Source organism: Peromyscus eremicus, chromosome 11 (genome assembly GCF_949786415.1).
Source record: "Peromyscus eremicus chromosome 11, PerEre_H2_v1, whole genome shotgun sequence".
Lineage (NCBI taxonomy): Eukaryota > Metazoa > Chordata > Mammalia > Rodentia > Cricetidae > Peromyscus > Peromyscus eremicus.
In genome coordinates, this window is record NC_081427.1 from 31,717,431 (window position 1) to 31,839,326 (window position 121,896).

Here is a 121,896-nt window from a genome sequence, read left to right on the forward strand (position 1 = left end):
GGTCAGGCCTGAGAGCAGTTTCCACAATTCTATGGCAGCTCAACACATTCTGGATGCCCTTAAGAAAATGTCTAGCCTTTCTTCTTCCCAGGTGTAAGAGAATGCCCACCCAGTGTTAGAAGTCCAGAATTAGATTTAAAAAAAGAAATCTAGAGATTTCAATATGACCATGGAGGAAATCTAAAGGAAGATTTCCCCTCCAGGTACTCTCAAGCACAGAATTACCTGGACTTACATAAGGATGCATACACCTAACTCAGTTCTCATAACATAGTGGAATGCTAACGTTTCTTTCTTCTTCTTTCCTTCATACTTCTTTATTATTATCTCACTTTCTATCCAAAAGTCAAAAGTCATTTACCTCTCCATATTTTCGATTCTTCACTACCAAAAATTGATGGGGCAAATGGAGATGGGGTACTTTTAGATAATACTGTTGAAGAGCCTCCCACTTCTTCATGAAACAGAGGAATAACTCCTCCCATCACAATACCCTAGCCATCCGGCAGAGCAGGAGGAGACCAAGGTGAGAGGAGGCTGAAGCCGAGACATCAAAAGCAAGCTACAGCTGTTGCTACAACAAAGAGTGGTTATGGTGTAATCAGAGCCATCCAGGCTCTATAAAATACTTCATTTACCCATAATACTCATTTCAGTTCCTCCCCAGTTTCTTTCCTCTATCCTCCGCTTGGAGATACAGGGGTCAAAGAGACTCACCCATTTAGTGCCCTTAAGCCATTGCTTCTATCTTTCAGACCTACATAAAGAGCATAACACATAAAGTTAGAAGGATTCTAGCATCCTCCCCAACAATAACTAACCATGTGACCTCCACCCTGTCATCAAACCCATACAATGGAGTTTTTGGTCCCTACGAAACTTAACACCCCTTCCGACTTAGGAAATATTGCTAGTTTTCTAAGATGTTTGACACTTTTACAACCCCTTCCCTTCTGCCTTCTTATAGCTTTGTGTTCCCAAGTTCCTACATATGTAGTCACTGGGCAGAGGCAGAAGAGCCAAATATTAAGAAGCAACAATTCAAGGTTCTATTTCATATAAGCTCTGTGTATGTAAGAACTAATTTTCTCTATTTACTGATCCACAAAATGAGGTGGATAATGTTTCCACTAACTAAATCTTAAAGGGGTCAAAGTGGCCAGAAACCTTGAATACAGAGAAGTAGAAATGGGCTGAGGTCCCTTAAGCAGAAAAGCATGCAAATGTTAGTGGTTGTTATTAGCTCTGTCGTGTCAATTTATTATGTCCCAAACAGAAACTCTCTTCTCGATGTAACTCCTCTCTCCTGCTTTTCCTTTTGTATTGCCACAGTAATTCTAGTCCAATGACTAATATTTGAAGTTCTTTTGGGGACTTTTCTCCCCTTCATCTTCTATTTCTACCTTCTATTCTGAAGATACAAAATGCAGCATTTCAAGTTTTTAGACTTCCTTCTACCCTGTGTTCTTGTATCTGTTCCCATGGCTTCTATACAAACCTTCGGACCTCATGTTTGAGTTACTGCAGTAGCCTATTCACTAAAGCCTTGTCATCATATTTTATCAACTCGAAGAAGCCCGGCCCTTACATTAAACATCACAAAATATTACTTTTTGAACAAAGTTTAGTAAGGCTTTAAAAAAAAGATCAGTGGCCTCTGATCAACTTTGAGATGACACAAGCTTTCTAAGTCCTTCAAAACATTGCCTTCTATCCATGAGCTGGCCTGAATGTAGAGTGTGTAGAAAGATGTCCATTCTCACCAAAATGGTTCTGAATTCTCCAAACACTGAAGACCCATTCCACACTCTGACCCCTTTGTGTCACTGGCATCACCTGAAAAGTGTTTGTGATTCTGGAGACAAGGTCAATATGATCGGTATTTTTTAACCAAATCAGAGTATTCAAATGCACTTGCAGGGTTGAGAGCCACTGCATGATACATTCAACCCACTATTTCCTCTCCCTAAGATACCTGCTATCCTTCATTCCCTGATGCTATCTACTCTGCCCTGTAGGTTCAGTAATTCTGTCTCTCTCTGTCTGCTCCCTTAGCTCACCTTTCTCAAGAACTTTACAGTATCATCCATTTGGATCTATTGTTTGTGGCAATAAGGAAGCCAAATGGAAGCTCTATAATTTGGGACCTCTGGTGTATTTTGGAATAAAATGACCAACATGAATCAGTCAAAGAAAACAACTACTACAAAATTCCATCAGTGGGAAGGCGAATCTGCTCCTGCTGAAGATGCTAATGGCCATTAGAGAAAGGAATTCAGATTTCCAATTTGGCCCACGAAGCACACATCCTTTCCCTTAATGCTCTGTGGGAATGAAGCATTTTATTTCCACAGCCTCTTACAGACTGGAAGGAAGACAAATTTCTTGAGGCCCTGCTGTTGGCTTCTCTGCTTTGAGGCAGCTACCACCACTTGGAGGTCTTACCACTTTGGTGAGCATATAATGCTAATTCTCTCCTGGTCTTGGAATAAAGCAATCTCTATAGATATATTCTCCAAGTGACCTAAGATTATCTGTCTTCACACACAAAATATTGACTTAATCATTTTACTACATTCTTTACTGAATAAAATAAGTCAGTTGAAATCATTTTTTTTTTTTTTTGCCAGTGGAGGTCTTATCCTAAGTTTATGGATTTATATACTATCATACAGATCCCTGGAAAGGTTTTCACAGTATCTATACTTTATCCTCATGCATATTCAATTGACATACACAGCTCACAAGAGGAAAAGTGTTAAAGACTGACAAAGCAATGATGGCCTGTGATGTGCCTGAGCATTACTGGGCATGCCCCACCCACGCTGGTCAAAACAAAACCTTGCTGTGTATATTCTGAAAGAAAGCCTGAGAGTGACTTCTTATGAATCTATGAGTAGAATACTTATACTTGGTGACAAATATTTCACTCCTTGCTTAATGGTGTTGTTTCATAAATCATTAGTTTTCAGAAGCCTGAAATGAAATGTAGGTGAAGGACGAATCTTCCTGTAGGAGGACAAGTGTTTTCCTTACATTGGTTTTGGAAGTGATTGAGGTCTTCAGTAGGAAAATTGTAGTTGCCTTCAAGTGAGTATTCCACAGCAGGCAAAACAGATAAAGTCTTCTCCCCACCCTCCTCTAACCACAAAACATAACAATCTAAATCGCTTAGTATTGCCCTGGGCATTTGCTTGCTATTAATACAGCATGTTTAAAATGTTATTGTGACCCCCAAACACATAGCTATGTCATTGAATGTGTTTCGTGAGCCCCAGATAACGAAGACTCCCAACTCCCTAGTTATACCCCTATATAGCTTCATGGACTCTTTCAAAGGACTCATCACATCCCCAAATAAAATACGCTTCATATTTAAGCCAAAGGTAGCTCCCACATCTAGCAAGTTATCAGAAACATCAGTCATAATATTTATTTGTCCTAGTTAATAATTTTCTGATTGCTGAACTTCTGGTGAGTATCCTAATGTATGTATTTTCTTCCTGCCTCTGCTATTGTTCTTTCTTAAATAAAAATAAAAGATTATAATAATAATAATAATCAAAGCTATTTCTATATCTACGCTATTGGATAGCACCTCTCCAAATACACGTACACCCTTGAGGATTTTTTGCTGGATCCTCTTTCTCCTTCCCTTTCTCTCTCTCTGCACCCCATTGTTTAAGGACATTTGAAATGAAAATGAGTCAGCAAGAGTAGCTGCAGCACTTAAGGCAATTTGTGATCTAGTTTATAATTCATGCATTAGGGCCCGAGGGAGCTTAAGTGCTTAACTCCCACTTTATGATGAAAGTATGTGTAATGGCATCTCTCACTCGTATCTGACTCAACTCCTTCATTGGATCCAAATCTAACACCTTGAACAAGTTCTCACTCAACACTGATGTCACCAACATTTTAATCCTTAAGTGTGGGGCTATAATCAAATATTTGTGGATTGTCCAAAAGTCCTTATTTCTAGTTCCAAGACAAATCATATCATGGTCTCTTTGATAGTCTCAAAAAGCAGTACCCTGCTTGGTGTTAAACAGCTTTAGTCATGCAACTCTTTATAAAACAACTATACAAGGAAAAGAAGGAAGTGGAAAGTAGAGCGTAACACAACGGCACGTGGTTTTGATCTTCTAGACTAATAGTCCACTATTGCCCCGATTTTCTCTTTGTGGCTTTGAGACTGTCACATCAAATGAGATTGTCACAGTCTCTCTGGCTTTTCCACTGGTCATATTAACTACACTTACATACCCAGCAGTAAATGGTCAACACAAAATGAACTCAATGGTATTTTTGTAGACTTTTCATCTCACATTGCTCTGTTTAGACATTTTTACTTAATGGTGTTTTGCTTTTATATTATGATATACAATTTTGTATCTTTATAGGTTTGTGTGTGTGTGTGTATGTGTGTGTGTGTGTATGTATGTGTGCATGTGTGGGTGTGTGCATGTCTATGCATGTGAGTGTGCATAGGGGGTTTCGTGTATGCATGTGTCTTTATGTGTGTGCGCATGTGTCTGTGTACCTGTTTTTTGTGTTTTCTCTCTTTTTTTCCCCTTGATTCTGGTTTCTTTGCCTGTTTGTCTGTTTTCCAAAGAAAGGAAAAGAGAACACAAGGAGCTTGGTGTGTGGGTAGAATCTGGAAGGAGTTGGGGGAATGGAAACTGATACATTTTATGAAAAAAAAAATTTCCCTTCACTTTCCCTTCACTTATTCATTGGGAAACTAAGGTCCAAAGAAGCTAAGCAGTAAGTTTATAAGTCTGAAGAAGCCACATATTTTCAGAATTAATCATAAACTGTCGGAGGTCCATCCTAGCCACCAGAGGAGACAATCTTCACAGGCTAGATCTGCTATCAGTCAAGACCCATAAGTGCATCTCCCTTGGGATTCCACAATCCTGTGTGTGAGGATGTAATTTTTTAATTGCTGAAAGTTGCCCTGAGGATGCCGAGATGTTACCATGTCCATGCTGCAGAGGACCAGCAGCATCCAAGCTCACTAACTCCTGTTAAACGATTCACATCTATGGTGTGCTGAGAAAAGTTCATTCTGAACTACTCAGGTGGTTAAAATGATTCTTTCCTAGGAAACTATAACTGATCCTGCCTAGACTTCACTGTAACCAGCTCAGTTTTCGAGCATCAGCCATACATAACACTTGCTGATCTGGGGAGATACCATGACTGGTGTTCATTGATGCTCAGGTGAAGGCCTTCCTCAAATTAGGTTTGGAGAAGACATCTTAATTCCCCCAGATCAAGAACTTCATTTCTTATGGAATACTATTTGTCAGTAAAATGGTTCTGGTTTTTTGTTGAATTGTGCAGCAGTACAATGCAGAAGAGTAGAGGAGTGTATCCCCATTTGGGCTAACAATAAAAAACACCCAGCAAGCTAGCACCTGTGATGTTAACAATGGGCAAGCATCCTTCTGAGCATTTTCGACAACTATTCCACTTAATCCTGAAGCGATACTAAAAGTAGGCATTGATGCAATCCCATTGCACAGACAGGGAACTGGGACACAAACATATTAGGTAACTTGCCTAGAGTTGTTATACCAAATAAAGGTAAGGCCAGGATTATATGCCCAGCAGCAGCATCTTTGACACTATATACCCAACAATAATTTAGTCTCTCTGTCCGTCTTTTTCTTTAATTTCCAGCTAAAGTATTTTGGAGTCTGAGGAAATTCTTTGGATAGCAAATTAGATAACTGAAGACTGAGTCAATCAACTCAAAATTTTTGTAATTCAACTCACAACTTCATAAAATCTGACAAGATCCAGTTCAATGTGTAAGAAATTTTCTATTCCACATAACCTCAATGGTAAACTCGTTCACCAGCTTCCTATCATGTGCTGAGCTCCAGAATGACACCAAGAGTTAGATATTTAGGTCATTTTGCCTTGTTAATGAAAACAAGAGTCAGATTTTTTTTTAAAAAGTAATAACACAAGCAATGTATGGTATACGTCAAATTGACAAGCTGATAGTACATGTATTTTTACAAAATTCTTTTAGACATATTTGAATATTCCACATTCAATACTAAGGAATTTTTTTATTTGAAATTAATAAAAGGCAAAAAATTGCAAAAGTTTTTGTAATTTTATTATAATTGTGGCAATATTGATTTTCAGATTTAATAAAATGAAAGAAACATTTTACTAGATGCCTAACTTAATTAAATATTTTCATTATATTTTAAAAGATTATGAAGTAGATACCAGGTAAATATTTCCTTAACAACTTCAATTAGAGCTTCATTTTGTTTAATGTTTACACTTTTTTTTCCCGTGACTGTTTTTCTTCCAAAAATAATAAAGGAAGTACCATAAATCCTTTTGACTATAAATTGCAGAAAGATTTCAAAACAAGCCACGCAAACATGAGAAATACAAGCAATCTTGACAAGTTAATTCTTCCCTGCTACAAACGCAAGACTTCTCTCATGACTCGTCATGCATTCACTGTGGAGCACAATGTTGCTTACACTTCGAATTGTCGCTTTAATTTTCTAGTTTTCTCCATTTGCATAATGTGTTTGTAATTACCCGCCGTTCTTCAATAACTCTCTCCAGTTATTTTCTGTCTGATGTCTGTCGTCATTTTCATCCTCAATTCATTTTCACTGAGTTCTGTCAGAACAATAAAAAGCCCCGTAAGAATATACTTCTTCTGGTGGGCTAGATGGTGCTTGCCCATTCTCTGGAATTCAAGCTGAAGTTCCAACCTTAGAACGTGACTGCACGTGAAGAGAGACAAGGCTTTCCCAAGAGTGATCAAGATGGCACGTGTTAGCGTCAGCTCTAACCCAGTCTCACTAGTATTTTCACATGGGGAGGAGTCTCTGGGGCACAGAAACTACACGCACACAGGAGCGTGTAGCAAGAAGGCACAAAGAGCCTGGCCACCCGCATAGCAAAGAGAAGTATCTGAATCTAAGCCTGCCAATGCCTTGACTTAAGCCTTGCAGCTTCCATAACTGTAAGAAAGCACATTTATTTTTGCTTAAGCCATTCTGGGTGTGGTATTTTGTTAGGGCAGGACAAGCAGACCATGCCGAACCTTGCTCTGCTCTCCCACAGAGATAATTCCACTGAGGCACAGCCTCGCAAATTCAGGTTTGTTTCTGCTGTCTCATTTTATGCCTTTCTTTTCCTGTCACAGTTCTTCTCTTTTCTAGTCCATCACACCAAACATAAACATAGGCATAAGGCTTTATAACAATAGCAAAGTAGATCAGTTCAGAAACACATGTTCAAATCTTGACAATTGATTTCTTTTTAGCAAGTCGACGGCAGGAAGTGGGCTAGCCAAAACCAAGGATATATGAAGAAACATTATGGAAAGAGATTTTTGTGTTGCTCCCAACTTTGGCAGGAGAAGCTTCTTTTTACCCTCGGCAGGGATTAATTCAGAGATTCATTACTGGTAACAATGTCCAGTATAAGTACCAATGAGTGCTCAGCTATGAATGAATCGTCTACATCAACCTTCTGCTACAGAGGGATCAGGCAACATGGTGGAAGAGGGGCCGAAAAGAAGGGAAGAGCCGGCTGATGGGGAAGAGAATTGTGAAATGCCGACTTCTGGACACAGCATGGCTGATGCACACAGCACTTGTGGTGCTCACACAAGATCAAACCAATCAAAACTGCAGCATCGATGGGAGAGTAGCCCCACCCTTGTGGAGTGGTTATTGGCTGTGGAGGGAGGCAGAGTCACTCTCCTTTAGGATTTGGCCACGGGGAGGTTGCCATGCCCCAGCGAATAGCCCCACATTCCATGCACTCATTGGACTCAGGATTACGGATAGTAACAACCAAAACAGAACATAAAGTTGGAAAGAAATGGAATGGGGACACTATGGGGGTTGGGGGGGGCAGGGCAGAAGTGGATGGATATGATCAAGATACATTGCATAAATGTATGAAAATTTCCAAAAGTAAATAAAATATTTTAAAGGCAAAAAATACATAAGGGTTAGGAGGAGACTTCTGCAGCTTGTGGGTGTGTTTTGAGCATTAATTGTGGTGATGATTAAACAGATGAGTATTTGTCTTCATATTCATCATATTGTATACCTTAAGTGTGGACAGTTCTTTTATATGTCAATCTTTATCTCAATAAAACTGTTTTGTTTTGCTTTGCTTTGTTGTGGGTACTTTTACTCAATGCTTATTTATTATTTTACAATTTCTTGAATTTGTACAATGTATTTGGATCATGTACACTCCCCACAATACCCTCCAATTCCTCCCAAACTCCTGCTCAGCCCCCTCACAACTCCTCTCCATCTCTTTCCAGACCCCACCACCAGAACTCCCTCCAAGTTTTATGACTTTTCCTTTTTCTTCAATTTAAATGCCCCGCTGAGTTCAATTAGTACTGCCCACATGTGCATGGATATAGGGCCACCCATGGGCCTTGGGAAAACCTACCATAAACCAGTTTTCTTCAAGGATGGAGTTTAGTTGTTCAAAGTGGAGTCCAACTATGTAGCCCAGGTTGTCCTCAAACTTGAGATGCTCCTGCCTCAGCCTCTGAGGTACTGGAATTACAAGGGTATGCCACCACACTCAGCACACAATACAGTTTTTTTTTTTTAACAGATAAAGGGATTTTTAGAGAAATATTTGTGGAACTCTGTAGGCTGCCTCCTCACATTATGCAGGTGTCTCCCACCCTGAGACAAAATAGCTCCTTCTCTGTGAGGCCAGTGACCCAGTCATGCCTTCATAGCTGTCCTAGCTAGCTTTCCATTGCTGTGGTAAGGGCCATGACGAAACGCAACTTGGGAAGGAAGGGATTTATTTGTCTTACACTCCCACATCCCAGTCCATCATTGACAGAATTCTAGGCAGGAACTCAAGCGGGAACCTGGGGTCAGGAACTGAAGCAGAGACCATGGAGGAATGCTACTTACAGGCTTGCCCTTCTTGCACAACCCAGGACCACCTGCCCGGAGGTGGCACCATCCACTGTAGGCTCAGCCCTCCCACCTCAGTCATTAATGAGGAAGAGGCCCCATAGTTTTGTCTACAGTCCAGCACGATGGAGACATCGTCTCAACTGAGGAGGCTCCCTCTTCCCACATGAAGCTAGGTCTCAAGGTGACAAATAAAGCAGCCAGGAGCAATAACCTTGGCATCTGCCAGCCAGAGCAGAACATCAGCCTTGACTGCTGACACTTTTCCATGAAGCCCTCATAAAAGTGCACAGAACTGCTTCAACAGTAGATAAGCACAATTCAGATTTATTTGTTCCTGACACAATGTGCCAATCCTTGCAGTTGAAAATTAAACTATAATATATTTCCCCTTCTGCCTCACAAAGCAATGGTCTGTTTCCCTGGTGGATAATCAGAGGCCAAAGGGTGGGTAATTTGTCATAAAGGAGGAATGGGAATATTGCCAAGAGTAACAAAGGAGCAATGATATGGGAGCTCTGGCTGCACTGGTTTAATTAAGGTAAAGCTGATAAACTTCACCCTTGATTCACAACAGCGTGAGGTCAAGTTCAGTCTTCCCTCTTCACGAGAGCCAGTCAGATCCCAGAAAACATGCAGGAAGTAACTGACACCACACCATTCACCTTTTTATGGCCAAGAGCTGTATTCTTAGGAACTGCAAGACTACTGTGTCACAGTCTGGCAGATTTCTTTAAGAATCTGTGATGTTTCATAGAGTCACACTAATTAATGGAGGCCATGCTAAAATAAGTCAGGACAAGTTTCACACGGAGATGAAAAGGCATTAAGGAAATCAGGTTATGTGTCTTTCTAAGAGGAAATCATTTATGGGTTATGTTTCACAAGTGGTATGTGAGTGCGTGTGTGCATGTGTGTGTGTGTGTGCCTGTGTGTGTGTGGGGGGGGGGGTTATATGAAACTTTCTGTGCTCACTGTTACAATCATGTAGTACCTGAGTCTATGAGTGACTTGTTGGAAACAGCAAATAGGAAGTATAAAATGGTACAAGTAAAGAGGTGAAAGGCTTTTTCTAATTTCATTACCATTGCTGTGATAAAATACCTGACCCCCCCCCAAAAAAAAATAAAGCAGCTTTAAGGGAGAAGAGATTACTCTGCTTACAATTCCAGATTATACATCAGTGGTCCTCAACTTGTGGGTCACGACCCCCTTTGAAGGACACATAGCAGACGTCCTGCATAGCAGATATTTACAATGCAATTCATAACAATTGCAAAATTACAGTTATGAAGAAGCAACAAAATAATTTTATGGTTGAAGGGGTCACCACAACGTGAGGAACTGCGTTAAAGGGTCACAGCATTAGGAAGATTGAGAACCCCTAGTCCATCACTTCCAGGAATTCAAGACAAAGACTTGAAACAGCTGGTCATGCCCACAGTCAAGAGTGGAAAAGAAAAAGTAAATACTTGCATGTCTGCTTGTGTTCAACCCTCTCTCTACACTTACACAGTCCTGGACCCAAAGCTCAGGAAATGGTGCCACCTGTAGTGGGCTTAGCCTTCCCACCCTAACTAATCAAGAAAATCCCCCACAGACACGCCCACACGCCAATCCGATCTAGACAGTCCTTGAGACTCTCTTCCCATGTGTTTCTAGGTTGTGTTTCCTAGACAGTAAAACTGTCGCGGAGTTCATACAACTTCTACAACTGCTAAATCCGTTTTACAGCTTCAAACTTGCACACATAGAAAAGGGTGGCTGGGGCCAGAGAAACAAAATGCATCCAAAGTCAGTACCTTAACAACTAAAGAAAAGTCTCCATAAAAAAATAGTGTATGCTCTCTTGAGTGAAAGAGATACTCTGCTTCTTGATTTCAGTATTAGTTATGAAGTGGTGTTTCTCCCATGAGAATTCATCAGGCAAAATTCTCATGCTGTATGAATATTTCCGTAAATGAATAATTCTTCCGAAAATATAGTTGATTTTTAAAATTGCGGCCTTATGACATGCCTTACCTTCCTTCTTTCTACATTTTCATTCATTTGTGTTATTACTTTGTATGTGTCCTGTCACACATGTGGCAGTCAGGGGGCCAATTTTGGGGTCCCAGGGATCAAACTCAGGTTGTCAGGTGTATTAGTTACATTCCTATGTCTGTGATAAAATACTCTGGCAAAAGCAAATTAGAAAAAGAGAGAATTTATCTTGGCTTCCGGTTCCAGACGGAATATAGTTTGCCTGAGCAGAGAAGGCATAACAGCCAGAGTCTTGTCATGAGGCCAGCCTGGCAGAAGAGAAGCAGACTTGTCACATTCATGGGACCCAGGAAGCAGGAGGACAGAACAGGAAGTAGGAGGACAGAACAGGAAGCAGGGTGATAAAACAGGAAGTAGGGCCAGGCTATAAAACCACAAAGCCTGTCTTCCAGTGACAGTGCTTTATCCATCAAGGTTCTACCTCCTAAAGGTTTCATCACCTTCCCAAATAGCCCCACAAGCTACGAACCAAATACTCAAGCATATGAGCCTATGGAGGACAGTTTATACTCAAACCACAGCATCAGGGTTGACAGCAGGTACTTCACCTTTTGCTGGTCCACTTCTTGCCTGTCAAGTTGACCACTGAAGTGTTCACTGCTATCCTGAGAGGTGCTGCTCTTTTGATAATATAAGCTGAAGCAAACTTTCTAGAAAACAGTTTGTGAATTGATGACACTTGTCCAAAGCTCTTAATAGAGTCCTGCTGGTCTGGTAATTGCATTTCTCAGAATCTATCTCAAGGAGCTCATCTTCAATAGGAGAAAGCCCTATCTTCATCAATCAAAGATGGAAACCTATAAGAAGAATCACAGATGCTCTACCCATGAAGTCCCACCGACATGAATGCCTCAACATGAACTGAACAAGGGGGACAACAGACATGCCAAATGGACAGGGAAAGCTCACAAGGCCTCAACTCTACACAAAGAACTACAGGAAGCTAAGGAACACTGAGAGTGGGAAAATCAGTCTTCTCCTGGGAAGAGCACACCAATCGGTTACCCAGTAACAGATGGTCAGACTGACCAGGTTACATCAAGAATATGTAACAATCGCCGGGCGGTGGTGGCGCACGCCTTTAATCCCAGCACTCGGGAGGCAGAGCCAGGCGGATCTCTGTGAGTTCGAGGCCAGCCTGGGCTACAGAGTGAGTTCCAGGAAAGGCGCAAAGCTACACAGAGAAACCCTGTCTCGAAAAACCAAAAAAAAAAAAAAAAAAAAAAAAAAAAAAAAAAAAAAAGAATATGTAACAATCATTAATGAAAAAAAGAGGCCAGGAATTTGCAAGCGAGAAAAGAGGGATAGATGGGAGGGTTTGGAGGGAGAAAGGGGAAGGGAGAAATTATGTCATTATAATCTCAAAATTTTAAAAAAGAAATATAAAAATAATAATAACTACAGTTGGTGAATTACTAGGTAATTTTAGCATTAATCTAAGGAGTAGGTTGTATAGACTAAGATAAAATCAAAAAAAAAGAAAGAAAGAAAAGAAAAACAAGAGAAAAGGACCTAGTAAGGGGACAGGTAACACACTGAATGGCGGTGGGAGAGGAGGACAGTTAAGAAAACAAGTTTGGTGACACATATGGATTAAAATGCCATTAGGGAACCCATTGCTTTGTATGCTAACTTAAAAATAAATATTGAAAACTATGAACACTAAAAAGCAAGTAAATGACTCACAAAATTCTTGAAGCAACTGGAGAGGAGCACAAGAGGTTGAAAGTGTCTGGTAATGTTTTATTTAAGCTGGGTGGTACATATACAGATACCACTATCACTACTTTTTAAACCAACACATACGTGCTATTGTGTAAATGCTATAGTTTATAGTACTCAATTACTGATATAATCCAGATGAGAAAATGTTCACAAAACATTATCAAGATGAAGATGCTCATGTCAGAAAGATAAATTTTTTTAATTGATATTATACACAAGTCATGTAGAAGGAAGTTAGTCAAGACAAATACACAGATATTATTCTCAGGATCCCAACCAAGGGGACTCCAGGTGAGATCCCTCTGAACTGGGAGTCAAGCTCAGTGGTGAAGCATTTGCCAAGCAAGGACAAAAGGAAGGGAGGGAGGGAGAGAGGGCAGGAGGGAGGGGAAGGAAAGGGGAGTGGAGGGGAGGGGAAGGGAAGGGAAGGGAAGTGGAGTGGAGGGGAGGGGAGGGAAAGGAAAGAGGAGGGGAGTGGAAAGCAGAAAGAGCGCACCTACACTGACATTCTTTTCCTAATATGTAATTGTGTTTTAGAGCATTTGAGACAATCAACCAACAGTGTCTCAGTAGTTATAAGTTTAGTAATCTGACGGAGAATTATCCTAGACAGTAATGGTCAACCGTGTTTGAGGATGATACACCAGACACTGAAAATGAGCTTCTTCTGTATCAATTCTTTCCATATGGACAGGTTAGTGTTTTGATGAATTTTAAAAATTATTTAACCTTGAGGAACAAACGTTGAATAACTTTATGTAAGATCACACAGCTGGAGTTTGACAACCTGGAAGAGTTTGTGCACAGAGCCATTACATGATACTGTCACAACAATACGCAGACAAAAAAAGAAAAAAGAAAAAAACATAATATGAGTCACAGGATCCTACTCATGGTACAATCAGTAGCCACTTAGAGAACCAACTGAAAGAAACCAAAACAAGACAAAAGGCACCAGGGGAAAATCTAACAGCAAAGGACCAATAACCTTCAAAGTGTCAAACAAGATGAAATTGGAAGAATCAAATTTTCAGTATCTGAGAGTCAATTCTTAAAACAATAAAAAAAACTTGGGCAGGAAATACATCTGGTGTCCAGTCATCACTCAGGACATCCTCTGGAGAAAGAATTATGAAGGACTAGGACATTACACTCTAGGAAGGAGGCTTACACTCAGGAATCCTGCTCAGCGACTTGAGAAATAGGCCTAGAGGATATATGGTTGCACCAGATATATTTCTGGTGCTCAAATCATTTAGAGCTCTGCCATAGGCCCCACCAGGAGCCAACCTCTGAATCTGACAGCCTGCTCACACTCACGTGTGCTGGGTGTAGTGTATGGTCACTGTTTTCCTGGCAGAGACCGCTGCAGCTGTATACATGCTCCAGCCAGCTGTCTACTACATTACCTGCATTTATTAGCAGAAAAGGAGACTAAGACCTCAGCTTACAGAATTATTTTAAGGCAGATCCAGAGAACTAAGTAATCACCCTGGCTTCAAGTTTCTGACACCTGGACTGGACATGCATGCATATCCAAAGTACTGTACCTACTCAATGAGGACTCAAGGTTGCAGCTCTACTTAGAGACTAGGCAAGCATTAACTAACCCTTTGACATTCACTCACTAGCGTTATGGTTTTGTCATGTTTATGTACTATTTCTAACATCATTCACTTTACATTTTAAAATCTACTCTTTTTTTACACCTATGAGGTCCACCCCAAGCATTAAAGTATAAATGAAACATATATTTTCTTAATACATTCAAACCAATATCTGTCTACTAAAATTACAGCATCAATCCACATTGGAAAAATAAAGCATCCTTAGCCATGTTGGGAAAGATACACTTTGTATGTCCCAAGAAATTTTTCTGATCTCTATATGTTAAAAGGTGTCATCAAATAGAGTGTATGATCAAGTAAACCTGGGAGAAACAAACTTTCAACCATTTCTTTCTAAAAACATTAGACCCCTAAGAGCCTTCAGTAGTTTCAATGTACAATGAAAATTGTTTTTTAGTTTGTTTGTTTGGTTGGTTGTTTGGTTGGTTGGTTGGTTGGTTGGTTGGTTGTTGTTTTGTTTTGTTTTATTTTCAAGACAGGGTTTCTCTATGTAGCTGCCTTGACTGTCCTGAAACTTGCTTTGTAGACAAGACTGGCCTCAAACTCACAGAGATCTATCTGCCTCTGCCTCCTAAGTGCTGGGACCACCACCCAGCTAATGAAATTTTTTAACAGCAATTCCAAAATTGATCTGGCCTTGAAACTCTTTTTTCTAGACATCAGTATTGAAATCCTGCTAGAAGCTGCATTAATTTCAAAAGGTTACAAGCTCTCTTTTGAGCCCTTAAATGAGAAAAAGTTATCATTTATAATAATTTGTTATCCTTATAAACATATTCCCAACATTTGCAAATAAAAGAAATAGAAGGGAAATTATAATTTCTTTTTATCATTTTCAAAGAGTCAACTTCTTGCAGTAAGGTAACTCATTTCATTCATAATGAAACATCTTGAGCCTTCCCAAAAATAAATAAACTCTATCAATAAATTTGAATAATCCTTGAAATGAGCAGTCAGATTATTGACTAGTAATGACTCCAATGTGCATAGGAGGAATACAAAATTTAGATGATATATCCCGCCCTCCACATCATTGTTGAGTTGATGTTAATACCTCATGTCCATTCTTATTCCATTCCCTCATAAAATAAAAATTAATGGAGGGGGAGGGCTGGAGAGACTGTTGAGTGGTTAAGGGTCTTTAATGATCTTATTATACTGTGGCCCAGAGTTTGGTTCACTGCACCCACACAGCAACTCATAATCACCTGTAATCCCAGTTCCAGAGGATCTGACACCCTATTATTCTATCCTCTGCAGGCTCCCGCACATATATAGTGCACATAAACTCACACAGGCTCATACACACACACACACACACACACACACACACACACACACACACACATACACACACATATATATGTATGTATATATATATACTTTTAGTTTTAAAAAAAGAATAAGTGAAAATTTTCTTGCTGCATTTACATCTTGATGGAAATACAGATGGTAAGCCTCTTAAAGACTCTAAAGAAGCTTAGTGATATATGCACTAACACATACCCATTGTATGTGTTAAAGTCATGAATAAGCAAATATGATAAATTTAGTGATGATGAAGAACAGGGAAGAGCTAGGGATGTAGCCCCACTGGTCGAGTGCTTGCCTAACACACACCAAGTCTTGGTCTTCATCCCCAGCATCACATAAACCAATCATAGTGGTGAACACCTGTAATCCCAGGACTTGGGAAATGAAGTCAGGAAGAGCAGCAGTTCAAAGTCCTAGGTGACAATATAGCAAGTTGGGAGGCAATCCTGGGGGGGGGGAGGTATATTATTGTTATTGGAGGTGGCCATGGCAATGACAATTGTGGACAGAGAAGAAAACTTGATGGTATGCCCAGTAAAAATTAACAGCACAAGACTTTCAGGAAGTTAATCTATACAAAAGTCACACAGCTAAGGATGGCTGAGGCTTGATTTCCCATTTCTTCCTGACATAAATGCCTCCCTATAACAGAGTAGTTAGGAAACCACTCTCTGGCCCCTCCCAATGCCATCTTGGAGAATGTATTTCTAAGGCTCAGTTTATATTTCTATAAATTAAGGATAGAATACTCCTTACTCCATTTGTACACTTAATTAAGATAAAAATTAAGGGTTAAATGCAATCTCAGGATATAGCCTGCACATATCAATGGCTTTCCATATTAACACTGACAAAAACATGAGTCTTTGTCACTAGGCACAGGCCCAGCTTATGCTGGAAAGTTGATTTTGGGCGTGTGTTTGTGAACAGAAGAAACCAAAGAGTCACAGGGAAGTTCAATTGTTTAACTGTCACAGAAATCAATATCAATTCTGTCAGCAATTTCAGAAGTGGTATATAAGACAGCAAATTAAAATACATCATATCAAATTGAGACCTTCGTGCTTCTTGTTTCTGGCAACAGTTTCTTGGGGGCATCAAGAGGGATAATGGATAGATACCGTGAATATGCCATTGCTGTTCACAAAAGTTTCACCTTCATTGGTTTAATGGCATGCTGTGCTTTTCATTTGTTTTGTTGTTGTTTAATTTTTTTTTTTTGAGGGATGGGTAAGGCATAGGAGTAGGACAGTACCATACTCCCTGAGCACTATTGAGCTCTGTGACCTTAGAACAATTTCCTGGGTCTTCTTTGTCACAATGGCCTCACTTGTAAAACGAGGGGAATTATTCAGTAAGTACTTCACCCGTTTCCTGGTGCATGACTAGCAGTCCTTAAAAGTTAGTTGTGAAGACAGTGAAGGAAGAGTTCCTAGGTATCTGACTCACGGCTCACTCCAGAGACGCTCTTCTACTGGAGGATGATGGGAACATCCCTGCTGCAGAGCAGCACTGTGGGTGAGCTTCCATAGTGATCTTAACTTGAATTTTCAGAAAGGCTGAAAGGAGATGAGAGATGTCATACCACCCTGCAACTTAAAATGTCATACAACTTTCATAACAGCTCAAGGATCATAGGTTGATATCAGCTCTGCAAAGGAGATATTCTCCAAGGACCCTAAAAACAAGTTCCTCCCTGCCCCAAAACTCCTCACAGCTCATATGGGATTGCCTGCAAAGAACACACGCATTCTAATAAGAAAAATATTCCTGAAACCACTGAATCAGAAATCTTTCTCTAAATGTGTGGGTAAATCTGCAAAAGAGCAAGCTATGACTTGTAACTTATAACTCTTTTCATAAATATCACGCTAGAAAAGTAAGGTAACAGGCTAGTGGAGCCAGCTCTTGGCCTTGGGCCAGAAGGCTTCTTTTTGTGGCAAATATTAATTAGGGCCAAAACCCAGGGATGGTCAAAGTACTGAGAATAAGTAATTGTTGAGTTGCTCTGTCCTCCACAGGAGTATGTATCACCCCTTTCAAGGAAGATCAAGAAAGAAAGAAAGAAAGAAAGAAAGAAAGAAAGAAAGAAAGAAAGAAAGAAAGAAAGAAAGAAAGAAAGAAAGAAAGAAAAGAAAGAGGAGAAAGAAAAGAAAAAAGAAAGAGCTAGGTGCTATGGAGGAAGGCCTTGAACCATTGTCTCCTGGGTGTAACACAGTCACTGTGCTACAACCCCAGCTTCATGAGCTGCACTTGACCATAAAAGACAATATGTGGACTAACATCCAGCAGTGTGCGTAAGAGGAAGCTGAAACAGGGCCTGGTTAATCCTGGCCATCACTGTCACCTGCCTCACATCCTGCATTCCTCATAAAGCCATGCAGGAATGCAGATGTGAAAATGCTATGGGAAGCCTTGGGCCATTATGAGCTACACAGGACACTGGTGGTGAGGATCTTACACATCATTTTTTTTTTCCTTTTTCTCTTTTTGAAATTATAATTTAATTATAATGTTTCTCCCTTCCCTTTCCTCCCTTCAAATCCTCCATATATCCCCTCACTGCTCTTCCTCAAATCATTGACTCTTTTGTTACTAGTTGCTATTGCATGCATATGTATATGTATGTATATATTCCTAAATATAACCTATTCAGTCCATATAGTGTTACTTGTATAGTGTGTTTGGCACTGGACTACCAATTGGCATGTCCTTCCCAGAGGAAGACCACGTCTCCCACTCCAGCATTCCTCAGTTGTTTATGGTTGTGTAGGGTTGAGGCTTCATGGGCTTTTCCCCATCCCGTTAGCATGTCTATGATGTCATCCTTGTCCAGCTCATGTTTGCGCATATAATTCCGTGTATTAATATATAGTTTTATTGAACCTTTATCATCTGGGCTGATGGGGTTCCCTCTAAGAGCCAAAAACCCCATAACAAAAACTCAAATACCAGACATAAGAAGCCCTCTTTTGAGTTGTTAGCTAGTGTTGTCCAAGAGTCTTCCAAAACATGTGACCTCTTACTGTTTAACTTGGTTACTCCCCAGAAGTGGAAGGTAGGTCTCCATTGCTGTGCATCTTTTACAGTGTTAGAAAATGGAGATTTGGCTGGGTGGCAGTGGTGCACACCTTTAATCCCAGCACTCAGGAGGCAGAGCCAGGAGGATCTCTGTGAGTTCGAGGCCAGCCTGGTCTATAGAGTGAGATCCAAGACAGGCACCAAAACTACACAGAGAAACCCTATCTCGGAAAAGAAAGAAAGAAAGAAAGAAAGAAAGAAAGAAAGAAAGAAAGAAAGAAAGAAAGGAAGGAAGGAAGAAAGAAAAGAAAGAAAAGAAAAGAAAAGAAAAAAGAAAAGAAAAGACAAGAAAAAGAAAAGAGAGATTTGGGTGAGGAAAAAAAACCTGAAACTTGATGCAAAGGTCCTCTGTCCTCTGGAAGAGAACCCTGAATTAATAATGTGTTATCATTTCACCCGGACCTTCAAATACAGGAAGCAACCAAAGGTAAGTCATCTATCTTCTTTGCCATTGGCCTAAACCACAATAGAGGTATGACAGAACTATGTGAAGAAAAGGCAGGGGGGGAAATGAGCGAGGAGAAAGCCGTTGCTTTGAGAAGTGCAGCTGTTGGAGCAGAAGGCCGCCTGAAGCAAACACTTGTGGTGAGCAGCCTCCACAGAGAGGGTTTGTTGGCACACAAAGACAGTGGGCAAGTCAGTCACAGCACTGACATGTGCCGCGGCTCCAGGCAATAGACTCAGCACAAAGTTCACACTTAGAAAACGAAGATAATTAGGGGAGCACCCACTTGAAACGCACCACTAAAAAGGGAGGGCCACCATCAGGGCCACAACCATAGCTGTGGCCTCTTTCCATACCCAACATCCGGTCAGTGTCTTTTTTGTAACCACGGAACCCCCTTGGAAGACAAATGTGTCTAAGGATACTGTGTTGTTGAACCAGACAGATGTCTTTGACCCGGATTTGAGCCATAAAGACAGACAAAAACGAACACAATTAGTGCAGGTCTCTTGTCGTTTTGAACTACACGAATGGTAGTACCTGGGGGATGCACTGAGAACTCATTGAAGGGCTTTGACCAGAGGTGGCATTGATGGCTCAGCAGGTAAGAGGAGCTCTTGCTTCCCTTCCAAGGGACCAGAGTTCAGTTCCTAGCAACCATTTCAGGTGGCTCACAGTCACCGACAACTCCAGCTCCAGGGATAATCTAACCTCCTCCGCCATTAGCCCATGCACACACACCCTCACCCAAACACACACAAACATGTCGTTAAAAAAAATAATAAAATAGCCGTGCTTCTGTGAGTATATAGATAACACAAATTGGACTTGTTTTTCTGCTGTTGTTTTTGTTTTGTTTTGTTTCTTTCTTTTTTTTTTTTTCTTATTTCTATTTTTACTTTTTGAGGGGTCACAAGGGTGGGGGCGGACATGGAAAGGACTGGGAAGTGGGTGTGGTCGGGGTACATGATGTGATATTCCCAGAGAACCAATCAAAATGTTACGTTGGAAAAAATAATAATAATAAAATAAACTTTAAATGAGTTTGGAGAAGCCGGGCGGTGGTGGCGCACGCCTTTAATCCCAGCACTCGGGAGGCAGAGCCAGGCGGATCTCTGTGAGTTCGAGGCCAGCCTGGGCTACCAAGTGAGTCCCAGGAAAGGCGCAAAGCTACACAGAGAAACCCTGTCTCGAAAAACCAAAAAAAAAAAAAAAAGAGGTTGGAGAATCTGACCTGATTTACCTTTCTGCCCAGAAGTCATTCCTTTCGTTTCCCCAATCCTGAGGGCTGAATCTGGTTTGTCCCACAGTCCCTTTCATTCAGGGAAGATCCAAACCTGTTCACCCACCAGCTAGTGGAAGTGCATGTGGGAGGCAGCCTACCACAGCCTTTGGGTTTAAATGGCTTCTCACTTTCAGTGATTTACTTGAAAGAGTAGTCAAACAACTAACCAGCACAGAACAATCACACGATCAGTTCTTGAACCAATTCAAACCTCTGGGGAGGGTTTCATGACAGTCCCAAAGACCTGAACCTTCAGTGCGGAGAGGTAGGGACGAGACGGAAACAGCAAGGGAGAACAGAGAGCAAAGATTAAAATAATGATCTCGTCATTGAAACATACAAACAATAACAAGAATTACCCACATGGTTATGGCAAGGCTCCCCTTTTGCAATGTGGATTCCTGGCAGAATGTGAGGGAAACTGGACTCCACTGTCCCAGTTTCCCAAACCAAGGAAATAAAATGTTTCCCAAACTTTTGACTTCTCCGTTTCCAAGTACTAACCCGGCCTGCCTCTGCTTAGCTTCCTAAGCACAGATGTGTTGGAGGTGATATGACTGAAGACCAAACTTTCAATTTTTACCTCGAAAAACTAACTTTATGTTCTGGGAATGGTGACCAGGCCTGGAGAGATAGCTTTGTGGTCAAGAACACTTGCTGTTCTTGCAGAAGACCTGGTTTTGATTTCCAGCGTCCACATAGCAGCTCACAGCCTTTTTTCTGTAACACCAGCTGCAAGGGATCCAGTGATCTCTTCTGGCCTCCACAAGCAGCAGGCACACAAGAGGTGCACAAGCATACACGCAGGCAAAACACTCATAGACATTGAAAATAAATAAATCTTAGCCAGGCGGTGGTGGTGCACGCCTTTAATCCCAGCACTGGGGAAGCAGAAGCAAGCGGATCTTTGTGAGTTCGAGGCCAGCCTGGTCTCCAAAGTGAGTTCCAGGAAAGGCGCAAAGCTACACAGAGAAACCCTGTCTCAAAAAAAAATAATAAATAATAAATAAATTAATTAATTAATAAATAAATAAATAAATAAATAAATAAATAAATAAATAAATCTTAAAGAGGAAGAGGAAGCAACTCCTTAAAGTTACAGTACACCAGAGAGAACACTATACTTTTGAAAATGGTGGACCAAAAGAAGGTATAGATAAGCTTCATTGCATTTTGTTTTAGCTTTGTAAACTGGATTCTTATTTTTTTCATCATCTTAAAGCTACTGGGAAGAAAGTTTAAAGGATTAATAAGTAATGCTTCAATTGATAACAAATCCAGTAATAGATACTGATTTCTCAACATCATACCTCAGGACACTTAATAATATTGCTTTTTAGGTGTTTTTTTTCTTATTTTTTTAATATTTTTTTTCTTTCGAGACAGGGTTTCTCTGTGTAGCTTTGCGCCTTTCCTGGAACTCACTTTGGAGACCAGGCTGGCCTCGAACTCACAGAGATCCGCCTCGCTCTGCCTCCTGGGTGCTGGGATTAAAGGCGTGCGCCACCACCGCCCGGCTTTTTTTTTTTTTTTTTTTTTTTTTAAACAGGGTCTCTCAATAAGATCCAGATTGGCCTTGAACTCACAATCCCCCCACCTCAGCTTCCCAAATGTTGTAAATACAGGTCTGTACCACTATGTCCAGCTTAATATACTCTCTCTCATGAAAAATTAATACCACCAGTCTTTTTAAAACAAAATTTTCTCTGAAATTTCATAACCGTATATAATGCATTCTTATTATTCTCTTCCCATACCCTCTCTTACCTTCCATCTCTATGTCTGTTCCCTTCCCCCTCCCAACCAATTGCTGTCTAAGATTTGTGAGCTTGGGCTTGCTCTGTGAACTATCTAGTTTGACTAAAACCATCTGTGTGGATTGGAACTTTCTACTGTAGCCTAAACTACACCAACATAAACTTTTTCTTTTCAGGAGCTTCATAAAAAAGTACATTAACAGGCTATGGGAATCATCCTCTCTTCCCTTCATGTTTTTTTCTGACAACCAGCTAACATGAGTAACAATCATGCAATGTGGTTAGTGAGGAGTGGGGATACAGGGTACAGTTTTATCTTGTTATTTTTCTGGCATTGATTTGTGTCCTGTGCTGACACCATTCTAGAGATTACTATCTGGAGGACACACAGACAATAGAAATGACTTTAGTGGTAATAGCAGACTGAAAAAAATGAACAATCATCACCGATTTTTCTACCAGCTAAGAACATTTTCCCTTCTGATGTTCAAGATGAAAAGGTTTACTCAAAGAACAATGCTGTATTACTATGCCCACATGTTTCCTTATGCAAGTAAACACAATTATGGGTACTTTTATAGGCTAAAATCTGGTATGCTCTTTGATTCTCTTATTACTCATTTGTTACTGAGACTAGCTGAAAATCAGATCAATTCTTAGCAATTTTTTTTATTCATGAAGTAATGCTTAAGGAGTGCCTGCTTTATACAAGATTCACCCCACCTGGTTACTGTGTAAGATGCTAAGCATGCAAGCTTCAGATGGATAAAGGTTTTTCTAAGAATTTGAATCGCTTGGAAAGCCATACTACAGCCTCACTGTGTGGTTTTTAAAGGGTTTGGTGAAGCAGTTTTAATTGGCCCCGGTGTTTTCCAATCTTAAATTCTTTTTTTTTTTTTTAGGAGATAAGTCGATAATTAAGAAATGATTGTTCCTCATCAAATAAGCCGAACAAACTATAAACCAAAGAATAAGGAAAGGCAAATAGGCCTTTTCCGAGTTAACAAAGAGGCAACGCCTGGAAAATCTGTTTATTTGCTTGACTTTCAAACCCCCTTCTTATCCTGCAGGTGAAGGCGTCTACCAGAAACCTAACAGGAAGGCGGAAGCTGCTCAGACTACACTTGTTTCAGAGTTCAGAAGTCCTCCCTAGGAAGAATGCTCTCCCCGATTGAACAATCCCCCTCAACTAAGTCTCAGGTGTATCTATGGCCACGTCTCTCCAAAGCCCCAAGGCTCTGCCACCTAAGCCAGGGGAACTTGCTGGTCGATGTCCCTCGCCTTCCTCCCCGCCCTGCTTTGGTGCCCTATTGTGCGCAGCTAGGGCACTGCCAAGTAACTCCTTTTATGGTGAGAGGATGGATTCTTCGTCGTCTCCCCGCCCAAGTCTGGTACCTACCCACCCGTCCACCCACACGTCTGCCAAGTCCCACCCGGAGCGCTCGGGCGTACACACCCACGCACAAACCGCACACCCACTTCTCCTCTCCGCTCTGCCGCTCTCGGGTAGAGTCCTAAAGAAACGGCCCTGACGTCCCAAGACCCACATGCTCGCTCCGCTGCGGGTGGAAGTGAGAGAATTCCCTCTAACCCGCAGAGGGTCATAGACCAGACGCTGGTCCCAGCATCATCCCCACTAAATGCCCAGCTCAGGAGTGGCAAAGCGCGTGCAGGGACTTCCCTGGGGCTCGCCCCGGGTGCTCTCGGTATCTCTGAGAGAGAGAAAGCACTGGAGAGGCCCCCCGCAGCCCGGTGGCACCTTGGCAGATCCCTCTAAACCTCCCCAGGCTCTCCGCTCCGCCCCCTATCACCAGGCTCCCGGGCGGTGCTATAGGAAGACTCGCTCCGCCCCTTTTCCAGGCCAGCCAATGGGCGCCCGGGCCGCGCGCTGACTGTCTCCGCCCCCGTTGGGGAAACTTGCGGGAGGAGAAAAGTTTGTACAGAGTCTGCAAGAGCGAGAGCGAAGCTCGAAACCCGGCGGCGGGAGAGGAAGATGAACAGCCCCAGGTCAGAGCCCCAGGCCCAGTGGACCCCGCGCCGCCCCCAGAGCACCAGGAGCGGCCTCCGCGGCAGCCGCCTTCTGCGGTAGCTGTCCGTTCAGCCCGCGGCTGGGGAGGAGGGAGCCCGGACCTACGCTCCGTTCCACCTGCACGCGTGGCGGCACACCTGGACGCTGCCCTCCCGCACCAGATCTGCGGGCTCTGCAAATCTGAGACTCGCCTTTGAACGAAGGAGTCGGGGGGCGTCAATCAAACAAGAAACCCAAGACCCGTCTTCACTGAGCCTCGCTTGCTTTCTAAGCTTTTTGAAAGCTTGATCCTCTGACCTCAGTTCCGGAAAGTTGGCAGCCACCGAGACCCGGTTCCGAGGGGGGCAAAGGCTTGACAAGTTCCTCACTGAGCGGGAAGAGACTGATGGCTGAGGTTAGAGGCCGGTCCAGAACGTCTGAGGCCTGAACCTTGGGGCGCACCGTGCTCCTAACCCCACCCTACAGGTAAGTTGGGATGGAGGTCTTTCCGTGGACAGCACAGTGAGGTGGCCAGGCGCTCTTTCGGGGAAATCAAAGAACAGAATGTGCTTCTCAAATTGTCCATAACTTGTTTCAATGAGAATTTTATCGACTCTGTCGGGAATATCACTAGCGAGTCACTTTTCCCTAGAGAAGGGTCTTGCTCATCTTGGCGATGGAGTGAGTGGAGGGGGGTGGGGGTAGGCGGGAATGGCAGTTATCAGCTTATAAATATTAATATCAGCAGAGTGGTGCTCTTGGCAGGACCCATTCAGAGCTTGGGGATTTGAGTAGCCACAGTTAGTGAGTGGCTACAGATCAGGAAGTCGGATCCGGTTGCTCTCCTGGTCTCATTGACATAGCATTTTTGGCCATGGGTCGAACACCTTGCAAGTGGTAAGCGGTTCACCTCTCTCATTCCTCTCTCACCATCCCTAGATAGAACTGTGAGCTCCAAAGCTGTGTACTACTGCCCACCATCATGTCCATTCCCGGGGCCAATGCGTCCTTCTCCTCCGCTTCGGAGAGGCTGAACAGCCCAGTGACCATTCCAGCAGTGATGTTCATCTTCGGGGTCGTGGGCAACCTGGTGGCCATCGTAGTGCTGTGCAAGTCGCGCAAGGAGCAGAAGGAAACGACCTTCTACACTCTAGTATGTGGGCTGGCTGTCACTGACCTACTAGGCACGTTGCTGGTAAGCCCAGTGACCATCGCCACATACATGAAGGGCCAATGGCCCGGAGACCAGGCACTGTGTGACTACAGCACCTTCATCCTACTCTTCTTTGGCCTGTCGGGTCTCAGCATCATCTGTGCCATGAGCATTGAACGCTACCTGGCCATCAACCACGCCTACTTCTACAGCCACTACGTGGACAAGCGGCTGGCGGGCCTCACGCTCTTCGCCGTCTATGCATCTAACGTGCTGTTCTGCGCACTGCCCAACATGGGCCTGGGCAGGTCTGAGCGACAGTACCCCGGCACCTGGTGCTTCATCGACTGGACCTCCAACGTGACGGCCTACGCCGCCTTCTCGTACATGTACGCGGGCTTCAGTTCCTTCCTCATCCTCGCCACCGTGCTCTGCAACGTGCTCGTGTGCGGCGCGCTGCTCCGCATGCACCGCCAGTTCATGCGCCGCACCTCGCTGGGCACGGAGCAGCATCATGCGGCCGCCGCCGCAGCAGTGGCTTCGGCGGCCTGTCGGGGCCACGCGGCCGCCTCCCCAGCCCTGCAGCGCCTCAGCGACTTTCGCCGCCGCAGGAGCTTCCGGCGCATCGCGGGCGCGGAAATCCAGATGGTCATCTTACTCATCGCCACCTCCCTGGTGGTGCTCATCTGCTCCATTCCGCTGGTGGTGAGTGTCAGGGGCTGGGGTCCACTCGGTCCTTCTCCCGCGTCCACCTCTCTTTCCTCGCTCCCGCTTTCTCCCTGATTCCTTGGCGGTGACAGTTTCCTCCAGGTCTGGATGGAGACCTGCTCAAGGCTTCTCTGAGTAGACCCAGGCTCTCCTTAAGTCCTGACTCTAAGGAGACTCAGCAGGTGATTTCCCCCTCGGTCCCCCTCGGTTCTTTCCCCGAAAGCATGGGTTCTGAGATCCCCTGGACAGCCCCCTGGGCTCCCCTTAGTCTGAAGTTTTGCTTTGTATCTTCCCAGAACCCTCACTGCTGGCTCAGCCAGATTGGGGGGGGGGGGGGTGGACTATACGGTTACTTACTCTAGCACTCCACTCTGTGGCCCCCAGAGCATGGCAAACCAGAGGTGATAAGCTCTGTTGAACTTATTCCTTGGGTGAGTGCGGTTTGAGTGTTTTGATTTCTGTAAGCATTTTTCTTTTTCCTAGATTATGCAGCATTTTAAAGCTAGAATAGATGAGATGCTTTTTAGTTTAAAAGCCTGACTCGTGTCACTTCACGGAAGAGAAAGAGTGACTTGCTTAGAATAATCTTGCAGACACATTCAAGCTGCTCCCCGCCCTGCCTCAGCCTCCACCCGCCCATCCGCCCCCCCCCCGCCCCCCCATCACCACCACCACCACATACACACAAAACCATGTCATGCTTGAGAAGACTCTTGAACAGGGTAATGTCCAAATTCAAGTTCCCTATTCTTTTTGCAAGCCAAGAAAGCACGCTGGAGATGGGATTTGGACAAGTTGGTGTGCATCCGGTGTTGCATTTTAATTCTCAATGACCAGGAGAGGTCCGGTTTCTCCTTTATGGAGATGGTTCCCCCTAGGCCACCAGACTCCAGTGCCCACTACTGTAGAATTACAGTCTCTTCTAATTTAGGCTTTTGTGGAGTGTCCGTTGGTGTTTGGGTGCACTCCGTCTTTGAGGTAACACTCTTTAAAAACTGCCTTTAGTAACGCTTGAAATACTATAAACAGAGAGGTGCAGATGCCTCTAAAGTTCTCTGCTTTTACCTGTTGTTGGTAGAATGCACTAGAAACAGGTCGGTGGTAGAACATAATTCTTCATCTAGAATTTATCTCGTTCCAAGTTCTATCTCTCAAAATACTGCATTCCTGGAAATTCTGAACTACCTATTCAAAAAGAAATTACTGTCTATGTTCATTGGGAGCAAATGGAAATAAACTTAATGGGCTATTATGCTTTTCTTTCTCTTATTAATACTACTAGGGATCTTTGACATAAAAATATTTTTATGCCTTACAAAAGTGACTGTAAATGGAAGAAACTCAGTGGTGGCTGAGAGCCAGCATACAGTAGCTTCTTGCCAATTTGTATAAACAGAAGTAAATATGACTGGCCAGAAGGGCCTTTAAGCCGTCCCAGAACCTCATGTAATTTACAGAGTTAAGTCACACTTGAGCCACATAAATATATTTTACTGTCTGTAATGTCAACTGAAAATAAAGTGAGAGTTGGAAGGGAAGGCCCCTGTTTCTGCTGAGGCCTCTAGTCTCTCCTTGGCCTTGTATTTTACGGGACGGTAAATGACAAAGTGAGCAGCTGTAATTTACAGGATGTCCTCTTCGTGGAACTGAGGAGTCGGCGCTAGGCCATTAGTAACCATGCACAAACCTTCTAAATGTTTTGGTTAGAAGTGAGCATGTGACACCACTGATTCACATGAAGCTACCAATAAGGTGTTCTCCTCTGTCATCTGGAGAGGCTTACAAAACTAAATCTACGGGCTGACCTGGCCCTCAGGTTCAGGGCCATTTATGACAAAGCCTGAAATTATGTGAGGACCCAGAGCTATATTTATGTCTGGCATGTTAATCACATTTCAGCTAATGAAGAATACTGTCCAGTCTAAAGAAGTCAGTACCAGGGATCGAGGTCAAGGACCTCTATCTGAAAGCTGAAATTGACTCAGCTAAGGGGTGAGCATGTTGGTCAAGAGCCTGAATGCTTTCGTGAGAAATAACTAATAAAATAAATAGGAGTAGCTTCAGATTTTAGCCTGGAGTTTGAGCTACAAAAAAAAAAAAAAAATCTACTTCTTCAGAGGCCAGCTTAAATTAAAATTTGTCACAAGTAATGGGGAGCTATAGCACCCATGTATTCCCCCACGATTCAGTAATTGTTGAAATAATCAAAAGGAACTTTCACAGTTCCCGTCTGTCTTGGCTTATTTTGCAGCCCTTCCCCACGTTTCTCATATATTCGGAGAATAAATGAGATGAAAGCTCTGAAAGCTCCCCGATGGTTAAAGCAGTTGGGCACACTTCCAGTTGGAAGGAAGGATGAAGCACCTGCGTTAGCATTATTGAATAAAACTGAGTGCTAATTCCACTGGAGGGAAATGAGACCCTCTGGGTCACTTCCAATGCTTTCAGAAGGCTACCTGAGAGAGCAAACACAGCTTGCTTGGACTTTCAGAGAGCTACATGCAACATAGAGGGAGGACAGGCAGCCACTGCGAAGCATCCCCGTCTGTCTTTTGGACCCGTGGGAAGAGGCTGGGTTAGCTCTTACGGGATGGCTGATAATACATTTAATATGAAAAGTAAATTTGAATCGGTTGTGCAAAATGGAGCCATGGCTTGAGAGCTAAACCTGAGATGAGAGCTAAACCTGAGAGGCTGTGAATTCCATTGTGGACACAATGAATATGCCAAATTTGCAAAATTCTCCGTGGATCATAATCAATGAACAGAGAAAGTATAAGCAGACTTTACAGCACACAACATTTGGTAGGAATATGTTTTTTGTCATTTTTTTTCCTTTCTGCTATTTATAACTGGTCTCAGGGTTGGGCTGTTGTTTTTTTTTCAAAGCAGAAGAAGCTAAAGAAATGAAAGTATATGCTTAAGATAAATGTCTTGCATTTTTTAGCAACATGCAATCAACATGACCTCCCAAGGATACCATATTAAATACTGTAACTAGATCGATTTCTGGTATTTAATTTTGCAGTTATAATACTAACTTTGCGATAACAGTTCTAATCTAATCAGATCTTTTGCCTTGGGGCTAAAGAGCTAGACTGTCAGGTTTGGAAAGGCATGTCCCTCCACACGCAGGCAAGCCAAGGGCATATTTATTGCTTATTTGTTCCTTTTCTTTCTTCTTCCTCTGAGCTACCAGTAATATGGCAAATTAATTAATCTTCTGCTTTGGTCAGGTAAATTCTACGCCCTTAGGGAAATAGTTTCCTGTGTTTCTTTGGTTGTGGCTAGAAAGGCATCAGCAACAGCTTATAGAGGCAGACAAAACTGTAAACAGGAACATGTTTTGTAGAAGGCAAACTGGAAGTGGGCCCATTAAATGATCAGATGAACAAAAAGCGCACGCACAGGTAAAAAGTAATGTGATTAATTTAGATGCCACTATGGTGAAATCAAAGACATTTGATCACTTTTCTAATAAGTGTGGCTAAGTTTTTAAAAGAACTGCAATTCCTAGAAGTAATTTTTGAGTCACAACTTGAAATGGCAGGCTTTTTAGAAGTGCTTGGATGACTGCAGAGTAGCACATAAAAACAATTTCACCGAACCCAGCAGCGTATCGGAATCGTCTCAGTGAAGTATTCTCACGTTTCCACCCACTCAACACCTCAGTTTCCCCAGCCCCAGATGAACAACTGTGACTGACTGGGTGGCTGGGAACGTATCCTCCTTCACTTCTTATCATCTTTACTGACATCTCAAGCTTTGATTTTATTGAAGATTTATAACAAGGTATTTTTCTCCCCTAGAGCTGAAATGTTGAAGCTATAAATTGGGAGGGGGGAAAAGCTTTCAGAATAGGTTTACCATGTAGATATTAACCACTATGAAGTAACTTGCATGCAGTGGATGGCCAGTTAGTGGTCTAGAAGGAACAAGAAATACAGACTCTTCTACCACCACTCAGTTCAGAACACTTCCCATGACCCTTGATTTAAAAGAGGGGGTGGTGGTAAGAACTTCATGTAACAGCTGTGTCAATTCCGGACTCTTCACAAGGCAATGAGATTACAGAGTACACAGGGACAATTCCTCTCATGTGCTTGGAACAGAACAGGTAGCCCGCATGCGCAAATCCAGTTACAGATCCTTCCATTTATTGGATAGCATTTCAATTCAGACAGTCAGTCGTTGCATTGGTCTAGTCAAGAGTTCAACATTTCAGTTCAACAATCTCTTCAAACAGATTTTTTCTTAGGTAGGAAAGTACATGCTTTGAATACCAGCCATCAAATATATCCCAAAGCTACCTGGGACCTGCAGTTATCAGTGTAGCCCAGAGTGGCCATGTTTTTACATATGTGTTCAAAGGAAAGTCGGAAGTGACAAAAGAGTGTTAAATCCTAGGCACTAGACTAAGCACTTTAAGAACTTAGGCATAGCCTGGACTGGTAGCGCTTGCCTTGAATCCCAGCACTAGGAAGTCAGAGGCAGGCAGAGCTCTGTGGGTTCAAGGTCAGCCTTATCTATACAGCAAGTTTCAGGACAGCCAGAGCTACATAGCCATGTCTCAAAACAAAAACAAAAACCTTTATGTAGAAATGGTAAAGACCACAGCCAAAATATGGAGAAGTTTGTTTGGTAACAAATCTTGGGCATTTACCACCCTACCATATAGCCTCCCCGTTAACGTTCCCGCTGTCGTACCTTCTAGTCTTTATTGAATCCTTGGCCAGCTCTATTCCAGAGCCCCTAAGCTTGACTCCTCATCAGTCTCAAGAAGTTTAGAATCTTGGAATCATTGCCAGTATCAGGCACAAGTCACATCCACCAAGTCTGCAGCTGCTCATCGTCAAAAGGGAAGAAAGTTAGGGGCCTTGTTTGTATCCAGTAAGGTTTTTAGAAGTTTTCCCCTCTCTGACTCAGGTTCTGTTTTATCAGCAACACATGCTTCCCTAACTGCAGACTGCCTGAATTTATTTATTTATATAACATCTAGGGCTTGCTGGAGGAGGGGTGTAGAAAAGTACTGCTGTGGGTATTCCTATCAAGCCGGTCACTGCTCTTCAGGGACATTTCGGAAAGCAAGTGGTTTTCTGTTTGTTTGTTGGTTGGGTTTTTGTTTGGTTGTTGTTGATTGGTTAGTTTTCCAAGACAGAGTTTCTCTGTGTAGCTCTGGCTGTCGCGGGACTCGCTCTGCACAGCAAGTGGCCTTTAAAGCGAAGCCAGAGTTGCCATAATTTTTCAAATGCCATAAAATGCCTCGAGTTGTTATTTTTGTTTCTTTTTTCCTCACTCCACTTGAAACTAAACTGAGAATACGAGGCCAAGTCATTTGGAGTCTCTTGAAAATAACTTGATTGATTTTTGAGAACTTTGATATGAATTTGGAATTGGGGAGTATATATTGAATTTATTCTGAAGTTTTGGGAATGAAGCCTGAGGCTTTATGCATGCTAGGCAAGTACTCTGACCTTGTGCTACATCCTAACCCAGAATGTTGTATTTTATGCTCATCCGTATACTACCTCTACGAACACTCCTTTACTGAAAGACACTAAATGATGAGATCCAGGGCCCTGTGATAATTGTAAGTCCCTCCAAGCCCCCATGGAACTCTAAAATAGAACATTTAAAAATTACAGCTTCTTTCATTCCCTTCTGTAGTAGTCACATTTAATTATGGCTGCAAAAAAAAAAAAAAATGAAATACAAAGGTGATTTCTTCCTTGCTCCCTGTTAGTTTTGATTATAAAAAACATATCATTAATTTTTCACAACACTGACTTTTTAAAATAGCACAGAAATTTGAAAACTAAAATGTGAATTGCTTTAAGTAGGTACAGCTTTTTTGTTTGTTTTAACTGTTCAGAAATTTCCTCTTTTCAGGGGTAACTGTGTTTCCTTTGAGGTTGTAGTGGAGAACCAACCAGCAGAAAAACATGTTAATGTTAATATATATGAAATTCAAAGTCCAAACTTAACCAGACTCTATTCTGAAAGCTTCTTTGAAAATACATGTGCAAAATGCATCCCAAGAAATGCAGGGTACCAGCTACTCCAATGTAGAGCAACACTGCCCTCTAGAGGCTTCAAGTGTCAGGTTCACACAAACCCTGCCACAGCCAGAGCTTGCTACCAGCTGGTTCAAGCCCATCACTTCCTTCATCACATCTTGGGAGTGTGAGTAAAATACAGACCTTGTATTTTCTAGTGATGACTTCATTACTAAGAATAAATTTTAAACATAAATCCAGCCTGGTAGAACAATAAAAGCCACATGGATTTCATCTGGAAACTAGAGCCCAGAGCAGACCTGATTATCAACAGGATAAGAGAGAGTTTGAAAAGTTCCTCAACGTTTTCAGGACTCTAGTTTATGCCTGTTTATCACAGCACTTCGGAAGTTGAGGCAAGAAGGAGGACCAGCCTGGTAAAGAATTACCCTGTCACACACACACACACACACACACACACACACACACACACACACGCAGCCTTCCGGGTCCAGGTAACAAGCACATCATATGAGAAAAGAGTAGGAACTTGCTCAGCTACCATGTATCACTAAGGACTTGGGTGAAGCATCTAGAAGGAAAAACCCAAGATCCTTTGTGTGCACTTGTTTTTGAGGCTTTAGAAGCACAGGGGGGTTGCTTCTCATTAGAGTTGTGTAATAGTCGCTGAATTCAGTCGAACCCTATCTTGAAGATGCACAAAACTGTGGCTCATGAGGAGCCATGGGAGGTTTTTTAGCAGCTAAACTGCACAATGGGACATGTACTTCAGAAATAATCTGGGTGGTTTGGAGAAGGGATCTCGGGTGAAAAGTTTATCTGGGTGGCTAATGCAATGTTATCTCCCATGAGGGATGCTGTTGAGGAAATGGATTAGAAACAAGTCTGGGTTCAAGAAACAATAACAGCAGATAATCATTATGGGGAGTGGGGAGAGCCACAGAGGAAAACTATGCTCTCGTCATTCTGGCTGACAGGAGACACTGATGCTGGTTCAAAAGTACAAAGTATTTTCTCTGAGTGTAAAGGCATAGGTGCCTCGGTGTTTTGTAATGATTACTTACAAATGAGTGTCTTTTCAAATACAGTAACGCCTTGTGTAAACTGCAGTTGCACAGCAGACATTACCATGTACAGGCAGCTACGTCACGTCACGCTGCAAAGGTAAATGCGGCACTTAAGTGTTTTTGCCAAGTTGCTTAGTTATAAAATCTCAACGTGGGCCTCTCATTTGCGCAGGTGCGAGTGTTCATCAACCAGTTATATCAGCCAAGTGTGGTGAAAGACATCAGCCGGAACCCCGATTTGCAGGCCATCAGAATTGCTTCCGTGAACCCCATCCTGGACCCCTGGATCTATATCCTTCTGCGCAAGACTGTCCTCAGCAAAGCCATAGAGAAGATCAAGTGTCTCTTCTGCCGCATAGGTGGGCCCGGCAGAGACGGCTCAGCGCAGCACTGTTCGGAGAGTCGGAGGACATCCTCTGCCATGTCAAGCCACTCTCGCTCCTTCCTCTCTCGGGAGCTGAGGGAAATCAGTAGCACATCTCAGACCCTCCTGTACCTGCCTGACCTAAGCGAAAGCAGCCTCGGAGGCAGGAATTTGCTTCCAGGTGTGCATGGCAGGAGCCTGACCCAAGCAGACACCACCTCACTGAGAACTTTGCGAGCGTCAGAGACCTCGGACTCCTCCCAGGGCCAGGACTCCGAGAGTGTCTTGTTGGTGGATGAAGTTGGTGGGGGCGGCAGGGAGGAGCCTGCCCCTAAAGGAAACTCTCTGCAAGTCACCTTCCCCAGTGAGACGCTGAACTTATCGGAAAAATGTATATAGTAGCTGAAGGGGTGGGGAGGGAGCACTGTTTCGGGAACTTTATAAAATCCTGTGCAATAGACATCCACGTGTTTAGCTGTACTCAGAAGGGCTGTCTTCGTCTGCGATCCTATTCGAGAACATTCGAGCTTGTGAGAACTCTTCAGTGCTGCGCATGAGTCCCCTGAGTGCCGAGGCCTGAAGCACATTGGCTGTCACTCTGGCGGGACTCAAGACTGCAGCTGGAACTTGCCAGCTTTTTCTACTGGATAGGAAGATGGCAGAAGCTACGTATTTTCATAACATCAGAACTTCCGATTTGGCACATACCAGAGGTCCAGATACTGGAAGGGCTCTACCCCAAACTCTGAGGACTGTCTTACAGCTGATTTAAGTGTCTCACTAAAGCATGAAATGTGAATTTTTATTGTTGGAACTATAATTTAAGGTATTTATGTTCTTCTCTGTGAGAAGGTTTATTGTTAATACAAGGTATAAGAAAATGATGATATGCCCTCTCCTGCCAGTATAACCAGCTAATATTGTCGATGTTATTTTTTTTTCCATAAACAAGTCAGGCCAAAGTATTGAAAACAGAGTGAAATTTATATCTATAAAATAGATACAAATTTTTAAAGAGTTTAGTATTATCAAAGGAAAAAGAAAGAATATTATTTAAGATGTGAAAATTAAACAACCTAAAATATATTTTCCAAGCTATATATAATAAAGAAAAACTTTAGAAACATAATATTACATTTATTTATCCAGAAAACTGTGATTTCAGGAGTACCTAACATTGCTGGTAAACATTTTTAGACTTTGTCCCCAGTAATTGGTATTTTTAAAGATGTAACATACTTTTTTAAAGTCTCTGACTACCCATAACTGAAGTGTGTAGTATAAACAGTCTAAGTGGCTTGTTCTGTCCTGAAAGCCTGTGTAGTTTTACTTGCCAGCAGAATGTCTGACAGCATCCTTTCAAATTTAAAGAGGAAGGTGGCTCTTCGTTTGGTGTGGTTTCCACTCTGTGGCGTGTCTCAACAGATACTGAGAGTTTTGTGTAGTCCAGTTCTACTGTACCTGTGTTTGGAGGCGCTTTCTCAGAGAAATCTTAAGCATGCTTTGTTGCTTAATGTGTTCTTGTGAAATGCTTGGTTGTGACTGAATTCTGAGCCTGATACTGAAAAGGGTTTAAAGAGAAGTTGAACCGACTGAAATTATTCCAGAGATTACAATAAATAATTGCATTCAATCTGAGTTCCATAGCTTCAATTTTGGAAAGCGTGTATGGGTTTTTTTTTTTTTGCCACTGTTTTGTTTTGGGGTGCCTTCGATAGCCTTTTAAATTGAAAGAGTTCCTATTGTTTTGTCTGAAGCTTGAAGACACTTTTATTAGATTTTGAAGAAAAACGCCAAGGCAACAAGTTGTAAATCTCACCAGCTGCCCAGAGGACAGAAGAGAGAAAGGGCCATGGCATTTCAGCTGAGTGGGCATGGAGGTCAGACACATGGCAGACAGCAGCCACACAGTAGGAAGAAGAGCTTTAGAGAGAAAGACAGCACAACATACCAAAATAAGCACACTCGGGCTCTGACTAGCATCTGAAAGAATGAGACAGAAAAGACAAAAAATGAAGTCACGCCTCTCTGAGTAAGGATCCTAACAGGTGGGCAGACCCATCAGAAGCTCGTGGCAGCCAAGAATCGACGGCATAGAGGGAAGGAATTATAGCAAAGTGCATTATCTCTAGGTGGAGAGTGGAGACATGCCATGTCTCCTGAGTTAATCCAGTTGGCCATGTCAATCACCTGGCCAAGAGGCATACCCTTAGGAAGTAGGGTCCACCTTAAGCTATACTAAAGAGATAGGAAGATTAATTATTCCTTTAATGATAAACTGAATTTTTAAACATTTAAAATGTCATTCATAGTATATTCTATCTATGTAGTGGAGAATAAGTGGTACTTAGGAACCGTGATCTAAGTGACAGACAACTAGTACTCAATGTCACCAGTTTATGTTGCTGGTGGGAGAAGCGATGTCATACTGAACTAGCTGCATGCTCAATGTCCAAATAATTATCACTAATTATTAATATCAATACTTCCTATTCTCCGCATCAGTGTTTCTGAGACATTAGCCTGCACAAGTCATCAATAGAACATACGTAATGTTTTTCTCTTCCTCCCTTCCTTCCCCTGCTTTTTCTTTTTCTCTTTTTCTTCCTTCCTTCCTTCCTTCCTTCCTTTTCTTTTCTTTCTTTCTTGCCCGTATGTCCATCTGTCTTTCTTGACAGACTCTTGCTCAAGCTAGCCTGTGACTCCTGTGGAGTGTGGAGATTACAGAGCTGCACCAGCACACCCAGCAGCAGCCTCTGATTCTTTCCTGGGTGACACCAACGCTGCCAGTTTTAGGATAGACTTTAGCAATAATCTCTAGGCCTGAGGTCATGGTTTGCTATCTGCAAGTACTTCAAGATATTTTTAGATAGTGTCAAAAAAGCAAGACACCATCTTTGCAGGCCTACTGGCTCTGGGATTAAGGTAAGGAGCATGCAGATTTAACTTCTAAAATGTTTTCTGTCACTATCTGAATGAATGCCTAAGAAACAATGGTTTCAGAAAATGTGCTGTGAATACGGATTTTATTTTGTCTTCACAAATATGAACCATAGAAATCACCCATCCCTAGATTTATATATAAATTAATGCATGTATATATAACCTCACTTACATCCCTGGGGCAAGCAAAGCCTCACTCATGAATTAGCATTACTAATAAGCACAACATATCTCATTCATGTTTACTTCAGGTTCACTCCCAAGAACACTGACTTGGCTTAATCTTGTTTACTGAAACTCACATACTATGACATTTATTCTTTAAAGTATACATCCTTTAAAATGTTTTAGTAAGTTCAACTAAAAAAAAAAATCACTGATGTACAATTCCCAAATATTTTCATCATCCCAAGAAATCACCTGCCATCTGCAATCAATCCACACTGTTCAGCCCTAGCCCCTGACAACCAATATATGCCTATTGATTTCTCTATTGTGAACATTTTATACAAGGGAAATAATGCAGTAACTGGCATTGTTTGTTGGCCATCTTTGTGTTAGAATAACATTTTCATGGTCTGTTGATATGGCAACATTAGTCAATACTTTATTCCTTATGTCTGAATAATATCCCATGAACTGCCATACCACTTTTTAGAATCCACACACTAATTAGACCAGTGTTGCATTGATCTCACTTTTTGGCTATTGTAAATAATGCTGCTAAGAACTTTTTTGTATATAAATGTTTTTAACCCTTTTGGGCTCGTAACTGGGAATGAAATTCTAAGCTCAGTATTTTGAGGCAATGTTGAACTGTTTTCCACGTGACTATAATATTTTACACTGCCACCAGCAATGTTTAAGACCTTGATTTTTCAATAACCTTGCACTATTTATTGTTGTATTTTTATTATAGCCATCTAATGGGCATGAAGTAGTTTCACTGCATATCCTAATGACTAATGATATTTTGCAAGTATATACATAGTTACTGGCTGGTTTTATATTTTAGAGAAATGTCCACTGAAGATTTTGTTTTCATTTTTAGTGGTTTATATGGCTACGATAATCTGCCAAGGCTGCCACAGACTGGATGGCTTAACCAACAAAAATGTATTTCCTCAGAGTTTTATTGGCTGGAAGTTCAAGTTTAAGGTGTTGGCGGGGTTGGTTTCTCTTGAGGCTTCTCTTGTTGGTTTATGGATGACAACATTCTCAATACGTTCCCACATGGCCTTTGTCTTTATTTCCATGCTGTATGCATATCTCCACTCACACATATACCCCATTATAAAAACACCAGGCATACTAGAGAGAACCTCACCTTGATATCCTTCCTGTGAAAGCTTTATCTCCAAATACAGTCATATTTAGGAAGTTGAGAGTCAACAAATGAACTTGACAGGTATACAATTTAATTTATTGCTGAACCTAGTATATACTTTAAAGAACAGCCAAGGGAAAAGAAGGCCACCATTTCTCAGTCATTTATTCCATTTACTGTGAGCTAAACTTTTTAGCCTTGAATATGAAGTTAGAAAAATCCATGCTACACAAAACATTTTCCGTAAACTACCTGAATTAGTTTCAGAACAAAAAGAAATAATACTTTCTCCACCATCGCCCTGCCTCATGCCTTCTGACCACTACGTCCAAAGCTGAGCCTGATTCTGAAACTATGTTCTCATGATTGCCTTGCACGTCCATGAGAAAAGGAGCTAGATAACAAAGCTTGACAGCAACAGACCATTTTATCCCATGAAGCTGCCATGGGCCACAGCTGGTGCTTTAGAGACAAACGGGAATCACATGGGGTCAAGGAAGAGGGGAAGAGAACCGGATCTCTAGTTCTCAAACAGCATCAACATCTCTGCCATTCATTCATTCATTCATTCATTCATTCTCTCCAGTTCCCACCATGGAAGAAGGGGACAGAAGAGAACACCAAACTTACCTATGCCTTAAACAACACTCACTTACAATTTCAACAGGTACATTATTACTTTTCCTTCTTGAGAAGAATAAAACGGGATTTAATACAAAGGAAAAATCAACAGAATTCCATGACAGTTGAAAGCACTCAGTCACTGCTCTGCAGCAGGCCAAGAGCACAGTGAAGTCAGAAGGCAGCTGGAGAGAACACTAGGCCACCCCTAAGATTTTTTTTTAAAGGGAGATTGTTGGATATGTAGCATTAATAACAGGAAAATTATAAATTCATTAAACAGTTGGGATTTTTTTGTAACATATACATAGAAAACAAAAATCAAGACACTTACTGACTCCAGGGAAAACAAAGAGGGGTTTTGAAATGGAAAGACAAATGATATACCTAACTCTACTACATATTGAATAGAGACTGAACCAAATCATAATGAATTACATAGGAGATAGTAAATATATATACCATAAGTTATACTTACCTGCAGCAAGACAAACCAACAACTATTAAAAATGTCTTAACTGTTAAAAATCAATAAAAACACAGTTAAGATAAAAAAAGTTAGAGAACACCAAATACACTTTAGAAAATCTTCCACACTGTTGGTAGAGGTATAACTTAATACAACCACCTTGAAATTTAACTTGCATAGTAATTTTAGGAACTGAAATATGTCAAAAACATACCTTACTGCATGGCTTTAGAAGACACAACACAACTAAACAGTTCATTGGTCACCACTGGAGAATGCTAGAGAACCAACCTATTATTTTTAAACATGAAATAAGGAAGATTTGTGTGCGGGAACATGGATAGAACCAGAGATCACTGAATTAAGTGAAGTAAGCTAGATCCAGAAAAACAAATACTGGCCTATTTGTTTTCATATGCAGGAGAGAGAGAGAGAGAGAGAGAGAGAGAGAGAGAGAGAGAGAGAGAGAGAGAGAGAGAGAATGTGTGTGTGTACATGTGTTAGGGGTGTCTATCTGTGTACGCAGGGTGTGGAATATGAAACTAGAGGACTATGAGAAGGAAGGAAGACATCTTAAGGGAGGTCAAGTAGGGCAAACAGATAATGAACTACCCGTGACAAGAAAAGAGAAAAGGGACAATTTGGGGGAGGGAAGGGAGAAATAAAAGAGGGCCGTGAGGAGCAATGGACAATAAGAACAAAGTCTAATGGCATATATATGAAAATGCCATAATGAAATCCACCATTTTGTATGCTAACTTCAAATTTTAAGTTTTAGGTGAGAAAGAAAAAGAACCAGGTCTTTACTCCTAAATGGCTTTACTGTATAAATTATTTCCCAGAGAAAGAAAATACAGTGGACTCAGGAAGTTTCTCTTTAGAGTTTTCTGGGACCAAAAGACAAACAGAACTATCACTATTATTATGACCTCTCGTGAAATAATGACCGAGATTGAATGGTTAATTGCATCAACATGATGCTATTTGGAACCGCCTAGGACACAGACTTTTGGGTATATTTAGGAGAGGTTTCCAGAAGAAACACCCACCCTGAATGTGGGTGGAGCCATCCCACGGGCGGGCTGCAGTCCTCACTGAATAGCAAGGAGAAGGCAAGCTGAGCACCAGCATTAGCTCCTTCTGCTTCCTGCCTGCAGGTGCCACGTGACCAGCTAGCTACCTTCCTCTGCTGCCCCCTTGCCTTCCACTCCCTGATGGACTGTATGGTGGGATCATTAGCCAAAACAATGCCTTCCTTCTACTGCTCTCTGTGTGAGGTGTTTGATCTCTGCGACAAGGAAAGTACACCAAAGGCAATCAATAGATGCTGATAAGACCAAGAAGTGATAGCTAGAAATAGTTAACTTCTGGTAGAAGTAGTCAAGGCTCTAACCCTTCTCCCCGAGCCCCATCAAGAAAATGAATCTGACCAGCCTCCAGAACTAAGAACCCATTTATAAGCAATATGAACACAGAAGGAAATTAAAGTATCAGGTAGGATACAATAAGCAAAATATAAAATGTGAAAAATACTGAAGAAAAAAATGACTAGTTCCTGTTTAGAACAATGGGGGGCCAGAGGTGGGAGGTAAGTGGTCCCTGTTGCGGAAGATACCACGCACTCTAGAAACAGAGCCCAGGGACCCCTGAGCTGGGACTGACCTGAATGCCCCCTCCCTGAGGACTAGCTTTCAAAAGGCACCAGGCAGGCTTCCAAAGGAGGGAGACAACAGTCCTACCCAGCTATGATGCCTATGAACCACATCAATGACCAGCAGGCCATGATAACCTGAAGGAGGCGGTAGCAGCACATAGACCTTGGCAGTAACCAACAGTTCTCTAATTAAACTGAGGACGCACTCAAAAGAGAAATCATGCCTGGCACTGGAAACCTAGCCAACTACCCAGGAATAGGGAAGTCATGGCTTTTAGAAGAGAACCACCTACAATCACCACTTTACTAAACCAGCATAACCCCTAACTAAACTCTAAATATCTATACTTATAAGTAAAGGTAAGTATGGTCTTCACCCCTCATCTGGGAAACTTCTCTTTGTAAAAGATGGAAGACACTAGAGAAAACCACAACCAATCAAAAAGCAGAGTTGTGGAGCCCAATCCCAATCCTATCTACAAAGCATCCTGTACCTAAAGCTCAGGGAACACTGTAGAAGAGCGGGCAGAAAGATTGTTAAGGGCCAGAAGGATCAGGCTGGAGAGCTGGCTCAGCTGTTAAGAACACTGGCTGCTCTTCCAGAGGACCTAGATTCAAGTCCCAGTACCCACATGGCAGCTCACAACTGTCTGCACCTCCAGTTCCAGGGGAATGACACCCTCACAGACATGTATGCAGGCAAAACACCAATGCACACAAAATTTTAAAAAAGAAGGAACCAGAAGATTAAGGAGTTTGTTGCGAGATTGTGTCTCCTAGTAACATCAGAAGCGACATCCATAAAGTCCCAACATGACTGCGCAAATGCAAGCAGAACAAGGGTGACACCAGTGGACAAGCCAAACCGGACAGGAAAAGCCCACAGTCCCACACAAGGAATGGTAGGCGAGTGAGGAAAGCTGGGAGCAGAAGTGTTCCTCCCCAGGGAAGAGCACACCAATTGTTGTCCAGTGCCGAATGATCAGCTCTGAAAAGGCACATACAAATAACATTACTCAGACTAGACAGTTTATATTACAGGGTGTGTGTGTGTACATATATATGTATATGTGTAGTGCATACATACATACAATTAGTGAAAAGGGGTGTGTGTGTACATATACGTGTGTGTGTGTGTGTGTGTGTGTGTAAATACATATATACACACAATTAGTGAAAAGAGGGAGAATAGGGAGGGGTGTATGAGAGGATTTGGAAGAAGGGAAGGGAGAAATAGTGTGATTGTTATGATCTCAAAATTAAAAAATGAAAAGAAAATAGTAGTGGAAGAGGAACAGGAAGGAGACTTTCAAATAATAAAGGACTGTGAGACATATCAACATGGCTCTGAATGGACTCTTTCAGATCTTTGTTTAATATTACCACTCAATGACTCATAATTCCTGCACTATACCTATTTTTTAAAGATTTATTTATTTATAATGTATACAGTGTTCTGCCTGCGTGTATGCTTGCATACCAGAAGAGGCACCAGATCTCATTATAGATGGTTGTGAGCCACCATGTAGTTGCTGAGACCTGAGCTCAGATCCTCTGCAAGAGCAGCCAGTGCTCTTAACCTCTAAGCCATCTCTCCAGCCCACTATACCTATTTTGTTTTTTTGTTTTGTTTTGTTTTTTGTTTTTCCAGACAGGGTTTCTCTGTGCATCTTTGGAGCCTGTCCTGGAACCTGCTTGTAGACCAGGCTGGCCTCGAACTCACAGAGATCCACCTGCCTCTGCCTCCCAAGTGCTGGGATTAAAGTCGTGTGCCACCACCACCTGGCGCACTATACCTATTTTTAAAACTGCATTTGTAATTAAAAATCTTCTCCCAAAGAAAAACTTAGGCCCAAGTGACTTCATGTGTGATCTCCATTAAGTGCTTGAGAAAGAAGAGGAGGTGGAGATACTTTTCATTTATAGGGGGCTCAGCATCATTCCTATTTGAAAACTAAACACAGACATTAAAATGAGACTGTAAGTCAATATCCTGTACAAACAGACACAAAAATCCCTAATGTAATATTACCAAATTGAATTGAGCAGTACTTAAAATGGGTAATCCATCATGACTAGGAGAAGTTTATCCCAGAAATATAATGAATTTGGACTGGAAAGATCAGCTGTTAAAGGCTAGGCTCACAACCAAAATTATAAGAAACATAATTGATTTAACATTTACAAAATAAATCATAAAATCATAAAGACATCATTTACTTTTATTTTATTTACTTATTTATTTACATAAATACTTGGTTTTTTGTTTTTGTTTTGTTTTGTTTTTTTTGAGGCAGCTCTTGCTATGTAGCTCCAGCTCGCCTGAATATCACAATCCTGCCCCTGCTCCCCAGTGCTGAGATGTCAGGCATATGCCAGGAAGGAAAGAACAGTTTTCATTGAACAGCGTTAACAATTAAGTCATCAAAAAATGAACCTCAGCTCCTACCATATATTACATATAAAATGAACTTAAAAAAAAAAACAAAAAAAAAAAAAACCTAGTCAAGAAAGCTAAAACTACAAAATATCTAGCAGAAACTATGGAAATTCTTTGTGACTTAGAACTGAGAAAAACCCTACATACTGGCCTTCACCAAGTTTACAGTGTTGACTTTCAGAACAGTGTTTAAAGAAAAGTACAGGAGAGAAAATATTCACAATACTAACTCATAAAGATTTTTAGCCAGTATTAGTTAGAAAACTGAGTAAGGAAACCAAAATTTACAATGGAGAAATTTGAACATACCCTTCTCCCCAAAAAATGTCAAGGAAGCCCATGAAAACCAGCATCAGGGACTGGGATGCAGGCCAGCTGGAAGTGTTTACCTATCCTGGTCAGTCCCTGGCACCATGTAAACCAGGTGATGTAAACCAGGTGTGATGGTCCACAGCACCTACAATCCCAACACTTGGAAGGTGGAGAAAGGGAGATCAGTAGTTCATCCTTAACTATACAGCAAATTCAAGGCCAGCTTAGCCAGGATACGGGGAAGATTATGTCCAAAAAAAGAAAAAAGGAAGAACAGCAGGGAAATGTATATTCAGGACAAAAACATCCACTAACCTGGATAAAATGATCAAGATGGACAATACCAAGATTGACAAAGCTGTGGGAAAACAAACACTTCTTCAGCAATTGCTAGTAAACACAAAACATGGGAAATAGTTTGGGAGATCTTTAAAAGCTTCATAAAGTTCCTTATATGAAGAGTCAGCCTTCATCTTATGCATTTACCCAAAAGAAATTAATGCATATGTCCATAAGCAGAATGTGTCATTTGTACATAGCAGCTTTATTCATAATAAAGCAAAACTTGAAACAACCTAAATGTTCATCATTACCAATAGTTAAACTGTGGTATATTCCTACAACAGAATACTAAGGAACAGAACAGAACATATAACTGACATACGCAATAACATGGGTCAATCTGTGCATGGAAGAACTTCAAATACACTGTGCTAAGCAAAATATGCCAGACATGAAGTACATACTGTATGCTCTATTTATTTATAATTCCATAAAAGAAAACTCTAATTTATAGTCACAGAAAGCAGATAAGTTGTTGAAGAGAGCAGGGTGCTGGGGTAGAAGTGAACTAGAGTACTTAAGAATTTTAAGAGACTTTTTAGGTGGACATAGGACTCCTCACAATGGCTGGGATAGGTAAATTTGTCAAGAACTTTTCAAACTGCAAACTTAACGTGGTTGCCTTTTCCTGTAACTAAATTACAGTCCCTTAAGAAAACTGACAGAAGGGGGTAGAGGGTATCATAACTCGGTCCACATTCCTTCCTTCAACTTTGTGGTTTACTACCATTCCGAGGCAGCAGACCTTTAAATAGCATAAGCAAAATTTCCTGCTGCCTTGTAACAAACATTATTCATTTTCAATAAAATCTCCACTAAGAAAAAAGCAAAAATTAGGATTTTTACATTTTGTTTTTACTAAATTTCATACTTTTGAAATAAACTCAAATCTTTATTAGAGCTGAAGGGAGTCCTAAATGATCTGTGCTCCTTTGTGGCCTAACTACCTAAGAGACAAGTCGGAGGCATGGAGATTGACTAGGCTCCTTCTCTCTTTGGAAGGTGGGAGGGAGATCAAGAGTCCTTGATTAATGGATGTTCTAAGAAGCAAGATGAAAGGAATTCATCCCTACCTAACCTGCTTTCCCAAAAAAGGCAGCGCACATTTATCAGCTTTCCCACCACTCTCCAAGTACAATTCAGGTGGTTCACACACAACACTCAATAAGGTATTCTATACTAACTAAAGGGCCACCGTAGCTCCTGCATTCATGCTGGCCCTATTCAACTGCATGTGGCTAAGGTACATGACTTCAGATATAATCTCCTTCATTTAATTTTAACTTACATGAGTAAAGAGGTCATTTACAACTGTCATGCTTTAATACAGTTTAAAAGGGGATTTTCTGTATTCAAAAATGGCACCAATCATGAACTCCTCTGTTGGTGTCTCAGAAAAGTCACATTTTAACACACACACTGAAGATGATGATGGTTCTGTGTTAACTCCTAACTCATTTAGACACATGCTATGTCATGAAACCACGGCCTAGAATGTCTACTACAGAGCAGGTTTTGAAGGGTTTCTGACTGAAGGAAATTAAAGAACTGATTAATAACTCTCTGACTGCTGGGAAAGGGGAGCCAGCCTCTGGGTCCCTGCATAAAGCATAATCTGCAAACTGACAGGGCTGTGCCGCTACAATCATGAAAATGCCAGTTTCCTAAGACAACTCCTTTTAACTCCTCATTAGTTTTAGCCAAACAGCAATAGCAATTTAAAATACTTGCGTGCTTATGCTGTCACTATCCTGTTCTGTCCACAGGACCCAGCTGTAGCAGGTATGAGCTCTGAAATGCCTCCCTGATAACTTTTCAACTCTGTTAGATATCTAAGATACAATACTTTATCACCCAGTCTCCTGCATTCTAGAGATTAACATGAATCCCAAGTTTTCAGGTATGATCTCAATGTGTAATGTTCTAATAAGTATCTATACCATACAAATTTGAAACCAGAACAATACAAATCATATTCAATATAATTTTAACACTAATAATGTTTAAGATCATTAAACATAATTATATCATTATCATCAGTGTCATTTTTCTCCAGATTCATAAAAATGTATTATTCTAATTGACAAACTTAGTAAATTTTTATATACTCACATCCGAGCAAAATAATGAATGGTTTTTCTCTTCCTGCATGGAATTATTAGCTAAAGTACCTTTTGGGGTCTGGAAAAATAAGTCTTTTTCCATAAATCATTCTTCTTTTTTCTCCCCATCTTGTCTACTTTACATCTTATATCCAAGTAATAAAGAGACTAGCATGACCCACTAATGCCAAACCAGTTGAAACAGGTTTAACAGTCTAGAAGCAGCATGCAGGCCATATGGGGTCTTGCCTCTTTTCGGGTTGAAGTATAAACCCCATGCCAAGAGCAATCTCTAACTGACAACCATCTTTTAGTATCACAAGCAGTGACTTGATTCAGATAAAAGGTTATGGGAAAAAAAATCTTTTCTAAAATCAGAAGGAAGTGAGAGGAAGTATTCCCAAACTAAGACAAGTTCTTCCTAGAACAGCTAGCATTCACTAAGCAGGGCATGTGTGAGGAACAATGCAAATGTTTCGTGTGTACTTTTACACAGAAAAAACAAAATCTACCAATCTAATTTCCAAATCTAAGAGGGGAAACTCCAAAACACAGGGAAAATCTGTTTGTTCGTAAATTACACAATAAACAGATATCCATATGTAACATATCAAATGTGACATTCACTTCTCTAGCCACCCAACGACCCTCTGAGAATGTCCTTTGCTATTTAACAAAATATTTATCTTAACTCATTCTAAAACTGGCCTCTCTAACCAGGGGCTAAATTTTTGATGATATAATTTAGGGGGAAAATATAATACTTTTTAAGGCAACTGCTGATTTCTCCAACTCTCAAAGAAAAAAAAATGAACACTCCCCTAAAATACTTCTGAAAAATATCATCCTCACAAAAATGCTGACCATACTTAACCTGTTTCAACAGTTTTTGCTAAGATTGCATAACACAACAGAAATAACTTTCATCTCTAATGGAAAAAATTTACATCAATAATATCTTCCTGAGTATCAGAAGGGACAGCACCTGACAGTTGCGTTGGTTTGTACTACAATATATACAATAAAAACAGTAATTCATGGCGATAATAGTATTGGTTTGTAGCTGTGAATGACGATTTTTAATAACTTTTTTCTTTTCTGCCGCTGTTTCTGTTTTGTTCTGAGGCAAGGACTTGCTATGGGTAGCCAGGCTGGCCTTGAACTTACAACTCTCCTGCCTTAGCCTCCGACAATGCTGGGATTACAGGCATTTTGCTTCCTTACTATATCTGCTCACTCATGAGATTATACTACTAATCACATTCCAGTTCCTTGCTCGTCAGTCACATATTGACAAGCTAATAATACATCTGCCTTGTTACTTTTAAAGAGAGAGATATTTTATACCTATTTGACATTGTAATTATTTTTTCATTTCACTGAATAGTTCAAAAGCAGCTATTTAGAAAGACGTTTATAAGTAGTTCACTGCAAAGTTACAAGCAAGAAGTATTAGTCAGCTGCTGTAGCTCAAACCTGTATTCCCAGCAGTCCCAGATGCTGAAGCAGAAAGAGAGCCTTGAGGTCAGCCTGAGTTAAAAGTAAGACCTTGTCTCTCAAAAACCAAAACCAAAAAGGGAAGAAATGTTTTCTGGGTTCTTCATACTTTCAAAAATAAGAAAAAGAAACAGGAGGATTTAGCTCAGCAGCCGGGTGCTGGTTTAGCACGCTGGGGCTCTAGGTACACCCTCCCCCATAAAAGGGAAAAAGGAAAGAAACTCTGTTTTGACCCGGATAATGTAAGAGGAGAATTTACCGACCATCTGCAAATGCTGTTCACCTTTACAAATGACTGACTTGTGATAAAGATGAGTCAACCTTAACAATGAAATGAAACATCATTCTGACACATCAGTATTAATCGTTAGCAAATACTGAAGAAGACAGTTACCAATTCTTAACTTTATAAAGTCAAAACACAAGCACAAATTAGAATAAAAAATTTCAAAGAAATGTTCAGGATACACACATTTGCATGCATTTTTAGGCAAATTTTAAAATATTTCAAATGATAACTCTGAATCAAGATGAATGTCAGAAATATCTAAGCTTACACTAGTGAAGCAAGAAAAATGGAAGAGAGACAACAGCAGATTTCTAGGAGGGAAAGAAATCACATACTTCCTTTATCATAAAACAAAAGTCTGCAAGTCTACATTGTAATAACACTGCCTGTCAAGTTAACCACTTTTCAAGAACACACTTTCCAAATTGTATCTTTAAATGTACTCTCCCATACAGTCAAATTAAATGTCCATCAGTCAAAACACATTTCACTTAAGATGCTATCCTTAAGTATAAGTCGCTTATAGAAGCACAGTCCAATCACTAAAGAATAATTCCACTACTTGATTTTTGTATTTTACAAATACAAGTTTTGCCCTTCTCCTCCAGAGTGGATATCCCTATGTCATCTAAGCATTAAGTAGCAACCAAAAAAAACACACCCAAACCAAACCAAAACTAGATTCAAACATCTTTTCATTGTGTACTGCTTCATCGAGCTTTGATAAAGACAGAGCCATCTGGGGTGGAAGAGCCCTCCTCCTTCTCATTTACTATCTCCACAGTTCCAGAAGCTGACACAACAACCATGGTTTTATTTGCAGACACTGACTTCTGTTTCTCTGCAACAGCTGCACAAACAGCAACAATCTCATCGCTTTCAAAGTCATAGTCAGGGATTGACTCTGGTGAGATGTCTGTTCCTTCTGGTGGGATTTCTTTTTTTTCAATCCTCTGTGCTACTTTCTGCTGCTCCTGGAGCTTTCTTGCCCAAGAAAGGTCCTCCTTCCATAGCTCAGGGTTCATTGGATATATGTGGAGGGCTACTTGAAAACTTCGAATTGCCTGGGAGAAAAAGATTTTTTCATTTGCTTATTTCTAAAAATCACCATGTTAGCTACAATTACATACATACAAGTAGGTGTGGGTATCTATGCATCCATACATGTCTATTCTAGCACACTACTATAATTAATTTTAACACAAAAGATAGGCCATCTGTCTAGATGATTATGATAGAGAAAAACATACAGGTGTGAGGGGGAAAGACTAAGAACATGCTGATGGACTATTCAATTAGGGCACTGGTACTTAGGGTTTGAGCATCTTAAAAGAGTGAAACATTATGTCCACATAAGATTTATCCCTCAGGCTGGGTGGTGGTGGTACACACCTTTAATCCTAGCACTCGGGAGGTAGAGCCAGGCAGATCTCTGTGAGTTTGAGGCCAGCCTGGTCTACAGAGCAAGTTCCAAGACAGGCACCAAAACTACACAGAGAAACCACGTCTCGAAAAACCCAAAAAAAAAGATTTATCCCTCAGATGCTAGTCACACAGTTCAACATGGGCAACTGAAATCATAAACCACGTAATAAAACACCAAAATCATAGTATTTGTCCCAATAGGTAAAGAAAAATATTTGACAAAACTCAATATCTTTTTGTGATTAAAAAGTCAACAATCTAGGAACACATGGAAATAAAAGCCATGCAATACAACACTCAAGACCAACATCACACTCCACAGTGAAAAACTGGGCGATTTCCTGCAAGATCAGAACGAGGCCAGATCTTCCCATTTCTTTTTTTTTAATTTTATTTTAGAGATTATAATATAATTACATCACTTCTCCCTTCCATGCCCTCCCTCTAAATGATCTCATATGCTCCTCCTTGCTCTCTTTCAAATCCAAGGCCTCTTTTTTCATTACTTGTTATTGCATGCACATATGTACGCATATATTCCTAAATATAACCTGCTCAGTCTATAGAATGTTACTTGTGTGTGTTTTCAGGGCTGATCATTTGGTATTAGACAACAATTGGGATGCTCTTCCCATTTATATTCACAATTGAACAGTAAGTTCTAGCCAGAGAATTAGGAAAGAATATAAAGATGACTGTCAGAACTGCCAGTCACAGGAGCAAGTGCCTAAGTCCTCGCTTACTCAGGAAGCTGAAGCAGGAGGATGACTTGTACCAAGGAAGTCAAGGCTAGCCTGAACAAAATAGTGACTTTCAGTCACAAAAAAAGAAGAAGAAAAAAAGAACAATAACAAAAAACAAAAATCTACGAAGAGTAATAAAAACCTCCAACAGGCTGCAGTGTATGAAACCAACATCAAAGCTGGATTATGCCTCTCCACACTGAGAACCAGGTGACGGAAGACGGGAGGAGGCACACAGAACAGCAGCAGCTGGAGGGCGAAGACTTCCAACCTGAGGCCACAAAAGTGTCTAAAGGAAGTTAGAGACGCAAACAAATGGATCGTATCTCCTGCTCGTGGTTGGAAAACTTAATGCCAATAACACGCTTCTACTACCCACCGCAAAACTACAATACATACAATAGCATTTTAATAGAGACAGAAAATAAAATTCTGGAATTAACACAGGACTACAAAATACCTCACCAAATCAATTTTGAGAAAGAACAAAGCCAGAAGCATCACACTTCCTGATTTCCCGTATGTGTTACAAAGTTATTGTACACAAAACAGTAGTACACAGATGCAAAGAAATGCCAAGCTGTGCAAATGAAATGTCTAGTGCAACAACTATCACAGTATTAAGAGCACTAACTCAAATGGGACTGGGAAAACATCAGGGAATTAAGACTTTTAGGTGGCAGTATGTATCACACACTGACACAGAAGTTCAAAGGTGATCATGCCATACGTCACCCCTGAAAAGGCAGGCCCAAGCTAATGTCAGCACTAGCGGCTAAGGGCCACATGAATGAACGGAACCACTGCTCATAAAGAGCTACCTACACATTTTCCTACTCTTCTTTCCTTTCCAACTTCTCCAATAAATCTTAAATATCTCAGTAATCCCATCATTCTTTCATAGCTTTTTTTCCTTCCTGGGCCATTGCCTTCCATGTTCTCACTCTTTTATCCTGTCCCCTAAACCAGCATTCTCCTGACAAGCCTTGCCCTCTCTGCTTCGCTCTTGACCTCCTGCTTTCTCACTCTCCCATTCCACTAGGTATCTGTATTTCCCAGAGAGAGGAACAGCGGGATACACGGATATGAAACAGAAATGGGGAAGAGGAGCGGGAAGAAGGGACAGTAGCACTAAGGATATTTGAAGGAACGTCCCTGAGGAATTACTTTTATGTACCTAAAATTATAGATAAGGCATGTTAGTGTATTTGTATACATGTACATATATATGGTTTAAAGAGTGATATGCCAGTCAGGCTAATAATGCTCCCCACAAGAGCCATAGACTGTAAGAAAAACTTCAGTACCAGGCAGAGAAACCCCCTTTCAAGATGTTGGTCAAGGTAGTCCAAGAAACTCCCAAAACATTATAGGCGATTGATGTTTCCTTTGGCTGCCTCTCAGAGGAGGAATGTTAAGTCCCTATTGATAAAGAAATCATGCACTTCAGATACAGGACTCAGAAGATCTGAGCTAGGTCTGACTCAAAAGTCTTCTCCCAAGGATAAGCTTTCCTAGCACTGGAAGGTACCAAATAACTTGCCAAGGAGGGGAAGTAACTGAAAGTCCTATCTAGCTGTGATGACTCGGAACCACAACAAGGACCAGCATGGCATACTATCCTTAAGTGTGCAATAGTGGTACTCATATCTTGGTGGTAACCAATGGCTATCTAATAGGGTTTAAGGCCAGCTCAATGGGAAGGAAATGATGCCTGGTACTGGAAACCTAGCCAACTCCTGGGGCTAATGAGGTCATAGACCTTAGAGGAGACACTACTACTACTACTACTACTACTACTACTACTACTACTACTACTTTAGTAAATCTACACTTTTATAACTGCACTTTAAATACTTATTCTTATGCCCATAGTAAGTTAGCTCTCACCATTCATCAAAAAAAACTTCCTGCAACAGATGGAAACCATTACAGAAAACCACAACTGGTCAAAATGCATGGAACCACTGATCATGAGGTTCCCAGACCCAATATATAGCCACAACACAACTTCTGACTCTAAGACCCAGAGGCCATCAAGGAAGAGGGAGACAAGAGACTAAGGGCCATAGGACTAGGAAATCTGCTGTGAGACTGTATTTCCCAGAAAGGACAGAAGAGCTTCACCCATTATACCTCAACAATATCTATGCCTACCCAAGACCAAGTACAAGACCAACAGACATGGTAACTGGAAGGAAGGGGTCAAGCTCACAGGGCCCCCCACTAGAAGGAGAACTATAGAAAAATAAAGAATCCTGAAAGTGGGAGAAATAGTCATCTCCAGGGAGGAGCACCCTAACTGGCTATCTGATACCAATGGTCAGCCCTGAAATCACATTAACACTAAATGGACTGAGCGGGTTATATTGATATACTTGCGAATTTACATATAACACACACAGATATAATAACAAAGAAGAAGAGGCCATGAATTTGAGAAGGAGCAAGTGGAGGGATATAGGAGGGGTTGGAGGAAAGAAAGAAAAGAAGAAAATGATGTAATCACATTTTAACTTTTAAAATGTCAAATTAGAAAAAGATAAAACACAAATGGCCAATAAACATGAAAGAATGTTCGGCCTCATTAGGAATCAGAGAACACAAATCAAAACTCAGTAAGATTCTTTCATGAAAAGCATGGAGGTTTTTTAGGGGAAAAACAAACAAACTAGAAATTGATCTATTATTTGACCCCGCTCTGACCCCGCTCTGATCCAGCTACAGCACTCCTGGGTACTCAAGGACACCAAGCAGACACATCACAGAGATACACATAGATATCCATGCACCACCATTCACAACAGCTAAGCAGGAAACAACCCAGGTGTCCAACAACAGTACAAGGAAACTGTGTGTGTGTGTGTGTGTGTGTGTGTGTGTGTGTGTGTGTGTGTGTGTCCTGCATTTTTTAAGCTATAAAGAATGAAGTTATATTCTTCTTAGGAAAATGAATGTGACTGGAAACAATCATATTAAGGGCATTAAGCCAGCCTCAGAAAGACAAACGTCACATATTTTCTCTCCCCTACTGTTCCTAGATTTTATAGCGTCACATAAAATCATCTATGTAGACATTAATGAAAATAAAAGTAAATTTGTAGGGAAACAACAGAGACTAACAGGGTGGGGTAACCGAGAAAAAGGCGGGTAGAGAGAATACAGTAAAACAAGAGGAGGCAGAAAGGGGTGTGCTCAACACACAACATGCGCCTGGAAGAAGAAACATAGTTTAAAAATCAAAATATAATTAAATCTGAGCACTATAACAATCACATTTCGTTACCAGCACTATCTCTCCTAATCCAAGCTGAGCACGACCTAAAGTTTGCCAAGACTCCCAGGAGTGTGGGTTACGCTTGACGGCCATTTCTGCTGCATGTACCGCTGGAAACATTTCATGAAGAGACATCAGGACCTATGTGCCACAAAGAAGAAGAAACAAACCCCGTCACGAGCATATGTAATATATACTAGCAAACTACTGGTACACATCACACACGAACAATGCTTTTCCTTTACAAATATATTTTAAACTTGGCACACAGCATTCCCAAGGATTTTATCCCCTACTTCACATTCAGTATCAGAAATTCTAGACCTTTTTTTTCCCTCCCCAAATAAATAAAAATATAAAGTATCTCTATGTTCATTTGATCAAAACCAAGAGGTTGTATTCTAGCCACAGTAGCTCAAAGCTATCCGAAGTCCAAGTTTCACTTACAATTACTCTATTTATTTACAATGCATTTTTTAGGAAACATTCAAATCTTGTTGTTAAAACTAGATAAATACATTTGTTCAACCAGCCATCCAGTCCCAAGTGCACATTTACCTGTTGTGAAAATTAAACACCCTGTAGGCCTAACACCTGGGCTTTTTAAGCCACACAAACCAGAAAATTCACAGAACTAGAGAACTGAATGCCCATGGGAAACAGTTGTACTTCCTTTATAATCTTTGATTCCATGAACATTTGGAACACTCCTGACACAAACACCATTCTTAGGTTCTAAATTAAACTCTTCATATAGTTCCCCACGAATCTTCCCTTAATCTACACATACTTTAACCCTGAATGTGAAAGCATTCCAAAGAAGGACTTTACAGATTCTGCTTCAGTGGACCTAATTTATTTGGGTTCTTCCTCTATAAAATAAATCAAAGTTGTTAAAGCATGCACCTTTCATTTCAGAGTATTACGTGAAAAATACTTGTTAATATAGATCAAGGCTGAACTGTAATAATTAATTATTTATCAAAAATTGTACTGAATGTTTTTTAGAGGCTGTTTTGTTATTTTAATTTTGAGAGTTTCCCTACGAAGCTCAAGCTGTCCTGGAACTCCTGACTCTCCTTGCCTTAGTCTCTCTAAACTCTGGGATTACAGCATGCACCACCACACCGGGCTGTCTGAGACGTGTAGTAGTCCTTAGATAACTAGATCAGGTGCTCAGAGGCTTTCTGCACAGTGTCTCCACTAAGTATTAGAAATGCATATCTAATACAGATGTTAGTTTCTTAGCCGGTAATAAATCACATCTATTCCAGCCTTTTGCTCAGCCCTATGCTGTGTCTTTTCTTTTTCATCTTGTCTGTTTTTACCTTTTAGGCAGATGTGACCTGGGAACTGCATTTCCATCCATGAGTCTTAGCTAGCTACTGACGGGTTGCCTTTCCGAGACCTAGGGAGGGTTAAGGCTTTGTTCCTCAGTGCTTCTTTGGGGCAACAAGCCCTGTGAGGATTGCTTTCTATCAAGTTGATTCAGCTAACATACTTATTTCTAAGATTAGTGCATTTAGAAATAACTAGAGAAGATGGAAACTTTGAAAGGGGGATCCTGGAAGATGAACTCAGGGCATTTTAACATTTTTTTTTCTTTTAAACATCAAGATATATCTCAGAACACTTCAGTGGCAAGATTCAGTCTACTGAGGAATCCAGCTTGCTATCGACCACAAAGTCAACAACAGGTTATATTCCTACACCAAATGTTCTACTAACCTGTTCAAATAAGCTGAGGCAAAACCAGAAAAGGCATTCCTAGTTTTTCTTTAATACCTAAGGAGAAAAAAAAACCCTTTTCTTCCCTAGTTATCATGTCACAAACTTTTTAAAATGTTAAAAATAAACCAAAAACTCCTATAAAATAGAAGAAAAGAAGGTAAGTATTGAAGATGTAGCTACACAGTTCTTCTGATGAAGCTGTTCTCTTTCATGTCCTTCCCGAAGCAGCATCTCTTCAGTTACAGCAGCAGGGATCATCTTAGACGAAGGCTGATCACCCTCTGAATGCTGTTAGCATGTCTGGAGATCTTCCAGACTGAAGGCAGAAGCCACAACTACAGGCTCACCCAGCAAGATGAGCAGACCCTTCACAGAGGTGCCGTTCTTGTCAGCCTCCACCTTCTGCTGCAAGGCCTCAGAAATGGAGTGGTCGGGGTGCACCCACAGGTGTCTCTTTGCTGCCATGTGAGTCACTGCTGATTGGTCTCTTGAGACTTGACTCTTCCCATGTTTGCTGTATGTATGCATATGTGCCTGGGACATACAGCCTGGGGAAGTTACCAATAAGTTTGAGATGACTATCTTTTCCACCTTTAGTTCCAAAATGTCTTTCCATAATTTTGCAGAAATTTTGTCTTTTTCTCCTCTTTTTTTTCTCTTCCTCCTCTTTTTTTCTTTCTTTCTTCTTCATCTTCTGAGAGTTCCACTCCCTCCCTCTTTGGTGACTGACACTAAAATCCTCTGCTTAAACTCCTCCAGCTGCTGGACACAGTACTTACCAATGGGCTTTATCATTTGCACCATTTCTTTTGTTGTTGTTGTTGTTTTCGAGAAAAACCCTGTGTAGTTTTGGTGCCTGTCCTGGATCTCGCTCTGTAGATCAGGCTGGCCTCAAACTCACAGACATCTGCCTCGCTCTGCTTCCCGAGTGCTGGGATTAAAGGCGTGCACCACCACTGCCCAGCCATTTGCACCATTTCGAAACCATGCTTTGAGATGTTTCACAAAGGCCACATTAGGAACAAAGTACTTGGTCTCACCTGTGACAAAACAGATGTGTTTCTGGTTTTCCTTTATTCTGGCAAGCAGTCCTAAAGGATGGTCTCATCCCCAGAGCTGATGTGGAGTACTGTACAGCTCTAAAAGGTTCTTGCAATTTTGAGTCTTCAATGATTTCTAAGTTCTATTTTTCAAGCATTGTTCATAATATTTTTCTTTATCTTCTGCCAGTACAATCAACAGTTCTAAGCAATTTTTGACCAAATTCTTTTTGATAACTTTCAAGTTTTGCTTTGTTACAACTTACCACAGTTGTAATATCTCCTTATTTAGAGTCTGCCAGCCCTGTAATGACAATCAGATACTCTGGGATTATTAACTCCTTATAGGTAGACAGGATGGAAACAGCATACATACAATTTAATGTTATTCTTTTCTTTATTTTTCCTGTTTTCAAATAGATCAAAAGGAACATGTCTTAGGACAAAAATAAGCACTTAGAATTCCAAATGTCCTTCAACAGAAAAATGATTCGCTGCCAAGTGTGCTTCCCAATCATTGGTCAAGCTCTTATAGACCTTCCCACGTTCTTCACTGATAATGTCATCAGGGTTTCTGGTCCAAATAGGATTTGCTTGGGTGAGTGCTTCTTGAGGGATGTACCTTTTCTTAATCTTCTTTGTCTTGTTACCATGCTCCTCCCCTCCCTCCTCCTCACTCCCACTCCCTCTCCACCCCCTCCTCCCCCTCACTCCCTCTCTACCCCTTCCTCCTCCTCCTCTTTCTTCTGAATGAACTTCTATTTAAGGCCTGACACCAACCAGACTCTTCTTCCTTGTCTTCAGCCTCATGATCACTGACTTCTTTATCACACTCTTGCGAAAAGAGCAATGGGTTACCCAATAAACTGAGAATGCATCTTCATAATCTCTTTTATTATTCTTTCCTCCGAGTAGTCAGCTTGGTCTTCTTTCAGACATAGGCTAGCCTTTGTTCCACGGCTCATAGGTCCCCTGTGGCAGTTTTCACTGTGAATAATCACTCTGCTAAAGATTCCCAACCATGCTGCTCACCATTATTATGTTTCATGATCACAGTCACTTTCTCAGCAATGAAATATACAGTAAAAAAACAGCACCAAACTTGCTAATCACAAAAGCATCTGCAAAGCCCCCATGAAGGCTTTTACAAAGGTACTTATATTTTTTTTGTTGTTGTTTGTTTTTTGGGGTTTTTTTTGTTGTTTTTTTTATTTGTTTGTTTGTTTGGTTTTGGTTTTTTGAGATAGGGTTTCTCCATGTAGTTTTGGTGCCTATCCTGTATCTCACTCTGTAGACCAGGCCGGCCTCAAACTCACAGAGATCCGCCTGGCTCTGCCTCCCGAGTGCTGGGATTAAAGGCATGAGCCACCGCCGCCCCACAAAGGTACTTTTGGCAACAGTACCAAAGCTGTTGATCAAGTCAACACTGGTCATTCTAATTCCAGTATCTGAAATAATGAGAGTTTGATCCTGTTTGCTAGGAATAAGAATTGATAAGGAACTTCTTCCCACAGTCTTGTTTACACTCTCACATCTGATTTATCCAAAGCATCTGATAAATTTGAAATGAACACCCCAAGAAAGATCTCTTTGAGTAGAAATTATTGATAATCAAGTGACATTCACTGGGCAATTTGTACATGAAAGGCAGTTTCAACCTCTTCCTCCTCATTGGTCAGGCTTAGGTTTGGGTTTCCTCAAGCATCTTCGTTGAGTAACTAGCACATGCTACACTAGTAGCAGCTCTGGGATGCTGGAGCAATGGACCCATACCATTTAAATATGTGTGTGTGTGTGTGTGTGTGTGTGTGTGTGTGTGTGTGTGTGTATTCCAAAATACAATGCATCCTCATTTTGTCATTTTGAAGAAAAATTAGCTATTGGTAGAGTAGACAATTTATAGTCAAAGTAGAAACTTTTCACCTATTTAAAAAATGTGCTAGTAATTTTATCCATATGTTATATCTTCTCAGAGCTAGGTTGAAATAACAGTTGACCTCATTGTAAAAGCAAATGCATTTCTTGTTATTTTGTCTTTTTTTTTTTTTTTCAGAGCTGAGGACTGAACCCAGGGCCTTGCGCCCAAGCTTTCTACCACTGAGCTAAATCCCCATGCATTTCTAACTTTATATACAAAACAACATTTTAAATAGTATGCTAAATTTTTAAAAATAAATTGTATTGGGAAAGAGAAATGAGAGCAGACGTATTTGTTCATCACTGCTCACTGAACAAGCACAGCATAATCGCATAGTAAACATCAAATTCCTTCTAACTGTTACCTGTGACTTCATCTCATAGAGGGTGGCATCATCTGGGGTCAGCTGTAGTGCTTCATCCCACTTCTGAATTGCCTCCTGGTATCTGTAATTGTTAAAGTGACATTAACATGTTAACCATATCTTAGCTAAATCTTTGAGAGTACATGTTAAATGTGAAAATCGGGAACCTGAAAATAATTACTAAGAAATTTTTCTATTTAGAAATTGATAATAATGTTATAAAAGCTTAGGTAAATTAAAGAAATGAAAGGATAAAACAACAAAAGAGAAAAGGACAATATATAAATAAGAGATCTGACAAATCTCTAAGATTTTGGAGCCTGAGCTAGCCCCCTGAGTTCAATCCCTGTATCCCACTTAAAGGTAAAAGAAGAAAACTAACTCCACAAACTTTTCCTCTGACCTACGCACACACCATAGCATGTATAAACACATAACTAATAGTAATAATAGTAAAAAGAAAATATATTTTAAAAGAGACTTGTGGACTGAGAAATTACTACCAAAATGTCTTTCTTTTGTATTTAACTTCACTGACGGGATATGTACTCTAAAAGATTTGTCTTAAATGTTTGCAATCCAGTTTCATGCCCAGGTTCTCCTACAGAAATTTACCTGGTAGAGATGACAGTCTATCCTGGCTACTTCTATGACAATTTGGCACATCTAAATTCATCTGAGAGGAGGAAACCTCAATTGAGAAAACGCCTCCATAAGATCCGATTGTAGGTAAATAAACCTGTAGGCATTTTCTTAATTAGTGGTTGTTGGGGGAGGGCCTAGCCCATTGTGTGTGAGGCAACTTCTGGGTGGTCCTGGGTTCTGTAAGAAAACAGGCTGAACAAGCCATGGGGGGCAAGCCAGTAAGCAGCACTCCTCCATCGCCTCTGTACAGCTCCTGCCTCCGCGTTCCTGTCCTGTTTGAGTTCCTGCCCTGACTTCCTTCAGTGACGAACAATGATGTGGAAATGTAAACAAAATAAACCTTTTCCTCCCCAAATTGCTTTTGATCATGGAAAGAACAATTATCTATTTTTGTTCATAACTATAAATACATGGCAAACTTAAGAGATGGGTGAAATGCACCCAAAATAATATGCAGACAACTTCTATTATGTTGTGGTTTGAATGTGTTATGTCCCTTAAAGGTGTATGCATGAACACTTGGTCCAGATAGTGGCACTGTTTGAAAAAGTTGTGGAACCTTTAAGAGGTAGAGCCTCAGTGGAAAATAGATCACTAGGGGCTGGCCTAAAACAAAGCAGACAGTCATACTTCCTGTCTTTCTGCCTTTGTCCTTTCCTACTAAGATGTGAGACAAGAGGAGTCCCTGCACACTCCTGCCAATGTGGCGCTACCTTCCTGTTCCCTAGGCAATGCTAATGAGCACTGTTCCTATTTCCAAGTACCTGAACATGTCTGCAGTCCCGGGGCTGTGATCACTGACAATCTATGTCCCAGTCAGTATTAGCATGTACCCACCCATCTTCTCTTTTTGTTTCTTGTTTTCCAGACCCTTCATTTCCCCAGTATGTGTTCTGTATGTACAAGACATAACACTTGATGGTAAATAACTGTTATTTATATATGTGATATATATTATATGCTGATATATAATATATATTATAGTGATAGAGAGGTGTATGCACATGTTGACGGATGTGTGGAGGCCATAGGAAGGTGTCCTCCTTTACTGCTCTCTGCCTTCTTCACTTGAGATAGGTCCTTTCCGGGACTGAAACATCCAGCTTCTGTCAGGTTAGCTGGCCAGTGAGCTCCAGGGATCCTCTATCTCCCACCCAGCAATGCTGGGGTTACAGGTACACATTGCCATGTCCAGTCTTTACGTGAGTGTGGAGATCTGGACTAAGGTCCCTATGCTTATTCAGTAGGCATTCTTCCAAACTGGTCATCTCCCACCTACCTCACATACTTTTTATTTAGAGAGCTTAGGAGAACAAGATTACTGTACAGGATCATTGTACATTACACCAAAAGCAAAACTGCATACCCTTCATTCTCACTGAGTCTCTTGACTGCGTCAAAAGCCACAGCAAGAGACTGACCTACACCATCCAGGTTTTTTATTTTTTTAGTCCAATTATTTGTATTTATACCACAGGCATAATTACACCTTATTATTGCACATTATACTGCTTGGAAAGGGCAAGTGATTTGTTAATTGTGCATTACCAAAGGCTAACAGTCACTGAGCACTGACTATGATGCCAGTTACTTTACATTCATTATTTTACTTTACCCTCACCAGAACCCCAGGTGGCATTAACTATTATCTCCCTTTTATAAACGAGGGTGCTGAAGATTAAAAGGGAAGCTAACTTGCCAAAGGTAGACAATGCTGCAGCTACAAGCGTGAAGTAGGATTTGAAGGCCTACTGTAACAGCAGAGCCTAATGCTAAGCCACAACTGGATCCTAGGCATCACAACTTCATCACTAGGCATCCTTTTTAAGTGGCCTTCAAGTTTTTGTAAGTAAACTCTACAGTGTTCACACAAGGAAGCTGCCTAATAATACCTCTCTCAGAACACTTCCACTATATTAAGCAAAGTATACTGTATGTAAAGATCCAAACCAGAGGCTGGGGATACGGCCCTATCAGTAAAGTGTGTGCTGCAAAAGCATGAGGACCAGAGCTCAGGTCCACACAAAAAGCCAGCACGGCAGCAAGCCTGTCCTATCAGTACTATGCAGGGAGACAGGAGGAGCCCTTGGACTTAGTGGCCAGTCTAGGCAACTGGCAAGCTCCAGGTTAATATTCACACCAAACTCCGGGCAGTGGTGGTGCACGCCTTTAATCCCAGAACTCAAGAGGCAGAAGCAGGTGGATCTCTATGAGTTCAAGGCCAGCCTGGGCTACAGAGTGAGTTCCAGGAAAGGCTCAAAGCCTCACAGAGAAACCCTGTCTGGAAAAACCAAAAAAATTAAAATAAAGACTCACACCAACCTGACAAAGCACAGAGTACACAGAGGGGTGGCTTTACAAAGTTTGCCTTTATAGTCATTAAAGGCTGTAGGATCTCCTTTTTCCTTGGGGTCCGTTGGCCACCAGTCCACAAGGACAAAGGGGCAGAAGCTTTGACAGAAAGCTTTGGATGCAGCCTATGAACACAGCTGAGATAGCTCTCTGGGAGACAGCTTCAGTGAATCAGCTCAACTTTATTCCTGAGTATAGGAGATATATCGGACTGGTAGCTGGGGCAACCCTAATTTGCATTAGGTGGCATGCTCCTGTCATATAGCTGGATTAGTGGCAGCACGTCCCTGTGAAAACAGCTAGAACGTGTTACTTAATTACCATGTGGGCAGCAGGGAAAGAGTATTTGCAGGAAACTGTGTCAAGAGTCATCCTTGAGATAAGTCAGGCATCCAGGCCTAGAGATATCCTCCAGACAGGGCTAGATAGAGAGCAGGAGGCCCCTGCTTGGGTACGGGAGAGAGTCCTCCATATTGTGCTGAGCCCAGGGACAGCTGCTAAGCTATGGTAGACTGCAACCTCTGACCAGTGGAGCCCCCCAACAAAAGGTGTGGCAGTCACTCACAGTTATAATGGACAACTTAGTTGTGGTGCTTGAAACTTAACTAAGTGTTAAATGTTCAACTCAGAGCAGGTGGCAACTTCCAGCCAAATCACACCTAAATATGTAAGCCTAAACACTGTTAGAGTCCTTTTTTTTTTTAGCGTTGAGGGGCTTTTAAGACAGGTTCTATGTAGTCCTGGCTGGCCTGAACTTACTACATAGATCAAGCTGGACTCCAACTCACAGAGACTCATCTGCCTCTGCCTCCTGAATACTAGAATTAAAGGTGTGTACCACCAAGCCCAGCTCCTTCATAGCTTTTACCTCACAGAATTGCCTGATGAAAACACATCTACCTGAACACTATGTTTAATTCTAGGTGAAAGGCTACTCAAACTTTAGGAATTACTTCTTAATAATATGAAAACAATATAGCCATTCTTACTCATTACTCAAACTATTTCATTATTCACCTCAGTTTTATCTTTTGTAAATATCAGATTTACTATAAATTTTCTTTTTTAATTGAGAATTTCTTCCATGTATACAATGAAATATGATCATATCTGCCCCCTTTGCCCTCTTCCAGCACCTCCTCACCCCCTAACATGCCCCCTCCCAATTTTTCCTCTTCCTCTTCTTCATAACCCACTCAGGCCCATCAGTGTTGCCCATATGAGCATGGCTGTGGGGCTGTACAGAAGGAGGGGCAACCTACCGGTTCTACCCAGCTTTATGATGTGCCATCACAATTCTGGGTATTTCCCCTAGCTCTGCCTTTTATCAGCAATTAATCACACACTGGGTTTTTTTTGTTTTGTTTTTGTTTTTTGTTTTTTCGAGATAGGGTTTCTCTGTGTAGCTTTGCGCCTTTCCTGGAACTCACTTGGTAGCCCAGGCTGGCCTCGAACTCACAGAGATCTGCCTGGCTCTGCCTCCCGAGTGCTGGGATTAAAGGCGTGTGCCACCACCGCCCAGCCACACTGGGTTTTTTAATGTATTATACTTCTCATATGCATATGAAACATTTCTGCATGCCTTTAGACCACAAATGATTCTCTCTATAGCATTCTAGAATATTATACAGTTACACCTATACACACACACACACACACACACACACACACACACATATAGCTACTCTAGAGTATTTTTATTGGTAGATATCAAAACCTGGGTTTTAACCACTCCTTTTTTCAAGGCAAGGTGACCACAAGTTTTCCTACTCAAGCCATAGCTAACTGGAACAAAAAAAAAAAAAAAATGCAACCCAAATAAGCCAATCCTAGTTAACAATGTATAATTTCTACAGCCTGGTCCAACTGGCATAAGCCTATTAGATTCTTTGTGGAATCTAAAAATAGGAAACTGGAGAGTGGAAACTCTGTGTAGGAGCAAAGTGAAAAAATATGGAAATTAAGCAGCGGTAGGGCACAGCAGAGAAACTCAGCAGTAAACTGGTAATTCTCAACCTTACTGAGAATAAATGCCTGTGGTGCTCTGGATAAAAGTGGCCCCCAAAGGCTCCTATATTTGGATGCTTAGTCAGCAGAGAGGTCACTATGTGAAAAGATTAGAAAGATTAGGAAGGTTTGTGCGCTCTCTCTCTCTCTCTCTCTCTCTATATATATATATATATATATATATATATATATATATATATATATATATGTAGCTCTCAGCTACTGCTCCAGCACCTGCCTGCACGTCACCACACTCCCTGACATGATGATAATGAATTAAACCTCTGGTATTGTAAGCAAGCCCCCAATTAAATGCTTTCCCTTATTAGAGTTGTGTTGGTCGTGGTGTCTCTTCACAGCAATAGAACAGTGACTAAGGCAATGTCCAAGTCCTTAACAGGATCTACAGGGGCTTACAAAGCCTGGCTAGCTTTTCTGTCTCTAACCTTCCCTCTGACCTGGCTGGCCCCTTTCCGTAATATGCTTTGATCATGCTTTGGTCACACCCTTTGTTACTCCTCAGGTACATTAAGTATACATCTGCTGTAGGGCATTTTTGTTGTTGTTCCCTCTACCTGGACTTCTCTTTCCCCAAATAACCATACTATGAATGCCTTAGACTTCTGTCTTTGATTCCAGCATATCCCTTGCCCACATACCCTAGATACGATTAACTGACCAGTTCAACAAACTCAGCAGTGCATTCAAATCTTAGTCACGTTTCTACCAAACACATTACTTCTCTAACTTCTGATCAAATCAGTTTTCAGAATTCTTTGTTTCTAGCAAAGTACGATGCAACCTGCTAAGAACATCATCAGAGCAGACTGATGTGGTCCCACATTCACACAGTCAGTCAAGCGTATATTCAACACAACCTAGGGGCTACAGGCAGGGCATAGAGCAATGAAGAAGGAGACAAAATGTCTACTTTCACAGAGCTTACACTCTAATTAAAAAAAAAAGGCATCAAATGAGTAATTGAATAAATACGACTGACTGCTGTAAAGAAAAGGTAGAGAACAGAAGACTAAAAGTAGAGCCGGGTGATGGTGGCACACACCTTTAATCCCAGCACTCGGGAGGCAGAGCCAGGCAGATCTCTGTGAGTTCCAGGCCAGCCTGGGCTACAGAGGGAGATCCAGAATAGCTCTAAAACTATACAGAGAAATTCTGTCTCGAAAAAGCAAAAAAGAAGAAGAAGAAGAAGAAGAAGAAGAAGAAGAAGAAGAAGAAGAAGAAGAAGAAGAAGAAGAAGAAGAAGAAGACTAAAAGTAACAGGGGAAATCCACCCACACTGTCTCAGTAGTTAGAAAAGGCCTGCCTGAAATGGTATTATTTGGGTCATTGCTGAAAGATAAAAATCAGCTTGCCATATGAAAATCTGGAGAAAAAAAAATTCTAAGTAGAGAATGCAAGAGCAGACATAATTATTTGTGAATACGTTTGATATTATTCAGGAGAAAAAATGAAATTTAAAAACAGCACTGAAATTATATTTAGTCTTAGTGTGAAATTGGCACTGATATTAATACTTTCAAACATTTACAGGCATACTATAAAATTGGGACATTTATGTTAAATCCCCTAAGAATCCTCAGCACAGTAAGAAATAAAGTATCAAACGTTTAAATTTTAAGTCAAGATTAGCACAGAATAATTTCTCATTACCAAAGTGTTTTCTAGAGCTGGGAGACAGCTTGTTTGCTCAAGTGCCTTCCACACAGCATGAAGACCTGAGCGGATGCCCTGGAACAAGGCTCTGCTGTTCTCATGCCTTGGGGCTCTTTCCTCCTGTAAACCTTCTCAAGCATTCTTCACTTCTTAACCCTGACCCTGATCCTCCACTTAAATGTCTTGTTTCTATACGATCCAATAAACCTCTTAAATAATCCAGCACTCCGGCACTACATCTACGGTGACTCTAAACAACCCAATCAACAGAAAGCACGAACTATGGACATCGGTGCTAAACCACAAAGAAGACAGCAATTACGGTGATAACAACCGGAACACCGGTAGACCACAGGCTTGTTAGACCTCAGCCGAGAAGATACTGATCAGAAGACTCACTGGTTTTGCCCCTCTGTGCTCACCCACCAGCAAGGACTGACTCTGCAGTTAAAATACATTTAGTGGAAGGAAGTGGAATGACTTGGGGCAGTTGGAGGGTGTAAGTAGTGGATGGGTATGATACATTGTATAATATGTGAACTTTCAAAAATTTAAAATATTGTTTAAAAATAATAAAAAAACATTTTAGTAAGTAGGTAAATTTAATACACAGATAAGAGAGTCATATATAGGAGACCAGAAACTGGATCAGAGATGGTGCTCAGACTAAAAGAGGTCTAGGATGGTCCTACCAGGCAAAAGGAAGGTATAAGTATGCCTTAAAATAAACCTGAAACTGCTCAGAGTTTCAGCGGACATCACTTACTGAAATTATACAGTTAGAGGGGATTAAATTGTAAGTCCACCTCCAGTAATTAAGCTGCTTATTTACACAAATGGGTGAATATTCCTTCAGACGTTTCTAATTAAGTATGGACAGGACCAAACCATCTGCAGCAGATGAACTGTGAGGACAGTAGGAAGGAGTGGACATTGCATGAAGGTGTACACAACACTGTATGAAGGTCACTTTCCAAAGCACATTTCAACAATGGCACAACTCCTACCCAGTGCAAGAAACTTCGAGTTTTACTGTACTAACCACAACCATACAGTTCTATTATTCTCTGTAAGAATACTAGAAATGCATTTTCTGAAACATGTAAGAAGTCACAGTTTTAATCTTCCAAGTTTGACTTCTGATAGAGGGATAATTAAGTATATTCACTACCTACACTTTCATTTACTTCACACACATAAATGTCAGAAAATCTGACAAAAAAGTCAGAAATTAGTATCGATATCACAGAATGATTTTGACTAAATAAAATATGGAAGATAAACTGCATGATCATAGCACGTTGTCTTGTCCTCTTTTAATGGTGAAATCGCAAAGTATGCAAAGAGGCAAGCACAAACGGAGTTCATTCCCTCCCCAGAATAAAGCCAACTCCTTTTTCCTCAGAAAAACCCCTAATTGGGCTGGAGAGATGGCTCAGAGGTTAAGAGCACTGGCTGCTCTTCTAAAGGACCTGAGTAACTCCCAGCAACCACATGATGGCTCACAACCATCTATAATGAGATCTGGTGCCCTCTTCTGGCACACAACCATACATGCAGGCAGAACACTGTATATATATATATATATATATATATATATATATATATATATATATATATATATATATATATATATATATATATATATAATAAATAAATAAAACCTTTAAAAAAAAAAAAGAGAGAGAGAAAAAGAAAGGAAAGCCCCTAGTCAAATTTATTCTAGGAACATGCCGCCAAGATGGCTCTGCCATGAAGGTGCTTTCCCCAAACCTCATGACCGGAGTTCAATCTCCAAAACCTACCTGGGGAAAAGAAAGAACCAAGTCCCACAAGTTCCCCTCTGACCTCCACAGGTGAACAATGGAATGTGCCCACAATGCACATGTACAATAAATAAACAAATAAAACTGAATGCTTTTCAAAAATATTTTGGTGAATATTGGTCATAGCACTATGTTAATTTATCTTTATAGAATAATTTGAAAATCTGAACTGTTTGTGTGTCTGTTAAAAGTTCTGTGTAAGGCTAGTATGTAAGGTAGCTCTTACAAGCCCACGGTGCCCTCCACAACTCCTTCAACAATGCTTCTCACTTACTTTTTCTCTAGTCCTTCTTTATACTTTTTTTTTATTAACTTGGAAATCAGAGTAGGGTTTTTTGTTGTTTTTTTTTAGGGGTGGTGGTGTTTTGAGCCAGAATGTCACTGTGTAACCCTGGCTGACTTGGAACTTGCTTTTGTAGATGAAGCTGGACTTGAACTCAAAGTCTGCCTGCCTCTTCCTCCTGACTGTGCCACTACATCTGGCCTGAATAGGTCTTTTTTTTTTTTTTTTCTTCTTTGGTTTTTGTTGCTTAATTGTGCGCTTTTTTTTAATTCTTTTAAGCCCCCAGAAAATTTCTGAGCATTTAGAAGACACTAATATCACAGTTTCTATCTACCCCAATTGTCCTACCCGCCCCATGAGACTTTTGAAGCATGGAACACACACTAACAGAGGACAGGAAGTGATATCCGGGTGGGGAGGGGTGGTAAAAACAAGTTATTCCCTGAAACAAAAGGAGCAATTTTAATTCTTCCCTTATTTCATCTCATCATTTCAGTAACAGAAATTATAAGAAATCCTAAGACTAGGGAGTTGCGAGTATGCATAAAAAGAACCAAGAAGAGGGAAGGGCAGGAGAGGAGAAAGGAAAAGAGAAACAGGAAAGGAGGGCAGGGAATTCTGGGTACAGCAGAGAGGCCTTCATTCTCACAGCTTTAAGCCCCTTGGAGGGACTTGGTCTCTAGAGCAAGAGATGCCATGGTGATAGCCCCATCTAGCAAACAGTTTAGACTTCGTAAGAGCAGTACACTTTCTGTCACAAGTACTTACTTCTACCATTGCGTCATAAAATCAGCCACAGACACGATGTGAGCAAATGACCAGGGCTCTGTCAGAATAAGACATTTTCCTTTCAAAAACAAGCAGTGGTTTGCTCACCAATCTCTGCCTGGCCTGGCTACTGATGAAAGTTTGTCATGTTAGCCAAATATCCTTTTTTTTTTTTTTTTTTGGTTTTTTTTTTGTTTGTTTGTTTTTTGTTTTTCGAGACAAGGTTTCTCTGTGTAGCTTTGCGCTTTTCCTGGAACTCACTTGGTAGCCCAGGCTGGCCTCGAACTCACAGAGATCCGCCTGGCTCTGCCTCCCAAGTGCTGGGATTAAAGGCGTGTGCCACCACCGCCTGGCCCCCAAATGTCCTTTTTACCTCACATTCTACTCTCTGCCTGAATAAACTAGAGGCAGTTATTACAACACAGCAGATGTCATTTATGGGAATTCACGGAGATATTTTCAAATGTCACTATGAGTTTAAGGAATTAGTGGAAGGGGCCGCACAGAGCCAGGCATGTTAAGAGCCTGTAAGGAAAACAGCAATCCTGTACTACAAAGGGTTGTCCCACCCACAGTGTCACTACCATACTGCAGAGAAAGACGGCGGCTTACCCTATCACCACCCAAGCAAGCTGTCCACATACAAAGAGCACGAAAGATTAAGAAATTCAAGAGAACACTAACCACAACTCCTTGTACTTACTCTTTGCATCAGGAAGATATGCACGCATGCATACACATAAAGATACACGTGCATACACACGTGCAAACACACCTCCCACCGACTCGTATGGAATACAAAAGGCAAAGAGAAAAGAAAAGCATGTCTTCTCCTCACCCAGCACTTCTATTTTGAAAATACATCAATGCTCCCACTGAGGCCTTTCTTGCCTCAGTACACAAACATTTAAGGAGCAGATGAGCTAGATCTAGTGGTTAAAGTGAAGCAAGCAATGTAAAGCAAGTCACCCCGACAGACTGCTGGACTCCCTTCCTCTTCTCCCACTCTGGTTCATTTCCCTGCCCTACAGGGAAATGGTGGCACCACTTAGTTCCTCTGTTTGGGAATCATAGGAAACTTGGCACCTAATACGTCAATCAATGGTCTCTCCCAGCTCCTGTAGCCTATCTCCTAATTCAACTTCAGTCTGGAACAGACTGAAAAGACACAGCCCTATTGCAGCTGTTGGATAGGAAACATTAAAAGATAAAAATTCGGTTTAAAGTCACTGTGGTTAATAAATGACCAAAGTCTGATTCAGCCAGTTTAAAGGCAGCCTTAAGAGCATGGAACTAAGCTAGCACAAGGAAGGAAGCAAAGTGAATAGCTCAGGGATTACACAGGGCAAGGTGAGATAATGCCCCACAATGAATCGAAGAGCAGCTGGTGACCAAGCCAAATAAGTTAGATAGCATGCTCACTCACCAGATGGAAACGTCATAGCTCTTAGTTACTGTGCTCCCAATTACATTTCTAATTTACAACCGCTCAAATCTAATGAGCTATTTAGTTAATGGCATATTTAATAAATATTTATAGGTCATTTTCTCTGGGCAAGGTAACATTCTAGATAATGAGAATGCTGCATTTAACAAGATATAAAGCGTCTCTACTATTCTTCTAGAACTTTCTAAAGTATTAACTATATGGGGGGAAGTGAACATGGAGAGAAAGACAAGGTTCAACTGTAAATTTGATTTAAAAATGATTTAAAGAAGGATGTGACAGGTAATAACCAAGTGTCTTCTCACAATGGGACAATGGGTGAACAGGAGATTCTTCTTAGGAATGCATATGAGCTGAAACCTGAAATGACAAGAGAGGACAACCATCTGAAAACCTGGAGAAACTCCATTCCAAACAAAGGCAAAAGCCCAAGGCAGGACTAAGTACTCCATGTTCAGAGGACAGGAAGTCAAACCAGTATGGTTAGATTATAAGGAGAAGGAAAGTGATATTAAAGAAGTAGGCCAAGCCATGATCACAGAAAACCTAACAGGCTATGGCTCAAAGTGTTGATTTATTGTAGCTGTGATGGAGAATTCATAGGCTTTAGCTATGGTCACAGAAAACCTAACAGGCTATGGTTGGAAGTGTCGATTTATTGTAGTTGTGATGGAGAATCCATAGGCTTTAGCCATGGCCACAGAAAACCTAACAGGCTACGGTTGGAAGTGTTGATTTAATAAAGGTGTGATGGAGAATCCATAGGCTTTAGCCATGGCCACAGAAAACCTTAACCTCCACCACTCTCTCCAGAACTTCACCAAGTCAGTCTCATCTAGTCAACATCAAGGGGTGATGGCCTTTCTATCAAGATTACAAATGAAGGCTCACTAGTCTACAGTAGCAGCCACAAATGCATGGCTACAGGAACAAGTGAGCTATCAGGCAAGCAGTGGCTTTCAGGCAAGTGGGGCAGAACAGCTCTAAAAGGGTGAGTAAGCCAGTAGAGCTTAAGTAACTGGGGAAAATGGCAGTGCCTTTCCCCTCTACGGGAAAGCAGCAGATACTCAGGTAAAAACTCAGATGTTCTGCTTTGTGAAGTTTGATATGTTTTCCACATCCAAGTAGGTACAAAGAGACTTAAACGGCTGGGGTTCAGAGGGGAGGACAACATTGACACACATATTCGATAACTGCTAGCATCCAGAAACTAAATGAAGAAAAGTACACAAGTTTAAGGAAAGAAAACAATCATCAGGCATAATGGCACATGCCTATAGGCTCAAGATGTGACAGCGGAAGGACCAAGAGTTCAAGGCCAGCCTCACTACATAGAGAGTCAGAGGCCATCATAAGCTTAGGAACACTGATAACCTTTTTTCTTTTATTCTTGAGATTATAATTACATCATTTCTCCCTTATTTTTCCACCCTCCAAACACTCCCATATACCCCTCCTTGCTCTCTTTCAAGTTCATGGCCTCTTTTTCCATTGTTGTCACATGCATACATGTGTATGTATACACAGCTATATTTCTAAACATAACCTGTAGCAGGAATCTTAAAAGTTATTAATAAAAACAAACCTGGAGCCAGTTATTGGGGTGAATGCTGGAAGATCAGAGAAGCAGAACAAGCCACAGCTACCTCACCTCGCCAATTCCTCAGCTGATCCTGTTTGCTCAGACTGGAGGAAGCCTCTGTGTCCTCATTGGAATGGGTCTCAGCTGAACTGTGCTGCTCAAAGCCTAAAAGCTTAACCAGCCAAATGCTGCTAGTTTCTGGTCTTCACGCCTTATATACCTTTCTGCTTTCTGCCATCACTCCCTGGGATTAAAGGTGTGAGTCACCATGCCTGGCTCTTTCCAGTGTGGCTTTAAACTCACAGAAATCCATGCCTCCAGAGGCTAGGATTAAAGGTATGAGTGCCACCATTTTCTAGCCTCTGTATCTAATGGCTGTTCTGTTCTCTGACCCCAGATAAGTTTATTAGGGTGTACAATATTTTGGGGAACACAATACCACCACAATAACCTGCTCAGTCTGTAGAACAGTTGTATGTATATATGACTGTTTCAGTGGATTAATGGGAACAGAATTTGAAAGGTCAAAAAGGAAAAGAAGTTTGTAGCAAAAGTGAGCCAAGAACTGTTAGACCATGTGGAGCCGAACAGGCCTTGTCCTAAAGCATGCCAGTAAGTCAGAGAAGGGATAAGAGGGAGGAACCAATGACACAAAAAACACTGGGAGATATTTAGGAAACATGTTCCTGCAAAGGCGAGAAGGGATGAATCCCAGTGCCTAAGTGGGAAAGTGGATCTTTAGGAGAACTTGGTACTCATTACTACAAAGAGAAGACAACTACTCTACAGATAGAATACATCTGAAGTCCATGAGAGTGAGGAAATATTCACACTGCACTGACTGCAGCATAATCACTGCTTGAAATGCACTGATGCTTGGGATCAGGATCTGCATCACATGGTGAGAACATACTCACATTCACTTCCCTAGACAATGCTCACAGTAAATTCTGTTACACTTGGCCTTCACACACAATATCGAAGAAAAGTTAGCCACTTTGCTATGCAAGTATCACCATCTAGTGGTTGAAACTATATACCAACTTTAAAATGTTGGGAGCTATACCTTTTACCTTAGGAAGGCAAATCCTAGTTAGAAATAAGTCTACAAATAAGTATTTGGAGAAACTAACTTCTAAAAAGTTTAGCACTACATGATATAAACTGGTAACATAAAATCCTAATACAGATAATCTACCACACATTTATTTAAGGTGACATAGCATGCTACATTCTCTTTACATGGACTTGTTTTGTAATCTTTCATTAATCTTTAAGGCATGTATCATCATTTATATATGAAGAAACCAGAAATTGGCAGAGAAGCTAATGACCTGCCCAAAATTTATACAGGAAGAAATGATAATTAGGGTAGGGTCTTTTTTTTTTTTTTTTTTGTGGTTTTTTTGAGACAGGGTTTCTCTGTGTAGCTTTGCGCTTTTCCTGGAACTCACTTTGTAGACCAGGCTGGCCTCAAACTCACAGAGATCCGCCTGCCTCTGCCTCCCGAGTGCTGGGATTAAAGGCGTGCGCCACCACCGCCCGGCTAGGGTAGGGTCTGAATGGAGGTAAAATGACTTCAAAATCCACTCTTAACCACTATATCAAATAGCCCACCTTAAGAGCACAAAACTTCCTTGGGAATGGACAGGAAAGTACTAGTCTTCTGTTATGAAGAATCATTTATACTAGGAGGAGAAAATTCAAATTGCACAATAAATCTAAGTGTAATCTTGCCAATTGGAATCAGGGGCATCTCTGGGATGAGCTAGAAACCTAGTGCAATGGAAACTCCCAGGATTCTATGAGGGTGACTCTAACTAAGACTCCTAGCAATGGGAGACATGGAGCCTGACCTGGCCATCTCCTGTAACCAGGCAAGACTTCCAGTGAAGGGACTGGGGCCTCAACGCAGCAACATAACCTCTGACCTATAATTTGCCTTGCCTACAAGATGTGCTGGGACAAAGATGGCACAGAAATTATGGGAGTGGCCAACCAATGACTGGTCCAGCTTGAGACCCATACCATGAGAGGGAGTCCACCCCTGACAATGCCTGGAGGGCCAGGACCCAGAAGTTAGACAGCCCAAAGACCTAGAATAGAACCAAACACGATTGGAAAACAAAAAAAAACAATGAAATGATTCCTAATGCTACTCTGGTATATTCATAGATCATGCCTCGTCTGTCATCAGAGAGGCTTCACCTAGAAACTAATGGGAACAGATTCAGAGACCCACAACCAAACACTATGTGGACCTCGGGAAATCTTGTGAAAGAGGGGGAGGAAGGATTATGGGAGCCAGAGGAGCCAAGGACACCACAGGAAAACACACAGAGTCAACTGACTTGGGCTCATGGAGACCCACGGAGACTGAACCACCAACCAGAGAAATTGTATGAGACTGATCTGGACCCTCTGCACATGTGTTGCAGCTGTGTGGCTCGGTCTTCCTGTGGGACTCCTGGCAGAGGGACTGGGACTGTCTCTGATTCTGTTGCCTGCTCTTGGGACCCTTTCCTCCTGCGGGGTTGCCTTGTCCAGCCTTAATAGAAGAGGTGCCTGGTCTGACTGCAACTTGATATACCATGGCTGGCTGATCTACATAGAAAGCCTGCACTTTTCTGAAGGAAAGGGAGAGGAAATGGATGGGGGAGGTAGAAAGTCTGTAGGGAGGGACTGGAAGGAGAGTAGAGAGGGAGAGGATGTAAGCAAGGAGAAGAGGTGAGCAACTTGCTATTCAGCCTCTCTGAAGAGCAGAATTCTACCTTAACCTTTGGATCTTGAGTTCTTTTTTTTTTTCCAGAGCTGAGGACCGAACCCAGAGCCTTGCGCTTGCTAGGCAAGCGCTCTACCACTGAGCTAAATCCCCAACCCTGTGGATCTTGAGTTCTTTAGAGGGACAGAAATTTAATTAAGTTCCCTTGTAGTGTTCTGTGGCTCTGGCAGCCTAACGCCGCTGGTAGCAGAGGAGTCACAGTTCCTGATTCAGACAGCTGTGGCTAAAAAGGCAGCAACAATTTAAAAAAAGGACAACAGCATTCATCTACCTCACTGCTTCCCCACACAGCTCCACGATCATTTCAGAAAAGGGAGTCGGAAGTGTATAAGATAAGTAGACGACCACAGGAAGCAGTACCTTCTCACAGCAGAGTGGCTGCACATACCAACTCAAAGCAGTCATGACAGCATGTTTAAGACCTGCACAGGCTCAAGACAGACAGAATATAGACAGGATATGGGGATACATGTACACATACATGGACATGCATGTGTGTGGCTGTGCATGCATATTTGTCTATATGAATGTGGACCCAGACTGAATTAAGGTCCTCTTCCCTATTCAACAAGCACTTATGACTGAGCTGTCCCCCAACCTTTATCATCTCTCTCTACCTCCTAGCTGAGGTGCTACTGGCAACCAGCATCTGCTGGGAAGAGGGTCAGTTTTTTAAGGGCGTGGCCCCTGGTAGATTGACCAGTTTTCACACCACATGGAAGATACAGTCAGCAGCACACAGGCCTAACTTTATCACATCTTCAGATGATATGAACAACATTCTGTCTCAAAGATCCCACTCCTGGGGTAGGGGATAGTTCAGGGGTACAGCACAAGCTTAGCATGCAAAAGGCTCTGGCCAATAAATAAATAAATAAATAAATAAATAAATAAATAAATAAATAAATAAAACTATATATTACTCATTCTGGTCATATATACATCCTATAAAAATCATAGTAAGTGAAATTATATCAAAAGTTTATAACACCAATTTTTCTAAGGTATTTTCTTCATCAAGGACAAATGACTAAGCTTTGATCCACAGAACAAAAAAAGAAAAAAATTAAATTCTTTAAATTTATGTGTATGTAGTGGGGTGTAGTTCATGTGTGTATATTCATGTGGGGTTATATACTCATGTGTGTGTATGCCTATGGAGGCCACAGGTTCAAGAATAGATACTGTTCCTCCATCACAAGTCAATGTACCTTCTGAGACAGGGTCTCACACTAGGACTTCACTGATCTGGCCAGCAAGCTCCAAGGATCTTGCTGTCTATCTTTACTTCCTCGATACTAGGATAAAAGCACAAACCAGGACCCATGACTGTTGAATAACAGTTTCCTCCAAGATTCAAACATTCCATCCATCAGGGAAGCATTGTAAGCAGGAAGGTAAACCACTCAACGTAGCTTCAGGAAGTCCCTGAAACTGACCAGATCCACTAGGCCCTTTCCTGCTGGAGTAAGCAATAAAAGCTGAGAGTCCCTCTCAGACAAGCTAGTCAGCAAAGACTCACACAAGACAAACTGCAAAGAAGTCTGAGTCCAGACCAGCGACCTGGAAGCAGAAACTAGCCAAGCTGCCTAAACCAACTTAGGCACCTAGGAAAGACACTCCCAAACTGTTGAGCTGCCTGTGGGCTGTACAGTGTGCTCCAGGTTCCCAGCTTTGTGGGCATCACCCATGCAGGGGTGGGCTTTAGTGATATAGCTGTCTTTGAGTCATTTAGCATGCGTGCAAAGCAAATATCAAACATTTTTGAGTAGGGGGGCTCATGAGGCCACACTTCCCCAAGGATCAATAAGTCATTAGTGGTTGCTAGAGGAGGGAAAGGCATTTTCTTCAGGAGTGTAGCCACTATGGTAACCATATGCCTATAAATAACCACTTATCCCATGCACCTATAGGCAACCCTAATGAATTTCACTGGGTCATCATCATCAAACAAACAGAGACATCAGGGTGTAAAGACAACCTGGGAAAAGGAAGGAGATCATCAGGAGGGGGGTGGGGGGTGGGGTGGGTAAGAGAGGCTAGCAGGGGATGAATATGACCACAACATTATATACATGTAGGACACGGTCATAATGAAACCCATTATTATGTATAGTTAATACATGATAATAAAAAGTTTTGCTAGGCATAGAGAATTATGCAATAATCTCTCAGCTTTACTACAAACAGAACATTTTTCACAGTAAAAAGCTATAATGGCACAGTGAATGTTGGCAGCTGCCTAGGATCCCAGCCCTCAGGAGGGAGAAACAAGAAGATCACAAGCCCCAACCAGCCTGGGCCATAAGTAAGACCTGTCATCCTGTCTCAAACACTGAAAGAAAAAATTCTTCTTATATTTTATATTTTGACTTTACTGGCTGGGGGTGTAGCTCAGTTCTTAAAGCACTTCACTAGCATTGCCAGCACCAGATAAAACTAGATGTAATGACACACACCTGTAATCACAGCACTTGGGAGGTAGACAGGAGGAGGGTCAGAAGTTCAAGGCCAACCTGGGTTATAGGAGCCTTGTCTCAAAAATAAAGATAATCTTCCTTCTGATTAGACTTTCAGTTTTTCAAGGGCCAGTCTCTTATGTGGCATTATTAATAAAGATCCATTTTTATTTTCTTCTAATCTTGTTTCCAAACATATTCTATGAGACAATTTGTCTTTTCTCCATTGACTTGTGAAGGAATTTTCATTCCCACTGAAATATCTAAGCAAAAGAAAGAAGAGAAAAAAAATAAGAAATCAATGTTGGGGTAGGAGGTGGGGCGGAGAAACAGGTTCAAATGGGAAATACGTAGTTTAGCTAGGGAAGAGCTATGAATAAAAAATGCTATTATCAAGTTCCTGAGTACTTACCACATTTACAGAAGTACACAAGAAGTCAATGGCAAGCAGTATGGCTGCCACATATCTCTGTAATCCCAGCACTGCAAAGATTGATGTGTGGGAGGGGGGTGGGGTGGGGGTAGGGGGGTCAGGGGGATTGAGTTTGACCTCAGCCTAGACTATATAGCAAGAGTCTGACTCAAAAAAAAAGCAAAGAGAAAGTAAAAGGATAATTAAGTAATTTTTTTCCTGCTGAGCAACACACTGTATTGCACTTCACTAACACACCCCTAGCAGAACAAAGGAGGAAAAAGTAGCATGTGTACCTTAAGTGACAATTACAAACTCATTTTCCTTCAAAATGGGAACTCTGCAGGTGACTCCAAAACATCTCTTTTTAAAAATGAAATCAGACATTTAAAACATCAATCTATACAATACATAGCTGTGCTGACTAGTTTCATGTCAACTTGACACAAGTAAGAATCATTGTGGAAGACGGAACCTCAACTGAGAAAATGCCCCCACCAGATTGGCCTGTGGCCAAGCCTTGTGGTACATTTTCTTGATTAATGTCTGATATGGAAGGGCCCAGATCACTATGGGTGGTGCCACCCCAGACTGGTGGTCCTGGGTGGTATAAGAGAGCAGGCTGGGCAAGCCATGAGGAGCAAGACAGTGAGCAGCACTCCTCCATGGAGTCTGCTTCAGCTCCTGCCTCCAGGGCGGTGCCTGAGTTCCTGCCCTGACTTTCCTCAGTGACAGACTGTTAACGGGAGAGTAAGAAGAAATAAACCCTTTTCTCCCCAAGTTGCTTTTGGTCACAGTGTGTCATCCCAGCAACAGAAACCCTACCTAAGACAATAGCGCTTCCTTCCATCAGAGACCATGAACCAGAAAAAGTAAACTGTCCTCCATTAAAAAAAAACCCAAAAGCATACCTTTTGTTTTCCGCCAGGTTAGCCCCCTCATCCTTCAGCTGTCTACTCCTCTGTTTGCAGCCTTCCTGGAGGGTCTCCTTCCTCCGTTTGCTGGCGTGAACCCAGCTGCCATCCTCATTCTCGGCTGCGTCCTTCTCATCGGCTGCTTCAGCTTCAAACTGCTGGGACGTGGCCTTGGACACCTTCTCACCAATCTTCCTCTTCCACCCAAAGGAAGCCATTCTGTAAAAGTTCAGGGACTGCTTCAAAATCGTTCCTAAGTATGCCAATGAGCAGGTGAATACGGACTAGCGGAAGGAGACGACAGCCATGTTATCACCTATTTATGGGTAAAGGGAATAATCAGCAAGAACTATGAAAGTTCAAAGACGACACCTGGACACTACTGTTAACCCCATCTCCTAATGGAAGTGGTGTGCTCTTGCAGACTAGCCCTGAATCCCAACAGGCCTCTGCCAATTTACACAAACACATTATAGAGTGAAGCATGTTTAGTAACACATCAGGTGGAGTAGTATGAAGCAGAAACTGAAGAAAAACAAGACTGTTTCTTCAAGAAATGAGTAACAGGAAAAGGATGGAAAAGGAAAAAGGTAGGGCGGCCATCTTTAGGCTGAGAGCCGAGGCGACAAAACTGAGCCTAGCGTGAATATCTTTTGTCACTCCTGACTTTAAGAAACAACACTGAAATCACAACGCTGACTGGACATCTGACAATATACGTCACTCCTGTTTTTCAGTTGTCTCAATAGTATGACTGAATTTCAAAAAAACCTTTCCTTGAAGAACTACAAGCAAAGTATTTCTTATGAAAGTACATGATACCTAGGAATTATTTCCAAATCATCAACAGTGAGAAATGTCATGGAGGAGTAAAGTAAGATCACTCTGAATTGGTAACTGATGAAGTTGAGAGGTAAACACAGAAGATTCACGGCTCCTTTCTCCTCCTTTCATATATAGTGAAATTTTTCTTAATAGAAGCCTTTTAGGCCTTGAGTACTTTTTGTTTTGTTGTTAAAACAGGAATTACTATAGAATACAGCTGATCTAAAACTCAACATTATAGCTCAGAATGGACTCATGATCCTCCTAGCTCAGCCTCCCATGTGCTAAAATTACAAATGTGTGCCACTACACCTGACTATAGAATAGTTTTTAAAGATTTAAACAGGTAATGACTCAACAAAATTATTGGGGAAGTCAAAAAACAACCAATATTAAATGGCTTTGTAAATCTACCATGATATTCAAATGTTAAGGAAAAGAAAGGGTAGCTGGTAGAATAAAGGTGAAGACTGGAAGTCTTTAACAGTACTTAGTGATAGGATTAACTAAGAAATCCAGTAATTCACTAGCTACACAGATGGGCTTTAAGATACAGGGGAATTCAAGCCAGGCATGGTGTGGCCCATGCCTTTAATCCCAGCACTCGGGAGGCAAAGGCAGGCAGATCTCTGTGAGTTTGAGGCCAGCCTGATCTACAGAGCAAGTTCCAGAACAGCCAGGGCTGTTACACAGAAAAACCCTGTCTTGGAAAAACCAAGATAGATAGATAGATAGATAGACCCTGTCTTGGAAAAACCAAGATGGATAGATAGATAGATAGATAGATAGATAGATAGATAGATAGATAGATAGATAAATAAATAAATAAATAAATAAATAAAGTGGAATCCCTATAATAGTGCATAACTATCTTATATGCTGTATATATTCAGGAGTGTCTAAGAGTCTTAGGAGAATCTGTAACCCTAAGGAGACAAGAAAAAAAAAAGCAATGAACTCAAAAGTCTTTTTGAAATTATCCAACAATAGGCATTAAAAGAGGGAAGGAGGGAGGAAGGCAACACTAAGTTTTTAGCAATAGAAGGGATCTGTTACTAATGCACGCGATTAAAGTGAAATATAAGTAACAGCAGGAAGAGAAAAAAAGTGAGGATAGATAAAAGTCATTGCCACATAAAACCTCAAGTTACTACCAGAATTGAGAAAATTATGGGTCACGGGCCTATTACTGAGCAAGAGAAAATGTAACAGATCACTTGCAATAACCAAGTACACAGGCTGATGCAGCACACCATGGGCTTTCCACAGAGCAGTGAATTTTGGGAAATTCCAGGTACACTGTGGAGTATAAACTACACTAGGGAATTAGGACAACGGAAGCCTCCTCCTTCACCTCATCATAATATAAGGAAATGTATTTCCTCTGTCTGAAAAAAAAATCACTTTACATATCCCAGGGAAAGACCAGGAAATGGCTAAAAATGAAAGTACAGATCACAACTCAAGAGCTGAAGACAGCCTGGGGAAAACAATGGGTGCTTAGAATGCCTTCAAAAGAGACTAAAATATAAGAAGAGGAGGCGGTGGTGGTGGTTCTCTTGTATTTATGACTGTCCCTAAAGGCAATGAGAATGATGATTACATTTTCTGGTTTCAAGTTCCCAAATGGAACTTACTTTCCACAGCACCAATGTGGGGCACCAGGCAGTGTAATCGATGTACCAACAGAAACCTGGTGTGTTTACTGGAGGGAATTTCACTTTAGATCACTGGTCAAATCTGTTTGTAGAAGTTGCAGATAGGATGAGCATGGAAAGAATGACAGACCCTCATGTATATATATCAATAAGAGGCTACTGACTCATGCACTCTCTATGGGGGAATTGTATAACACGCCAGTTACATCTCAACTAAACTGTTCTCATGCTAAACTAGGAGCGTCTTGTACCTCTAAGGTTGTGTTTTTAATTAACTGCTAACTAAAACCCCTTACAGAAGGGAGGCTTTGGTAGATCTGGACTTGGGACGGATAAGGTGCCAAGACCCTAAACACTTTTCACCAGGATAAGAAACCAAGTGCGTAAATCACAACTGTACAGGTTTCGGGTTCATTCATGTCCGGTGTTAACGTCAACATTTCCTACAGAACTCATGAGTGGGATTAAAATTCTAAACCATGACACCTGTATTCTACATGGACGTACAATGATGATTCCCCACGGCACATCGCTAGACCTGACACTTTACCCAGCCACAAGCTGGCTGGCAGGTACTTGGCGACTGAGCGAGCGTCTTCTCCTACTGACTGCGTGAGAGGATGCGGCCACCCAGGGTGGACGTAAAGGGTCACAACGGCATCCCTCCGAGCCGAAGAGACGTACCCGGAGGTGAAGAACCGGGAGACCCCATTTACCTCAAAACGCTCCCAAAGGCGACTCCATCTCCCCCTGCCTAGGCCGACAACACACACGAGCCCGCAGCCGCAGCTCCTCAGGCCGCCGGGCCCGCACACCGAGCCCCGCCATCGCGCCCCGCGCCCGGGACAGCGGCCAACCTGCGGGCCCCGTGGACCTCACCGGGCCCCCCTCGCCCCCCTCTCCCGCACGCAGCACCCTCTCGCCTCGCTTCCCGCTCCTCTGCCTGCCTTCCGCCGCCTACCCGCAGCCAGTTACCTGAAAGCCACTCCGTGGTCCCGTGTTTACATTCCACTTGCCCTTTGGCACCGGAAGCGGAAATTATCCCGTCGGGCTGCTAACGGGCCTTGCCTGCCTGTGCTTTTTAATCCTCTATGAAAAACGCATATGAAGTCATCCGGGGATGTTCGAGCAGCCCAGAAAAGGGGATAGAAGAAAAGAAGGCTTTCTAATCCGCCAGAGCCTTCTACGAGACCACTGGTCCCAGAAGTCACTGCGGCGCCCAAGGCACTATGGGATTTGTAGTAGGGCCACCAGACCAAAACTGCCCTCTGGCAGCAGCCGGGAGTAGAGGACTCGGGATAGGAGTGTCAGAGCCATGCAGCTGTGCTTTGCAATACACACAGGCCTAGCCGGTGAGGGCCAGTGAGACGCAGAAGAGAAAAAAAAAAAACTGAGCTGAAAATAAGTTCAAGGGGAGCTGTGCGGGTTTATTTCTGTCAACTTGACACTAACCTAAACATAACTGGGAAAAAGGAATCTTAATTGAGAAAACGCCTCCATAACATTGGCCATAGGTAAATCTGTAGGGGTATTGCCTTGAGTAATGATTGATGTGGGAAGGCCCAACCCATTATCAGTGAGCAGGTGGTTCCTGGTCGGTATTAGGAAGCAAACTGAGCAAGTCAGGAGGAGCAACCCAGCACACAGCCTTCCACCGCGGCCACCACATCAATCCCTTCCTACCTCCAAGTCCCTGCCCTGCTTGACTTCCTGCCCTGACTTCCCTCTATGATGTGAACTATAAGATGAAATAAACCCTTTCCTCCCCAAGTAGACTTTGGTCGTGGTGTTTTATCCCAACAACAGAAAACGAAGAAGGCAGCTGATCAGGGAGGGCCAAGGGTGAACTGCAGGCTTCCTGTGAGAATCTACAACACAGCCTGAAAGTAGCACTGGGCCATTTCTTACCAGTAAATTAGCAGGCAAATGTTAACACTGGTATATATTGAGGAAATTGAAATATTGTTAAGTTTTTACCCACATAGCTATGCTACGCAAAGGAAAACTCATTTTTGGAGACCATGCTTTTTCACCTCAGCACTTAGCATTTCTTACTGGTTAGTTATTTGTTGGGAGAAACATTATAGGATGCTAAGATGCCATTAAGTAATACTTCCCATACCCCCAGTCACCAGTAGTACCACCAAATTGTTTCTCTCCAAAACATCAAATATACCCTGGAAGAAAAATCTTACCTCCAACACTGGCACCAAAACCACTGATGCAAGGCTGGAGAGGCTTGCTGCTCTTGCAGAGGGTTCTGTTTCCAACACTCAGCATATAGGCTCATACCTATCTGTAACTCCAGTTATAAGGAACTGATGCCATCTTCTGGCCTTCACGCTAATATACAGGCAAAACACTCATGTCTTAAAAAAAAAAAAAAAAAAAAAAAAAAAAATGAATGCAAACAGTGCTTCTTAGCCTATATGGGTTAGAGACCCTTCCATCGCCAAAACTCTTACATGTTGCCATTTTTCACAAAAGTGAACATTGGGGCTGATTGTTAAAGTGCCATGGTGATAGAAATGCTGCATTGATTTAAGGTAATTGATTTAAGGTAAATTAATGTAATGGTAGGGATGTAGTCCTCTATCACACCCCTACAGTGTAACTCTGGAGTCCAATGTTCTTTTGAGATGAGGTCTGACTGTGTTACCTGGCAAGACTCTTAACTTTCAGACCCACTTTAATAAACCAATTAAACCTTAGCTTCATCAAGGATATTTCTGGCCTGGCGGTGGTGACACAAGCCTTTAATCCCAGCACTAGGGAGGCAGAGCCAGGCGGATCTCTATGAGTTCGAGGCCAGCCTGGGCTACAAAGTGAGTTCCAGGACAGGCACCAAAAACTACACAGAGAAACCCTGTCTCGAGGGAAAAAAAAAAAAAAAAGCTATTTCTGAATGATGGAATTTTATTTTTCTGCCATACCAAGTATTTTGCTACTACTGACGTGTGATGTCTCTCAAGTATTTTAAGACTGCATTATAAGGGCTGGACAAGATAGTTCAGCAGTTAAGAGCACTGGCTCCTGCTCTTGCAGAGGACCCAAGTTCAGTTCCCAGCACCAACATCTGGCGGCTCACAGCCTCCCTGTAACTCCAGCCGTACGGGAACCCAACACCGTGTTCTGGCCTTTGCAGGTGCCTGCACATACACACATACACATCAGTAAGAATAAAATCAATTCTTCAAGACTATTATAAATTGAAGTTCCACTTTCTTGTGGAACAGAACTTTTTTTTTTTTTGAACCACTGACAAACTGATTATTCATACTTGGGTATTTCTGGAAATGAGCAAAGGGGCTTGTGAGATGGCTCAGCAGGTAAGGATGCTTGCTGCTGAACTTGATGACATGAGTTCCATCCCCAGAATCCATTGAGTGGGAAGGGAGCTGTCATCTGGCCTCCATATTTGTGTTATGGCATGCAAACACACACACACACACACACACACACACACACACACACACACAATTTTTCTTGGAAAAGAAACTCCTTTCGAGAAAAACAGTCAACAATGTGCCAATGACAAAACTGTACTCCTTATATAAAATAATGATCTTGACAGCTTCCCAATGTGTCTAGACTTGGAGGTAAGTGATGATTTCAGATGCGATTTTTATTTATAATTTGATTGCATTCATTAACAGTTTTTAAGAGTCACAAAGTCAGTGTTTTCAAATAACCAGTGCATGACTGTGGTAGCCAGCCTCTAAGATGGCTGTGGTAGCCAACTTCAGTATTTCCTACCCCTGGTATTCACACCTCTGTGATGTTCTTCCCATAATGTGTCAGAATTGGTCTGTGTCCTTTCTTTTTTTTTTCTTTGTTTTCCAGAGCTGAGGACCGAACCCAGGGCCTTGCACTTGCTAGGGAAGCGCTCTACCACTGAGCTAAATCCCCAGCCCCAGTGTCCTCACTTTCATTAATCATAATAGACACAATGGTGCAGCAATGTTCCTCCTGGATAGAGGTTTATGTGGTCATTCACATTCGCTGCAATTGTGAAACCCTGACTATCCACTGAGCCCATACTTACATTTTTTTGTACTTTAGAGTGTATGTGCACATCTCCAACCATCCTAACAAGATGGAGCAGGATTTGTATCTTGGAGTCTTGGTCATATTTGTCATGAATGGCTCACAGTGGCCATATGAGTGAATAAACAGTGCTTGAGGCTCTGTTCCTTTTCCAAATCTCTCGGGGTAGCTTAATTTTGATGCCCTCCACTCCAGTAAAGGCTTGGCAATGTCTTCCAAGTCACTAAACATCCTCTCAATACTCCGCACTATCTCTTGGCATTTACAACAAACAGAACTTTATTTATTCATAATAAATAAGACAGATTAATAGATGTTGTTTCACATGACAGTTTCTTGTGCAAATTTGTAGAGAATGCCTAGAAAAATGGATTCTCTGAAAGTACATGTGTTCATAACACTCTTTAATGTGGCTTTAAATATTTAGAAAGCCAGGAATCTAGCAAAAGCCCCCAAGAGTGCTCTGGGTTCTAGATTTCATAGTAACTGAACTGAAGCAATGATGGAATTCAAGTCCAGTGTTTGTGACTAGTAGTATGTGACAGCCACTTCAGCTTTTCAGTTTGCGTCTTAACCTTCTGTCTAGATGGCTGATTTATAGGGGAAATCTAAACAATTTATGAGAGGCAAACAAACATCAGTGTTTGATTATTAAAATATAATCAAGCGCTATTTTATACTTCAGTACATGAAAGAGCCCAGACGCTCAGCTGTGAACGAGGGAATCGCCGATTCCCAAACCTTGAGTAAACAAGAAAGACATAACAGATTTAAAAAAAAAATGAATTTTTTCTTTATTATGCCATCTTTCTAAATCAAGGTATTCTGGGCCATCATACATAAACCACAAAGATTGACTCCTCCCTACAACCAACTTAGTGTTGGGTTGTGTGTGAAATTTCATTCATCTTTTCAGAACCCACAATGAACAGGAGGAGGGGAAGAGCTAGGGAGAAGAAAGATTTAGACAACATGTTTTTCTTTCATTCCCAAGATGCCACTTGGAACACAGATCTTACACACCCAGCCATATTAGTTCATTTTTGAATGGTGTCAAAGATCCAAAGGATGATGCAAGGGAGGGAGAGAATTTATATAAAATTATCTAAAACTCCAAAACACTACAAAAGCATCTTAAGAAAAAATATAATCAAAGTAAAAGCAATGGTGTTTATTTCAGTGAAATTATTTTAAATTAGATATATTAAGCTCCCACATGTCCCAACTTGGTAGAAAAGTTCCTTTCATGAGAAATCAACTTTAATGGCAAAATTTTTACATATCAGCAAAATCTGTTATATTTAAAACTATGTATACAGTACTTTTCTGGCAAAAACCTTATACAGCTTTCAGTTGTCAAGACAAAGTAAAAATATGGTTGCATAAAATCACAAAAAAATATAAATTGCTGAAAAGATAATAAAAAAGATTAAAAATCATTTGCATTGACTCCCTTTACATTTTCAATATAAGAACCTGCAAACTACAATACATTTGTGAAAATCTGTTGCGAGCTTGACATACTTAACTGAAAGTTGTCATTTCAAATATCCTAGCTTAAAAAAAAAATTGCCTGCAACAGTCTGCATTTATCATATTATTTATACAAGTGCAATATTTAAATATCTTCAAAATAAAACTCGGTAACTAAAAGGAATCACAGAATAACTTATAAAAGAAGCAAAGTTTACAAAATTAACAATTTGCAGAAGGTCCTATTTAATTGGTTCCTCCTTTTGTGCCCCTCCCCCCCAACAGTTTATAGAGACATTACTTGGCTCTATTTACAAATCTGTAAGTTTAAAAACGCAGTCTTCCGCTCTTCCCGTCAGGAACACAATGCTGCATTTGGACAGCATAAGTGACATCAGTAAACCCCAAACCAAGGAGACACACACACACACACACACACACACACAAGGTATAAATACAGTTTGGAACTGGTTCAAACGGAGTCTCCATTACTTTATACAGCATTCAAAGTGGAGTTGAATAAAACAAGCCCTGAACAAAATGAATCATATTTTTTGTCCGGAATTCAGTGCATAAACCATAGAGCAATCTTTTATACCAGCTATCGACCTTCAAATTCGTCCCCATCTGGTTAAAGAGGTGCTCAAGAGATATGGCGGTGGGGGATTTTTAAATGAATGCAGTGGGGGAAAAAAAGTCTCTCCTGCAAAGGGAAGATGATTAATGTTTAGAGAAAATGTAGTTTTTGCATTGCTGGGGTCAAACCCACAAGCTGGGTATGTCCTAGGCAAGCACTACCACTGAGCTAGAGCCTCCGACTAAATTTCTTAAACGTAAAAGAAGCCCAGTATGGACAGCATGAAATTAATTACTAGCTCATAAAATACCAGCTTTGTCTTACTCGACTTTAAATCTTCATTTACAACTATTATGCTATGCTATCACTAAAACAGGGAGAGGCATATAAATCAGAGATCTAAGAAAGATTAAACTTACTTTTTCAAAAAGTAATTTTTTAAAAAAATTAAAACCTGAAATAAACTTGACCATTTTGAAGAATGGATTTCTTCTACACCATTTCAAAATAATATTATTAAACCTGATTAAAGAGCTACAACTGAAATCAGACTGTAAACTTAAATGGGACTCTGGACAGTTAAGAGATAAATATGGAAGGCCCTGCACTATCTGGAAATTACTGATTTTATAATGGATTCAAGAGTTTCTTAAAGGACGATATCATTATTTTAGGAGATGCTTAAGTATTGAGGGCTGGGATGTGTACCTTAACATCTCAATGGTTCAGAGCAAAAGCATACATATATATGCACACCTATGTTTTTGTACATACGTGAATCTAGAGGGCAAATGAAGCCAAGCAGTAGTTGTTGGAACTACATAGTAGATATACATGCGATCAATATAATCTTTACATTTTTCTTTTTTAAAATGTGTCCAGAATAAAATCGGGGGTTAAAAATCCAATTGAAGCATTCAAAGCTTATAAAAGATGTCCTTTCTATGCACTGAATCAATTTTAAAAATACACAATCAAATGACATTCAATACTGGCTGGCATGATAGCCAGGAGAACTCTGTGACAGCGACAAAAACATGATTCAGTACAGTGTGAGCAACTTGGCTCTAGGAGCCAAAGTAGCACTTCATATACAAAACATAAGGGGGAAACTGTAGAAGTAAACGTAGGGCTCAGCGTTTCTGAAGATATAAATTCTGTGGGTTTGCGGGCTTACAAGCTAAAGACAATTTTTAAATTGAGTCTGTATCTGCTATGACTTACCACAGAAAACAGCATCTTAAGAAGGATGTGGAAATCATTCACAATGTTACCAAAAATGGGAATGGTAGCTATTTAAGAAGCTAAGGAGCCCAGAAAACAGCATCACCTGAGGTCTATGGGGATTCTACGCAAATAATTCATACAAAACACATCAACGTATGTGAAGGCTTTTATGGTAAATTTATGGCCTACAAAGCCCTGTTACACCAAATTAAAATGGTCAAAAATCAAGTGAGCTTGAGTCCTGCAATCCATTCTGTGTATATTATACCATATGTACCTATTGAATAAGGGACAACAAAATGGTCCCAATTCATTTCTGCACATTAGGCTTTCAATTATTGATCATTTTCCAATCCCTGTGCAAAATGCATTCCAAAAGGTCAATCCTTAGTTATAATTATATATATGTATATATATATATATAACTCGGTAAGTGGAAGTGTTTGGCTATTATTTATTATGCATGCTTACTGCATCAAAGAAATAAGCAAAGTTTTAGGTTTACTGTGCAAGAATTTTAATTAGATTTGCACACATTTCAAAAAATTCTATTGTGTGACTTCCTGGTCTTGGAGCTAAGTCAACAGGAGAAGAGTCGAGCGAGGTCACAGACGAGGTGAGAGAAACTTCCGAGGGCTTTCCAGGAGCCTCAGCATCGGAGTCACTCCTTTGGCAAGATCGATAGTTGCTGATGGATCCCGATCGCTGTGGAGTAGCCGTCCCTGATTTGGCTTCTGCAATTTCATCTGGGTGAAAAGAATTCCAACGTGTTACTACTCTCCCTCAAGTTTTCAAACAGTACGTATCAGATTCTTTAAGTGAGACGACTCCCCAGCTCCCCAGAGCATGTTTATTTTAAATACATTGTCAAATGGGGGCAGTGTGCCTGGATTAAGGCACTCACCACTTCTACACACAGCATGAAGAATGCTTATGACGACCAGGCCACACAGGGTACTCAACTTACTACTCTTGACTTTTACACTAAGAGTCAGTAAACTAATAACCTGGGTTTTAATGAAAATCCCCTAGCAGTAAAATTCTTTTCTATTAAAACCACAGAACCAATCACTTGAAATATGGAAGGTATCTTGGAAATCATCTCACCCAAGAATAATTTTACTGATATAAAACAAAGCCAGAGCAGACAGTCATCTGATTTCTTTAAGAAAACAAATGAACAGAAAGCTTCAGCCATTCGGGCACTCTACCCTCCCAACCTCAGCTCAATGCTTTTTACTATGCAGTCTCTCGGATTTCATTTAGAAGCAGAAGAGCAACCATTCCAACAGGCAAATTCAGAAAAGCAGGGCTTAGTGGCACAGGCCTTCAATCCCAGCTACTCGGGAAGCTAAAGCAAGAGGATCATAAGTTCAAGGTCTACCTGAGATAGTGAGTCCATGGACAACCTGGATAACTTGTGAGACCTCCCCCAAAATAAAAAGTAAAAAGTGGGTTGTAGCTAGAGCTCATTGAGAAGGCCTGATTTCAATCTCTAGTACCACAAAAGTAACACTAAAAATGAAATCAAAGGGAAACTAGTTGGGAACAAAATATAAGGAGAAATAGTCCTAGAGTAGAAATATAGAAATAGTAAACATTCAGTTGCCAAGTCCAAAGGTCGATATAACTAAGACTGCAAAATCATCTAAACACCAAGAAAAAACTAAAACCCGATCCCAATCTCAAACTGTATCGGTGTGCTGTGTGTTAGCAGACAGGTACATGCTATTCAGACATCTGAGCATGGTGTACATCTGTAACCCAGTACTCAGAGATGGAACAAAGAGGATTGCCCTTTCCAAGCCAGGTCAGCCTACACAGAAGACCCTGTCTCAAAAACAAATCAATAAATGAATGGATCAATCAATAAATCAACAAGCAGACCATCATAAGCAGTCAGCCAGTGTATATCATACCTCAAGCCTTTGTCTTTCTTATACTCTGTAGGTGCTGTCTTTGAGTCTATAAGTAATTATTCTAAATATCCTCCCATAGATACTTGTTTAACAATTTGGAAGAACATGTGTTTAAAAGCTTTTAGAATTTTAAAAGTTCTTAAAAGTAAATGAAACTACAATAAATCAACATTTACTTTTAAATAAAAAAATTTACATTGCCAAAATGAACCTTACAAAGCAATAGAAATATGAAAGAGAATTATCACTTTAGAATTAAACTGTGTATTTTTAAAGATTTTATAGAACAATAATCATTTTCTACTTTGGAAGAAATGGTAATGGTGACTGAAGCCAGTGTTTTATGTCTGCTAGGCAAGAACTCACTACTGAACTAAATCCCTAGCCCCAGGATGATAATCTGTAAAAGAACAATGTACTACGAAGAAAAAGAAGAGGAGGAGGAGGAGGAGGAGGAGGAGGAGGAGGAGGAGGAGGACGTGGAGGAGGAGGAGGAGGAGGAGGACGAAGTGGAGGAGGAGGAAGGAGGAGGATTCACAATTGTCAGTGTCGAGGAGTACAGAAAGTCACATTTACTATTACTTACCAGGAAAAAGCCAGGCAGTTTCATAAGACAGAGGTTGAGATGGAGAGCGCAGTGGGGGAGGATGATAAAAACAAAGTGTATGATGAAAGTGTCATCCTGGGGGCCGGGGAGATGGCTCAGTGGATAAGGAGCCTGCTGCACCGCATAAGGACCTCAATTCCGATCCCCAGAACCCATGAAAAAGCCAGGCCAGGGGGTGACCATCTATAACCCCAACACTGGAGGCTGGGAACGAGAAGATCCCTGGGGCTTGCTGGCCACTCAGTCTAGGCTAAAGGGCAACCTCCTGTTTGGAAAGAGACCTTGTCTCCAAAGTAAGATGGAGAGTGCTGGAGGAAAGTACCTGACACTGACCTCTGCTGCCCCCACCCCATGTACACACGGGTGAGTGCAACCAAAACACGCATGCGAAGGAGGGAAGGAAGGGAGGGAAAAACAGAGAAAGGGAGAAAGACAAGGAAATGCCATTTTGAAATTTAGTACTTCGCATGCTTAGGTTTAATTAAAAACAAAATAAAACCAAAAAACAAAGACTATAAGCCAAATTAGATAACCAGGTCTAACATATCACCTCTGTGGGTTTGTGTGTACATACCATCAATACTACGGAAATCCAATAAGTAAGTCCGACTATCCACTTGATAGAGCTGTAGACTCATTTTGGAAAACGTGCTAGTCACAGGATTCTTCCTTCGTACACGCAAATAATAGGGGTTTACAACCTAGCGTTTGATACGGACAAAAACAAAGGCACATCAAATCAATTCTTCTGTAAAAGACTCTTGTCTACAGGTTCGGCAAACGTGTCAGGTCGAACACTGGCCCTCTTACCTTCCATTCATAATCCAATTGCTTGATTGCTCTACATACTTCTGCCATGATATCATTTGGTCGACTTTGACTTCTAATTCCCAGATGCCATTTTGCTTTCCGGACACCTTGGTGTTTGGATTTCTGTGGGTTTAACTCATCAAGGGTATGCCGTGCCCTTGGTGTCTCAGCAACCAAGAAGGGGACTCTTTCGGGATGGGGCCGAGTCAAATGGTGGTCATCGAGGAAAGAATCGGGCGGGCTCGTTGCCAGGTAGAAATCCTTGGCCTCGTTCATTATCCTCCTGTTGTCTATGATGAGATGGTAGGCTACCGCCAGCGGGTCCTGGTGATTTCTGTTGTACAGGCAGCTGAGAACCTCCTCTTCCGAGCACTCGAACTTCTCACACACTTCTTTTAAGGCTTCATCATCAATCATGGTTGAACTGTACGATGGATCCTCAGGAAAGAGATATTTTGGAAGGTCCTGTTTAAACCATTCATGTTCCCTAAGAGAAAACAGCAGTGTGCAGAGAAGAATTTTCAGTAAAACCAAGAATAAAAACAATACCTTTCAAGAGTTTAAGATATGAATTAATTTACATTTATACCCACACTACGTTACTATTGCATTTTTTTTAACTCTTTTCTTCTTCTAACTCATACTTCATTGAATATGTTGAGAAAAATGTTCCAGCCTGCCGCTAATTTTTAAGGATTGATGCAAGCAAATGAAAAGTATGTCTACCCATATGACAAGTCAGAAAGAAATTGTGTTGTGTGGCTTCACCATTACACTCCTCTTCATGCTGTTTCATGTTACATGAAAAGAACTTACTAACAAAAACGGTATGCAATATCCTTTGTTCTTACTGTGTACTTAGTTATATGCTAAGCAATTCATACATGCAAAATCTATCCTCATCCACACAACCCAGTTCTGTAGGACTCAAAAGGCCATTCTCTGAATGATTCCCTATTATATATATTATTTAATTGCACATATAAAAGGATATGGAACCATATCAAGAACTATGCTAAAACTTAAAAAACGAAAACAACAACAAAACACAGAGGAAAACACCCAAAAGAACAATGGTTATCGCTAAGTGGTAGACATAAAAGTATTCTTTTATTCCCAGGAGTCTTTCTGTGGTTGTTGCAATTTTAAGGGTGTTTGTTTCCAACTGGAGACTGACTTTTGAGACAGACTCTCTCCACTGGGTAGCCCAGGCTGGAATCAAACTCACTGCCATCCTCCCTAAGCTTCCCAAGTACCTTGCACAGCATTTTCTATCAGAGATTAACTCTGAAAAAATACCTAAAACATATGCAAATATACTTCTCCCTTAGTTAGTTTACAACAGCAATTTAATAGAATGTGTTTCCCTTCCCATCTGGTGGTTAAAGCCATGCCCTGCCACTTGGGATCTCTTCTGCAGCAGGTTTTTGCTATTGTTATTGTTTGGTTTTTTTGAGACAGGGTCTCTCTACATAACCCTGGCTGTCCTGATCTCACTCTGTAGATCAGGCTGGCCTTGAACTCACAGAGATCTGCCTGCCTCCACCTCCCAAGTGCTGAGATTAAAGGCATGCACCACCACTGCTCAGCTTCAGCAGGACTTTTAGCATAAGGAGTAAGTGGAAAGGAATAAAGCTTAAATTCACATATAATCCTCTTCCTGGTTACCCTAATGCTTTCTTACTTATTACTCCCATATGCATACAGTTTTTCTTTCTTTCTTTTCTTCCTCCAGGACGAGAAAAATGTGTAGTCCAGTCATCAGAATATCAGAGAATTAAGGAAAACACAAATGGGGGAGGGGGAGAGATAAGATAACATTGATGGTAGAACAAAGTCTCCTGGAAGTACTCTTGAATGTTCATGAGAAATGACTTGCCTCGACTTAAAAAATGTATGTCATGAAAAATGTACCGGTCACCATCAGTTCTGCCTTATTTAAACTATTAAGCTCAACCACACACAATGCACCATTACCTATAAAACTCAATTTCCTATGAAAAGTATATTGCTAGGGAAAAAAAGTACATCATTAATAAAATGAAATTTTTCTCCTGTCTACTTTAAAATTACCTGATATCTTTTATTGTGGCCCTCTTCATGGGATCTACCTGCAGCATATGCTTCAAAAGGCTGATGACAGAGGGATTTAAATACTGAGGGGTATAAAAAATCCCATCGCATATCTTCTTAAAAAGCGTTGGCACATGGTCATCGTCAAAGGGGAGGGTTCCACATAACAAGGCATAGAGAATGACACCACTGCTCCAGATATCCACCTCGGGGCCTGCGTACAATCTGAACAGGGATGCCACTGCATTAATCACAACAGCAGAGTGCATTGCCCAACACTCTTCGAATACAAATACTTTACGAAGAATTAACACAAGAAAATAATTCTTAAAGAAACCATTGATCAGAATATGGTATTTATAGCAACTGCTGCACACCACACATCAAGATGTTAATCTTACCAGCATTACCTTTTACAAGTTACGATGTTTCATAAATTATGCCTCGTGGGTAAAATTGTCTCACTACCTTACTATGACCCTCAAACGGTCCTACCAATAAGGCCAAAACCTTGAACCATCATGATCAATGTTGAATTTGAGCCAGAGATAAAACACATCTTTAAATAAATTGTATTTCCTGTGTGTATGTACGTGTATGCACACATGCCTGTGTGTGCTATGTGTATATCTGTGCATACGCAGAGTGAGTGCGGACGTGAAGGGACAACTTGGTGGAGTCAGTTCTCTCCTTCAACCTTGACATACGTTTCAGGGATCAAACTCAGGTCATCGAACTTCAGAACAAGCACTTCAAATGCTCAGCCATCTCACTGGCCCAAGATTAAATTCTGTAGTGACAGACTCTGAACCCATTTCTCCTAAAACCCTCCCATCAAAGTTCAAGGAGCCTGAGGCTGTAGAAGCAAGCCACAGTAAGTGAATTCACAGAATACTTTAAACTTTTACTTGAAGCACTCTGTAGACAGGGATCTTTTTTTTTTTTTTTAGACAAGGATCTTAAATAGCTGCAAAAAAAAAAAAGACTTGAATCATCCATTCAGAATCTGGCTTCGGGAAGAAAACAAATCTTTAGAATGACAAAAATAAATTATAACTATCAACAAAAAAATTTTTTAAAGTAAGTGTTTCTATTCATCCAGACCTCAAAGAAAGAAAGACTAACTAAACTGAACAAACAGATTTCACTAAAAGCTCATTTTGTGTATGCTTGATCATAATGCATCACTTTGTATGTGATTATATCCCCCATAGTATCTAGGTCCTGATGTTTTCATACCAAAGGAGTTAAGACAGAAAACATAAATGAGTTTGTTTGTTTGTTTGTTTGGCTTTTCGAGGCAGGGTTTCTCTGAGGAGCCCTGGCTGTCCTGGAACTCACGCTGTAGATCAGGCTGGCCTCAAACTCACAGAGATCTACCTGCCTCTGCCTCTTGAGAGCTGGGATTAAAGGCGTGCACCACCAACACCCAGTCAAGTTCAGCATTCTTATATTGCAATGTCTAGCAGATCCAGATCAAGAGAGAACACAAATGAATCTCACTTTCTCCCTCTCTCCCTCCCCTCACCTTGCCTTTTCTTGATACAGAGTCTACGTATATAGTCCCACCTCAAACTCTATGTGTCATGCTCAGGTTATAGGTATGCAGTACCTCCACCTGGTCTGACTCCTGTTTTTTGGAGGACCACTTCTTTAATTCAATTTCCTAAGGCACTTCCATTCCTCATAAAACATGAAGCTACACTCCGGGCAGTGGTGGCGCACACCTTTAATCCCAGCACTCGGGAGGCAGAGGCAGGTGGATCTCTGTGAGTTCAAGGCCAGCCTGGTCTACAGGGCGAGTTCCAGGACAGGCACCAAAACTACACAGAGAAACCCTGTCTCGAAAAACAAAAAACAAACAAACAAAAAAAAAAAACCAGGAAGCTACTACACAGATGAAATCTATTTGATTAATTACAAAACTATACATTGCATTATACTTGTGACTCAGTTTTGCTTTCTGTCTGGGTTTTTCTGTTTGTTTTGTTTTGTTTTGTTTTGTTGAGATAGCATCTTGGGTACCACAGAATGATCTCAACCTCTCAAGCTCTAGAATTACAAGCATGGACCTCTTGTAACGCCCATTTTTTATTTTTTGTCAAGTAAGCCATTTCTCATGAGTAAGTAATTTGATAGTTAGGTTTTCAGTACCTTACCTATCTACCTTTACAACTGACTTGCTTTAAATTCTTCCACCAGAGGAAAAATTAACATACTTCATTCTAACTACTTTAACATGACTTGCAAACCAACATTGATTTGCTAATTTACCCACTTACTGTTTTTTATAAAATTTATTTTTATTTGTGTGTGTATGTGTGTGTGTGCGTGTGTGTGTCTGTGTCTGTGGTGTACATACACATGCATGCAACTGCTTGCAGAAACCAAAAGAGAGTGTTGGGTCTCCTGGAGGTAAAGTTACAGACAGTTGTGAGTCACCCAAAATGTGGGTGCCGAGACCCAACTCCAGTCCTCTAGAAGACCAGCAAGTACTCTAAACCACAGAGCCATCTCTCCAGCTCTTTGTGTATTATTCTTAAACCACAGAATTTGCAGGTAAGGAAATACTTTTCCCTTCCTTCACTGCTATTAAATGTGACAATACAGACTAAAAACGCGAAAAGAAACAAACAACAACAAACACAGCAAAAGCTGCGTCATGTCAAACACACCTTCCTGAAATCACTTCCGGGGCAGCGTAATTGGGTGAGCCACAGCTTGTTCTCAAAAATTCACCATCGGACATCATGTTTGAAAGACCTGCAGAGACAGACAATGGCCACTCAAGATTCCCCCAGGACAAAAAGAAAAGTCCATTAAACAACACAGCTAAGTTTTCATTAACAAGACCAGCCATCATTTATTTAAGGTGGTGCACGCCTTTAATCCCAGTGTGATCACAGACTTTATTTCCCAAATACTCTGCCCTTCTATAAAAATGTACAATGTATTTCAATAACTAGAGTTTAATGACTATATTAAACTACAGATGGCTTTGCTTTCTAGAATAAATGTGAAATGTTTAACTCTTCATATAGATATTGCTAGGCAAAATAATCTCAGATGAATAGAAAGATTTCTAACACTCCTGCTCTGTTCTATAGAACAAAGCCCAGGCTCAGAACGGTCATCCAAACCTGTAATCTCGGTATTTTAGTCTCTTCTCTTTTTAGAGACAGGGCCTTACTATGTAGCCCACTGTGGCCGTGAATCCACCTGCCTCCATCTCTGGAACTCTGGGGTTACAGGCATGTGTGACCACATCTGAAATTCAACTTTATAGCATTTAAATATTTAAAAGTTTCCTCATAGACTTCATCTTTCTAGATTTCAATTTTTTTCAATAATTCCATTCCACTTACTTTCCATTTTCTCCACACTTGACCAAAATAATATATCAGAAATGAAGCTGCTACCTTCTTCACAAATAATAGTCACCTCTTTTCTTTTCTTTTTTTTTTTTTTTTTTTTTGGTTTTGTTTTAGTTTTGGTTTTTTTTGGTTTTTCAAGACAGGGTTTCTCTGTGTTTCTTTGCGCCTTTCCTGGAACTCGCTTTGTAGACCAGGCTGGCCTCGAACTCACAGAGATCGCCTGCCTCTGCCTCCCGAGTGCTGGGATTAAAGGCGTGTGCCACCAACGCCCGGCTAGTCACCTCTTTTCAAATGATCTCTCTAATGTTGACAACTTGAAGTATTTGCTATCACAAAACTGAATTTTACGGCTGGCGAGAGATGGCTTAGCAGACAAAGGTGCTTACCACTGAACCTGACAGCCTAAATTCAATCCATTAAGACCCACATGGTGGAAGACCAGAAACAACCCCCAAAGATGTCCTCTGACGTGTGTATATGAGTCTGTGTGTGTGTGTGTGTGTGTGTGTGTGTGTGTGTGTGTGTGTGTACAAAGTAACTAAATCGCTTCATACTCGGTTTTGAAGAAGACAGTAACTTACTGTGTTCCCCTTTTGTATTCTTATTTGCAAGATGGGATTCTGAGCATACCCCACAGATACCCCCGAAGACTGCTGCGTATCCTCACCGAATAGTTCAAACCGTCCTTACCAAAATCAGCTATCTTTGCATTCATGTGTGCATCAAGCAGGACGTTCTCAGGTTTCAAGTCTCTGTGGACCACCATGTGCCTGTGACAATAATCCACACCAGAAAGGATCTGCTGGAACAGACGTCGACTTTCCTTTTCATCCAACTAGGAAAAGCGGAAAAGTATTTTAAGCTGTGTATTATATCAAGTATTAAAAAGTTTCAATGGAAACTTTTCCTACTTATAATTCTCCAGCCTACAAACTGCCGAAGCATGAAACCTTCCAAGTGAACTTCACCCACGAGGTACTTTTGAAACGGTGAAGTAATGCAGGCAACAATAAACTGGAATGCCAGGAGGCTACGGGGACCTGGATCAACTTTCTGATCCTATCACCTGCATAGCCCACGTTTAAAAACCTGTCTTCTTCTGTAGCTCATGGGCTATTTCTAGGAGTTCCAACTTCTACCTGAAATTAGGCATATTTTTCATTCTAAGTTAGTGATGTTTAATCCTTCTTTTTTTTTTGGTTAATCCTTCATTCTTTTAATAAATATTTATTGAACATATTCAGTATGCTATACAGGTTAGACAGTCATAACACAGAAACGAATGGAAGGAAGGCCCTACTCTAGTTGACATAAATAATGCAGAATGTGCTCTGATGGACAGATGCAAACCCGTGGTCCAACAGATGGTCCTAGTCAGACCCGGGGTCACAAAACAAACCAAGAAGTCATGCAAGTAAGAAAGAGGCCTGCAGGGAGGAGAGGAACGGGAGGAGCGGGGCAGAGAGAGAGCATAGGGAGAGAGAAGACACAGAATGCACTAGTACACGACGAAAGTGTCCAAGAACACATTTAATTGATAAGAAAAGAAAGAAAAAGAATACAGGAAGCGGTACTGGGATGGGGGTACTACTTTCAAAGACTATGATAAAGTAACAAGTAAGCACTGTAATTGAAGTACAAGGCAACCACAGTCTGTGTTCTGAAACTTAAAATGATTTTTAAGTTTTATTTATGTGTATAAGTGTGTGTGTGTGTGTGTGTGTGTGTGTGTGTATACACATGTGCATTCAGGTGCCTACAGAGGCCAGAATTCTGAGGACAGCAGACCCTCTGGATCTAGAGTTAGAGACAGTCCTGAGGCACCCTATATGGGTGCTAAGACCCAAACTTCAGACCTCCGAAAGAAGAGCAAACCCTCATGACTGCTGAGCCATTCTTCAGGCCCGAGACGTTTTTATTTAAATAAAAGAAAATCCTTAACACTTTTTCCTTTTGTGTGTTTACTGGGAAAAAAAAATCTTACACTACAAATAAAATTTTCAAATATAACCTTTTAAAAATACTCTTCAAGTGATAACCACTACTGGTTTACACCTGCTCCAGGACAGCGCATTTAATAGAGAAGCTGCGGATCCCCTAGGTAAGGACTCTCGCAGGCAGTTCTCCGGGAGGTCATGAGCAAGCATTCTAAATCCAGAATTCTGCACCTTCAATGCGTGGGTAACGTGGGGACAACAATAAACTGATCATTTCTTGGAATGTAAAATTAAAACTCCTACTGACATGTAAGACACCCTTCTTCAAGAAAAAATATAGTACTAGTTTTGCAATCTAGTGCCTTTATTCGTTCCAGTAGATGTTTATAAAAAGATTATGAAAGAGGACGAGGAAGTTTAACGAACAAACAACATAAGGAGTAAAATAAGTAGAAAGGCTACAGAGGTGGAAAGCACTGTGTTTGCAAAAACACAGTGCAAACGATGTCGGAGACTAAAGGAAGATGACGAGCAAAGTCAGAGCACACTGCGGCGGATGAACAGCGTGCACTGAATCTTTTGTGCAGGGCTAACAGCACTAGGAAGCTATCAGCCACACACAAGGCCCAGAAAACAAAGGACTGAGAGACAGCACCCACCCAGAGGAGTGCCTGGACAGCAGATGAAGACAGCAAAACCAGAGCCTAGAGGAAGAAATAAACACATGCTCAGGAAACCCTAGAGAAACTGAGGAACTAGGACTTCCTGGGGCAGAGTGAGGAGTGAGCTAGAAACAAGACAGCTGGTCCTGGTGAGAACCTTTAAACTCCCTGCTACTGGGGAGTAAGACCTCTGGTTATTTAAGCCAAGCCAAGCCGGACCGCTCTCAAGGACACTGTAGCAGGAACAGGGCATTGCAAGGAAGATGTGCTCTAAGTGACAATCAGGACACTAACAGAAGAGAATGGACCCCAACTCCCAGGTCAGTTCCAACCGCTAAACTACTGCCTTCAACAAAATAGGAAACACCAAGTACCAAGTCAAACGAAGAAGAAAAATACTTATGATGGTTAGCAAATGATTTACCCGACCCAAATTAACAGCTCTCCCAACAACTCAACTTATGGGAAAAGCCACCAATCACTAAATCTCACATGTATATTAGCGTGGCATTTGGTACTTCATTCTGAGATGGAGAGCCAAGAATCACCTGATCTGAGAAGAGTTATAAAAAAAGACAAATAAAATGAGGAAAAGTGGGGGGGAAGTGGGGGGACCAGAAGGCACCGAGAATGGAACAGAGCAGGAGCCAAAAGACAATTAAAACCTAAAACCAAAACGTCTTTCTCAACCAGGTAAAGGTGCATCTGTGAAGCCAAACAGGCAGGCTGTCCAAGGGCAATTTCAGAAAATAAGGCAGATATCTGAAACACAGAAACAGAGCAGCTGAAAATTCAGCACTCAAAACGTAAAACTAATGACATCCCCATATCGTAGTGCAAGATGAGTAGAAATGACAAACAGAAAAAAAAGATAAGAAAAGAAGGCAGTGATGAGCCAGGCGGTGGTGGCGCACGCCTTTAATCCCAGCACTTGGGAGGCAGAGCCAGGCAGATCTCTGTGAGTTCGAGACCAACCTGGTCTACAGAGTGAGATCCAGGAAAGGCACAAAGCTACACAAAGAAACCCTGTCTCGGAAAAAAAAAAAAAGAAGGCAGTGATGATTTTAGGAAGAATTCCTCCAGGGAGTAGGAGTAGGGCCTAGAAGGATGAGAAAGGAAATACTTTAAATAGAAATTGACCATGTTGAGAAATAAGTAAAGATTAACTTGGTTAGTGAGTTTTATTCTGATTAAAAAGAAACACTATGTAAAATGAGTGAATGAATAATGCAAATAACTTTCGACTGAAAGCAGGCCAAGTTCTTTTCTCAATGCCAGATGTGGGGCTTTTAGAAGGGACAAATCAGATAACCAGAGGTCGAGCATGGGCAGGGAACAGTGCTCAGCATTTGTATCTATAACTTAAATGTCTCCAAAGTTCCTTCCAACACTGAAGTCCTGAAGTCTAATTCCGAAGTCTTCCATAAAGCCCGTTCTTACTGTTCCAGGTACATCAGAGTTCAGAAACCAAAAAATGAATGCAACCTAAATGTGGCCAGGGTTGAACAACGAGGCCTACATCCTTAAATATTTAATAATATATTTTGTAAGGAATACTTATAAAGTTTAAGATACACACTAAATGGGTTTGTATAGTCCAGGTACACCTTTAATCCCAACACTCGGGAGGCAGAGGCAGGGAGATCTCTATGCATTAGAAGCCAGTGTGACCTAAAGAGCGAGTTCCAAGCCAGCTGAGGTGGCATAGTGAGACCCTGTCTCAAAAAAAGAAAAGTTTGTATACCCCAAAGCATAAGTCTAAGGATTATAAATTTTGGGGATTTAAGTGAACTCTATCACTAATAAATCATGTGACCTTGAACAAATATTTAACTGGGAGGCTCAATATTCATGTCTGTCTGTGTAAGTGGCTCAGGGGTTCATCACTGAGGTCCTTCTTTCTACCTCTAAGTAGCCTATGATTCTAAACAAATATGACTAAGGGAACTGGTTACTAAACAGACCTCTGACAACTGCTCTCTGACATTTTGATGCAAATAGGGGATACAGGGGAGTTATAAAATATGTACAGGATTAAATGAGAACTGCTTACCCTTCCATTTTTACAGATATAATCAAATAGCTCTCCTCCTGAGACATATTCCATCACCATGAAAATATCAGATGGTGTACTGATGACCTGGTACCTGGTGAGAGAAAACATTATCTACTAACATTAAAACATGTGTATTCATCCATTCCATAAAGATTCACTAAGAACCTGTAAGGACCCAGGTACTGGGATAGAAGATCGTGGGTTACAAAGCCAATCCTGTTTTTGTGATGCTCTTGACCCAGGTGCCAGGAAACAGACAGCAAACAAGCATTATCTAGTGCAGAGCATGTGATGGAGAAAAGAAAGCAAACTCTCTTCTATACAGAGTTCTCCAGGAAGGCCACCAAGTACACCTGAGCAGAGCCTGAAAGAAGGAAGGAGCAGACTACATTACCCAGGAGGAGGGTGAACCAGGCAGAGGGAACAGCAAGGGTAAGGGCCCAGGTGGGAGTCTGCTTGGCATGCTCATGGTAAGGCAAGAGCCATCAAGGCAGGAGAGAAACAGGATGTGGAGTCAGTCACTGGAGGCCAAAGATGCAGAACGTCACAGGCCAGGAAGGCAGGGACTTTTAGCTTTGATTTAAAGGAAGATGAAAAGCTATGGGATGTTTTGAATGCTAGCAGTCGCATGATCTACATAGTCAAAGACTAAGTAGCAGCAGTGTGAAGAACTGACTGAATGCTAAGAAGAAGCTGAGGCTCCTCCGGCAGCCCATGAGACGGGAGGAGAGGGGAGATGGTTCCGACCAATATGGCGGTGACAGAGGACTGAGAGACAGACCAGAGATCCAGTCTGAAGGAAGAGATGGAGGGATGGTGTGGAGAGGGACTGATAAATAGGACTGTTAATGATGCTCTTACGTTTTCATCAGTGTTAAGTGGCAATTAACCACAGAGGTGAGAACAGATCCCAGGAGGTGATAAAGAGATGACACTGGACCAGGTCTTTTGAAATGCCTCGTGGAGAACATCCCAATGAGGATATAAAGTCAGCAGTGGGCATAGGGCCCAGAGTTCAAAGCAAGAAACGTACCCTTAGGGCCACTAGCATATATGATATTTCAAAACACTAATAAATGAGAGAGAAAACAATTTTTGAGCCGGACAGTTCAACAGGAAGGTCCAAGCAGCTTTAAAGTATAGCCTACACAGTCATACAGGGTAGGGGTGGGGGGCAAGAACTAAGTTACCGGTAGCCTCCCAGTGGCAGCCTGAAAGCAGCAGTGAGGACCACGGCCCTCCTGCAGTGCTAAACTCCTCAGATTCTGGTATGTGTATGAACAAGTACAAGCGGGGTAAGGAAAAACCATTTCTAGCACACAGTCTCTCATGAGCCTAGTTCCCAGCATATGGAAATTTAAAATTTAGAGGTCAAGGATTTTTTTTTTTTTTTTTTTTTTTTGCCTCTTTTTATCTTTCCGGTGGACCTGGGAGGGCCTGGCACCTGCTACAGAGACTCTTACTAGAAAATCAATAGTTGGTTCCCGACATAAAAACAGAAGCGCCAAGTTATCAGAAGGGCCTCTGTCCAGACAACGGGAAGAACAAGAACAAGTCTGATACGAGCCACGCTCCAACGCAAGGGCGGGCTTTGCAATTGGCAGTGAGCGAGGCTGGCTGCAGGAGCAGACAGCCACCTCCAGCCTCGGGAACGGGCAGAGGGCCAGGCCTCTCTCTGGCTCGCCAGGTTAGGCAGGTTAACAACAGGCACGAGCGGATGACGGGAGCGGGTTCGAGCAGCGGGGCTTACAGTTTAATGATGTGAGGGTGCCGGAAAAGCTTCAGGTTCTGAATCTCTCTGCGGATTTTCCCAACCACGTCGAGGCTCCGGATCTTCTGCCGGTTGAGTATCTTCACAGCCACTTTATGGCCAGTTAATTCATGCTTGCCCACTGCAGGAGGAATCATTTTAATACGTTAGGACAAGGTTTCATTGGTAATATACTTCGGTGTATTATAACAGTAAGCTAAGCACTCTGAGAAAATACTTTAGCATGTTCGCTCCCCCCTCCCCCAATTACGACTCTGAAAGTTTAAATGTTTAAGTCAGGAGAAGTACACAAGGAACTTCTCACTAAGTGTGGTTTGGGGGAGAAGAGGAAAGCTAGAACAGTTGTGGGAGAATAGGAGAAATTCTACCCTCTTCCTGTATGCCTTCAGGTACTCAAATTCTTTTAACTTACTATTCATTTTTAGACTGTCGGATATATAATAAAATCAAACTCTACCTTTTTTTGACACTTTCCACAGATGTTCACACATGGAGAAACTGGTATGCCGCCATTAACATCATATGATAAGGATACAGACATGGTAGCTTACGGCTGGAATCCTAACAGTCAGACAGCAGAGGCAGGAGGACTGAGAACTTAGGACAGGCCTGGGCTATGTGGTGACACTGTCTCAAAACAACATAAACCAACAAAAATAAAAATCCTATGACATGGAATAGTTCCATCTTCCCCTCAGAAAACTGCCCTGCAGGGCTGGGGAGGCCGGCTCAGCCAGCAAGAGCTGTACAAGCATGAGGCCTTAAATCCAAATTTCCACAAGCCACACTTAAAAAAAAAAGAGGGGGTGCTGGAGAGACAGCTCAGGACTTCAGAGACCGTCATCAGAGAAATGCAAATCAAAACGACTCAGATCACACCTTACGCCTGTCAGAATGGCTATGATCAAAAACAATAATGACAGTCTATGTTGGAGAGGATGCGAGCAAGGGGAACACTCCTCCACTGTTGGCGGGAGTGCAAACTTGTACAACCACTGTGGAAATCAGTATGGCAGTTTCTCAGAAAATTGGGAATCGATCTTCCTCAAGACCCAGCCATACCACTCTTGGGCATGTACCCAAGGAATGCTCAATCATACCACAACGATACATGCTGAACTATGTTCATAGCAGCATTATTTGTAAAGCCAGAACCTGGAAACAACCTAGATGCCCCTCAACTGAAGAATGGATTAAGAAAATGTAGTACATATACACAATGGAGCACTACTCAACAGAGAAAAAAAACAATGATATCATGAAATTTGCAGGCAAATGGATGGAACTAGAAAATGTCATCCTGAGTGAGGTAACCCAGACTCAGAAGGACAAACATGGTATGTACTCACTCATAAGTGGATACTAGATATAAAGCAAAGGACAATCAGACTGCAACCCACAGCTCCAGGGAGGCTACCTAGCAGGAGGGACCCTAGGATGACTGTGGCTTATAATAAGTTTTGGTTTTGCCCAATCACTTGGCAAGCTTTAGTGAAACATTTCACTATTAGGACAAGAATTTGTACCGTATCAAGCTGATGAAAGAAAATGATGGCTGTACTTTCAGGAGGGGAGGCTAAAATCTTTTTAGATTATGGATTAACCTATAGAAAAATGTCTGCCGTAAATCGAACAGTGAAGGGGCAGATGAATAGGAATCTCACTTACACAACTTAAGTAAAACATAGCACTCTCAACAGATGAAAATTGGTTTATTCTGTATCCCAGAATCTAATCAATATTTATATGTATAATTCAACTATTATTTGGCTTAAAAGGGCTTATTGGGAAATGTTATCATTTTTACTATTTTCTACAGAGAAAATATTTTCCAGTTTCAAATAACCCTGGACTTTTGAATTATAACCTGCTTTTACGTTAAAATATATATTTAGATTAGCTACTGTCATATCGGGTGGGGGTTCACACGGGTCCGTGGAAAGAAGACACAGAGGCACTCTAAGGATGAATTTTAGCCTTTTCCAGCTGTAGGGGCATAAGCCTCTGGTGGACTGACCCAGTGTCCTTAGCAAAGGGCTTATACAACTCACACCTTTAGCAAGTCAATTTCCTTATACCAACACCTCTTATTGGAGCTCCCCAAAGAGACAATGCTACATGCAAATTCTCAGTTAGGAGACCTCTTGGTTTGCTGCCCCCAACCAAGTTCTGCATAGGCTTTGCACCCTTAGGAAACTCCCTGACAAGATTGACATGTTTCAGACTCTTGCTCCGACCACTGTACCGTGGCTGGTTTCCTTGCTTCCCTGCCATGTTCTACTCTCTCTCCGGAGCCACAGCCAAAATAAACTCTTTCAAATTAAAAAAAAAAAAAAAAAAAAAAGAGCACTGACTGCTCTTCCAGAGGACTCAGTTCAATTCCCAGCACCCATGTGGCAGCTCACAACTCTAACTCCAGTTCCAGAGGACTCGATGCCCTCACACAGATATGCATGCAGCAAAACACCAATGCACATAAAATAAAATAAAAAAAATTTAAAAATTAATCATTTGCTGGGTGATGGCGCATGACTTTAATCCCAGACACAAAGGCAGATGGATATCTGAGTTTGAGGCCAGCCTAGTTTACAGCATGAGTTCCAGGATAGCCAGGGCTACACAGACAAACCCTGTCTTGAAAAACCATGGGGAAAAAAAAAAAAACCCGTAGCATGATACATGCCTATAACCCCAAGACTGGGGTAAAGAGGGCAGTTGGGCAGAGTCGGAGATCACTGGGGCTTACTAGCTGACTGCCTAGTTTCAAAAAAGATCTTGCCAGGCGGTGGTGGTGGTGGTGGTGGTGGCGGCGGCGGCGCATGCCTTTAATCCCAGCACTCGGGAGGCAGAGGCAGGTGGATCTCTGTGAGTTCCAGGCCAGCCTGGTCTACAAAATGAGTTCCAGGACAGGCTCCAAAAAGATACACAGAGAAACCCTGTCTCAAAAAACCAAAAAAAAAAAAAAGAGAGAGAGAGAGAGATCTTATCTCAAGAGAAAAGGCCAGAGATTGATAATAAAGCAGGCCACACCCTCTAGCCTGGCATGTGCACATACAACACACACATGCACACATACAAAGCAAAATAAATAAACTCCCCTGTGGCACTGACATGCTTCCTCTACTATTAACAGCCCATGTATTTTTTTCAGTTTTGGCTCAATGGCACGTAGTTCCAGTTTTAAATATGAAACTTAAAAAGAAGTGAGTTTAGGTTGGAGAGATGGGTCAGTGGTACCACCTGTGCTTCTAGAGGACCCCGGTTCAATTCCCATCACCCATATGGCGGCCCATAACTATCCATAACTTCAGTTCCAGGGGATCTGATAACCTCTTCTGGCCTCCTTGGGCACCAGGCACACACACACAGTACACAGATATATATGCAGAGTTAACACCCATGCACATAAAAAATAAATAAATCATTTTTAAAGGGATTCCATTTTGTCCAATGCTATGTCTACCCAAACAGTCAATGGGCACAGAAAAATTCGGATACTGCTACTGACGGCACAGTCTCCAACAGTTTAACATCTATGTGTGCCCTTTATCAGGAACCTACGAGAGAATATAGATCCTATCAAAATCAGAATGGAAACCAACAAACAAAAAAAGAAGACATCATATCTAGTTAAGAAGAGATCTAAACCAGGCAGCTGGTGGCACACACTTAATTTAATCCCAGCACTCTGGAGGTAGAGACAGGCAGATCTCTGTGAGTTTGACGCCAGCCTGGTCTACAGAGAGAGATCCAGGACAGCCAGAGTTGTTACATGGAGAAACCCTGTCTCAATAAAAAAGAACAGAGGACAAAGAGAAGAAGGAGAGATCCAAGACTGTGCTGGCTTCTTTTCCTGGTCTTGGAAGCACTGCTACTAGTTTCTGGCCAGCAAGGGCTACCGAATGGGGCACCGTCTCCAAAAGCAAACCAGCAAGGCCAAGTGTGGTAGTGCATGCCTGTAATGAGGAGAGGAGAGAGAGAGAGGAGGCGGCTAAGGCCATTTGGGGCTATAAAAAGATCTCAAGACTAGCTTAACTGGCACCAGAGCCAAATGAGCCCACCCCCCCCAAAACAGGAGTCCAAAGCAGGAGGAAAACTAAGAAAATTCCCAGATGGTGAGGAAAGAAAGCTACAGGGGAGAGATGTTGGACAGCAGCAAATTCAGACGGAACATTAAAGCCAGGTGTGGTGGCGCACATCCTTAATCCCAGCACTCGGGAGGCAGAGGCAGGTATAGCGCCAGAGTTCAAAGCCAGTCTGGTCTACAAAGCGAGTTCCAGGACAGCCACGGTTACACAGAGAAACCCTGTCTTGGGAAGAAAAAAAAAAAAAAAAAAAAAAAAGCATGGAATATTATTTGAGACAGAGATTTATTATAAAGGTACTAGAAGACATGGGAAATAGCCTTAATTTCAAAGAAAAGTCAGAAAAAATGAAGTAATTCATTAATTCAAGCCAGAAAGAACTAAAGGTTCTATAAGAAATGAACTATGAAGCCAGGCATGGTGGCACGTACCTTTAATCCCAGCACTCAAAAGGCAGATGCAAGTGTATCTCTGAGTTCGAGGCCAGCTTGGTCTACACAGTGAATTCCAGGCCATCCAGGGCTACGTTAGTGAGACCCAGTCTCAAAAAACCAAGAAGAGAAAAAAAAAAGAAACAAGCTACAGTGTTGGTTCAGCAATTACTATGTGTGTGTCACTGTGGGGACGGGCTTTCAGGTTTCCTACGCTCAGGATACCACCCAGTGTCTCAACTGACTTCCTGTTGCCTACAAGATGTAGGACTCTCAACTACTCATCTAGCGTAGTGTCTGCCTGCCCACGGCCGTGCTCCCCACCATGATGATAATAGACTGAACCTCTGAAACTGTAAGCGAGCCGCCCCAATTAAATGTTTCCTTTATAAGAGTTGCCATGGTCCTGGTATCTCTGCACAGCAATAAAAACCCTAAGACGTTATTCATGCAGTCAAATATAGAAAAGTAAAAGAAATATGACTATAACTATATTAGGAAAATATACAGGAAGAAGAAAATGCTAAAATTAGTATAAAATCAAGAACATTCTAAAGTTCTGACATGGCTTTTGCCAATCTCAAATCCTAATTAGATATGATTAAGAACAGCAACTGTTATAGCCCGATTTGGGAAGTACTTTCTGTCTGGGAACTAGTTTATTGACACTTAATCTCATCTGTTCAAACTGTCCCCCAAATTCACAAGCTCTGGCCCTGTGGGGGCCCTTTCTCCATCAGCTCTCTAACTGAGCCACAACTAGGAGACAGAACAGAGTAATAGCAGACTCGGACCTGGAAAGAATACTGGAAAACAATCCATTTGGGCCTCAACTTCAACACAAGTCAACACCAGTCTTCTACTAGGCCCTGCTCAACTGAGCATCAACCCAACTAATGTAAATAAATAATTGAGGGCCAGGGAGAGAGCTCAGTAGACAAGGGCATCTGTTGCCAATCTGACAGCCTGCATTTGATCCTGGGGTCCACTCAGTGGAAGGAGAGAGATAACTCCTGAAGACTGCCTCTCACCAGCCCACTGAGTCACACATGGTCCTACATACACATAGATACATACACATTCATAATTCTTTTCAAAAACACTTGAGGTTTTCCAAAACTGTAGATATAATTTCTTTTCTTGAGTAAAGAGCTAAAGTAGGAGGTTCTGAATATTCTCTCTGACTCATTTGGGATTTTATACCTTGCATTTCTTATAAACCAACCTAGCATAGTCCATGAGCTCCAAGACAGTGAGAAACCCAATCTCAAAAAACTAGGTGCACACCTTTAATCTCAGCAACTCAGGAGGCAGAGGTAGGTGGATCTTTGTGAGTTCAAGGCCAGCCCTGGTCTACATAGTGAGTTCTAGGCTGGCCTGGCTACACATATAAAGAAAACCTGTTTCAAGACAAAACAAAAAAACAAGGTGGACACTGCCAGAGGAACCACAGACAGAGGTTGACCCCTATTCTGCACAAACATACACACCCATGAACACAAATGTATACTGGCAACTAAAAACAGATATATGTATATTGTGGTAGTTTGAATGTAATTGGCCCCCATAAGCGCATAGGGAATGGTATCATTAGAAGGCATGGTTTTGTTGGAGTAGTATGGCCTTGTTGGAGGAAATGTATCACTGTAGGGGTGGGCTTTGAGGTCTCCTATGCTCAAGCTATGCCCAGTGACACAGTCCACCTCCTGTGGATCAAAATGTAGAACTCTCAGCTCCTTCTCCAGCACCATGTCTGCCCTGCACACTGCCATGTCCCACCATGATGATAACGGACTAAACCTCTGAAAGTGTAAGCCACCCCAGTCAAATGTTTTCCTTTATAAAAGTTGCTGTGGTCATGGGTCTCTTCACAGCAATGAAACCCTAACTAAGACAGATATGCACATACACAACGAGCAACCTGAGTGGTGTCACACACCTATAATCCGAGCACTAGAGAGCTAAGGCAAGAGGAACTGCCAAGAATTTGAGGCTAGTCTGGGCTACACAGCAAGACCCTGTCTTGTACTCATAAAGCAGGGTTGCAGATGTAACTCAGTTGGTAAAGTGCTTACATAGATAGCATGGACAAAAAGCACTGGGTTTGATCCCCAAAACTGTGTAAGTGAGTGTGATGGTGCACCCTTGAAGTTCCAGGCCACAGAAGGTAGCACAGGAGGATCAGAAGTTCTAGGTCATCCTAGCCAGTTCAAGGTCAGCCTGTAATATATAAGACTGACATTTCCAGATACGGTGGCTCATACCTATGATTACAATGCTTAGAAGGCTGAGACAGGAGGATTGTCACATTCAAGGCCAACTGAGGCTAATGTGTAAGATTCTGTCTCAAAAAAAAAAAAAAAAAATCTAGCGTGGCTCAGTAGGTAAGGTTGCTTACTCCAAGTCTGATGACCTGAGTTCTTGAGTTCAATTCCTAGGATCAACGTAGTGGAAGGAAAGAACCTACTCCTCAAAGTCATCTTCTGACCTCCACTAACACAACATGGTACACACACACACACACACACACACACACACACACACAAATGAAAATGGGGGTTGGGCTACTTATTTAAATACAAAAAAGAGCAAAAAAAGTCACATAAATTCAACTGTATTCAGATAAAAACTGAGAAGGGTTGACCAGGGAATGGCAGGTACTACATTAGCAATCATAAAGCCAGGGGTCCTTCATACCTCCCAGCACACAGACATCAATGAACTCAACAGAAAGGAAGCAACAGAGAAAGTAGTATGATAGCTTTTTCTGTCTGCTTAATAAAAAACTAACATAATAGTGCCTTTTTTGTGTGAGGGGGGTGGCTGGATGAACCAATAGAACTCTTTAGGGAAACCAATAAATGTCTTGAGAGTTAAAGATGACACTGTATTTAAAAAGAAAAAAATGTAGTGCCCCAAGGTGAACTACAAAGTAAACTGCAAACATTCATAAATGTTTCTCAGTTTATCACAGCTTATTATGTAAGAACAAAAGACTGCAAATCTCCTAATGACTAATTTCAGAAAATAGTTTAATCCATTGTTGTTCCAATACAGAAGACTCCTGTGAGACATGTTCCTATCAATACGAAGAGTAAGCAAAGTTACAGACTTCCACATCTGCCACCTACAGAAAAAGAAGAAAGGTATTCTCTAGGCACTGTTTTTAAAACTTTACTGTTTTATATTCGTTTCAGTTTTAAAAAAAAAATCCAAGCAGACAGCTACAACACTAGGCATTAGCAGATCCAACCTTTCACTGGGGCAGATTGCACACCCAGTTTCCTGTCCACCCCAGAAGGCAGTGTGAGTACAAAGCAGAGATTCCGTAGCCCTGAGTGTTGTTCCTGTTTGAAGGTATTTAGTAGACATCTGCCACAGGCAAGTTAAAAAACTGTCAATGCAACCTCCTGTTCTACAAGGGCGGCCATAATGGCACATAAAGCAGTGTTTGTAAAGCACCTTTCACACTGTCTAGCACATAGTAAGGGACCACAAATGATTGTGGCTATCAGTATTCAGAGACAAGTTTCCATTCTTCCCAAAGCAGTCCCCCAGCGCTATTTAATTGGCCCTGAATTACCCATCTGAACGCTCCAACAGCCGCTGGGATCTTAGCTCTTTGACCAGTGGTTCCTGTTCACTTGCCTTCAGCAGCAAACCCTTATCAAAGCTAAACATGAGCCTTTGGTGCCACCCTCTCATCAGCTTAAATCCCACCATCCCAACCCACCACACTCCAAGCCCGAGATTTCCGGATTCCAAAGTTCAGCCCACTTCCTCACCGGTTAATATTCAACAGGTCACTGCTACACACTTACAACCATGTCACCTTCTACCTAAAATTTTCAGGAACAGCTCTATGGCCACAGATGGGAACAGTCTGGGGCGGGGGGGGGGGGGGGGGGGGGGTGTATTGGGGAGACAGGCTCATTTGACTATAGTTTAAGTAATGTCTTCTTAAACAAGTACCTTTTTCTGTAATATAAATCTAGCTGGTTTGTATTATGCAATACAATGAAGTCATCCACCTTATTAGTCAACAGTCCATCCACTGTGTACACAAACATATTGCGACTCTCACCAACTTTGGAAGACTGGTATTACTAACATCCTTCCTACAGGGAACAGAGGCACACAAAGATATAACTTATCCACAGGTACACAGCTGGTGAGCGGCGCAGCCAAAAGCTAAACTCAGACTGGGTTTAAACACTTCTTGCTTCTTCCAAGAGAGGAAATGTGCTAACACTCTTTAAACATTTTAAGATGATTTTTATGGATTATTACTTTATGTGTGGCATGTATGTGTGAATGTGGGTACCCTAGTGCCCCAGCACACACGCAGAGGTCAGAGACGAACCTTCGGGAGTCAGTTCTCTCCTCCACCCAGCCTCCAAGGAAAGAACTCAGGTTCACCAAGCTTGCACAGCAAGGCTTTGTACCCACAGAGCCATCTTGCCAGCTCGTAATAATATACCTCTTAGAAAAAGATAAATCTGGGAGCTGGAAAGATAGCTCAGCAGTTAGGAACTCCCAATGGTCTTGCGGAGAATCTGAGTTCAGCTTCCAGCACCCACATCAGGTTTTTCCCAGCACCTACATTGGGCTGCTCACAACTCCCAATGACTCCAGCTCCAGTGACTCAAGAATTCTGGCCTCTGCTGGCACCAGCACTCACAAGTGCAAACCCACACACAGACCCCCTCCACACACATAATTAAAAATGATAAATAGCCGGGCGGTGGTGGCGCATGCCTTTAATCCCAGCACTCGGGAGGCAGAGCCAGGCGGATCTCTGTGAGTTTGAGGCCAGCCTGGGCTACCAAGTGAGTTCCAGGTAAGGCGCAAAGCTACACAGAGAAACCCTGTCTCGAAAAACCAAAAAATAATAATAATAATAATAATAATAATAATAATAAATAGCCAGGCGTATGGTGTCCACCCTTAATCCCCCCACTAAGAAGGCAGAACTCTGAGTTGAAGGCCTCCTGGTCTACAGAGTGAAAACCTATCTCAAATAATGATTATATGTAAAATTAAACTTTTAAAAAAAGATAAATCTTCCAAAAGAAATTGCACAGTGTAATGCATATAGATGCATCTTTCTAATAAAACATATAAAAGTTGAACAATCAGAAGCATCTTCAGTTTATAGTGCAGTTTTGAAAATAATAGATGGAATTTTCCCATAATGAAAAAAATCGTTCTAAAATTTCACTTTTTCATTTAATCTTTTTCCTATGTTAGAACATACACTTTGTCTGCTAAGAAACCTGCCTCCTAACAACTTCAAAATCTTTTTATAGTTTTTGAAATTTAAAAATCTTAAGATATACCACAAAGACATTTTGCTAAAACATCTCAAATCACCTTATAAGTTACCCCAGAATTTAAGAGTGGGTGGTGGTGGCACATGGTTTTAATCCCAGAGGGGATTAACGGCAGTTGATCTCTATGAGTTCAAGGCCAACCTGGTCTTTATAGAAAGTTCCAGGACAGCCACAGCTATGTAGAAAGACCTAGTCTCAAAAAATAAATACATACATAAATTAACTAATTAACTAAATCCTTTAAAAGAAAAGAGAAAAAGCATAGAGCTTTAAAGGTGAAAGACCTTTCTAAGAAAGCAAGAGGACCTGGTTTAAATTCTCAGCTCCCACATAAAAGCCAAGAATGGCAATGCATGCCTGGAACCTTAGCATCTCAAGAGCAGAGACAGGCAGATCCCAGGAGCTGCCAGCCAGCCTGGGCTTCAGGGTGCGTTAGCTTCAGGTCCAGTGAGGGACCTTGAACAACAGAGAACAATAGAGGAAAACACCTGACATCCTCCTCTGGCCTCCACACGTGTGTCGGTGTGCGCATGAATAATAAAACATGAAACACCACAATGCGTTTGGTGAGCTGAGATCTGCATCTACCTGGAACCTCCGAACGCTCTCTTATTTGGAAATAGCTCTTTACAAATGGAATTAGTAGAGGGTGTCAAAATGCTGTGATGCTACATTCAGGATGAGCTTACAATTAGCTAAGGACTTGTTTTCATAAGGAGAGGGTGCAGACAGACAGATGATGACTAGCTATGAGGCAGCAGAAGAGACAGGAGCTATGCTACCACAAGCCAATCAAAACCAGGAGCCAGCAGAAGCTGAGAAGGAAGGAACACATTCTCCACTGACCTTCAAAGGGGGCACAGCCCTGGGGACCCCAGGCTTCCACCTCTGACCTCCAGACTGGAAGAGAATAATGTTCTCTTGTTTTAAGCCACCGATCTTTAGTACTGCTACTGCAGCCCCAGCAAGGTGATATGCTTATCAATTTAAAAAGCGGCCAGCATTCTGGAGGTGGAGGGGTTTGGAGAGATGGCTCAGCAGTTCAGAGCACAGACTGCTCTTCCAGAGGACCACTCACATCAGGAGGCATACAACCATCTGTCACTTCAGCTTCAGGAAGGGGATCCAACACCTCTGGCCTCCACGGGCACTGCAGTCATGTGCATACATACAAACACATACACCAACATAATTTTTAAAATAATAATAAATTTTAAAAATAGCATTGCTAACAAGAGTCCTAGAAAAAAGGCTTTCTAAACTGGACTATACATGCCCAAGGTTTCAAAACAAAATACAGTGTTCATAAGGACAGGGACACAAATGTTCAGCTTATGTAAACACATACAACGTGCCTTCATACAATGCTTTGCTGGGAGCTGTTTAGCTCAGAGGACTTCTATGACTAGCCAATTTTGCCGATGCTCCTGGGGTTTTCTCCCTTTGAAGCTGAGCTGCATCCCTCCACAGCCTATCAGCAATCACCCTCCACAGCCCTTCTCCAGTGCTCTGATTATTTCCTACTGGATGAAAAAGTCATACAGCTAAAAGTACCAGAATTGATTTTCTCAAGCCATGTTCTGTAAGCATAAAATAGATTGTACTTTATGTATAATGTATGTATATAATATGTGGAGGACTGGAGCCTCCACAGAAAAAGATTTCCCAAACCTAGGAAAGGATGTATATTCTACCTTCTATAGACTCTTTATGTTTATTAACAAGGCTCTGAGAAATTATCAAGTAAAAACAAACAAACAAACAAAACTGTTAAACATGGAATCTCTTTGTGGGTTTGAATGTTTGGTTTTTGGTGGACTGTTTAGGAAGGATTAGGAGATGTGGCCTTGTTGTGAAGGTGTGGGCTTTGAGGTTTCAATAGCCCACACCAGGCCCAGTGTGTGTGTCTATCTCTGTCTCTCTGTCTGTCCGCCTGCCTGCCTGCCTGTCTGTCTGCCACCCCCTCCCTGCCTCCTGTTTATGAATCAGATGTTAGCTCTTAGCTACTGCTCCAGTGCCACACCTGCCTGCCTGCCACTGCCATGCTCCCTGCTATGATGGCTATGGATGTACCTTCTAAAATAAAATAAAAATGCTTTCTTTTGTAAGTTGCCTTAGTCATGGTGTCTTTGCACGGCAACAGAACAGTAAATGAGACACTCCTGACTCTCCATCCCTGCCATTAAGGCATTTGATTTGGATGTATTGTGCCCCTAGTAAAAAGAGTCACAGAATTTTCCCTCCTGTTTGCTTCATTTTACTTCTTCATGGTCCATCATCGGCAGCTGACTGGTCAATACAAAAATCAGACTAACAATGGCAGAAGATTATTCTGACATTTGCTAGATCTTAACTTACATATCAGTTAGTCGTGTGTGAAGTAGGTCCTTTTACACTTGTTTTACCTCCTTTTAACCCCCCAGAGCAGGCTGGTTTAGCCACACTAACCAAATAAGTGAGTTCTGACTTAAGGGGAGAGACCCTGCACACATGCACACACACACACACACACACACACACACACACACACACACACACAAAGTGCCATAACACAGACAGACGTACAAAAACACACAGATATACACAAATTAAAAATAATAATACAAACATCTCTAAGGTTTTTAAGCAATGTCTCAACCCTGATGATCATAAAATATTTTCTCTTTCAAAATAGACCTTATCTCAGCTGGGCAGGGTGGTGCACACCTTCGATCCCAGCACTCAGACGGTGATGGGATTGCAGAGTTCAAGGAGGATGGGATTGCAGAGTTCAAGGCTAGCCTTGTCTACAAAGAATTCCAGGACAGGCGAGGCTACACCACAGAGAAATCCTGTCTCGAAAAACAACCAGAAAACTACACACCTCTTCAATTTACCCAATCTTCACCTCTTCCTCCAAGTTCAATCAGTCATTTAAAGCTATGGCATTACAATGTTGCTAGTATAGATGCACAGGAACACGGAAATGTTTGCCTTGAGTAGGATTGGCAACATTAACATTTCAGCAGCAGAAAACTTTGAAAAACAGTATCGGAGGCCTCACAATAAGTCTGCCAAGCTGTTATTTTAAGCATGAAGAAACTCTGCTGGTCTGTAATTTGTCAAAGTAATTTCTGATCAAATCCAACTGCTCTTGCGACTCCAAGTCTTCCAACTTATCCACTCTTTCTTACCCACTGCAATGAAGAGGAGCAAGAGGAAAGATGTACACATCCTCTACCAACCACTGCAGTGAGAGGGGGAAGCGGGGAATGGCATAAAGTCAGAATCAGAACTGTTTTCTCAAAACTGGGCTAAAGATTCTCTATTGAGTAAACTTAGGCGGAGTCAAAGAAATTGCTGTTCCCCAGAATTGCTGTTCCCGTCAATCAGTGAATGTAAGTAAGAAAAGGACTTTGTCAGGAGTATCTATTCCCTGAGGGGCCCCGCCTGCCCTTTACCAACACTTAATCTGTATTTTTCAGACTGTTACTATGTTTTCAACAGTGCTAAAAGGTTACTCTGAAGCAAAATGCAACACAGGCATAGCCTCATCCAGAGGGTCTACCTCACAAGATCAGCGGGTTATTGAACTAAAGACGAGCTAACAAACTACCAAGTTACTGCTCTCTACCGAGAACTCTAACTACAAAACATTGCCAACAAATGATCTAACCAGATCCGGAATACTCAAGTGTAACAAGATCCTTTTTTTTAATTTATGGTTTTGTTTGTTTGTTTTCGAGACAGGGTGGTATTTTTAAAGAAAGGATTTTAACAGGCTAGAGATGCCACGGGGACAGGAATGTCCCCTGAAAGCACTGTAGCCACCTGACCATTTCGTGTCCCTTCTAAAATTAGAAGAAAACCCCACTAGAAGTATTAGGAAATAGCTTAATCCTGGCGAGGGAGGAGTTGTTGAAAAGATTTCCTTCAGGCATATCAAAACATGCCAAGGGCCAGTGAGATGCACAGCTGATTAAGGCAACAGAGCTGATAACCTGATAACCTGAGTTCCAGCCTCAGGACCCACGTGGTAGAAGGAAAGCACCAACTCCAGAAAGTTCTCCTCTAATATCTACACAATGCCAAACACACACACACACACACACACACACACACACACACACACACACACTAATAAATAAAAAAGTGCTGGGCGGTGGTGGCGCACGCCTTTAATCCCAGCACTTGGGGGGCAGAGGCAGGTGGATCTTTCTGAGTTCAAGGCCAGCCTGGTCTACCAAGTGAGTTCCTGAAAAGCCAGAGCTACACAGAGAGAAACGCTGTCTTGAAAAACTGAAAGAAAAAAAAAAAGATAAGGTTGTTTTTTTTTTTTTTTCAGAGTCATACCAAAACTCAAGCACCAGCTGCTTAAGCAATACATTACAGACACATTTGAGAACCTAGATGATTCCTCCCAGAGCTTTTCTTCATCTCTCCCCAAGAAGTGACCACCATTCTGAATTCAGTGTCCATCTCTCCACACACTAATATATTTTTATTATGTAAGTATAAATTCATAAAAATACAGTGACATCTCATTCCTTTCATCAATTTTACTTATTTAAAAATGACTGTGGTGCACGCACAAAAGAATAAAGGTTGCACAACACTACAGCATCCTTGGGTACCCAGTCTCTGGAGCAAAGACCACAGCAGTTTTGTGTATATCTACATAGAAACAAACCACAAACAGAGAAACAGTAATGTGCATATTTGCCTCTGCTTTCCATAGATAAATGGTAGGTAGCTATACATTACTTTTTTGCTCTTAAAATATACCTGGAAAACTTTTCTCTAAATTATATAAAATTCCTTACTTCTCCCTTAAATGTTTATAAGGTATTTCATTGCATGGAGAAACTAACTATTCACCTTTCAGAGAAGTTAGTTCCAGCCAGGTGGTGGCATATGCTTTTAATCCCAGCACTCAAAAGACGGAGGCAGGCAGATCTCTGTGAGTTCAAGGCCAGCCTGGTCTACAAAGTGAGTTCCAGGACTGTTAGACAGAGAAACCCTGTCTTGAAAAAAATGAAAGGGGTAGGGGGGTGAGGGTTCCGGAAGGAAGGAGAGAAAGAGAGAGGGAGGGTAGATAGAAAGAAAGATTTTAGTTCCAGGGAGAAGGTTTAGTGTGTAAAGATCCTTAAGGATCCGAGTTTGATCCCTGGGACTAACATGATAGAAAGAACTCTAGAAAGAAAGAATTCACTCTCAAGTTTTCCTCTGACCTCCACATATGCACCATGGCATAAGTGTGCCGAACGTGTGTGTGTGTGTGTGTGTGTGTGTGTGTATGTGTGTGTGTGTGTGTGTAAAAAGTTATTTCTAAACTTTTTATTGTAATTGTTGTTCAGTTTTTTGAGGCAAGATCTCTGGCAGCCCAGGCTGATCTTTAACTTATATAGCAGAGGCCGGCCTTTAACTCCTAATCCTCCTGCCTCTAGCTCTCAAGTACTGAGTTTACAGTGTATGTTACCACACCCAGCTAATTCTAAACTTCTATATTATACACACCATAACAAATAACACAATCTCCAAGCGCGTGCACACATACAGAATAAATTCCTACAAGTTCAATTGCTGGGCTAACTTTAGTACATACTGTCGGCCACTACAGATAATATTAATTTGTACTGGCATTAGACGAGTGTTTTGTATGTTTTTTAATCTATATAAATATTAGATGTTATATATTCTTCTACAACATGAACTTGTGTTTTTGTTTTTAGAACCAGGGTCTCATGTAGCCCCAGCAGGACTCAAACTCAGTATCTTATCAAGATAATAACCTTCCTGTCTTGGCCTCCCAAGTGCTGAGATGACAAGCATGTCCCAGCATGCCTGTCTCTACAACTTGCCTTTGGTGCCTACCCTTATTTTCTAAAGATTCACTCATGCCAAATATATATGGCGTATATGGACATATACAATATATGTGTATGCATATATGTATACGTATATATTTTATTTTTAACTTGAGGGAATTTTCCTGATTCATTCAAAGAGTATCTATTTACCTGAAATAATGGTTTAAAATAGAGAAATACTCACCAACCTAACAGATCATATGCAGAAGTAACTTATTTACTGAAGACACATGCAGCCCATAAAAACTCTCAAGAGCTGCCATTTTCCTGTACTATTATAGGAACATGACTCTGTTCATTGATGCTTTTGTAAGAGTTCTATGGGAGGTGGGAGATGACATGCAAAGGAATAGAGACTGACACCTTGACAAACAGAGGAAAAAAAAAAAGATACCTTGAAAATTGTCATTCAAGCCCAATCACAAACCCTAGTTTTCTGTTTAACCTTTCCCCTCCAAATGTCAGCATTAAGTAACCCGATTATTTTCATTAGTAATTATTTCATAACAAGATAATCACTATCAATTTAGCCACAAAATTACACTTCTAGAACTGGTAATGTGGCTCAGCTGGTGGAGCATGCACAAAGCCCGGGGTTCAGTTCCTCACACGGTAGACAAGGGGGGGGGGGCAGGCGCAGGAGGATCAGAAGTCCAAGGCCCTCCTCAGTTACACAGTTTGAGGCCAACCTGGGCTAAAGGAGACCCTATGTCATAAAACAAACAAGCAACAACAACACACACACAAAAAAATTTAAATTCCCTGGAGGCACTGAATATCATACTGGGGATTTATTTGTCTATCATGATCACATTTTCTGTTAAATTTTCTTACATATATTTAAGAAATTTACCAACATATATAATACTTGAAAGTTACAACACAGGACAAATGCTCTTTTTGAGACAGGGTTTCTCTGTGTAGCTTTGGAGCCTGTCCTGGAACTCACTCTGTAGCCCAGGCTGGCCTCGAACTCACAGAGATTCACCTACCTCTGCCTCCCGAGTGCTAGTGCCCGGCAGGACGAATGCTCTTATCTCTAAGAATTCTTATCAAACTAAGACTGGGGTTAATTACCAATACGACCACTACAGTAGTTAATTTTATCCACTCACTGAACATTCCGGCCCCCACCCCCTGTGTTCTCTCCTACCCTAACAATACTCATTCTTTGTAGGTGCCCCTCCAGCAAGAGCAAGAACACATATAACCATATACTGAATCCAAGTACTCAGGGAAAAAAAGATGCTCCCAACACACATACATCCAAGCCTGGGTCTCACTCACCTCATGGTCATGCTATCCCCCACACCAGAAGACATACAGCCATTCCATGCTATGGAGAGGATCACAGCAAAAGTCATGGTTATCAAAAAAAATTTTTTAAGAACCTGGAGAGATGGCTCAGTGGTTAAGAGCACTGGCTGCTATTCCAGAGGACCCAGGTTCAATTCCCAGCGCCCACATGGCAGCTCACAACTGTCTGTAACTCCAGTTCCAGGAGATCTGACCCCCTCACACCAATGCACATAAAATAAAATTAAATAAATTTTTTTTTAAAAAAAAGCATCCCAACTGTTTAACAGTTTTAAGATGAACTGGTTGAATAATGAGACCGACATCAACTAACAAGTTTAAGGACAAGTTTAATTATAACCATGAAGCTATGATCCTCTGACTCACACTGGTCCTCTCTATTTGGGGAGGTTTATGACTGACAGGATAGTATTTCAAGAGAAGGCTGTGTGGGTGGAGAAGTGAAGGTTAAGGAAAGGAAAAGCAGAGTCATTGAGGGGGAAGAGTGTGTCACTGACACTTCACAGGTCAAATCTCCAAGCTGCACACAACCTCTTCTTCCTTTCTCATCTGCCTGGTCCGCTCTGCTCTGCGTCAGGGGAACTGTGGACACCACCTTCTGAGCAGAACCCTCAGAAGGAGGGTGGGGAGGCCAAGACTGGCTTATCACTACAATCAGGGCACTAAGAAGCACTTCTTTCCAACACTTGTAAACTAAATGGCCTAGAAGGATTAGGGCCTAGCTCAAAGTACACAAAACACTGAAAGGGCCGCCTGTAATACCAGCTACTTGGGAGGCTGAGACACAAAGGATGGCAAGTTCAAAGCCAACCTGGGCAGCTCTGTAAAACTCTAAATAAATAGATAGATAGATAGATAGATAGATAGATAGATAGATAGACAGACAGGCAGGCAGGCAGAAACCTGGGAGAGCAAACATCTTACTGGCCTAGTATGAACCCACCCTAGAATTTCACCTGCTCCTCCTCCTCCCCACACTGTAGTGCTTGCTGGCTGATTTTTCCTAGTGTTTACGGATTTGCTCCCCTGAGGGTAACACAGCAACTTCCAAGTTTTAGGACTGGGAAAGGGCAAGAGAAGGAAGGGTTCTTCTGTTCCTCCTGGGAGAACAGAGCTCAGTTAGCTCTCTATGTAAGTTTTTATGAACCTTTTTATTTCAATCAAATGTCTACTAAGAGCTTACTATATGCAGGTCATATGGTCATGTTTCTCCAAAACCGATGCATGAATTATTTCTTATCAGTTCCAAACTTCCTTCCTCTAAATACTTAATAGCAAGCTTAAATATTTTAAAGGGGAAAAAAGTCCACCTCACAAAGGTTGCAATCAGAATTCTCCTTGTCAGAGGTGGTGGGCTAGAGAGCAAGCTTGTTAACAGAATGCTTGTACTTTTGCTTCCACAATAAGAGGGGATTCTACCAAAACAAACAAAAAGTCCAAAGGATATGCACTAAATTACCAATATAAATATACTGTGAGAATAAACGGAAACTGTACCAATAGGCTAATAAATACTATCTGGGGGTAACATATCCCCTATCTACCAGGTACGGCTTTCAGAAATCACAAAACTTCCAAAAATAAAAACTTAAAGCACTGAGTCTGCACTGAACTGTAAACCATGCATAGAAAACACAGCGCCAGTTCACATGCATATCCATCAAATGTCCTAAAGGAGATCAGTAGTTCTTACAAGGGTATTATTATTAGTGTTAATTTCTGAAAGATCTCCCCACAGCTACCTCACTTTGGGGAGAACACACTTCGATTCAGAAAAACTGAAGAAGCACTTAAGTCGACAACCTCCCAAAAGCGAGGCGGCAGCGACAACTCCGAGGACCGCCAAGGCGCGATGAGCTGGCCGTGCGCCAAGGGTGCACAAGAGATCAGAGTGCCAGGCGAGACCCTCCTCCTCGTCCCCGCCAGGCGCCCCCCGCGCGCGCGCGCAGCGCCCAACTCCCTCGCCGGGGAAAGTTGCACCCCGAGACATCCCCGCCCCTCGGGCGCCGCGCCGTCGCCATGGCGACCGCCCCCACCCCACCGCAGCGGGCCCCGTCGCTCTGCAGCCCGCGGCGGCCTCGGGCTCCGCTCCCAGCGCCTCCGGGGACCGGGGACACCGAGCCCAGAGACCCGGAAGGCGGGCGCGGGGGAGGATGCGGAGTGCGAAAAGGGCATCCGTCGCCCTCGGTTCGCGGGGTCCGCGCTGGCCGGGCCGTCCTCACCCTTCACTTTGCCGAAGGTGCCGACGCCCAGCGTGTCCCCCAGAATGTAGTGGCCGATCTTCACCCGCCCGTCGTGCTTCTGCTTCTCGGCCGTCGCCATCTTTCTCCAGGAACTGAGTCTGCGCATGGCGCCGCGGGAGGGGGCGGAGGGGGCGGGTAGGGCCGCGCCGGGGGTGGGCGGGGGCCGAGGGGGTGGGGACGCGGGTGCGCCGCGGCGGGGCGCAGTCGCCGGCCGCCGCCCGCGCAGGCCCCGCAGTCCCCGCAGCCGGCCGCCGAGCGCACTCGCTCCCCCTGGCGGGCTGGGCGGCGGCGGGGCGGCGGGAGCGGCGCCGGTACTCGCCTCGGCGCCCCGCATCCCTGTGCGCGCGCCCGCCCGCCCACCTGCGCGCGGGAGGGCTCCCTGGCTTCCCCTCCGGCGCGGCGGGCCACAGCCTCCCCTAGGTTGC

At 41.7% G+C, this 121,896-nt stretch overlaps 3 protein-coding genes and 1 pseudogene across 6 annotated transcripts; 1 reads left to right on the top strand and 3 right to left on the bottom strand.

Moving 5' to 3' along the window:
- Positions 1 to 24,209: 24,209 nt before the first annotated feature.
- Positions 24,210 to 35,185, top strand: Ptger4 (prostaglandin E receptor 4). Its single transcript, XM_059276667.1, has 3 exons — positions 24,210 to 24,729; positions 25,183 to 26,101; positions 33,361 to 35,185. Exons 2-3 carry the CDS (start codon positions 25,226 to 25,228, stop codon positions 33,949 to 33,951), a joined length of 1,467 nt encoding a protein of 488 aa, XP_059132650.1. The 5' UTR covers positions 24,210 to 24,729; positions 25,183 to 25,225; the 3' UTR covers positions 33,952 to 35,185.
- Positions 35,186 to 43,841: 8,656 nt separating this feature from the next.
- Ttc33 (tetratricopeptide repeat domain 33) lies at positions 43,842 to 80,887 on the bottom strand. Of its 3 annotated transcripts, none has more exons than XM_059276212.1 (5): positions 80,656 to 80,887; positions 77,195 to 77,416; positions 58,047 to 58,128; positions 53,003 to 53,134; positions 43,842 to 48,612 (listed from the first exon to the last, which is right to left on the bottom strand). In XM_059276212.1, exons 2-5 carry the CDS (start codon positions 77,413 to 77,415, stop codon positions 48,259 to 48,261), a joined length of 789 nt encoding a protein of 262 aa, XP_059132195.1. In that variant the 5' UTR covers position 77,416; positions 80,656 to 80,887; the 3' UTR covers positions 43,842 to 48,258. The 3 variants fall into 3 exon arrangements, with proteins under 3 accessions (XP_059132195.1, XP_059132196.1, XP_059132197.1); XM_059276213.1 differs by having other exon boundaries at positions 77,195 to 77,513; XM_059276214.1 differs by lacking the exon at positions 80,656 to 80,887 and adding an exon at positions 80,397 to 80,496.
- Positions 55,016 to 57,198, bottom strand: LOC131921971 (heat shock protein HSP 90-alpha-like; annotated as a pseudogene).
- Positions 80,888 to 84,877: 3,990 nt separating the features above from the next.
- On the bottom strand, positions 84,878 to 121,609 carry Prkaa1 (protein kinase AMP-activated catalytic subunit alpha 1). 2 transcript variants are annotated; one of them, XM_059276275.1, is made up of 9 exons: positions 121,451 to 121,609; positions 102,193 to 102,334; positions 100,440 to 100,533; positions 96,478 to 96,622; positions 95,089 to 95,176; positions 92,414 to 92,638; positions 90,341 to 90,827; positions 90,105 to 90,231; positions 84,878 to 87,750 (listed from the first exon to the last, which is right to left on the bottom strand). In XM_059276275.1, exons 1-9 carry the CDS (start codon positions 121,575 to 121,577, stop codon positions 87,506 to 87,508), a joined length of 1,680 nt encoding a protein of 559 aa, XP_059132258.1. In that variant the 5' UTR covers positions 121,578 to 121,609; the 3' UTR covers positions 84,878 to 87,505. The 2 variants fall into 2 exon arrangements, with proteins under 2 accessions (XP_059132258.1, XP_059132259.1); XM_059276276.1 differs by lacking the exons at positions 100,440 to 100,533; positions 121,451 to 121,609 and having other exon boundaries at positions 102,193 to 102,305.
- Positions 121,610 to 121,896: the final 287 nt, after the last annotated feature.

Excerpts from the sequence above, each read along its gene's own strand:
- Ttc33 (XM_059276212.1), bottom strand. The coding sequence starts at position 77,415 with ATGGCTTCCTTTGGGTGGAAGAGGAAGATTGGTGAGAAGGTGTCCAAG. Across the intron at positions 53,135-58,046 it reads TCTATGAGATGAAGTCACAG|GTCCTGATGTCTCTTCATGA; the intron begins GTAACAGTTAGA and ends TGTGGCACATAG. Across the intron at positions 48,613-53,002 it reads GATTAGGAGAGATAGTGCTG|GCAATTCGAAGTTTTCAAGT; the intron begins GTAACGAAATGT and ends TTTTTCTCCCAG.
- Prkaa1 (XM_059276275.1), bottom strand. The coding sequence starts at position 121,577 with ATGCGCAGACTCAGTTCCTGGAGAAAGATGGCGACGGCCGAGAAGCAG. Across the intron at positions 102,335-121,450 it reads CACCTTCGGCAAAGTGAAGG|TGGGCAAGCATGAATTAACT; the intron begins GTGAGGACGGCC and ends TTCCTCCTGCAG. Across the intron at positions 87,751-90,104 it reads GGATTTCCGTAGTATTGATG|ATGAAATTGCAGAAGCCAAA; the intron begins GTATGTACACAC and ends CTTTTCACCCAG.
- Ptger4 (XM_059276667.1), top strand. The coding sequence starts at position 25,226 with ATGTCCATTCCCGGGGCCAATGCGTCCTTCTCCTCCGCTTCGGAGAGG. Across the intron at positions 26,102-33,360 it reads TCTGCTCCATTCCGCTGGTG|GTGCGAGTGTTCATCAACCA; the intron begins GTGAGTGTCAGG and ends TCATTTGCGCAG.